The 144179-nt window shown below is 45.9% G+C and overlaps 1 protein-coding gene across 1 annotated transcript; it reads left to right on the top strand.

Annotated features, from left to right (window-relative positions):
* The first annotated feature begins 60773 nt into the window (after positions 1–60773).
* On the top strand, positions 60774–130354 carry CENPW (centromere protein W). The gene is made up of 3 exons (XM_078648926.1): positions 60774–60927; positions 96961–97074; positions 129843–130354. Exons 1-3 carry the CDS (start codon positions 60838–60840, stop codon positions 129867–129869), a joined length of 231 nt encoding a protein of 76 aa, XP_078505052.1. The 5' UTR covers positions 60774–60837; the 3' UTR covers positions 129870–130354.
* Positions 130355–144179: the final 13825 nt, after the last annotated feature.

Here is a 144179-nt window from a genome sequence, read left to right as displayed (position 1 = left end):
ACCCAGCCATATGCAAATAAGTCTTGACCCTGCTACCGATGAGCATAGTCCAGCCCGTACTGCCAGGCAAGGTCTTACCTGGACTGGGAACAAGCATCCTGGGACCCGTTTCGGGGTTTCACCCCTCATCAGCCAGGCCAGCTTGACTCCAGTGGTATGAAGAGCAGGGGACTCATGTCTGGTCATACCCGTCCCACTCGGGTTGACAAATGCAAAAAGAACAATTGATGGACAGAATGCTGAACAATGTAAAACAGGAACCCCAGTACAGAGATCTGGGCCCAAACCCATCGCCTTTCCAGTCCCCATGCCTTGGCAGTTCAAACCAAGTCATATGCAAATCAGTGGATCCTGCTCACCATGGGAACAGTCTAGCCCAAACTGCCAGGCCAGATATTCCTTGGACCGGAAACAAGTATCCTGGGACCGGTTTCAGGGCTTCACCACTCATCAGCCAGGCCAGCTTGACTCCAGTGGCATGGAGAGCATGGGACCAACTTCTTGGCATACCCGTCCCACACGGGGTGACAAATGCAAAAAGAACAATTAATGGACAGAATGCTGAAACATTTCAAACATTCACCCCAGTAAAGAAATCTGGGCCCAAATCCATCGCCTTTCAGCACAGCATGCTATTCCAGTTCAAACCCAGCCATATACAAATCGGTATTGACCCAGCTCCCCTTGGGAACGGTCTAACCCGAACTGCCAGGCCAGGTCCTCGGTGGACCAGAAACAAGCATCCTGAGACTGGTTTCAGGGTTTTACCCCTCACCAGCGAGGCCAGCTTTACACCAATGGCATGGAGAGCACTGGACCCACGTCTGGGCATACCTGTCCCACTCGGAGTGACAAATGATTATGGGCCTAGGTGAGCCCATGAGGCGTAAGTGGGATGTCCTGTTGCCATGCCTGTTTTTTGCTTACCGCGAGGTGCCACCGAAGTCCTTAGGGTTCAGCCCCTTTGAGCTGCTCTATGGTCACCCGGTACGAGGGCATCTGAGTCTGGTCAAGGAAGACTAGGAACAATCTCCCAGGGAACCTCCACAGGATGTGTTTAGTTACATGCTGGCCTTCAGAAACCAGACTCTGCGTTTCAGGAAACTTGCTGAGGCAAACCTGGATGCCAGCCAGGAAGAGATGAAATGCTGACACAATCAGAATGCCACTCTGATCGAGTTTCAGCCTGAACAAAAGGTTTGGGTCATGGCCTCAGTGGAGCTCTGTGCGCTCCAGGGTAGGTGGACTTGCCCTTTGAGGTGGTGGAGCGCAAGAGTCCTGTTACCTACATGGTAGATTTGCATTCGCCCAGGAACCCTATGCGGGTCCTGCATGTTAACCGCCTGAAGCCCCACTTTGAGAGGTCTGAAGTGGGCACGATTCTGGCTACAGATGCTGGGATGGAGGAGGAGAGCGAGCCCTTTCCTGACCTCCTGTGTTGAGGGAGCGAGGTAGATCAGTAGAGGGTGTGGTCCTCTCCACCACACTGACTCGTGAGCAGCAGGGTGATTGTCGCCAACTGTTGGGACAATTCAGTGATCTGTTCTCCCTGGTACCTAGAGTCACTGATTGGCGTGTCCATGACGTGGACACCGGAGACAGTCATCCCATTAAGCACAAGGCTTACCGAGTGACTGACAGAGTAAGGGCCTAAATTAAGGATGAGGTTACCAAAATGTTTTCCCTTGGGGTGATTGAGTCCTCTAGCAGCCCGTGGTCCAGCCCAGTGGTCCTGGTCCCAAAAGCTGCCGAGCCTGGTGCCACCCCAGAACCTCGGTTCTGCGTGGACTATCGGGGCCTCAATTCCGTCACGAAGACTGGAGCGCACCCCATCCCTAGAGCTGATGAGCCTCATAGATAAGTTGGGGGCTGCCAAATACCTCAGCACATTTGATTTGACATCTGGGTACTGGCAGATCGCCTTGACCGAGGGAGCAAAGGAGAGGTCAGCATTCTCCACACCTGATGGGCACTACCAGTTCTGGGTGATGCCCTTTGGATTGAAGAATGCCCCTGCCACCTTTCAGAGGTTGGTCAACAGGGTGTTGGTTGGGCTGGAAGACTAAGTGCCGCATACCTGGATGACATTGCGGTGTTTAGCTCCTTTTGGGAGGACCACCTGTGCCACCTCTGGGAGGTATTGATGCCACTGCGGAAGGCAGGCCTCGCAATCAAAGGCAGTAAGTGGTAGATTGGGCAGGGTTCTGTAGTATATTTGGGGCACCAGGTGGGGAGAGGCCAGGTGGCACCTCTTCAGCCCAAAATTTAAACTATCCTGGTGGGGGTACCCCCCAAGACTCAGACGCAGGTGAGGGCCTTCTTAGGACTCACGGGGTACTACAGTAGGTTTGTCAAGGGATATGGTAACATTGTTGCACCGTTGACTGAGCTGACTTCTAAAAAGCAGCCAAAGAAGGTTAACTGGACTGACACCCGTCAGAAAGCTTTTGATGCCCGGAAGACTGCCATGTGCACTGCACCTGTGCTTCAGGCGCCCGACTTTTCAAAGGAATTTGTTCTCCAGACAGACGCCTCAGAGCATGGTATAGGGGCTGTTCTGTCACAGATCAATGAGGAGGGACTAGACCAACCGGTACCATTTCTAAGCAGGAGCCTACTTCCCTGGGAACAGAAGTGGAGTGCAATTGAGCGTGAGGCATTTGCTGTGGTCTGGGCGCTGAAGAAGCTGAGACCATACCTGTTTGGGATTCACTTTCGGGTTCAGACAGACCACAGGCCCCTTATATGGTTGATGCACATGAGGGGTGAGAATCCCAAGTTGTTGAGGTGATCCATTACCCTACAGGGTATGGATTTCACAGTGGAACACCGCCCTGGTACAGAACATGCAAATGTTGACGGTCTGTCCAGATTTTTCCGCCTTAGTGATGAGAACTCCCCAGGGGATGGTTAGTTCTCCCCACATTTCAGCTGGAGGGGACGCGTGTTATCCCTGGCATCATTGCCATGGGTCTCCCTTCCTCTCTCCTCATCCTGTGCTTTATGTTGCCTTGATTTAGATGCTCCGGGTGCCGTGCCACTGCTAATCAGTGCCACAGCGCGTAGGCTCCCTGTGTAAAGATGACTGTAAGAATTAGGATAACCATAATGACTAGATCTGTGTAGCATGCTCTAATAGCGAGTTACCCTCCATTCCACGGTTACTACTGTGAACCGATCCATTCTCATAGGCCAGAATGGGCGGGTTGAGGATTACCTTCTATAATCCTGTCTGACCCCAGGAACCTGATAGGAACTTCGAGTTTGATATGTTGTGGCTCAGGAACCCGAGATACATACTTTTTAGTAAGGACCACTTATAGATCCCATGTTTGGAAACGCCTCTACTGAAAACGTGGTAGTTTTTTGCCTACGTGGTAGTTTCTTGCCTAAGCGGTAGTTTCTTGCCTAAGCTTTACTGTAAGCTTTGTTAGTATGTGTATTGGCTGTCTGGTTTTGGAGCGGCAGGGCCAGCCCTGGCTGGAGAGAGGGGTTGGTATTCAGAGCATGGGGAGGGGTGACTCTTTGATCTGAGCGAGGTTGTGCCTGGCAAGGTAAATGATGGCTCCACCACCCAAAGGGCGTCTGATAGCAGACCCCCTCTTTCTGAAAGGGCAGGATGTCGCCTCGTGAACCAAGTGCTACACGACCCCACTGAACTGGTTCTGACTGGACTGAGTGATTTGTGACTTTAGAGAACAAAGACTTTTTAGGTATAAAAAGCTGCGCTGGAACTTTGTTCAGTGTTTTCCTTCTGGATGTCAAGACGAAACTCTGTCCTAGTGAACAAAGGAAAGGACTTTGAAACTTTCACGAAGCTTGCCAAAGAAACTACCAGAGGGCCTGCATCCAGAGCGCAACCTGCTGAAGTCTCAGGGACATTAGACTTCACCCCGTCAGCTGTCAGAATTCGTGTGCGAGGAATTCTGCTTGCAGGTGAGGCCTCCATCAAGTAATCCGGAGCCTCTGGTTCTACTGTGAGTAACGCTGAATTTGAACCTTTGCAACTTCGTTGAATCTGGGTGGGCCGCTGCAGCTAAGAGAGAGCTGCCGCCGCGAAGAGCCCGCCTGAATTTGAACCTTTGCAACTGCGCTGAATCTGTGTGGGCCGCTGCAGCTAAGAGAGATCTGCCGCCGCTGAGAGCTCGTCTGAATTTGGACCTTTGAAACTTCGAAAGTGACCGTACCTTTGCCTTTGAAACTTCGAAAGAGCCCTTCACTTTGAGCAACATGCCGCAATAAAGGAGATTTCTTTTGACTTGATTTATTCTTATGGACAACGGGAGATTGACACCCCTTTCGTCCTAACATAATAATCCAGGAGCCCCGTGTGAGCCCTACTATGACCTGAACGCACACCGTCTTCTCTTTTTCCAAGTGCTCCTTTGTCCTGATGAAGACCCCGCTGTGAGGCCACCACTCACCCTCCTCGTCACTGTGGACGAAACGTAGACCGTCCCACTGTTTTCCACATGCTCATAGTACTAAATGTTATAAATTGTATGGTACCCATGAGTAATGTATATACATGAACTACTTGACCGTTATTAGGCTGTGAAGGTCTATTTGTACATAGTGTGTATTGTATATTGTGTCACAAACACCTTTACCCTGCCCTCCACTTGCCAATTCACTTTCACTACTCCATTACCCCGTCCTTTCTCTTACACTCATAAGCACTACCAAAAATTTCTTTATTACTAATGCTTTGAATAGTAATTGCATATAGTGTTTTGAATTACCAAGAAGTTAAATTCTCATTCGGATAATTTTTGGTGATCATTTTTCCGTTTTTTTTTTTAAATTGTATAAATGTGTTGAGAAATGTTTAGCTACTCCGACCAACTAGTATAACCCCTTCCATGCTCATGACGGAACGGTTCCGTCATGAGCGTCGGTTGAGCTGTGCTCATGACGGAACCGTTCCGTCATGGTTCCATAAGCCCAATGGAACGTTCAGGACAGCGCAGGAATCTGTGCCGCGCTGAAGGGGATAACGTACTGCTCTATTGACCTAGGCTGGGTAGTTTTTACTTGGGCAAACCCCGCAAAAACTCAAAACTTTGCATCACCCTTCCTCCTGTGGGCCGCCGCAGCTAAGAGAGAGCTACCGCTGCTGAGTGCCCGCACTGTTGCCAACTTTGCCTCATCGTGATTTGTCCTGTGGGCCATCGCAGCTAAGAGAGAGCTGCTGCCGCTGAGTGCCCGCAGCTTGTTCCCCATTGTCGAGGATTGCCGCTATCATCTCGTGGGCCACAGCTGCTAAGAGAGAGCTGCTGCCGCTGTGAGCCCATCACAGAACTGCAAGAGGAGAGTCATCGCCACCACTAGCCTGGGCCGCTGCAACCATGTGCTGCTGCCGCTGAGAGCCAGCCTGCCCCGAGTGCCTGAACCATTGTGGGTGCAAGTTGCGGGCCCCTGCAGCCGAGACTTGTGGTCGCTGGGAGTCCACCTGTCGCCGTCTCCGCTTCTTTGAGAAGCTGTGTGCTGTGTCCCCTTTCCCGGGCAGGTCCCTGGTGCACAACGGGTCACGTAGGCCCCGGCCTTGAGCTCAGTCATTGTCACGTTCTGGTGAAAACGTTATTGCCTTTTTGAGTTCCCTACTGGTTTACGTGCATTGTAGTTTGTTGAAACGCTTTGAGAGTCTTGAGTTAAACGTTAGATAAAGATATTATTTTTCTATACCTACTTGAGTAGTCTCCTTTTGTGGTGTCATTACTGCCTTATTATGCATGGTCATAAATGCTTCACACACTGCCTCTGAGATCGGCCTAACTGCTTGTGCTACGTTACCACAGGATTGAGCAGGGGTTGTCAAAGGGGGTAGGCCACTTGCCCTGACTTAGAAAGAAGGGTCCCTATTTGGACATTGGCACCAGCCACTGCCAACTAGAGACCCCCCATTTCTAACACCTGCATTAAGCTTAAGATGGTGTTTTATCATCCAACAATTCATGCCTTTCATGAAGCCATGTATGCGAGCACCAGTGTTGTTGGCATCCTGGGAGACTGATGATACGATTTGTGTATCGTTCTCATATGAGGTGAGGGAAAACCTGAAGGATTCGACCAGGGGGGCTTGGTCTGTGAAGTGTAAATTGAAAAGAGTCTGGCTATGCGAGGATCCCTGTGGTAACCCACAGGGCAGGCAAAATTACCTTGAAGAGAAGGCATCTAAATTAATTGTGTTTTCCCTGTTTGACAGGAAGGATGAAAGTAATTTCAGGGCAAGATTTGTTATGCTTTTTGCTTCCAGACGGTGTATCAGAGTGGAATGATCCACCGTGTCAAACCCTGCGGATAAGTCCAGCAGGATATGGGCTGCTGATCCCCTATTGTCGAAGAAAAATTTGAGCTCATCAGTGGCCTTGATCAGAGCAGTCTCTGTACTATGTTCGGATCTGAATCCAAACTGAGTGGGGTCCTAGCAGTTGGAATCCTTGATGAACTGATTTAGTTGTATGTTCATTACCTTCTCTACAATCTTCGCTGGGAAAGGAAGCCTGGAAATGGGTCGGTAATTGGCCGGGTCCTCAGGATCCAAGTTGATTTTTTTCAGTAGAGGCAGGTTGGAGGCTTGTTTCCATTGGGAAGGAAACAAACCAGTTCTAAACATAATATTAAATATGTCTGAGAGATGGGTAGCAATCATGTCAGGGACTAGCTTTATAATTAAAGGTGGACATGGGTCGTCTGGAGAGTCTGATTTGGTAGTTAAGATAAGGTCTTTTATTAATAAAGAGGAGACAGGTGAAAAACACTCAAAGCTTTTGATAGACAAATCCATGACGAAAGCTGAGTCCACATTGTCTTGACCAGTGACTGGCAAATAATTACCATGGGGAGCAAATGATTGAAAAATTGACTCGATTTTACCCCTGAAGCAATGTCATTGCCGAAGGACTGATTAACCTAATCTCTTTTTTGTTCAGGTTGTTTAGTTCATTTATTATTAACTTGAGAGAGTTCTCTGGCTGAGGTTTTGGAGGATTTAATTTGCGAGGAGAAATTTCTCTCTCGTATATATCATATTTGGCTCTCCATTTCCTCTCTTGACGTCTGCAACCTTTTTTTTCTATTCTGAGAGCCTCAGTGAACCAAGGGGCGGATGGAAGAGTTCTGCTAGGGCCACCTCTAATTATAGGGGCAAATTGAGAGAAGGCAGAGTTGAGCTAGGTTGAGAAAGTCTTGGTTGCCAGTTCGGGATTGTCCTCCATAGAGGGACTTGAACTAACCAGAAGTTGCTCAAGTTGAGGTTGGTCAACTTTAGCCCAAGATCTGTGCTGGGAAGATTTAAGTTTCTTGTTAGGGGCTATATGGGAAGCGGGACAGTTGATCTTAAAGAAGACGGTGAATGATCAGACCAAATGAGAGGAAGTACTTCAAGACTGGAGATATCTTTATTGTTTGAAAACAGCGCATCCACTGTATGACCCCCACGATGAATGGGATCAGAGCTAAGAGGTTTGAGATCACAAGCACCCATAGCTTCAATCAATGAGGCTGTGTATTTATCTCCTATTTGCTCTAAGTGAAATTTGAAATCCCAGAGGACAGTAAGGCTGGACTTACAGATGTCTGCCTCTAGAAGAGAGCTAACAGAGTCTAGGAAACTGGCTTTAGAGCCTGGGGGACAAAACATTAAAAAGCCTCGAAAGGTGTCGTTATTTGTGAGCCTGAGTTTAAAGGACAGAACTTCACAGTCATTAGAGTGTTTGGTTGTGAAATTTGCTCTGAATTTATCACGTTAGATGACCGCTAAGCCCCCTCCTCTTTTAAAAGGATGATCTTGCCTATGAAGCAAGTAACCAGAGGGTGTGGCTACAATGAGTTCAGGTGGTGAGGTATTAGTGGCCCATGTTTCCATGATAAATAAAATGTCAGGATTATGTTAATCGATCAAACCTGCCACTTCATAGGCATGTTTGATTAAAGAGTGAGCATTTATTAAAATGCAGATTATTCCCTGACTGTCCTATATGTCTGATGATGTCTGGCTAAAATCCGGTCTGGTCGGGACTGTTGCTGCAGTGACCGTTAGTCCTTTGTATGTTTAATTCAAGAAGTTCCTTCCTGGTGTAAGAAATGTTAGGATTCAAATTTGGGTCGAAACTGACAGGGGGAGTGGCCCTGGGCACGGTCCAGGTGCAGACGAGCTTGCCTTTGGCGTGCTGGCGGCGCACCCCCTGCACGCGTCTGCTCCCACATGCCACCTAAATACTGTTGCTATGTCAGCTGATCGCCCTTTGCCGGAAGTGCAGGGAGCAAGGGGGGAGGATTCGAGTCCCTACGCACAATCAGCAGGAAATGCCGTGGCGCACCGGGGCCTAACGACCAAATGAATGCCCAGAACAAAGGTGCAAGATGCAGTAAGAGTTTAGCAGCAATTAAAAATTGTATTTAAAACGGTCACCAAGTTTTGCGCAGATATGTAAAAACAATGTAAAAATTTTCAATAAATGGTCCCAACACGCTACTTATGGCTTGTGGCTTGTACGATGTAACATCTTCCCCCTGCTGAAGCTCCTCAGCCAAATCTTAAAGGTCATGGAGGAGGGCCTGGACTAAATAAGTAGTGTTACCCCCTGCTCTGATTGGAAAGAGGCTGAGTATACCCTCCTCACTGCACTGTCAACCTTTTTCTCCGTCTGATCTGACAGAGAGGCGTCTCTGAAATAATTATGAGCTCGAGGCGAGGCTAGCCATAAGACAGTCAACTTTACCATTGGGCAGGAATTCTTCATGGAACCCCTGAAGAGGATACCTCCTCACAAGGAGTCTTGGAAAACTTGATCTTTCCACTTCCGCCCATTCTCTGGATAATAATACCAAACTGCTCCGTGAACGGGCAGGGTATCCGGCTCCTCTCTTCTATATTGAGAGAATAAATCTTCCTCCTCAGGGTGGATAGGCACAGCCAGAAACTGCTAATTATCCTTCAAATGAGCTAGAATCACCTCAAGGTCGGAGCCCCTGATGTAGCCTCTTCTCTCCTCATCATCAGAAAAATCCTTGCCTGGGTCAGTAGGAGGGTAAGAAACTAGGTATCTTCGCTGAAGGCTGACACTATAGGTCTACAAAAGTTGCCTCTACAGCCTTGATTATCATGGACTGCAAAAGATCAATGTCCACAGAAGAATCCCCATGAACACGAGCTGAGGCTTCTGTGGTAGTGACACTCGTAGACAAAGTCGTGAACATAGGTATGTTTATTCCCCCAAGACAGCACAGAGCATGAACAGCACCTCTGCCAGCCACACAGCAACTGCCGTTCGTGGAATCTTGGCGCGGGGGCAATACAATCGGATGGAACACTAGTGGGAAGGGGAACAAGCACTGCTACAGGCAAGTGCACATTACAACACACACCCCTCCTTCTTACTCAGTAGTAAACAAAACAATGCATGAAACAACAGAAAGCAATGGAAAAAAAGTCTTAGAAAATGCTAAAAATTGGAAAATTCAAGTCAAGGAAAACGCAAATGAGAAAAAGAAACATCAGTTATAAAGCACCAGAAAACCCCTTCAAGTTTGAACATAATTCTCCAAATAGCGAGGAGGTCTGCGCGACCTGGGTGACCGGGCAACTCTGGCGCACACATCAGAAGAAAGAACAGGTGGAAGGGAATTGGAGGCATCCCCAGAGCCAACATACCCCTGACCGCAGACTCATTGAAGGACAACTTTGCATCACTCATCAACATGAGCAATTCAGGTCATCATCAGATCGAATATGACTGGGCACGGTCACAATGGAGCTTCCCACCCCTTTGCGATACAACGCAACCTTACGTTTATTCCATTTGTTGCCATTGTCAAGTAGCACATAACTGTTGAAAACCTGCCTCACCATGAAAGGACCCCAGAACTTAGACAAACCTTTGCAGGGTCTGCCATATCTAACTTTGACACAGTCACCGGCCCACACACCTCTGCCATCAGACTTGAAGCCGTCCACCTAGTTGGAGAAGCCAGCCACGCAGGTACAAGTTTGGTGCAAGGCTTCCTACCACGCATCTTTTCAAATGGGGTTAACCCAGTCACACTGTTTTCTTTTTTTTTTTGTGTTTTATATAGTGCAAAATTTACCCAAATCGGGTATCAGAGCGCTTTACATAGCACCAGTTACGTTACATGAGGACACACTGTTGACTGTCGTGCCATGTGCCTAAACCATCTCACTCACCATCACCCTGAAATCCTTCCCACTCTGTAAAGCCATGCAAATGGTACCCTTCACCAGGCGATTAGTGCGCTCCACCATGGCATTGGCTTGTGGCTTGTAAAGAGCTGTGCGGTAGTGGATGATTTCGTATTTACTTAGAAAGTCCCTCATATCATGCGAAACAAGTTGTGTACCATTGTCCGTGATAAGGAAGCGGGGCAGACCCTCCTCGTGAAAAATGTCCTTCAACTGCTCATTGTTCCTCTTAGTTGTAACATTAGACATGAATCTGACAACCAACCACTGTGAATGTGCATCAATAAGCGCCAATGCATTCCGCAACCTCTCCTCCACACCCTGCATAGGCCCAATAAAATCCACATGAACAGTGCTCCAGGGTACACCAGGATCTTCGATGTGACCCAAAAAGGCATGACTACCCGTCTTGAGTCTCTTTTCACTCTCCCTGCACACATCACACCCCACAACCCAGGACGTGAGCTGCTCATCCATGCAGGACCACCAGAAATTCTCATGCACAAGATTTTTTGTCAAGGTTTGGCCAAGGTGCCCTTTATGTGCGAGTTTGATAATTCTAGGTCTCAAGCCCTCAGGTGGCACAAACTTATCATTCCTCATGAGCACTTTAGAATTACTCATGCTCAGCTCGCCCAACACCTTCACAAACAGTCTGACAGGAGGGGCCAATACGCTTTCCCTCTGCTCCCCAAGAATGAACATACTTACCACACATTTAAGAACAAAATCCTGAACCATAAAATGACAACACTCATCAGAGGAGAAGGCACAACCAACGCTCTCCTCAACGTCACTCAAAGAAGCCACAGCACCCTCTTGCTCCCAAGAAGAACACAGACTAGGCTCACCAGTGCTCTTCAAAGACAAACAAGGCAAGCAATCGGCCTGTGCATTTTTCCAACCAGGAACAGGCACCAAACCAAAAGCACTGGCATAAACATTTAGAAAGTATTAGAACTGGCTCCATTGGCGTGGGTCTCCCTTCCATTTTTTGCTGTTGCCTCTTATGTGTTTACTGTTTTTAGATGCTTCTGGGCACCATGGCACTGCGGTTCAGTGCCACAGTACAAGTGCTCCCTATGGTAAATTGATGTATGGATTAGTGACTGCATGATTGGCTTATGTGGTTTACTAGTACATTGCACTGCGTGTGCCCAGGGCTTGTAAATCATATGCTGCTGGTGGGCTTGCAGCACTGATTGTGCAACCCAGCAGAGCAGCTTGTAAAGTGTGTCTCAGGTCTGCCATTGCAGAGTCTGTGTGCAGTCTGGTACTGCCATGTTGACTGGGCAAGTGCACCCACTTGCCAGTCCTTAAACCTTCCCTTTTAGACATATTAGTCACCCCTAAGGTAGGGACAAGGGCAGGATGCATTGTAGGTAAAAGGTAGGACATGCCCTGATGTCTGTGGCATGTCCTGAAAGTGAAATACAACCATTTACTTTTTTTACTATTGCAAAGCTACCTGTTCTGCACAGGCCAGAATGGTCAGTTTGATTATAACATCTCATCATCCTAACTGACTCAGGGAACTAGGTAAAAATTTGAGTTCAGTATGCTTGAACTCAGAATGATAAAAACATTTTTTAGTGAAGTTGGTTTTAACATTCTGCGTTTGAAAATACCACTTTTAGAAAGTAGGTATTTTCTTGCCTGACTGTCCAAGCCTGCCTCTGCTAGGTTGTGTATTCCTTGTCTGGAGTTTGAGTGACAGGGGTTGGGGGATTCCAGGAGACAGGGTGAGTCAGCACAGGACTGAATAGACCCATCTGCATGTAGAGTGGTGGGAGGGGAGCACCTGGGACCCGAATAGGGCTGTGCCTGCCTTCCGCAATGCTGGCTCCACCTCCTGTGGTGCATCTGATGTCCCTGGCCCACACTGTCAAAGGAAAGGAGTCTTGTCAACAAAGTGCTCCAGGACTGACCAGAACTGGTTTGGGCTAGGTACAGACACTCTCTGCCTTCAGAGACAAAGGATTTTGGTGTATAAAAGAGGGGACCCATACCCCAGAACTTTAGATCACTTCTGGGAAACAAGACAAACCTTTGCTGAGGAGAAGAACCAGGAAACTGAAGGAGGGGAGTACCCCTGTGCTGTGTGTTAGGGGGTTGTCCTGCAGTGGTTGCTTCATTGCCAAAGAAAGGAGAAGAGGACTGAGTATGCTTTTCATCAACTTGAAGATGAATCTCCAAGGGCTTACGCTAGAGCTTGCCTCCTGCCTGAAGTCTCAGGGATACAAGACTTCACCAACCAGCTCCCCCCTGAATTCCATTGCTGGGAATTGAAGTGCCTGCTGTGTGCTGGGCCTTCTGAGAGACTGCGTGTCGCTGGGAGCTGGAAGCACGACGCAACGACGAGAAACATGTTGCCACCGCAGCAGCTGTAGTCGCATCGCCGTAGAAGTGAGCCGCCGCTCTTAACATTTCATCACCGAAGCGGAGAGCATCACCGGAGAAGCGTGCGGCCGCCGCAGAGGTCCCTGTCGCATCCCCGGAAAAGCGCATCACAGGGTCTGTTGTGGCTCCAAAGATCATCGAGTCGCCGCACGGCGTCGGGCGTGTACGCATCGCATCAACGCTGTCGCATTGCAACCAAGAGGCCATTTTGTCCCATTGCGCCGGAGAAGAGTATCGCATCAAGGTGCCATCTTGTCGCATCGTAACGGAGAGCAGTAGGAAACTGACGCATCACCTCCCCACACAGTAAGGAAGTGAGCATCAACTTCCCCGCGCAGTAGTAAGGAACTGACGTATCCACTCCCCTGAGTATAAGGAACCGACGCATCAGCTTCGCTGTGACCCTTTTGCTTTCTTTGCGTTACGCATCCAAGGTACATTGAGAGTAAAGTGTCGCATTTACAACCTGAGAGAACTGAGCTATTTTCTACCATTTTAAAGTCTCTTTTTGAGTACAGTATTGTGGACTTTTGTTGTTTGGTCTTGTGTTAAGTCTATATAAAAATACTTCTTTTTATAATACAACCTGTGTGGTGTCCATATGTAGTGTTGTCACTGTATTACTGTATGTGTTCACAAATGCTTTACACACTACCTCTGAGATAAGCCTGCCTGCTCCTGCAAAGCTACAAAGGGGTGAGCAGGGGTTATTTTAGGAGTGTAGCTTCTTACCCTGACTAGGCGCAATGGTCCCTATTTGGTCAAAGGTACCTACCTCTGCTAACTAGAGACCCCCAAATCTAACATTGGTGGTCAGCGGTGAGGATTGGGACTTGCATTTGTGATTCATATACAGTGATTGATGTACACTACTAGTGAGTGCAGACCATAACGCAAACACATACATTTTAGTAGAGTTTTTCCTTGGAACTTCTTTTCTATTTTTTGATTCCTGAGAACTGCCAGTCTTTTTCACCATGAGCAAGTCAGCACCCATAGCATCTGTAGACATCGTATTGGAAGAGGAGAGAATTGATACTTACACTGTGCCTCATCTCAAAGCTTTGTGCAAGAAATATAAAATCTCTCTGAAAGGCCTCAGCAGGAAAGAGGAATACCAAAAGGCGCTGAGGGTCTGGGTAGAATCTAGGAATGCCAGTGAGCATCCCGAGTAGCCAGTGATGGAGGCCCTGGCACCTTCCAGGGCGAGCAGCAGTGTTTCTTCCAAGGGTTTGTCCCCAGGGGAGCTGGAGGACAGACCAAAGGAGAGGATGAATACATTGGAGCTAGCTAGGCTCAAAATGGATGGTCAGAAAGACATAGAGAGCAAGAAAATAGAGCTTGGGATGGTTTTAGAGATGAAGAAGTTAGCCTTAGAGGAAAAGAGAAGGCATTTTGAGAATGAGAGAGGATTGAGGGAATTGGAACTCAAGGCCAAAAGTTTAAATGTTCCTCCCTCTGGTGGCAGTGCACCGCCAGTGCCTGTAGAAGCAAGAGCCTACATCCCCAAAGAAGTAGTTAAAGATTTCCACAAAAATGAGGATATTGGTCAATGGTTTAGGGTTTATGAAGCTGCAATGTTGGCCCACTGGGTCCCTGAGAAGGATTTGGGAGCGGGGTAGTGGGGCCGCTTTGTTAGTGATGGGTGGGATACTTTGTTAGATTTACCTACAGAGGAGCAGATGTCCTACACTCACATGAAGGGAGCCCTAATGTCCAGATTTGGTTTGACCCCAGAGTTATACAGACAAAGGTTTAGGAATTGCAGAAAACTGGAGTCTACCACTTGGGTGGAATATGTGGCTTGGAGCATTGGATGGTTGGGTGAGGGGTAGCAAAGTGGATAATTTTGAGGCACTCTATTTGTTTGCATGGAAGCACTTGTCAAATAATTGTTTTCCAGAGCTATGCCAGCATATTATTGATAGCAAGTTGACTAACGCTAGGAAGCTTGATGAGGAGGCAGACCGCTGGGTGAGTACCTGGGTCCAGAAGGTTCATGTGGGAGACTTTGCCAAAGGTGGGCAGGGTCACCAGCAGAAGAGTGGGGGGACAAGTGTAAACAGAGGGAGTTCCAGAAAGCGCCCCAAAGTAATCCCCAAGGGAACCAAGGGAAAGGTTCCCAGTCTCACCCTGAGAAGAAGGCAGTGGCTCCGACAGATAAGCCTGTCACAAGGGGCCCAATACCTGTTTTAAGCGTGGTCTAGTAGGCCACTGTTCTTATAATGCTAGATGTTCCTTGTATGGGAAGACAGCAACCACTGGTGCACAACCCCAGCAGTTGGCTAGTGTAGCCCTGGGGGGGGTGATGGGTGCCCAAGGTGGGTGGGGTCCCACAGAGATGTTATAAACAAATTAATACTTAGTTCCCCAAACTAGAAAAAGATGAGAAGAAACGGGGTGTATGGAACTAAGGGAGCGTGTCAGTCAGTCAGGGAACGAGGTGTTCCCTTGTTGGAACTAGGAGACCTCACACACCCAGACGGGAGCCTAGGTATCATGCTTCATCATCGGTCTCCTGCTCCTCGTCAGACTGGCGCTGCAATGTCTGACGGGCGCCGTAGGCGCTCTTTGATGGAGATCTTTTGTTCCAACCAGTTTTTGCGTGAGTGTGAGGGGTCTGGTGTGAGTGTAGTCGTGAGTGAAAAGGTGAGGTTAAAAGAAGGTAAGTCAGTCCACAATGAACTTTATTTGGGGTGGCTGACTCCCTAGTTTAAAAGGGTGGGAGGGGAGAAAGGGACTGTAAAGGCTACAGTGAACTTGCTCAACCCTCTAAGAAGGTCGACATGTTTCATGCCAATGTGGCAATTCTTCAGGACCTCAAGTGTTGGGTACTACACAGTGAAAAACTGAAAATAAATAAAGTTTCTAAATACAACCTCAATGGGTCAATCAGGGAGCAAGCCAGCAGGTCTTGCTCTGGAGGGGAACCTAGAAAAGACAAGTGGAAGGGTTGTAATCTCAGCGAGTAGTATGATTACTCCTTCATTAACCAGGTTCCAAACACATTCTCCATACACCATCTAGCATTGGTATACACTGTGGCACATCAATCACACAAGAAATGGGGCACATCGGTCAATGGTGCGACCATACAATGATTAATCAAAAAGTGTGATCGCATGCTGACACTGCCAAGACCATGCATTCAGTCAGAAGTAGGAAGGTTAAAAAGGTTAAAAAAAGACGGAGGCTAAACTTGTACCACATCACATTTATATTGATGACTAGAAAGGTGCTTACCCTAGGAACAACCCTAAAGGGCCCCGCAGTCTGTTCACGTGGGGCAGTTCAAGTGGTAAAGTACCTGTAAGAGAAAAGCACATACAGGGACCCCACCGGGTATGATCAAAAACCGCATGGTAGCGAGTTTAAGGTCACGGTGGTAGAAGGACCGCCTGGCCAAACCAGGGGCGGAGAAATGCGGATGTAACACCCACAAAGACCTGATTCAGTCCCCCTCTGGGGCCCTTGAGTCAGCCCTTGACGCTTGCGTGCTCTGCACCGGTAGCGCTAGCAAGGCTGGATGGAGCACCGGCCCCACATGGGAGTATGAGGAGGATTAATGACCGTACATATGGTAATCACAAAGTTCCAGGAGCTCGGGTAATCCCCCAGACCATTGCACGGCAAACCCGAACAGAGGCACCCAGCGTGTCAGAGACCGCGTGTCAGAGCCGCGCCGGGGGAGTTGGCCAGTATCTCCCTTTAGTAAATAAACCCGCAAATCACCGAATCCACTAGTCGGGTGGGCATAATAACGTTCCCAAGCTTACCTGAAACAAAGAGCTGCCAGGGCGGAAACCTACCCACACCACGAAGCGCTCCTGCCGGTAGCGCGGAACAGCTGGTGTCATCTCGGAGGAGACGCCGTGGTTTTAAAGCTGTGATCCGCGGCTCCGCAGAGAAACGCCTCGCTGGTGGGCGTGTCCCACGTGAACCCCGTCACCTCAGTGCGTCAGAGCGCAGGAGCGTGGCGCCTGAGGGTGGTGGAGAAATGCCTCTAATGGGGCGGCCATCTTAGAATGGTGTGGGACTAAAGGACAGTTACTAGAAAGTTTGTACTGTCTATCATAAAGTGGCATAGAAGGCCACAGGGGACTACTGATAAAAATGTAGGTGCTATATTGAATCTAAAAGTGGAACGGTTAGATTCAATAAAGATGATAGCGGTAACTAGTGGTTCAGGAATAAAAATGAATACCTAGTTACTGACGTGGATGCGGGGATCAGAAGGCCGCATCGGTTAGTAGTCTCATAGACATTGCGGAGGTGGTGTAGTCCTGTCCTCAAAAATGTAGGGGTATATATCACAACGGGTGATATTGCAGGGCAGTGATTCAGTGATGGTGGTATGGCTAGTGTGATCATAATCTCTCAGGGCAGACATGCAAGTGGAGAGACTAGACCCAAACAGGTGGCGGATAGCTGTGGCGGTGTAAGTGGTGACATAAACATGGGTGTAGTCTCTGTATGTATCTATTACGAAGGACTTAACAGGGCACTGTATGAAAGTGAATACAGAGCGTGGTCACATCCATGAATAGAGGCAGTTAGGAGTCTATCCAGGACTCTAAGTAGTTAAATACTTGACACGCCTGAAGGGGCCTCTTGGAGATGAGCTGATTAAAATTAGGGTGGTAGGAGCAGGCAAACGCCCTGAAAGGGTTTTTTTTTTATCTCGCTAGTAGTGTCCAGGCCACAGAATCGTTGAGGCCCCGGGTGTCCAACTGAAGGCGATGTATCCACCGTTGTTCAATCCTGAACAATGCTTGGTGGGTAATCGATGTATGGGATTCCAGGACCACCCATTTAATGTTGTCAGCTTTGTGGCCATGTAGTGCATAGTGTTCGTAAAGCCTGGTGTGCGTTTTGGAGCAACGAATGTTGCTTTTATGTTCCATGATCCTCAGTTTGACTGATCTCATCGTCATGCCTATGTAGTGTTTGTTGCAGGGGCAGGTCAACAGATAAATACATCTTGAGCTGTTGCAGTTGGTATGTCTGTTGAGGTGCCAGGTGAAGTTGTCTGAGAGTTTTATCTCTTTACATTGTGTCGTTTGTTGACATACAACGCACCCACCACAAGGGTAGTGACCCACCACTGGTGGCAAGTTCCACAGAGTGCTTTGGTTGGCAGTCACTGGTTTTTTAGGGCGTGTGTGGATCAAGGAGTCTTTTAAGTTGGCGGTACGCTTAAAGGCAAAGCGGGGGCGTGGAATTTCTAAATCCCCTGTGTTTAGTAAGCCCCAGTGTTTGTTGATTGTTCTTTTCACCCCAGTTGAATTCTGTGTGTAACAGGAGACACAGGTGATAACATCATCAGGCTCTTTCGGGTGTGACTCCAAAAGAGCCTCTCTAGGATTGTTGAGCGCTCTTTTGCGTGACTTATGAATAAGCCTGGCGGGGTAGCCTCTGTCTTGTAATTTGTGTTGTAACTGCATGGACTCTTTCTTGTAGTCAGAGGTAGCTGAGCAGTTTCTCCGGATTCTCAAGAACTGCCCGAATGGGAGATTCTCTCGCAGCGATCTGGGATGGTGGCTCCCAAAAAGCAATAAACTGTTCCTATCAGTTTCTTTCCTGTACAAAGAGGTACTAAGACCCTCTTGATTGAGGCTGATTGTGAGATCCAGGATGGGTATCTTGATGTCTGAGATAGTGGCTGTGAATTTGAGAAACTGGTTTTGCTGGTTGATCCAGGAGCAGAAGGCTTCACAGTTTGCCCGGTTACCATGCCATAAAATCAGAATATCATCGATATATCTTCGCCACATTGTGATGTTCTGGCTATAGGGATTATTGTTTGAGTAGATGTGGCGGTTTTCAAAGGTGGCCATGTAGATGCATGCCAGACTGGGAGCAAAAGTCGAACCCATAGAGGTCCCCTGTATTTGATTGTAAAGTTGGGACCCATATTGAAAAAAAAATTCAGTTAGTGCTAGACTTGCACAAGCCATTATGAAAGAGATGGGCGTGGGTGAACACCAGTTCTCTGACCTGAGGGTGAGCTCAACAGCGTCCAGGGTGGCTTGTTGTGGGATATTCGTATATAGAGCCTCCACATCTAGAGTAAGGAGGAGGTCTACATTCTCTCTGCCATCGATGGATTCAATGAGGCGGAGTACATCCCTCGTATCTTGTATAAAGGATGGTATTTTTCTCACGAGTGGTTGTAAGAACACATCACAAAATTTGGATAGGGGCTCGAGTAGTGAGCCAATCCCCGACACTATTGGTCTCCCAGGGACCGGTGTGGTACCCTTGTGTATCTTGGGGAGGGTGTAGAAGTAGGGGACAACTGGGTCCTTTGTGATCAGGAAATCAGCCTCATTTTATGAGATCCACTCATTGGTCTCACCTTCCATGACTAGACTTGTGATGGCAATGGTAAGTCTTGGAGTTGGATCAGATGTCAATGGCCTGTAGTGTCTTGCGTTAGCAAGTTGGCGTTTACATTCTGAATCGTAGTCTGTGATGTTTTGAATCACGGTAGCTCCCCCTTTGTCAGCTTGTTTGATGACAATTGAGCTATCGTTTCCCAGATTCTGGATAGCAAGTCTCTCCATTTTCGACAGGTTGTTGAAGACTGGTTTGTTAGGTTTATTCTCAAGGGATTTCAGTACTGCCTTTTCAAAAACTAGTACCTCAGGGGGAACCATGCCATCAGTTGGTGTGAAAGTGGATGGCTTGCGCAGCCCTGTGTCAGAAGAATCATTAGTGGGGCTATTTCCAAAATAGGCGCGAAGCCGTATTTTTCTGAACAGCTGTTTGATCTCGCATAGTTCATTAAAGTTATCCGGAGTAGGGGTGGGGACGAAGCCTAAACCCTTCTCAAGGACCGCTGTTTCCATGGGGGTAAGTGGTCTAGTGGAGAGGTTGACTATTAGACTCTCCTCCCTCGGGTTGTGCTCCTCGTCTCCACTGATGTTGAGGCCGTTTGTTGGTCTTGGAATTGTACCCCTTTCTGATTTCCTCGCCTCCGCCCTCTTCCTCTGCCCCAACCTCTGTCGTGAAAAGGAGGGTTCACGGGGAAGAATTGTGGCGGTGGGCCTTGTGGATAAAACGGATATTGCCATGGTGGTATCATTTGCGGTGGTCCCTGGAACATCTGGTTTTGTTGTAACCTTGGTTCCATCTTTGTTGGTGCTGATTCCTTTTATTAGTCGGTGGGTTGGGGGATAGGAACAGTTTATTGCTCTTTGGGAGCCACCATCCCAGATCGCTGCGAGAGAATCTCCCATTCGGGCAGTTCTTGAGAATCCGGAGAAACTGCTCAGCTACCTCTGACTACAAGAAAGAGTCCATGCAGTTACAACACAAATTACAAGACAGAGGCTACCCCGCCAGGCTTATTCATAAGTCACGCAAAAGAGCGCTCAACAATCCTAGAGAGGCTCTTTTGGAGTCACACCCGAAAGAGCCTGATGATGTTATCACCTGTGTCTCCTGTTACACACAGAATTCAATTGGGATGAAAAGAACAATCAACAAACACTGGGGCTTACTAAACACAGGGGATTTAGAAATTCTACGCCCCCGCTTTGCCTTTAAGCGTACCGCCAACTTAAAAGACTCCTTGATCCACACACGCCCTAAAAAACCAGTGACTGCCAACCAAAGCACTCTGTGGAACTTGCCACCAGTGGTGGGTCACTACCCTTGTGGTGGGTGCGTTGTATGTCAACAAACGACACAATGTAAAGAGATAAAACTCTCAGACAACTTCACCTGGCACCTCAACAGACATACCAACTGCAACAGCTCAAGATGTATTTATCTGTTGACCTGCCCCTGCAACAAACACTACATAGGCATGACGATGAGATCAGTCAAACTGAGGATCATGGAACATAAAAGCAACATTCGTTGCTCCAAAACGCACACCAGGCTTTACGAACACTATGCACTACATGGCCACAAAGCTGACAACATTAAATGGGTGGTCCTGGAATCTCATACGTCGATTACCCACCAAGCATTGTTCAGGATTGAACAACGGTGGATACATCGCCTTCAGTTGGACACCTGGGGCCTCAACGATTCTGTGGCCTGGACACTACTAGCGAGATAAAAAAAAACCCTTTCGGGGCGTTTGCCTGCTCCTACCACCCTAATTTTGATCAGCTCATCTCCAAGAGGCCCCTTCAGGCGTGTCAAGTATTTAACTACTTAGAGTCCTGGATAGACTCCTAACTGCCTCTATTCATGGATGTGACCACGCTCTGTATTCACTTTCATACAGTGCCCTGTTAAGTCCTTCGTAATAGATACATACAGAGACTACACCCATGTTTATGTCACCACTTACACCGCCACAGCTATCCGCCACCTGTTTGGGTCTAGTCTCTCCACTTGCATGTCTGCCCTGAGAGATTATGATCACACTAGCCATACCACCATCACTGAATCACTGCCCTGCAATATCACCCGTCGTGATATATACCCCTACATTTTTGAGGACAGGACTACACCACCTCCGCAATGTCTATGAGACTACTAACCGATGCGGCCTTCTGATCCCCGCATCCACGTCAGTAACTAGGTATTCATTTTTATTCCTGAACCACTAGTTACCGCTATCATCTTTATTGAATCTAACCGTTCCACTTTTAGATTCAATATAGCACCTACATTTTTATCAGTAGTCCCCTGTGGCCTTCTATGCCACTTTATGATAGACAGTACAAACTTTCTAGTAACTGTCCTTTAGTCCCACACCATTCTAAGATGGCCGCCCCATTAGAGGCATTTCTCCACCACCCTCAGGCGCCACGCTCCTGCGCTCTGACGCACTGAGGTGACGGGGTTCACGTGGGACACGCCCACCAGCGAGGCGTTTCTCTGCGGAGCCGCGGATCACAGCTTTAAAACCACGGCGTCTCCTCCGAGATGACACCAGCTGTTCCGCGCTACCGGCAGGAGCGCTTCGTGGTGTGGGTAGGTTTCCGCCCTGGCAGCTCTTTGTTTCAGGTAAGCTTGGGAACGTTATTATGCCCACCCGACTAGTGGATTCGGTGATTTGCGGGTTTATTTACTAAAGGGAGATACTGGCCAACTCCCCCGGCGCGGCTCTGACACGCGGTCTCTGACACGCGGTGCCTCTGTTCGGGTTTGCCGTGCAATGGTCTGGGGGATTACCCGAGCTCCTGGAACTTTGTGATTACCATATGTACGGCCATTAATCCTCCTCATACTCCCATGTGGGGCCGGTGCTCCATCCAGCCTTGCTAGCGCTACCGGTGCAGAGCACGCAAGCGTCAAGGGCTGACTCAAGGGCCCCAGAGGGGGACTGAATCAGGTCTTTGTGGGTGTTACATCCGCATTTCTCCGCCCCTGGTTTGGCCAGGCGGTCCTTCTACCACCGTGACCTTAAACTCGCTACCATGCGGTTTTTGAACATACCCGGTGGGGTCCCTGTATGTGCTTTTCTCTTACAGGTACTTTACCACTTGAACTGCCCCACGTGAACAGACTGCGGGGCCCTTTAGGGTTGTTCCTAGGGTAAGCACCTTTCTAGTCATCAATATAAATGTGATGTGGTACAAGTTTAGCCTCCGTCTTTTTTAACCTTTTTAACCTTCCTACTTCTGACTGAATGCATGGTCTTGGCAGTGTCAGCATGCGATCACACTTTTTGATTAATCATTGTATGGTCGCACCATTGACCGATGTGCCCCATTTCTTGTGTGATTGATGTGCCACAGTGTATACCAATGCTAGATGGTGTATGGAGAATGTGTTTGGAACCTGGTTAATGAAGGAGTAATCATACTACTCGCTGAGATTACAACCCTTCCACTTGTCTTTTCTAGGTTCCCCTCCAGAGCAAGACCTGCTGGCTTGCTCCCTGATTGACCCATTGAGGTTGTATTTAGAAACTTTATTTATTTTCATTTTTTCACTGTGTAGTACCCAACACTTGAGGTCCTGAAGAATTGCCACATTGGCATGAAACATGTCGACCTTCTTAGAGGGTTGAGCAAGTTCACTGTAGCCTTTACAGTCCCTTTCTCCCCTCCCACCCTTTTAAACTAGGGAGTCAGCCACCCCAAATAAAGTTCATTGTGGACTGACTTACCTTCTTTTAACCTCACCTTTTCACTCACGACTACACTCACACCAGACCCCTCACACTCACGCAAAAACTGGCTGGAACAAAAGATCTCCATCAAAGAGCGCCTACGGCGCCCGTCAGACATTGCAGCGCCAGTCTGACGAGGAGCAGGAGACCGATGATGAAGCATGATACCTAGGCTCCCGTCTGGGTGTGTGAGGTCTCCTAGTTCCAACAAGGGAACACCTCGTTCCCTGACTGACTGACACGCTCCCTTAGTTCCATACACCCCGTTTCTTCTCATCTTTTTCTAGTTTGGGGAACTAAGTATTAATTTGTTTATAAGTTGATCGGACGCATACTTTGGACCCCGTTAAATATTGTCCACCCCTGGTTCCTTTTTTGTAATTTATTCCCACAGAGATGTCCCTTGTCTCTTTAGGAGACTCTTGAGGTGGTCCCCAGAACCCAGCTGCCTGATAACACTAAAAAGTACAGGCAGTGGGTGACCATCAATGGCCAGATGGCGGAAGCTCTTAAAGACACAGGAACCAGTGTGACAGCTGTCAGTTGTCAGCTGGTGTCTGAAGAGCAGGTAGTCCCCAATGCATTTTACCCAGTTGTTTCTGCTGACAACACTGAGAGCCACTGCAAGGTGACACAGGTTCTCATTGAGTGGGGGGGGGTCTCAGGAACTCTTCAAGTAGCTGTGAGGCCAGCCATGCCTGTTGATTGTCTGTTGGGTAAGGATTTGGAGAGCTGCCCTTGGGCTAAGGTGGAGCAAAGAGCCCATTTGGAGATGCTGGGTTTGCCTGAGTGGGCCTGCATTACCACTCGGTCTATGGCAGCCAGTAAGAGTGTTCAAGAGGACCTGGAGCCTGAGAAAATGGCCCATGTGCCTGCCTTAAAGAGAAGAGGTAGGGGGCATGGGAAAATGGCCCCTGAGATTCCTATGGCCGAGGAGGAGGCAGACCCTGAGGAGGACGCCATGGAACCTACAGGGGAAGAGATTGCTGAACTGGGAGACCTGCCTAAGCTGACCCATTGGCAGCAAGAAGGAGGTCCCTCCAGGGAAGAGTTCTGTGGGGAGCAGAACAAGTGCCCTTCTCTTGTGGGTTTGCTGCAACAGGCGGCAAACCAGGCAGCAGGCCATCAGTCTGGATCACATTGGATCTACTGGGAGAATGGTCTCCTGTTGAGTGAGCCTAAGGTTGCTGAGCCTGGGTCAGCCCATGTGCCTATGGTACCCCAGCACTTCAGAGCTTTCCTACTGGGGCTGGCTCTTGATGTGCCTTTAGCAGGACATTTGGGGCAGGCCAAGACATTTGAAAGGCTTGTCACACACTTTTATTGGCCCCAAATGCACAAGCGTTCACACGCTCATTGCAGGACCTTTCAGATTTGCCAGGCAAGTGGAAAGAGTGGGAGGAAGCACAAGGCTCCTCTCCAGCCATTCCCTGTGAAAAGCACCCCCTTCGAAAGGGTGGGTATTGGCATTGTGGGGCCACTGGACACCAAGACAGCCATGGGCAACAAGGATCATCCAGGTCTTGGTGGACCATGCCACCCGGTACCCTGTAGCCATCCCTCTAAGAACAGTGACGGACCCCGTGGTGGGACGTGCACTGATGGGGATTTTCTCCTGCACAGGGTTTCCCAGAGAGGTGGTGTCAGACAAACTTACAAATTTCATTTCTAATTATATGTAGTCCCTGTGGCAGGAGTGCGGTGTAACATACAAGTTCACCACTCCTTAACACCCCCAAGGTAATGGGCTGGTTGAGAGATTCAACCGGGCCCTCAAAGGCATGATTATGGGTCTTGAGGAACCCATGAGGCATAAGTGAAATGTCCTCTTACCATGCCTTCTCTTTGCTTACCGTGAGGTGCCACGGAAGTCCCTAGAATTCAGCCCCTTTGAACTTCTCTATGGGCACCCAGTTAGAGGACCTTTGAGTTTGGTCAAGGAAGGCTGGGAGAAATCTCCCATGAAACCTCCCCAGGATGTATATAGCTACATGCTGGCCTTCAGAAACCAGATAAGGCAATTCAGACAACTCGCTGAGGCGAATCTGGAAGCCAGCCAGGAGGAAATGAAGTGGTGGTATGACCAGAATGCCACTCTGGTTGAGCTTCAGCCTGGTCAGAAGGTGTGGGTCATGTCCCCAGTGGAGCCTTGTGCGCTCCAGGATAACTGTACTGGACTATTTGAGGTGCTGGAGCGCAGAAGTCCGGTTACCTACTTGGTGAACTTGTGATCTCCCAGGAACCCCTTGCGGTACCTGCATGTCAACCGCCTGAAGTCCCACTTAGAGAGGCTCTACATGTTATGTTATGTTGACTGTGCTTGTATAGCGCATGGCTGCCCCAGCAAATGGGCGTCGCGGCGCTTTCAACCACAGAGACTAATCCTCAAAGCCACAGCAAAGGGACTCCAATAAGGAACCGATGGTGGAAACTATTCTGATGGAAAGAGATACGTTTTAATAGCTCTCCTGAAGTCCGACAGGCCCTCTAGGCCACGAATCTGAAGTGGCAGAGAGTTCCATAGTTTGGCCGCCAAACAACTGAAAGAGCGCCCTCCTGCTCGACAGCGCTTCACATGGGAAACCATGACCAGGTGCTGCCCGAAGGAGCTCAGCACTTGTGATGGAACATACGGAGTCAGAAGATTGCAAAGCAGGCTGGGCGAAGCAAGTTTCAGTATCTCAAATGAAAGACACAGATACGCTCCGCCATAGGAAACCAATGGAGTTTCTGAATAGTGTCGGAAACGGGACAGAACCGAGGGAGCCCTAACAAGGTTCTAGCCGCCGTGTTTTGAATACGTTGAAATCGAGCAATCTCAAGTTGATTAGCCCCCAAAAGAAGGGAGCTAGCGTAGTCCAGTCAAGATAAAATAGTTGACTGGACAATCAGCTGACGCGTTGTGGGTTCAAAAAACATTAGAAGAGGTTTAAGACCTCTTAATAAACCAAAACATGTACTGGCAACTTTTTTAGTATGGATCCGAAAACTGAGGGAGGAGTCCATCCACACCCCCAGGTTCTTAACCTCCTCCTTAGGTTCAGGAGTCTTGCCTAATGCCGTTGGCCACCAATGTTCACCCCACAGGCTAGCAGTCTTACCAACTAACAGAACCTCACGTTTGCTTGCATTTAACTGTAGGTAGATGGAAGTCATCCATTCCGCCACGGCTGTCAGGCCATCTCTAAACCCAGAGGCGTTCAGGGTAGAACCTTCAGTTAGTGCCACCACCAGCTGCGTGTCATCCGCATATGAGACGATGGAAAGATCCCACTGCCTGCGACCGCAGCTAATGGCTGGACATACAGGTTGAATAAGGTGGGACTCAGGGCAGAGCCCTGAGGCACCCCTTGTTCGATGGAATGCACCTGAGATAGAAAAGGGGGAGCAGTGACTCGAAAAGATCTTCCGGACAGAAAGGATCTGAACCAATCCAGAGCAAGACCCGTGATACCTGCCTCCTCTAGTCGTTGTATCAATATGCCATGTGAGACCGTGTCAAAGGGGGCACTAAGATCCAACAGGATCAGTGCCGCCATCTGATCTGCATCAAGAATGGTCCGCAGATGCTCAGTCATGGGCAGGAGAGCAGTCTCGGTACTATGGCCGGAACAGAAGCCATTTTGCGACATATCCAGAATGTCATTGGAATGCAAAAAGTTAGTTAGGACGGTGTTAACATGTGACTCCGCCACTTTCGCCACCCAAGGAAGGAGAGATATGGGCCAAAAGATTTCGGGCTTGGCCGGATCTAATGCTGATTTCTGAAGGATGGGGGACACCCATTCCTGTTTCCACCGTGTTGGCACCATGGCAGAGGAAAAGGAAGAATTAATTATCTGGCAGAGGGGGGCTAAGAACAACGAAAGAGACTCTTTTAAAAGAGCAGGCTTTAAAGGGTCAGCTGGGGAGCCTGATTTAATTTTCGTACTTAGCCTAATCAGCTCCTCTTGAAAAATCTCAGCAATAACCATAAGACTAGAGCTCAGGCCTAAACCTGAGGGAAGAGGTCTAACGGAAGAGGTCGTAGAAGGAAAAGACCTATACATAGCATGCACCTTTTCCACGAAGAAGGAGGCCACTTCTTCACACAGCAATTCCGAAGTAATTGCAGGCACCGAATTTTTCCTAACTCTGAGATCTTTTAAAATCTTGAAGATCCATTTAGCAGGGTTAGAGCTGAGCTTAATCTCGTTGGTGTAATAGGCCGCCGAGCTTTACAGACAGCTCTATGATACGATTTAAGTTCGGCCAGGTACTGTGCTTTTATTCTGGGGTCAAGCTCTTTCCTCCATGCACGTTCTGTTTTTTTGCAAGCCTTCCTCAACATGGACAAGGCGTCGTTATACCATGGACCAGACTCATGGGTGCGACCCTTACACCAGCGCGCCGGAATAAGAGAATCCAACGCCCGGGTGGTCCAGTCACAAAACACCTCATAGCCTAACTCAGCATTATTAAAAGGACCGAGAGGGACAGCAATAAGGAGTGCATGAAAATCCTCCAGTCTCAATTTCCGCCACGGGTGTTTAAAAGGAGGTCGAGGAGCAGCCTTGCCAAATTGCTCTGATATAGGGAAGGACATTTCTACCAACAAATGGTCTGACCAGCCCACGGGAAATGGGGTCGCCACCGTATCAGACTCAATGTTAGAAAAGATAGGGTCTAACAGATGTCCACCCACATGCATGGGACTAGGGACCAGTTGGATTAGTTGAAATGTGATAAGGTCTGCCAATAGGTTTCCGATGGTGTTGTCTTGCGTAAGCTCAAAGTGCAAAGTCAAATCACCAAAAATACTAAAATTAGCGGTCCCCACCGCAAGCGAACCCACCCCTTCAAGAAAAGAATTAATAAAACCAATAGCCGACCCTGGTGGACTGTACACCAGAATCCCTGAGAGAGTCAAGTGAGAGCTCACACTAATACTAAAGTGCCTCCACTACTTCCTTAATAAAGAGGCAGGAGTAGCAAGATTTAAAAATCATCACAATACAGCCCCCCCTCGTTTCCCTATTTAGCATGCAGATGGAATATTCCGCTGGTGGAGCTAAGTTAGGTTCACTCATTGTTTCCCCATTAAGCCACGTCTCCATAAGAAAGAATATGTCCGGAGTTCCGTCAGTGATGAGGTCAAAAATGTCAGCATGATGTTTAACTAATGACCTTACATTGAGCTGCAAAATTTTCAGCTGTCGCTGAGAGGTAATCGTGGTATAAGGTGGCGAAAGGGGTAGGGGAGTAGGAAGCACGAAATTACAGCAAGGGCAGCTAATAGGCCCTGTCAGGGGGTGGACAGGGAAGGCTGTACACCGATTAGCTATGGGATTTAGAGTCAGTAGATCATCCCAGGAAAAAATACGAACTTTAGAGGCGCCACGGGCAACATTTCTGGTGAGAGGCGACGTACTGGCGCGGATGGGCGCAGACGGGCTTGCCTTCGGCACGCCGCTGATGCGCCTGCTGCGCGTGTCCGCTGCGCTCGCACACCATATCTAACTTAAATAGGTGACAGGGAGTGCAGAACCACTAGACCGCCAAACAAGATGGCGGCGATAAGTGTGCAGCCAGAAGTGGGTTTCCGGCCGTGTGTTTCAATTCGCCCTCCACAACAAACAGCCTTGTGGCTGCGGTGGACCGGGGCGCTTTAAACCAGGCATTAGAAGTTCCATAAGTAGCCCAGTTCGTTGCGACCAAATTAAAACATTACCCCCAGTAAAACCAAGTTTTCCCAACAACAGTCACAGCCAAGGTGCTAAAATGACAGTCTCCTCGCGTGGCAGCAGTACGTGGTCCTGTTGAATTAAAAGAGAGCTGGCGTTTCCCGTCCTGTTAAATACCGGGCTGCAGGAGCGCAGAACCACTAGACCGCCAACCAAGATGGCGACGATAAGTGTGCAGCCGGAAGTGGGTTTCCTGCCATGTGTTTCAATTCACCCTCCACAACAAACATCCTTGTGGCTGCGGTGGACCGGGGTGCTTGAAACCAGGTAAGAGAAGTCGCGTAAGTAGCCCAGTTCGTTGCGACCAAATTAAAACATTACCCCCAGTAAAACCAAATTTTCCCAACAACAGTCACAGCCAAGTAGCTAAATTACAGTCACCCCGCGTGAGATGAGTCAGTGGATTGTCTGAAGCTCTCTCCCACCCTGACCCCTGAGCAACACAATGACTGTAACCAGTTGCTGGGACAGTTTTCTGACCTGTTCTCCCTGATTCCCAGTGTCACTGATTGGTGCATCCATGATGTGGACACTGGAGACAGTCCCCCTGTTAAGCACAAAACTTAGAAGGTGACTGGCAGGGTAAGATCTTGCATCAAGGAGGAGGTCTCCAAGATGCTTGCATTGAGGATGATCGAGTCCTCTAACAGTCCTTGGGCCAGCCCAGTGGTCTTGGTCCCAAAGGCTGCTGTAACGGGTGTCACGCCAGAACTGCCGTTCTGTGTGGACTACTGAGGGCTCAGTTCAGTAACCAGGACTGACGCGCTCCCCATCCCCACAGCTGATGAGCTCATTCATCGGTTAGGGGCTGCCCGATACCTCAGCACGTTTGACTTAACGTCTGGGTACTGGCAGATTGACTTAACTGTTGGGGCAAGAGAGAGGTCAGCATTCTCTTCATCGGAAGAGCACTACCAATTCTGGGTTATGCCCTTTGGCCCTTTGCCCCTGCCACCTTCAGAGGTTGGTCAACCAGGTGTTGGCTGGACTGGAAGAGTTCAGTGCCGCCTACCTGGATGATATTGCAGTGTTCAGTGCCAGTTGGGAAGAACATCTGCGCCACCTCTGGGAAGTGTAGATGGCGCTGCGGAGAGCAGGCCTCACGATCAAGGCGAGTAAGTGCCAGATCGGGCAGGCTCGGTGGTGTACTTGGGACACCAGGTTGGAAGCGGCTAGGTGGCGCCCCTACAGACCAAGATTGAGACCATCCTGGCTTAGGAACCCCCCAAGACCCAGACAGAGGTGAGAGCCTTTTTAGGACTCACCGGTATTACAGAAGGTTTGTCAAGGGGTATGGCAGCATTGTTGCACACTTGACAGAGCTGATTTCCAGGAAGCAGCCCACGAAAGTGATTTGGACTGACACCTGTGAGAAAGCTTTTGATGCCCTGAAAATTGCCATGTGCACGGCGCCCGTGCTCCTGGCAAACACCTTCTCAAAAGAGTTTATCATTCAAACAGATGCTTCAGAGCATGGTGTGGGGGCTGTTTTGTCACAGCTAAATGAGGAGGGCCTAGATCAACCCGTAGCTTTCATCAGTAGGAGGTTACTTCCACAGGAACAGAGGTGGAGTACAATTGAGCATGAGGCATTTGCTGTGGGCTGGGCACAGAAGACATTGAGACCATACTTGTTTGAGACTCACTTCCGGCTTCAGACAGACCACAGGCCCCTCAGATGGTTGATACAGACGAGGGGTGAGAATCCAAAGCTGTTGAGGTGGTCCATTTCCCTACAGGGGATGGGTTTTACGGTAGAACACCGCCCTGGTTCAGAACACGCCAATGCTGATGGTCTGTCCAGATTTTTCTGCATTAGTGATGAGAACTCCCAAGAGGTAGGGTAGTTCTCCCCACATTTCAGCTGGAGGGGACACTTGTTAGAACTGGCACCATTGGCATGGGTCTCCCTTCCATTTTTTGCTGTTACCTCTTAGGTTTTTACTGGTTTTAGAAGCTTTTGGGCACTGTGCCACATCAGTTCAGTGCCACAGTGCAAGTGCTCCCGATGGTAAATTGATGTATGGATTAGTGACTCCATGATTGGGTTATGTGATTTACTTGTCAGACTCTCGTACAGTGCACAGCGTGTGCCCAGGGCTTGTAAATCATATGCTGCTGGTGGGCTTGCAGCACTGATTGTGCCACCCACTGGAGCAGCTTGTAAAGTGTGTCTCAGGTCTGCCATTGCAGAGTCTGTGTCCAGCCATGTTGACTGGGCAGGTGCACCCACTTGCCAGTCCTTAAACCTTCCCTTTTATACATATTAGTCACCCCTAAGGTAGGCCCAAGAGCAGGGTGCATTGTAAGTAAAAGGTGGGACATCATGCCCAGATGTGTGTGACATGACCTGATAGTAAATTACAGCCATTTTAGTTTTTTACTACTGCAAGGCTAGCTGTTCCCCATGGGCCGGAATGGGCAGTTTGGTTATAACATCTTATAATCCTAACTGACTCAGGGGACTAGGTAGACATTTGAGTTTAGTATGCCTGAACTCAGAATGATAAAATACATTGTTTAGTGAAGTTGGTTTTAACATTCTGCGTTTGAAAATGCCACTTTACAAAGTAGGTATTTTCTTGCCTAACTGTCCAAGCTTGCCTCTGCTAGGTTGTTTATTCCTTGTCAGGAGTTTGAGTGACAGGGGCTGAGGGATTCCAGGAGACAGTGTGAGTCATCACAGGGCTGAATAGACCCATCTGCATGTAGAGTGGCGGGAGGGGAGCACCTGGGACCTGAATAGGGCTGTGCCTGCCTTCCACAATGCTGGCTCCGCCTCCTGTGGTGTGGCTGATATCCCTGGCCCACAATGTCAAAGGAAAGAAGGAGTCTTGTCAACAAAGTGTATCAGGACTGACCAGATCTGGTGTGGACTAGGTACAGACACTCTCTGCCTTCGGAGACAAAGGATTTTGGTGTATAAAAGAGGGGACCCAGACCCGAGAACTTTACATCACTTCTGGGAATCAAGACAAACCTTTGCTGAGGAGAAGAACCAGGAAACTGAAGGAGGAGACTACCCCTGTGCTGTGTGTTTGGGGGTTGGCCTGCAGTGGTTGCTTCATTGCCTAAGAAAGGAGAAGAGGACTGAGTGTGCTTTTCATCAACTTGAAGAAGAATCTCCAAGGGCTTGAACTAGAGCTTGCCTCCTGCCTGAAGTCTCAGGAATACAAGACTTCACCAACCAGCTCCCCCCTGAATTTCCTTGCTGGGAATTGAAGAGCCTGCTGTGTGCGGGCCTTCGGAGAGACTGCGTGTCGCTGGGACCTGGAAGCGCGATGCAACGACGAGAAGCGTGTCGCCGCCGCAGCACCTGTCATTGGATCGCCATGAAGCGAGCAGCAGCTGCCCTTGTCATCATCGAAGCGCAGTGCATCACCGGAGAAGCGTGCCGCAGAGGTCGCCGTCATATCCCTGGAGAAGTGCGTTGCTGGGCCTGTTGCGGCTCCAAAGATCATCGAGTCGGTGCACGGTGGTCCGGCGTGCACGCATCGCATCAACGTTGTCGCATCGCAACCAAGACGTCATTTTAGCGCATCGCACCGGAGAAGAGTATTGCATCGAGGTGCCATCTTGTCGCATCGTACCGGAGAGCAGTAAGAAACTGATGCATCCCCTCCCCACACAGTAAGGAAGCGAGCATCAATTCCCGTGCGCAGCAGTAAGGAACCGACGCATCCACTCCCCTGAGTGTAAGGAACCAATGCATCAACTTCCCTGCGACCCTTTTGTTTTCCTTGCATTACGCATCCAAGGTACATTGAGAGTAAAGTGTTGCATTTACAACCTGACAGAACCGAGCTATTTTTTACCATTTTAAAGTCTATTTTTGAGTCTTGTGTTAAGTCTATATAAAAATACTAATTTTTATAGTACAACCTGCGTGGTGTCCATCTGTATTGTTGTCACTGTATTTCTGCATGTGTTCACAAAAGCTTTACACACTGCCTCTGAGATAAACCTAGCTGCTCGTACCGAGCTACCAAGAGGGTGAGCAGGGGTTATTTTAGGAGTGTAGTCCCTTACCCTGACTAGACGTAAGGATCCCTATTTGGTCAAAGGTACCTACCTCTGCCAACTAGAGACCCCCAAATTTAACAGAAAGCTTTTAAAACGAGTGTCAAAGGGCACCAGAATGCCTGCCTAGCAAATGTCCTTCCTAATCAAATGGAAAGCATGATGTTGGACATCGTCCCATACAAAAGGACACCCTTTCCTCAACAGAAACCTGAGAGCCCTGGTCTTACTGGCAAAGCCCTTTACAAATTTGGCATAATACTCGACTAAGCCCATGAGCGACCGTCACTGGTCCTTATCATGAGGAATGGGGGCATCCCTGAGTGCCTCTAAAATATCGACCTGAGGACAGACTCACTGCCCATAGATAGTATGTCCCAGAAATTCAATTTCCTCCACCAGAAACTTGCACTTATCCTTACTCAGGGTTAGACCAGCCTGCCTCAATCTGCCAAGGGCCTCCCTCAAAGTTTTATTGAGTTTGTGAACAGACACCCAGAAAACAAGGATGTCGTCTTGGAAATATTTTACGTGGTCCAAACCCCTGAAGACTTCAGACATGATCTGGTGAAAAACGCTGGCAGCAAAGGACAACCCGAAGGGCAACCTCGTGAAGCAAAAGATGCCATCCGTGGTAATAAAGGCCATGAGATTTTTAGAGTCCTCATGAAGCTTGATCTGGTGGTAAGCACTTTTCAAATCAAGCTTGGAAAAGTACTTACCACCCTTACGCAAAAGCAACACTTCATTGATGTTGGGGAGGGGAAAGGTATCAGCAACCACGTGTTGGTTAATACTTAAAATATCCACACAGAAAAGATTTTCATTTCCCGATTGAGTTTCCTGCGAGCCCTTTCCCTCGCAGTGTGGTTGCGAGCTCCCCTCCAATGGTGCCTGTAAATAAATTCAGTCCAAACCAGAGTTGTACCTACCCAGTTATTCTTGATCACCGCCAGGTCCAATTTCATTTTTTTCAAAAGGGATAAACCAGACAATGATACAAGATCATTTTCCTCAAATGAATAATTAATAAATCTGAGAAACCTCTAGCAGAAGATAGCTCAGAGAGCATGGGAAATAACGCATCCCACCTCATACCCCCTCTCCCTTGCCACAAAACTTCATGTCCCTTGCTAGGCAAACCAAGAGCTCGGCCATGGATCTGCTGTTGGGCGAAGCTGGCAGACCATTTTACAAAAGAATGGCCCACTATCCATATCTGCATCTTTGATAATATTGAACTTTTACCACCTAGACGGGAAAAAACAAAATTAGACTACATATTTAATATAACATCTCATTTTCTCCCATAACGTGTGCAACAATCAGATTTCCACCTCCCAATCTTTTTAATGTCATCCCAGCCCCATCCCAATCTAGACGCTTCGGTCGCTGCCCCTATCCGAAAAGAGTGAATCCTAAAACGTGAGGGGTTTTGTCCCAGCAATATCAAAGCTTTATGTAAAACTGCCAATAAGTGTGCACTAGTAATTTTGCTCCCATTACTATGAGTGAATATGTCTCCATGTTGCAAACCTGATGAAAAAGAAAATGACTCCCATTCCCGTAACGGACAACAATCCTGAACTGCACTACCATTCAAATAGATCCAAGTGCCTTTACCCAGCTGGTGGTTTTTTGACTTCCTCAAAAGAATCCTAAGCTTCCCTCCTTGCACCTGAATATCCTCTACTTGCAAACCCTTCTGATTCCGCAAATCCAACAACTCGGAAACTCTAAAAGCGCCGAAAAACAACCAAATCATACAAATTCTAAAATGTGAAACCTCCCATAAATCATAGCAGCAAACTGTTAACTGCCTTAAAATGTGTTGCAAAAGGGGGAAAGTGATTGGCTTGCGTAACTGCGAAGAAACAGAACGCTCCCTCCCAAGACCCTTCAACATACTCCTTAATAAAACATCCCCCGTCAACTCTTGTCCCCACCACAACTGATTTTCCTGAAATTGTTGTACGAGATAAACCCAATTTAACCAAATTCAAAACAAACCTTAAAATAACCTTTTTGATACCCTCTGTGGAAAAAAAAATCTGTGTAACAACATAACCTAAAAATTCCGTCCAGGCCTGACGATAACTTCTTCTAGTAGAAGGGGCTATAGATTTTTCGACCAGATCAACGATTCTCATTCCCCCAACCCCCAGCGCCCAGATGTCTTTCGAGATCAAAGTTTTGCAGCTGTCCGCCCCCGGTGCCAGACTGCGGAATTTCAGCCAACTGAATCGAGACAGAGCATCCGCAATTGAATTATTAACACCTGAAATGTGTCTCGTTCTAAACACAATGTTTAATCTAAGACTCAGCAGCATAAAAAAACGCAAAAGGTGTAATACACGCACACCCTTTGCCTTTTGCTTGTTAATTAGCTCCACAGCGGCTACATTGTCAGTATGAGAAAAGAACACTCCTGTCCTTAAACTCCTCCCCCAAACTAACAAATTAACAATGAGAGGAAACAACTCAAGAAAAGCTATGCTTCGACCTTGCTGTAGCCAATTTTTCCGCACACAAACGACTCTCCAAAAAGGTCAAAACTGTGTGCCCGAGATGCGTCTGAAAATATTTGACCATGAAAGATGGTATCATCCTCCACAAAATATAGAGACTCCATTAAAATCCTTCAAAAATTGCAGCCAAATTAATAAATCCTCCTTCATATGCTTGGTGACCTTATCCTGTGATGAGGAAGGAATGCCCTACACATCGCCATCCCCAAACGCCTACAAAAGGTCCTGCCAGCTCGTACTACGCGACAAGCGAAATTCAAGTAGCCCAATAAACGCTGAACCTGCCTGAGCTGAATTTTTTTTCTGTCGATGATCTCCAATAAAAAGGAACTAATCTCACTCACCTTAGACGCTGGCAACCTAAACATCATGAGTTCTGTGTCAATTTCAATACCTAAGAATGTAAGTCTGGTACATGGACCCTCAGTTTTCCCTGGAGCCAGCGGAACGCCAAACTCCTCAGCCAAATCCTGAAAAATGTTTAGGCATCAGTGGCACTGATCTAACTGGGCTTCACCAATAAACAAGAAATCATCTAAATAGTGACATACTTGTTTGTGACCACTTTTTTTCCAAAAAACACCACTGAAGAAAAGTACTGAACATTTCAAACAGTGCACATGACACTGAACAACCCATTGGGAGGACTCTGCTGATGTAAAAAGAATCATTGAAATACATGTCCAGCAGTTCAAAATCCGACGGGTGAATAGGCAGTAAATTAAATGCATATCATGAAAAAGACTGACTCTAGCCCTGAACTCCTCGTCATAGCTGAGCCATGCGAACCCACCGAAATTTTATTGTGCTTTCCATATAATATCCATGTACTTAAACATGGCCATAGCCCTGTCCTGATGTTTTTCACAATAGACGCTTGCATAGAATAAAATTGCAGCCGTCCAATTTTTGATATTTTTAGGAGCCCTGGGACGTCTCGAAAGTTCCCACTCCTCCTCTTTGGACCCTTCCTTCGCTTGAATGTCCCTATGAAGGAGCTTGAAAACGTCAACAAACTCGTGGTCCCAGAATCTTTTCTTTGTTTTCTCAGCCAAATGTGTCCCAAGGGGCATGGACAAACCGCCTCTTGCTCTGATGAGCGTTTTGACCCATCCAAAACCCGTTTATCAGTACTTGCAACCTTATTTGATTCCAAAGCACCTGTACCCGCTCTCACTTGTTTTGCAGATTTTTCCGTTTCCCTCGCCCCCAAACCCGAAACTTCATTCACTGATTCATCGCCCACCCCCACTGAACGTACATTGTGTTTGCCCGTCAAAGGTTTCAGCCACAAAGACCACCACTGAGGACTACCTGATGTAAATTGAGTAGCCCGCTTCAGGAACTCCTTTGGATCATCTCACCGGTGCTGACCATGAAGCCGTTCCTGCTCCGCTGTCTTTTTTTTTTTTTATTAGCATTTTCAAGACATAAGATGTCAACAATCAATAAAACTTACAGACCATTGCAAAACAACATCCTTCATCCAAGTAGGTAATCTTACATTATACTGCACAGTTTATTACAGTTCAGTACGGTCAAAACATACAATTAGTCAACCTGGTGCGAATTCAAATATTCGGTCGTGAGGCTGCAGGTAGTTCCTCCTCATAAGTCAGCAGTGTGTCTTTACAGTATGCTAAATCACGAAGCCACTGTTTGATCTATGGTGTCTTCTTCCCACCCCAACACAGTGAGATACGTTGTTTAGCCAGTAAAAGTGCAATTGCACAGACTTTTTTCTTTATGGCGCGCACATTAGGCACCAGGCCTAGCAAACATACACGCACATTGCATTCTATGTTCATTCCTAACATAGTACTCAGCACCTGAGACACTTTTACCCAATATGCTGCTATTACAGGGCAACTCCAGGCCAAGTGTATAAAATCTGCTATTTCCACCTTGCAATGTTGGCAGCTTGAGTCTTGTCTTAGGCCATGCCTGTGAAGCCTAGCTGGCGTTTAATAGGTCTGTTGGAGATATTTATAATGTATCATACGTAAGTTTCCATTAGGTGTCAATAAACGTGTTAATGAACATGTGTTCATCCATTCTACCACTGTCAGTAGTTCAGCTAAGCACTCGTTCCATTTCTTTAGAGCATTTTGAGTGTTACCCGCTATATCTTCTTGTAATGCAACATATAGCCTAGATACCAAGTGCCTGGCTACAGGATTGGTAATCAGTAGTTGCAAGGAGGATAGCTGCTGTTGTTCTGTAGGGTAAGACGCAGATAATTTCTTAATCGCACCCTGTAGTCTGTGATACGTGAATTTAAATAGCAGTGTTTGGTTAGTTTTGTAAGAAAGGTCTTCAGGCGACTTGAATTGGCCATTATGGTACAGATGGCCCATGGTATCTATACCCACTGTCTGAAGTAAATTCATTCCCACTTTTTCTTGGGTGACTGAAATTTCTGGGTGGTGATGTAATGGCTACGAAGGAGCATATAATGGAAATTTGTTTGCTTTTCGCCCCATCATTCTCCAAGCTTTGTTCGTTGTGTCTATAGGGTTTATGTCTCGTTCGTGTAAAGGGGGTCGCTTGTGCATATTGATCGCTGTCAGTGGTATTGGTAGCGCATCTCCCTCCTCAATTGCAACATGTGTAAGGAATGGGACCTCGTGATACCAATAATGTGCGTATTGCGCTTGTGCACTTAAATAATATAACAAAAGATCTAGCACTTTTAGACCGCCTTGTGAATAAGGCAATGTGAGTGTGCGCATTTCAATACGGGCCTGCTTACCCGCCCATACTAATTGCAGAACCATGGTATTAATCACCTCCATTTGGGGCTGGATTGGAATATTATTAAAAAGGTACAGCAATTTAGGTAGGATAATCATTTTCACAATGGCCAAGCAATCAGCTAACGACAATAGTAGACAAATCCATCTCTTAATTTTTTCTTCCAGTGCATCTATTGTTCTACCATAATTGGTGCGTATAACTGTTTTCGGGTCGCGGTGATACCAGACTCCTAAATATTTCACTGGTTCCGATTGCTATTCCAATGGATAATCTATCGGATGTGGAAGTGTAGAATCTGTTAGTGGTATGATGAGGGATTTGGACCAATTTATTTTAAGTCCTGATTGCTGACCGAATTTAATATACTCCCTCAGTAGAGGGTTTAAGTTTTGCGCGGGGTCTCTGGCGTACAACATCATGTCGTCTGCATATAATGATATGTGTAGTGGCCGTTGTGGGAATTGAAGTGCTGAATAGTGGTGTCTTTGTCTTATTTTACAAGCTAATGGTTCTAGTATTATGGCAAATATTAGAGGAGACAGTGGACAACCTTGTCATGTCCCTCTCTCAATGCGCAGTGGTTCAAATACATATTTATTAATTTTCACCCGTACTATTGGGGCAGTGTATAGCATTTGTATCCACTGCGTAAACATCGAGGGGAATCCCATGCGACTCAGCACCGTGTGGAGATATGACCATTCTATGAAATCAAATGCTTTAGCCGCATCTAACAATATCGCAGCTGCTTTAGTATTAGGGAGTAAGTAATGTGACAATTCAAAGAGAGTTATAGTATTGTGCGCTGTAGATCTTGATGGAATGAACCCAGACTGGTCCGGTAGTATAAGTATGGACATCAGCGACTGTAATCGTATAGCCAACAATTTAGGTAGTATTTTTGTATCTACATTAATTAAGGATAAGAGTCTATAGGAATCACAATATTCCGGATCTTTGTGTGGCTTTAAAAGGGCAATTATCATGGCTTCCCTCAGCATTGGTGGTAGCAGTTGTTTATCATGGGCGTCTCCGTACATCTCCACTAAATATGGAGCTAACTGATCTATAAATGTCTTATAAAACTCGCATGTGAAGCCGTCTGGGCCCGGTGCTTTACCGTTCAGCAATGATTTAACGACCTCAGTAACTTCCTCAACAGTGATAGGTAATGAAAGGTATTCCCTCTGCACATCTGATAACCACGCAATCAAGACATCAGCTAAATATTCCATTATTTCCTCTGGGGTGGCAGACGGTTACGCAGTATAAAAGTCACCATACGTGCTCCTAAATTCTCGTAATATACCCTGTATGTCATGTTGCAGGACACCGTTGGCATCTTTGATCGGCCGGATTGATTGTGGTGCAGTCCATTCGCATATTTTACCTGCCAGATTGCGGCCAGGTCTGCCTGATTCCCCATAAGATCGTGCCACCTGCCGTTTCGCCAAATATTTTAGTTCATCATCCGCATATGTTTGGTATTCCGTTGGGACAGTTCTAATTTCCCCCCAATATTTTTGTGTCCAGCGTGCATTCATAGTCCTGCTCCATCACTCGCATCCTATCTTCCCGTATTGTGAGTTGCCTTCGCATATCTTTAAGAATGCCGGCAGTAGTACTTATACAGACTTCCCTAATAGTGGCTTTGAAGGCCTCCCAGAGCAGGCCTGGATCCATAGTGGTGGGAGCAGTTAATTTAAAATATTCAGTGATAGCTTTGCTAATTGCGTCAGTGTACATGCTGTCCAATAGTGCCTTTGCATTAAACCTCCAGCTATAAGGTGGGGGCACATATGATGGTATAGTGAGTGTAAGCAACACCCGATTATGATCGGATAGTGTACAAGGGAGGTGTTTAACAGACTTTGTCCATAATGCTACATCATCAGTGCCTAGCCATTAATCTATACATGACCAACTATTGTGTGCTGCTGACGTGTGTGTGGCTTCCATGCTCTCTGATTGACGGGTTCTCCAAACGTGAATGAGTTTCATATCTACCATAATGTCTTTTAATTTACCTAGGGCCCGTTTATGTGGTTCGATTGATGAAACCGATCTGTCAAGATCGTCGTTCAATGCAATGTTAAAATACCCTCCCCAAATTAGTGGGATGTCCTGTGAATCTTTAGGTTTGCGCCATATTTTGTGATAAAAATCAGGATCATCTATATTCGGGCCATATGTGTTCAGTAACACAATTTTCTGCCCCCTAAGGACCTCTGTTAACAGTATATAACGCCCCTCCTCATCCGTGATGACGTTGCTAATATTGAAATGCAACCCTTTTCTTACCAAAATCAGCACCCCCCTGGAGTACGAAGAGTATGCAGAGCTAAACAATGATTCTGCCCATCTACGCCCAATAGTCTGTGTTGTCTGTGTTGTGTGTTTCCTGTAGGAATGCAACGCACTACCCTCATCCTATTAAAAAAAACAAAGATCTGCCTGATTTTTCTTGGATCCTTTAGACCCCTAACATTCCAGGTTAAGAAGTTAATGCATTTGGATTGTAACTTGTCAGTAATTGTCATTGGTACACATTACCTATAAGACCTCTATGATATAATTTCAAACTGCACGATGTGTGTAAATTCCTGAAATATAACGCAAGAGCAGTACATATATCAATATTACTTTGGATTTCAGCGATGTTTCTCAAGTGCAATGAGCCATAACATAACACCCAACAGCCCCCTCTCCACCCTTCTCCCACTTTAGCATCCCAATTATGCCAAAGACAGATCCCTACAAACTCCAACAGTAGACCCAACTTTTGGACGGGGTGCGCCCTCGTGGGGGGTCCGCCCGGTACACACATTCTCATCCAACATAGTGGATGTGGCCAGGTATACATTAAGTACGCAGACTAATCTTTATCCAACTATCATGTCTGACATAGAGGTGGTAAAATGATATATCACATATGTATAATACATACTATTATAGTTGTTCCATTTCTCCCCTGTAGCGGATTCTACAATTGGTTACTTTGCAATTGTAAGTTTAGACCAAACGATTATAGTCTACTGCCCTCACCTTATACATATAATATATACATCACGATTTCCCTTAGGATACAGACACGCCTACGCTTTTAGTTATAACTATCTCAGCTTGCAATGAGAGAACAGTACATGCCTTATAGCATTTTGTTTGCACTACACAGCCTGTCTGACATTGTATTACAGTGCATTTTAAGAAATCTGATGTACGGTGTCACTTATCATCTGCAGTAGACAGTAACATTTGCAACAGTTATTGATGGGCGCCAGGACTGAGTCTTATCATTCGATATAGCTCCATGCAATCCATACTAGCCATCAGGAAGCTACAGAACTGGCCCCATGAAGTGAAATACCTCCTGTTAGAATGTATTCAGATATCGAACACATTTTGAAATGAAAGGATACAACAGCCTATGTGAATGTTCCAGCAGTGCGACCAGTTCACCATCTAACCCAAGCACATTCCCTGGACCATCTTCCAGCACAATAAAAGACATGGGCAGGGGCTCTAATCATACATAATATCACCAAAGAGGGAGTATCTTTAAACATGACTAAGTCCTGTAAGCCAGCATTATTGATAGAACTGATGACAGTTCAAAACAGCTACAGCCGTGTATAGTTGCGTCCCAACAGACTCAAGGTGCAAGAAGCAGTCGTTCTTACCATACCGATTGCCTCTCAGTCCGAGTCTTGTTGCTGCTCTTCACGAGATTTCTCTTTGCGCCTACGGTTAAGCTTCTGCAGGAATTCTTGCGCGGCCTGCAGTGTTGAAAGAATGGTGGAGCAGCCATCTTGTGTCACCTTAAGTCTTGCTGGGTATAGTATGGCATATTCTATCCCCAACTCCCGCAATTTTTTCTTCGCAGGGTTATACTCCTTACGAGCAAGTTGAACCGCTACTGTGAAATCCGGGTAGAACTCCAACGCGTTTCCTCGGTAGTTAATGTCACGTTTCTCACGAGCGAGTCGCAATATGGTGTCACGGTCTTTGTAGTTAAGAATGCGAGCAACAATAGGGCGTGGAGGAGCGCCTGGTTTCGGCCTAGGGGCGAGGGACCTGTGCACACGTTCCACGAGTAGCACAGACGAGAAGGATTCTGCACCAAACACTCCTTGGATCATCTCCTCTACATATGTTTCCAACCTACCAGTGTTGGTGGACTCCCGTACACCAGTAATACAGACATTATTCCGGCGAGATCTATCTTCCAAATCCTCCATCTTATTCCAGATGGCTTCCAATACCTTTTCCATGTCTGAGCATTTTTTGGTTGTTCCATGGGACTCATCCTCCACTGCCGAGATTCTAGTTTCGGCCTCGACCAGGCGCTCTCCGTGTTTATCCAGCTTAGCCACCATATTATCGACCCGCTGCGTGATGGTGTCCAGTTTTCCGTTGATGTCCTGGAGGCTCTGCTGGATGGCCTGTAAGACATGTTCCATACCACTGGATGTCACTGTGTCTCTGTCAAGCTCAGTGTCCGAGTTGGCCGTTGCGCCTTTAGTTTGTTTTTTAGCCTCGAACGTCAGGTTGGTTTGCTGCTTCTCAAGTTTACCCATCGTCACTGTCAGCAATGCCACCAGCTTAGCGAACAGACAATATCGCGCTACAGCAATGGAAATGACTTCCGGCGTCAGGCACGTGTACTCTCCCACGATCTTGTATAATGATCACCAAGTTATAGATGTGTGCCAGCAAAAGTTCACAGTTCCCCCTCCATTAGACCTGTAAAACAGACCCAGCGAGATCTCATATTTGTCAAGGGCCACACCATCTGATATGTCTGCTGGAGACTCACACCAACCGCTTCCCAGCAGTGGCAGAGGTCCATTTCAGCAAGCCGCCTAGCCACGATCCTTGTAGATATGTGAATTGCAGTGAGGAGGACCGTGCGCTATACTTTGCAGGAATCCAGTCTCAGATTGTAAACCGCAGCAATCAGCAATAACGCGATCAGTGCATTCAGTCTGGTCTCCACTTGGTCATCACGCGACGTCACACCAGTCTACAATGCATTCCTTTCACCAGTCACCTATGAGGTTGCAGGGCGCCATGTCCGCTCATTTCCTCAGGCACTCGCGCATATGCAGCAAGTAGACAGCGTGCATCCGATCCTCCGTCCCCCGTTGGTGCGCAATAGGAGGCTGGAAGCAACCGCCACAATTAGTTCTCGCAGGACATTGCACCCTAGTAATGATGACACGTTACTGCCACCGAACGCGCTCAAGTCAATAAGTGGCAGACCCGACAGCGTAAGGCGCCATCTTGTCCCGATTCTCGTGGTTCATACTGTTATCGTGGGCTATGTGTTATAGCACTGCACCAATTTTCTAAGATAGTTCACGCAGTCCCGTTCTGCACACAATGCTTGCCCACACACGGTCTGCAGTTATTCCGATGTTGTAAGCTTCGAAGGCGTTACCGTTATGGTGCCGATTGATTCTCCGCACAGGGCGCCACCATCTTGCGCAGCACACTGGCCGCACCAGAGCGTCTTCTCCGATTTCGCAGCCACAGCAACGCTGTTCTGGCCTCACGTTGGTTGCACCTTACAGCTAAGGCATTCCAACACAGCAGTTTCGGACCTCCAAAACTTGATGGGCGTCCGCTAATCGCACTTGGTCATCGCAAATTGAACCGGGCTGGCGGAGCTGTCCTAACAGGCAGCCATTCCGCTGTGCGCCCTCTAGCGCCCCCCTGCTGTCTTGTCCGCTCGTGACCTCTGTAAAATACTACCAACAAAAGTTGACCCGACCCCTTTTTTGACACCACTTGTTCTTGACCCATAGCTCTTGAATCCATATTCATATTATCAAACAGAAAACCTTAATTTATATTTTCAGCCACCAAACCATGACAAGCATATTCATAATGTATAACCAAATCCATATTACTACCACTCTGCATTTCCCCGTCTCCCACCCCACCATCATAACAATCCCATTGGTCACAGCAAAATCCGCATTTGGTCCGCTCTGTGTATCAACCCCCTTACCAAAAGCCGCACCCTGCTTCACCTTTGTGAACTTGGAAACGTCCATTTGTGGGACATTGTATGATGAAGACTTCCAGCCGCTCGTGCCAGCCGCCGCTACCGACTTACCACCATTCCTAACCTGCGTTGAACTGCCCGCTGCAGAAGATGAAGGAGTGGCATGATCCACCCAAACCCATTTCCCTCGATGGGGCCCTAATGCAGAGTCAAAAGAAATCTGTGAGAAACAAGGAGGAGAACAAGGTTCCGGGAAAATAGTATCAAAGCATGAAGAATAACCCGCCAGTTCTAAACGTGAAGAAGGGTATATGTTGTGAGACAGTAAATCAACGTCATCCAAATCCTGAACCTCCTCACCCACTGCTGACTCTGTTAAATCAAAAGATGAGGTGGTCATATTGTCTTCTAAATATAAGTTGGCATTTTTCCCAGCGGGTCCCTAGGAACTGGAGACAAAAACACATCAGAAACAGCTCCCTCCCCTACAGGACCCAGCACCTGAGCACCGTTATCGTTCTGGATATTGTGAATTCCATATGACAAAAGTTGTACGCATCACTGTCTTCACCACTGTCACTGGAATAATCTACCAAAACAGCAGAGCGTCCCTCGATAGACACAGGAGGCGCAATATTAATTGAAGACATTCCGTAAAAATTAGTATTGTGTTTTAGCACCTTGCCACTGATGTGTGCTCTCTTAGCTGCCGAAGGTGAGACCGGCAAAACAAAACTGTCATTCACCTCATTTGCATAACAACCCCACCTTCCCCGGCTCCTAGACGCGGTACCACCCCTGCCCTGTCCTCTCCTCCGAGAGCGTCCCACACAGTGAGAAGTTGCCGCCCCCAACTGACCTGAATTCCTGTCAGGGAGCAAGTGACATCTGGGAGCCTGTAACCTGCTGCCTCTATTCGACTCGCCGCATGACATCTGTGTTGCAGCCGCAGGGGGACCACCTCAGAGCGACCTTCAGGCACTTGCGACCGGCTCTTCGCAGGCAAACAGGCTGCCACCGCCTCTGAAACTCCTTGGGCTGCCACTTGCTTCAGGCGTCTCCCGGCCGCCGCTAAAACTGTTGACACGCTAGGTAACAATAGATCATCTCGGTCCGCATCATAAATAATGCGGAGCGCCTCCTTAACTGCCTATGTCTCCGCCATCCTGAATAAAGCTACTAAACTTGACAGAAATTAAGTGGGAAATTGGAAAGGCTAGGGTCACAAAAACGACCGCCTTGCACTCTCCACACATAATTACCCCAATAAAGCTACTAAACTTGACAGAAATTAAGTGGGAAATTGGAAAGGCTAGGGTCACAAAAACGACCGCCTTGTACTCTCCACAAATAATTACCCCAATAAAGCTACTAAACTTGACAGAAATTAAGTGGGAATTTGGAAAGGCTAGGGTCACAAAAATGACCACCTTCCACTCTCCTCAAATAAATACCCGTTTACCTTAACAGCCGCCCGCTAACCCCGACGCTACTAAGCCCCACCCACCGCCTGACTGAAACCCTCGCGCGCGCTGTGTGGAATGTTCCACCGCACAAAAATTCCCAGGGGGACAGCTGCACTTGCCTCGATCCCCCTGGGTCCCCATTGCCTCTAAAGGAAACTAACCTTCATACAGAACGTCTCTCAATTCTTAACACAGTTTAAATGTTGCTTAAGCCAATCTGTTTTACTGATGTGTGTCAGAACGCCCACCCACCCATCTGCCTGTTACTCTGTTTTAAAACTCCACTCGCTACTTACCAGCGAGGTACCTTCATAGGAACAGGCGCTCATCAAAGCATTTGTGGCATCATCGTGCACAATATATATGTTGAAGTGTCCCCATGAGATGGAATTAGTGGAAAGAGGGGAGGAGCAAGATGGAGTCAGCGTGAGTGTTTGCGCTGCTCGCCTGCTCACGCCAGACGCGTGAATGATCGGCTAGCTGCCCTGAGTGTCACAGTGCGATGCCGGTCTGCAGAGCGCCGAGGTTACAGAGGACGCTGAGAACGGTGCGGTTATCCCCCAGAGGTCTGGAGCTTTTACAGTCACACCGTGGATACGGGAACGTTGGAGAAGCAACCCGCAAGGCCATTCTTTTCATTTCTGCACTTTCAACTGACCCTCTCGTTTGGCCCGTCTTGTGCGCTATCAGGGCTCTGTTCTGTCTTCGCAGCTTGTAGTACCATCGGCTCCTTCATTCTCCCACGGACTTACTGGGAGACGGACATGCCGGCTGCCCCTTGTGTCCTGTCAAACACACAGCTACGACATGAGTGCCATGACACCCCCCCCTAGCAAAAATGTTCATGGGAGCCAGGACCCAATCCTCCAGTGTCACTCCTAAGACTCTTGTGCTTCCCACTGAGGATTCCCTCACGGCCCCATTAGTCATACTGACCTAATGTGCATCCGTACTGGACCCTCAGCAGAAGGCTTGCGTAGTAGTTAACCAAGAGTCTGACCCAGAAGAAATTGGACCAAGGGAAATGGCTCATGCCAACACTGACAATGGTACTAACAGCGCCTCTGCTGGGCCAGTCTCGAACTTAGATACCTCTCTCTGCGCACCTGCTATTAACTACCCAAACGGGGCTGTCATACAATCAGCCACACAACAAGCCCTTCCATCCCTACAATCTGTTGTGTATAAACAGGGTAATGGCTCCAGTGGGGGCTGTCCTGGTGTCCCGCTCATAGCGCCAGAGACGGAGATGGTAGGCATAACCAAATTTATTCAGAGTCTAGAGGTTCCCTCCGGTGCACAAGCCCCTTGGACCCCTGAAACTGGACTTGAACATTTCTATTCAGTCTCTGGCAGTACTCCTACCTCATCAGGTGAGGGAGGGTCCGACGCAAGTGAAGGAGACAGCGAGGTCTCTACCAAAGACACTGGCACGGTCCTACGACCAAAACAAAACAGAACTAAAAGTAAGCGGCGCAGCCAGTTGAAATGGGAATATTCAGACTCCCAAATGTCTTATCCGTTGGAAGAAGACGATCCCAACGCAACACAGTGGGGGAGTGCAAAAAGTCTGCATGCAGACACAGTCGAGCCCCCCCTAGCTTCTATCTTAGCTTCCATTAAAGAATTTCAAGAGGAGGTGCAGGCAGACACTCATGCTGCCAAAAGTGCTGCCAAAAACCTTCAGGGTGGTCTAAGATGGCTAAATAAAACCTGTATCGACATAAGCGATCGTGTCGTCATGGTGGAAGAACGGACCGAACACTTGGAATCCGAATCTGTGGCAACTAAGTAACAGAGTGAGTCTAACACAGCCTGCTTGGTAGATCTAATGTCCAAGATGGAGGATCAGGAAAACCCGATAGCGCAGGAACAACCTCCGCCTGGTAGGCATTCCGGAGGGGAAGGAAGGGGACGATCCTAGACGCTTTATCGTCAAACTTTTGCAGGATTCCTTTCCCGATCAACAGGGCTGGGACTGGGACCGTGAGGTGCAGAGGGCACACTGCTTTCCCTTTCATCAAAGACGGCAGCACAACAGCGGCAATACTTCTGGGGGACAGCCAAGGGTATTCCTGGTTTACTTTGGAAACTTTGTTCTAAGGCTATTGATCTGCGATCAGGCTCGCCCTATTTCCAAAAAAGGGGCCAACGGCATAAAGTTTTTCGCTAAGCCTGACTTCTGCCATCAGACAGTAGAACGGAGATGGCGCTTGAGACAACTGATACCCCCATTCCAGCAGCTAGGGGCAGAAGTATATTTAATGAACCCTGCCAGACTCAAAGTAATTTTCAATGGGGGCGCCAAGATTTTCCTGTCCGAAATAAAAGCCGGCAAATATTTGGATGAGTTGAAATCCAATAAGAGTATTAGATGAAGAGATTACTCTTTGCCCCCTGTTGCCACTGTTTTCTTCTTTTTTTCTCTATTACTTTGTTTTCCTTGTTCATGCTCGTACCCCTGTTCTTTTAATTTTTTATAAAGTTTCAAGCATTCAGGGTCGGGACAATGGTAACACTTCAGCACTTCTATGTGAATGTTACAACTGATGTAATGGGTAATCACATGCTCTCTCCGATGGCTTTATCTTTTTTTTATTTTCACCTTCTCTTATTATAGGGGGGGGAGAAAAGGAAAAAAAAAAGGGAAAAAAGAAAAATGGGGGAGGGCTACTGGCCGAATGAAAGTTTAATTTGGTTTCTCTAGGCATGGCTGACAGCTGGGGCTCATGTCAGACCACCATCACTCAAGTTATTCCTGATTGCACTGAAGAAGGGACGGGCACTAAAAAAAATGGCACAGAAGTAACAAGGGCACTTTTTTGGGCACATTTACATTTTTATACTCACTTTTCTAGTTTACGGTCGAGACGTAAGGTTTTTTTTTTTTTTTTTTTTTGGTAATCCTCATATATCACATATGGAACTCTTGATGGGACACTGGCACCTCCATGCACTACTGGCCGTTCTGCACCGACCCTCGTTAGTTTTGGCCTAATGCAAGTTGGATTGCCCGTACCCTCAAGCAGCCACTACCTTCCCCTCCAAACTCCTTTTTTTCGCCGATCTTTGTGCGCCCTTTGCTACTTAGGAGTACGGGGAACCAGCAGGGCTCCAGACAAATCATTGGAAAACCAATCATCGAGATTGCCATGCCACCAAGGCTGCCCAAACATTCGTCTCACTTCTGGGATCACATGCCACATCTGATTTGCAGGTTAACATAATCTGCCTCAGGCAATTAGCAACGGTAGGGGGAGTTGGATCTTTCCATGCCCTACAAATCTCACGCCTTGCTAAGAGGATGATAAAGAATACGAATTTAGTGGTGAGGTCATTCACCTGATAGTTCGTTACAAGCCCAAACATAACTGTAAACCTTGGAAGTGCTATAGGCATTAAGAGTACTTCTTCCAAAAATTCCTTTATCTTCCCCCAATAGTCTGCCAATTCAGGACAGTCCATAAACATATGAACATCGTCTGCCCTCAATAGGCCACACCTTGGGCAGTTATAGTCAATATTTGAGAATTTTGCCAGTTTCTTCGGAGTTATATAAACCCTATACATGGTGTATATGTGATTCCTTTTCAGCGCAGCCGGCTTGATTACAGCATTTAACACCCTGAAGGAGTCGTGCCAGAAATCAAAAAAAGACCCGTCAGCCGGGGTAAGAGCGTTGCACCACAATTTACAGATTTCAGTCTCTGTGACATCCTCCCCCTCCAACATTGCCGAATACCAAAAAGATATTTGGGATTTCCACTTACCCCTTCTAGCTACCGCTTCAAATTTGGGGTTTGGGGGGTTATTATCATTGGGTATGACAGATCTCGTTGTCCACCAGCCTGACAATTGATAGTATTTAAACCGCGTCAGGGCTCCCCTAGTTAGATTAAACAAAGTGTCCCAACTTAAGAGTTGGCCATCTCCCTGCAGGTCTCCCCACCTCTCCAACCCTGCCTGCTTCAAAGGTAGTGATAGTTGATCATTAAGGCAGGCAGGGAGGCCTGGTGAGTCCCATATAGGTGCCTGCGGCGCATAATACAAGATGTTTAGTTTAGTCCTTACAAATACCCAATTTTTCAGAGCTGACCTTAAAATCTTCAACCTTACTTTCTTGAAGAATTTTGGGTCCCCAAAGTTGTAAAGAAAGAAACTAGATCCCTGAGGGACGTCCTTTAATAAGACAGAGAATAGCAACCCCATTGATGATTGATCCATATGGCCCGCCATAATTCTGAAATGCTTAAAATGAAAAGCATGGCAATACAACATTAAGTCTGGAAATGCTAGCCCTCCTGTCTTGAGACCCCTTCTTAATTTCTTCCATGCTATACGAGGGCCTTTGGCATTCCAAATGAATGAGCCCAATTTTCCTTGTAATTTTTTAATTAAGGGTGCTGGAAAAGATAATGGGATTGCATTAAATAAAAAAGTGACCTTAGGAAGCACTATCATTTTCAGGAGATTCACTCTCCCATAGATATTTAAAGGCAGAGAGGACCAACGTTGCAATAAAACAATTGTGTCTTTAATGACCCTTTCTAAATTAATTTTGGGGATTTCATCTATCTCATTGACCAGATGGATTCCCAGATACCTCATTTTATTCTTCTTCCCCATCGAACTAGACTGCTGATTCCATTCCATTATTTCCATCTTTTCAGCATTGATTGAGTACCCCGAAATATTACCAAACCCCTTTGCAACATCTAATAGTCTGGGGATCGCTACATCCGGATTTATAGTGTACATTAACAGGTCATCAGCATACAATGCCAACTTAAGCTCCATATCCGCTATCTTGAAGGGTTTAATTATTGGATCAGCTCTTAATAAACAAACGAAAGGCTCTATATATAAGTCAAACAAAAGGGGGGATAGGGGACATCCCTGTCGAGTACCTCTGGAGATATGGAACTGCTCAGTCAATGAACCATTTACTAGGACCTTTGCTGTGGGGCTAAATATAAGAGCTTGATGGCTGTTATGTAGTTCATCGGAAAGCCAAATTTTTCCATCGCCAACCACATGTAGTTCCAGTCAACCTGGTCAAATGCCTTTGCGGCATCCACTGCTACTATGGTCAGAGGCAGCTTCTTTTCTTGAGCCAAATCAATCGCTGCTACCACTTGAAAAGTCAACTCATTGAGCTGCCTATCCGGAATGAAGCCCCTTTGGTCACTATGTACTACCGATTTTACTACCTTTGCTAGTCTCGTGGCCAGTACCCCCGCAAATATTTTATAGTCCACATTTAGTAATGAAATGGACCTATAGGACTCTATCCTAGTTGGGTCCTTGTTTGGCTTCAACAATAATGTGACCGTTGCCTCCGCCCATGACCTAGGGACTTGTCCTCCCCTGAGTAGAACTTCGTTGAATAGTAGGGTCAGAACCCCTATGATCTGCTCTAAAACGATCTTAAACATCTCCACTGGAAGCCCATCTGGGCCTGCGGCTTTGCCCTTAGCCATTTTCACCAACTGAGCCCTGACTTCCCCTTCTTTGATTTCTGAACTAAGGTAAGAGCTGTCTGACTCAGATAACTTGGGGAGCTGAACATTTGCAAACCAGGATTCTGCTTGGTGCTTACCCATAGACGAGCTAGGTCCATACAGGGCCTGCATGTATCTCTTTGCTTCTTCTCTTATACAGTCATCTTCGTTAGTTTTTTCCCCTGTACTTGATAAAACCAAACTATCTATCTGATTTCTTGTTCTGTCTGCTCGAGCCTTCCAGGCCAGGAGACGCCCACACTTCTCACCGTAAGCAAACTGCTGTAAATTACTAATGTCCCACTTTTCCTTCAATTCCTTGTCCAACCCTGCTTGAAATTCTGCTCGCAAACAGTCGAACTCTCTCTGAAGGATTAGCCTGTTATCCGACTCCTCTGCCGATGCCCTCTGTAGCTCCAGCTCCTTAAGCTTAATTCTTGAAATCCATGCTTCCCTTTTCTCTTTCCTCAGTCTATTCCTCCTGATCATCAGGGTTGTTAACAAACCTCGGGAAAAAGCTTTATACGATTCCCAGACGATTTGTTTATTTGCTGACCCTGTATTGACTGTAAAGAATTCTTCAGACTGGGCCACTAAATCCTGTCTGACCCCTTCATCCAGCAGCAGCGTCCGATCCAGTGTCCATCTCCTGAAATGTTTTTTCTGATTCATTTTAACTACCATTTCCACCACTGAGTGATCTGAAAGAATTGCAGGGACATATGATATAGAGTTGACTGCCGATGTGAGGTTCTTATCTACCAGGAAGAAATCTATCCTAGAGTGATGCCCATATCTTCTGCTATAGAAAGAAAAATCTCTTCCCCCTGGATTTTTGAATCTCCAAATGTCCATCAAGTTAAAATCCCTCATAATATTCTTAAGTTCTAAACTGGTTTTTTTTTGGTGGAGAAAATCTCACTCTTGATGTTCTATCTAGATCTCTATCAAAAATAAGATTAAAGTCTCCCCCAATAATTATTGGGCCTGTTGTCTCTATTAAGTTGGTTTTAAGTTTCATCAGAGCCCCCGGGACGTCTAGATTCGGGCCATAGTAGACTGCGCAGACAAGAGGGCCGCTTCCTACCATCAAAGAAGCTATCAACCATCTGCCAGAAATGTCTGTTTCGTGTTTTATCAGTCTAATCCCCGAGCCTGCTCTAATAATCACGGCCACCCCCCTTGTACTACCGCTTTGTCCCGAGGATATAATATCCTGGATCCATCTGCATCTCCCAAATATTTGACTGCATTCTTCCCTCTCGACATGTGTCTCCTCTAATAGACAAATATGCGCCCCTGATCTAAACAAAAAATCTATGATCCTTCTTGCTTTGGTCCTGTCTCTTAACCCATTGACATTCCAGCTTATAAATGTTATGCTATATGTTGTATCGGCCATAATTCTCTAACATCACCTTAAGCATTTTGAGCCAGCTCCCTCCCTGAGCAAGAATTATTTTCAAGCTAATATGAGGATTTGTTTTACTTTTTCCCCCTACTCCCCTCCCTCCTCCCCCCCTCCCCTGAGGAACCCCCCCCTTTACTCCTATGGCGATCATGTCGCCCGTCGGGAGCTCTCCAGACCCCCGGGTGGCAACCCTCGTGGTTTATTATGCTATATATGTACGACAAAAGCTAGATAGATTAATCTATTCTTCCCCTTTCCCTACTTTTCCAAATTAGACACCCTTTATATAGTAAAAAAATTATTTTTTTATATATTATATATATATATTTTTTTTTTTCCCCCCCCCTTTTTTTTTCCCTTCTTTTTCCACCTCCTAATTTTCTTTACCATTTCTTTCTCTACTCTAGAAAACTACTGGCACCCCGAGACCCCACACACACCATTAATTACCTTAATACACGTGTTACTTAGATTCTAAGCTAATTATCTAACTAATTTTGCTCTCAACCCCCCCCCCCGGGGCTTTTCAGAGTCCTATTTATCTTACTCAGACGTTTTCTCACGCATCAAAATAAGAAAGGAGTCGACATCCTGTACTGAATTAAAGTTATGAGTTTTGTTCTTCCAGACCACTCTCAAGAAGGCAGGGAACTTCATCTGGACCTGAGCCCCTAAGCTCCTCAGCTCAGGCATTCGACTCCCCAACTCCCACTGTCTTTGTGCTGTTATTTTCCCTACATCAGAACGGATCATATAGTTTGCTGCACCTAATTGTAGGGATTTTTCCTTCAGAGCTTTACTCAAGATTAATTCTTTGACTGAAAAGGATAGAAAATTCACCAGGATCTTTCGTGGCTCAGACCTTCCGGAGCGCTGCCTGAAAGGATCTCTGTGGGCTCTTTGTATCTCCCTCTCAAGATCTATTTCTGGACTGTCTTTTAGGACGCCCTCTCTGAGGATTTTGCAGATAAAGGCTTTAACATCCCCATTTTCCAACCCTTCAGGTATTTTCAAGAACTTCAGATTGTTCCTTCTTGAGTGAATTTCTAATCTTTCCACGTCCATCTGAAGGTCCCTGTTTCGCGCTCTTAACGTCTCAATATCTCTTTCATGTCTTTGTGAGGCTCCCTTTAGGAGACTAACATCTTCCTCGAGCTCCTCCGTGCGCTTACTGACATCCACCAATTTTTGCTCCAAACTGGCGCACTGATCATGAATGATTTTTTGGTTAGCCTCGGATATGTCAAACTTCTGATCAAGTTTCGTCAACAAGTCCTCTCTAAGACTTAAGAGAAGGGCTCCCACCTGTGACAAACCTGCGTCCGGGACTGTCACCAACGATCTTGCAGGGGGTGGGGGGCTAGCCAGGATGGTCTGTGCCGGCCTCTGACCTAAAGGTCCTCCCTCTATTCTGGTTCCGGTTTCATCATCTTGCACTAGCTCTTCCTCTGCTCTCTCCTGACTCTCTTGATTTATTGCATCCTCCAACTGTCCCAATACCGTATAGCTATTTTTTAGAGTCACAGCGAAGGAAATGCCTGGTATATCAGGAGAAGTATGATCTGATAAATTTCTGATACTTTGTGGGTCCTTTGACGTAGGATGGCTAGATGGACCCGGGGATCCTGAAGAGATAGGGCAGGGGATACTTCCTCCTCCTGTCGGGGTGTCAACTACCTTCTCCATTATTTTAAAGTAGGCCTTTAGGGAAGGGGTGGGCTTCGGGACTGTCCCGCAGGTCTTCAGCAACTTCTGCTTTAGCTTTTGCTTTTGCGTAAGGTTTTCTTTAAAATATTTAGATGGCTAAGATAGATCTACTTAGGATTGTCTCTGTTAATATTTGCGGGCTGAACGACTCTTCTAAAAGGCAAAACGTGGCCCAAGGCTTACGGTCTCTAGGGGGCAATATCATCTGCCTCCAAGAGACCCACATAGAGGGCTCACAGAAACACTTACTAGACACACTAGGGTTTAAAGTATTGGGGGCTACTACACAGGGGACCAAAACAAAAGGGGTAGGAATCATGGTAGATAGAAGACTTTCCCTTATCAAAAGCCGTGTTAAATCGGATCCACTGGGCAGATGGGTAATAACCGAGTGACACCTTCCCTCTAACCCCCCTTTTACCCTCTGCTCACTATATGGCAGCAATGTTGATGATCCAGGGATCATTAACCTGGTTTCAGGGGAATTAGCTCACTGGCCCACCCCTATCATCCTGTGTGGCGATCTCAATATAAATCTCCCCAGTAACAGGAAAATCGACAAACAATCGAGGTACAAAGGCAGAAAGCCTCTAGTATTTAAGGCATTAGTTAACCTAACACAGGTTCATGGACTAAGTGACATTTGGGCCAGTCTAAATCCCACGCAGCCCGGCTATACCTTCTTTTCGGCCCGCATCACACTTTAGTTAGATTAGATTACTTTTTTGTTTCATCTTCACTTCTTCACAACTGCACCATTGACACGGTACCTCACTTTATGTCAGATCACAATCCTCTCATCTTTAATATCAAGGGATTTGGAAGTAGGTACCTAGATGGAGTTTTGAGAAAGCCCTTTTAGAGGACGCAGGTTATCAGGCTCATATGCAAGGCTGGATCCTGGAATTCCTGGAAATAAACATTGGTACTGCCTCAATTATGACTGTTTGGGACACACTAAAGGCGGGGGTCAGGGGTGAAACCCTGAGATTCTCAGCTAGGAAAAATAAGAAGGAGAAACTGCTAATTAATGACCTGCTGAAAAAAATAAGAAGGGCAGAAACAAAACTGGTCCAATTGATCCAAACGGGGCAAGATATTAAAACTGTTTAAAAAGAGAGAGTTCTTGCTAAAGCAGAAATAGGGGCAATTTTTGCTGAAAAAACAGCAGCTAAGTGGGCAACGGTACGGGAAAAAACTACGAGTGCAGCGATTCTATCGGGCCCCACCTGGCTGTCAAGACTAGGCAGCAGTACACTAGCAGTAGCATACATGCAATCAAGCTAGCCAAGGGAAATGAGACTAATGATCCTAATGCTATACAGAAAGGATTTCAGGATTTTTATAGTGAGTTATACACGGAGGAGAGCCACAGAATGACTAGTACACTCGACAGTGAGATAGCTAGCTACCTAAGTGAGATTGATCTCAGACAGCTTAGCTCTGATAACAGTGAGCCACTAGAACTTACTCCAACGTGGAATGAAATTTTGGAATCCCTATTAAGTTTGTCAGACGGGAAAGCCGCAGGAATGGACGGCATCCCCGTGGAATTTTATGAGATCTTTGCCCCTCAAATTAAATCAGTCTTCACGGACGTGGTAATCTCCATCTTCAATGGGGCTGCCCCTCCTGCCTCCTGAGCTAACGCCAGAATATCTTTATTTCCCAAAAAGGGTAAGTCCCCATTGGAGATGAGCTCATACAGGCCCATTACTCTCATCAACTGCGACTCCAAGGTCTTCTCCAAAATACTGGCATCGAGAATATCTTCTGTGGTTGAATCCTTAGTATCAGAATGGCAGCACGGCTTCATTCCAAAAAAAGGCACCACGGAACATGTCAGGCGGGCCATCACCTTGTTTGACACAGCACAGACGGCATGAGACCCGATGTCACTAACACTGCTAGATGCTGAAAAGGAATTTGATCGGGTCTCCTGGCGATTCTTGTGGGTGGTCATGGGCAGGATGGGCTTCGGGCCAAGACTCACAATGGCGGTACAGGCTTTATATCTTAAACCGACGGCCTGTGTATCTATTAATGGGCAATTTACTGAACAATTTAACATTTCGCGGGGCACCAGGCAGGGCTGCCCTTGCTCCCCTCTGCTTTTTGCCCTCTACTTAGACCCACTTATTAAGCAGATTGAAAGGAATCCCGCTATCTTAGCAGTTACCTTCCAGGGCATTAATACTAAAATTATGGCTTATGCGGATGATCTGGCCTTTACCTCCCCTGACCCCGTGCATACCATACTGGCATTGGAGATGGAGGCTCAAAAATTTGGGAAAATATCAGGCTATGCCTTAAATAAAAACAAAACACAAATAATCATAAATAAAGAAATCACCTGGACTGATGTTAGGGTAGTGCCTAAGGCTAAATATTTTGGGGGTTTCATATCGGCTAAGATTACGAAATTGAAACAGAAAACTTAGTCCCTCTCGCTGCAGACACCAAGAAGGCCCTCAAACAAATTGATAACCTACATCTGACCCTTGTTGGAAGATGTAACGTTATTAAAATGACATATTTTCCTAAACTCCTGTACTTTTTTCGCACTATACCCCTGGAATTTAGCAAAACCAATCTGTTGAGGTTTCAGCAAATATTCACGCAATTCATCTGGGCCTATTCTCAACCAAGGCGGGCGCTAAGGCAATTATCGCTTCCCAGAGAGCGAGGCGGGTGGTCCTAACCCAACATAATGCTATATTACTGGGCCTCAGTCATGCAGTATAGCTCTGAGCTGGTGAGGGAATTCCCCCTCTCCTCTGTGACTGGGCTTGCTTCGCCTTTTCAACTCCTGTTAGGTGAACCGCACTGGGGCGGCCTTCTCAGAGAGACCTCTTTCGGATTCTACAAATGTGTGAGGTTTAAGACGTTAATGAACTCAAACAAGGTCTTCCGCAATAATCTCAGAATTTTTGGGCTGGGAAGATTCAACTATTATTCTCCTATTACTACCAATGGCAATCTTCCCGCTATCTTTGGTAAATCCTATCTTTCAGACTGGCATAAGGCAGGCATCACAAAACTAGGGGATCTTATTACTAGCAAGGGAGTCAAATCATTTGCAAGCTTTACAATCCAAATACAGTTTGAAAAGCCAAGACACCTTTAAGTATATTTCCATACATGACTTTCTCTCTAGAAAGGTTGGGGGCACCGCAGGGTTTACAGAAGTGGAACTCCATAATACACTGCGTAACACCACGGCCCCTCGAATAGGCCTCTTATATAACATACTAAATAGACAAACCCCGGACGACCTGCAGACAATAGCGGACAAATGGCAATCAAACTGGAATCCCCACATAGTATTTTTTTAATTCCTTAGCATTTTCTCAAAGTATCTTGCTGTCATCTAAGCTTCAGGCACAACACTTTAAAACCATCTTCTTCCTGTATATTACTCCTAGTAAAATTGCCAAGTGGGGAACTGGCAAAGGTACACTCTGCCCCCGGTGTTCGGAATATGGCTCCGATTCAATCTATATTTGCAACCTGCCCTAAACTTGCCTCAATCCTCCTTAAGGTACAGGAATTTCTAGGGCAAGTCACCACTCAGTCTATTGTACTAAACCCCACAATCATTATGTTGGGAACCCAGGCAGAAACCCTTAGGATTAACAAGCATTGGAAATGCAATAGGTCTCGCAGCATTAGAGTTAGTGCTTTTAGAATTGTTTATGGGTTTTTTTTGTAAATCTTTAGCATTTTTGTTTCCTGTAGCCAATGCTAAAGAATTTCAAAAAAAAAAGCCATAAACATTTCTAAAAGCTCTGAAATGCAGTCTGAAATGCTGGATATATATTCAGTACAGATACACTATATTGTTAATGAAGACATAGGATATAATATGTTGTACTGTATACACACAATTAGATGGGAACGTGCTGTGTGTGTCAGCGATTGAAAGAGACTGCACTCAGAGTTGCTGTGCGCATCAGCGAAAAGATTGCAGAGTAGACACGCAATACTTGTACTAAAGTGTTGTGCGATTGTACTGTAGGCACGCAATTTAAAATCCAGCTAAACGCGTCAGCAGAGTTGCTGTGCGCATCAGCGAGTGAACTGTAAACTAGACACGCAGTTTTAAAATCAAGATGTGCGTATCAGCGAAAAGATTGCAGGGTAGACGACCAAATACTTGTACAAAAGTGCTCTGCGTGTCAGCGAAAGAACGTAAAAGTCTGCACTGGGCACTGCTGTGCGAGTCTGCAAGAAAGCATGGAGCTGCTGTGCGCATCAGTGAGTAAACTGTAAAGTAGGCACGCAATTTAAAATCCAACTGTGCGCGTCAGCGCCGCGGAGTTGCTGTGTGCATCAGCGAGTGAACTGTAACTTATACACACAATTTTAAAATCAAGCTGTGCGTATCAGCGAAAGGATTGCAGGGTAGACATGCAAATACTTGCACAAATGTGCTGTGCGTGCCAGCGAATGAGCATTAAAGTGCACACAGCGTCGCTGTGCGCGTGAGCGATAGAGCATGGAGCTGCTGTGTACATAAAATGGACACAAAGCTGGTGTGCACGTTAGTATTGGCACAAAGCTGTTGTACACGCTGTTGTCCGTCTGTAAAGGCTGCTGGGTGTGTCAGCCAAGGAGAATGAAGCTGGTTTGCGCGTCAAGGTTTCTAGGTGCGCAATCAAAGAGCAACGTCGGGTCAATGCGTTGCACGTTGCGTTCCAATGACGAATTTCTGGAATGCCACAGTTATATGGAGAAGTCCTAAAGTTCACAGAGGAAAGCACAGTGCCAGCACGAGGACGGGCAGTCACGAGCAGGTAGTTAAAGAAATAACATGGAACCACCCGGACAGCGGTAAAGTTAACAAGTGAAAGCGGGATGTAAGTAGGGGGGAGGAGAAGTCTGGGCAGGCAGGATGACTCAGGGGAGGGGGCGGAGCGGGGCAGAGCGGCATGTGGGTGTGCAGAAGCCGGGCCTTTGAAGTGAAGCTAAGCTTCACTTCAAAGGTGTCGGAGGAATGCGGGCGGCTGTGCACGCGCTTTTAAGCTCAATGCACATGCGCATTGAGCTTAAAAGTCACGGGCACTGCAAGGAATCGCCACGATTCCTTGCAAGTTGGATAAAGAGTGGATAAGCCCCCATAGTCTCGCAAGCTCGATGCGCATGCGCATCGACAGGCGAGACCTAAAAATGGGGGTTTAATATTCATTGCAATGGCAGTATGGAGGATCTGTGTTGCTTCCGCCTTGTTGGACACCGATCCCCCATCTTTCTCTCAGTGGATGGCGAGGCTAGTCGCAACTTATCATTTAGAGAAAGCCGTCTATGCCAAGAAAGGCCGTAAAAGCAGGAAGAAGGGCCTCAAGGTGTGGGAAATGGTCACACCCTGGTTAGATCAGACGGGATAACTTGGTATGCGTTCATTTCTCTGCATGTTTTCCCTCTGCTTTCCATGTTATATTTTGCCCTCTTTTAGTATGCTTACTACTCGCTACTTAAAATGTTGATTTCGATACTATAGTACTACTCATTGTGGGGGGTGGGGCCAGTGGGCAGGTCGAACTTGCCAGATGTTTGTATTTTTCTTATGCAAAAAAAAATAAAAAATGAAGTGTCCCCAAGAACATCTCACCCCTTTTCTACCAAACAATTAAAAAATATTAATTTGTGCTACCACTTAGTTTTCCCCTGCAATAAGCCTAAAATAAGCCTAAAATCATAATGTTGTGTCTGGTCACTGTGATAGAAGTGGCACGGTTCTCAAAACAGTGGTGCCACACTATCAGCTCTCACTGTGACTTCAATCTAAAGCAGATACAACACAGTACTGTATAGTCTGCAGAGGGGAGCATCATCTGTGACTTTGCCAGGCTGCCCTCTCTAAAACAGCAACTAATTCCGGTCTCCACATCACAGCAACACTGTCTTAGAAGCTGTCTGCAGGCAAGTGACGGTGACTCCTATATTTTCGCGGCACTGTGAGACTTGGTAAGTCAATAAGAAGGCAGGTGATTATTGGAGAGGTTGGAGTTTTCTATACTGGCAGTTTTCACTCTCACCATAAAGTAGCGCAGAGGGTAAATATGCCTACTGCAAAGAAAGTCTACCAACATATTACAGAACAGTATTTTATGTTGCTAGCTCAGTGGGTTGCTGCTTTTGTCACATAGTTCCCTTAGTTACATGTAGTCCAGTCGCAAGTGGCACTGAGTTTAGGGTGGAGGGTGCTGATTATTTAGAAATACTAGGTTGAAAATCACCTGCTGCACATTTCGAATTTCTAGTTGCTCAACTGGGCGTAATTTCTGATATCCATCTGTTTCCATGGATTTCCCTGCATGATTTTGGTCGCGAGAAGGCGTCACTCGAAGTGTCACACATTTAGTCCTTGAATGTGTTTTATCTTTATGAACAGTTATTACATGTGTGCATTCTATGTGTAGAAGGTTCTGTTTGGAGCTTGTTTATGCTTAACCGTAGTCCCATGATGACGTGCGCTGCTGTGGCTGATCGAAGCATTCTGATGGAACAGCTGAAGCAGGGGACACGCTGGTTGTGAGCTCTTTTTCATGCTGTAATCTTAATGCTAATAAACAACTCTTTCAATCATTTCCTGGAGTGGTTTCAACAACATAATGCCACTCTTTAAGTACACGTAAACTATGAAAATATCACACATAAGCAATCTGAAAACTTGGTTAACATGGAAAACATGATTAAGCAAAAATGGAGAGCCGCTGAATTCCAAAGACCCTGCTTAGGCTACCGTTCTTTAACCATTCACGATCCCCCAAAGAACACGGGTCAAAAAACCTAACAATGGCATCTGCAATAGAAGGGAACGTGCCTTATTCGGAGTTCTATCAGCAGCAACAGCGTCCGATTGCTGCGTCTCCGCATTAGAGCATGCGCACTGAAGAGAGAAGCTCGCCGTCAAATGTGACGTAGGACGCAAGGTCCTCTCTGCTCATTGGTTATGAGAATGTTTGGGTCATTGATGTGCTCGAACTTCCTGATTTCAATTTAGAAGGCACAGCTCGGAGGGAGCTCACGATGAGTCGTAGAGTGTGTCGAGGTACTCTCAGCAAGGTTATCAAGAAAAACAGATCGGCGTTGCGACTGACACGTAATCTTGACTTATTGGTGAGTGTGTCGACCGGAAGCTCCATACACTGTCTAGCAATGAGAGATGACATTTTACCTTATGGTGGCGGAGATTGTTAACAGTAAGATACAGGCTGTTTTTAATTGCTCAGTTCACCTCTAAATTGTATCGCAAAAGAATTAAGATCCCTCCAACCCCTTGAGACAAACCCCTTCATTTAAAGGGAGATTGTCTATCTACAGGGCATCGCAGGACTGTGATAGTTTGGGCAGAATCACTAATTATAACTATAAGGTTCTGAATCTAATATCCCCGTTGACCGTCCTCGTGTTGTTATCGAATGCATGACGGTTAGTATGTTTTTGATAGGACTGTTGAGTTACCGCAACAGAGTATGAATTTCATGGCTTTCAGGAGCAGCTCTGTTATTCTGATAAGTGGAACTCGCTGACTGCTGTAGACCAGATAAATCAAGGCTAGTCCAAAGATTTTTGGGGCCCCAGGCGAAAGGTAGATATGAGGCGCATGTGACATCACAAGAAGTGACACCACAGGAATATTAATCTTCTTTGGTATCGCTGAAGTGACCTATTGTGGATATCAGTAACGTGGATAAAAAGATAAATACACAAAATAAGTAAATCCATCCATTTTAAATCTGTATAAAGTGGATAAGATTAGTCGCATATAACGGAAAAGGCAGGCACAGGTCTCATAAAGATGGATTTCCTTGCTCAACGGGACTCAATTGTTTCAAGATTAGTGTAGGATAAAAGTTCCAGAGCATTGCAGAAAGTTAATGGAAATGCTTCAATATGGTTAAAAAAATATGCAACAGGGTATAGCGAAATAAAGTAGCGTTGTACCTTTTCACTTTTCACCTGAAAGTCTTACAAGTCACAGGCCAGCAGAATTCTGTAGAAACAAAGCAAAACATGTATTATAGACCAGCGCCTCTCCTCTATGTGAGACTGCACAAAAGAAGGGTTCAATTCACCCCTGTGCTGAAAAGGCTTTTTAAAATGTGAGTTTTTAGAATTCTCAAACTAATACATCGTTTGATTTATTCCTTTCATTTGGATCTTGAACTAATCCATTTATGATGGAAAAATGATAAGGCAAGTTCTAGAACGCAAGGAAATAACAGCAGGATGAACTACTTACGTGTGCTATAACGAAGCAACTTAAGACCTCATTTAGTGGAAGTCTGTGCTAGTGGAAGTTACAGTTTTTATATAAATTCTATTTAATGTGAAAATGTAAACAAAGTTTGATGATTCTCTTATTTTGGAACCGTTAGTGAAGCCAGTTGTGAGGACAAGGCAGAGGACAGCTGTGCTGTGTGTTTGCACAAATATGTGTGTTTGTTGCATCAGTATACCAGTGCCGTTTATTGCTGCCGCTGCTATTAGATAAGAGCAGTGGTCGAAGTGGGTAAAAAAAAGTAGGGGAACTGTGGGCGAAGACTCCGAGGGCAGGGATAACCCAAGGATTGGATCAGTGGGCGGAGTCAGAGGTGTGGCCAGAATGTGCAAAACATCCCAATTTTTAGTATTTGTTTGGCATTTCACTGACTAGTTACAGCTTTTGTGTTATTTAATTCAACCAATGGATACACTTAATTATTTAACCCCTTCGCTGCGGCGGCTATTCTGCCGCAGCGCTAAGGGGGCGGGGCTTCGGCGCGGCGGTCCCGTGCTTGTGACAGAACCGCTCCGGCACGCGGGTGAGCTGTGCTTATGACGGAACGGTTCCGTCACGGCCCCGCCCGCTCAATAGAACGCGCAGGCGCGGCGGCGGGGCCGTGACGGAACCGTTCTGTCACCAGCACAGCCCACCCGAGGCTCGTGACGGAACGGTTCCGTCACGAGCATGAGAGGGGTTAAAGTTTGATATGAGTTACTGGCATATAAATACACTCACAAAGTGGGATATATTTCCAATCACTCAATGTCCCAAATACGCTTAAAAGTGGAATCACAAGCCATTTGCCTCCGAGCCATACAGTTTCTGTCATCAGCACTTCCCCATCCTTCTTCCACAACAGCAGTTCAAACATGAATGGCCAAATATCCTAGTTTGCAAATGTTTTCTATATAATTATGGCTCTGCCATGTTAACCACATAATTTATCATCCACTCCATAATCTTACAGTTTTAACTAGTCATTTTTGTAGCTCAAAAGGATAAAAAGGTACAACATTTTTTTACTTTTGTTGCTGCAAAGTGGACGGCCTTTTGCAACGGTTGACTGATCACCTTTCTCATTGCTGCATTTGTATGTCACACTGGTACTAATGAGGCAAAATCTTTACATATATAGTTATTTAAGACATAGGCAAAGTAGTAACCAGTAAATTAAAATACACCCCCCACCCTACACACACACACTAAACCAAAGCTCTTCTTGCGCCAGGCAAGCTAAGCGAGTCATCACAACCATCCCCAGAAGAGTTCTCTTGTCTCATCCATCCACCATTTCATCCATCCTTCCACCCAATGATATCCAACATTTCACCTCTATATTCTGTTGTCCATTCTTTCATCCATCATTCTATATTCTGTCGTGCATTATTTCATCCATCATTCATCCATCGATCTCCAAATGCATTCCATCAATCCCTCCATCAACCCTTTCATTGATCCACCATTTCACTCATCCATCCATCCTATCACCCATCCATCCATCCACCCACCCACACTTTCATTTCATCCTTTTCCCACATTCATCCATTTACGTTTTCACCAATACCCCATCCATCTACTCATCAGTCCATCCATTCACCCTTTCGCTTATCCATCCATCTTTTCTTCTACTCTCCACCCTCCCTTTCATTCATCTATCAATTCTTTGACTCGTCCACAATTACATCCATCCTTTCTCTCATATGCCCCACCCTTTCACTCTGTCCATCCATCCTTTCACTAATCCATCCACCCTTCCACCTATTTACCCTTTACCCGCCCAACCTTTCACTCACTCATCCATTCTTTCACTCATTGTTAGAACTGGGGGTCTCTAGTTGGCAGAGGTAAGTACCTTAGACCAAGTAGGGACCCTTGCTTCTAGTCAGGGTGAAGGAATAACCCTCTGAGATAACCCCTGCTCACCCTCTAGGTAGCATGGCACGAGCAGTCTAGGCTAAACAGAGGCAATGTGGATAACATTTGCACTTAACACAACAGTAATCCCCAATCCACCACAAACTGAAACCACACAGATAAGTATATTTTATAAAAATATATAACTTTATCTAGTTTCAGCAAGTAAATCAAGCATTTGCACGATAATCACTTTTTCAATAACAGGTTGCACTTAATCTTAATGTTGGTACTTGTAAATAGGAAGTTCTTAGAAACAAAAGTCTCTTAACTCAGCTTGCAAAAATATGGTTGCTGATTTATGCCTAATGGGCTCTCAAAACGAGCATCCTAAGCAATGCCAGTAGTCAGATAATTGCTAAAACAGCCCTGGGAGCAACTGCACCCCAAGCGCGCCTCACCGCGTGCTCCTTGGACTCTTTTCCTTCCACCGGCACAGCCTCCCACGCCCGCTGGCTTCAGGCGCCCCGCGCCTGCAGAGCACACTCGCTCCTTGCCCCGGCCGGTCCTGGTTGCTCTCCCGCCCGCTCTCGGCAATCCCACGAGCGGCGGGGGAGGTAGGCAGGCGCTCAGCTGCTGGGACGGCAGGCCAGGTGTCTCCAAAGCCCTCGCGGTTCCCTCGGGCGAGGACGGGTCCCTTCTTCCCGGGTCCGGCGGTGATCCGGCGGCACTCGAAGAGGTCCCGATGACTGGGACCAATCCTGTCGCGGCAAAGGGGGCGAGCCTCCAGCAGCACCCGGGAGTCAGCCAAGGGCAGTGCGGCTCCCGAGACAGGCAAACAATGACGCTCCGCTCCTTCAGCCAATCACGCACGATAACGCTGATGACGCTGCGCCGCACGGGCCAATCCTGTCGCAGCGTTAGTGAGGGGGCTCGGCTCCCTCAGTCAATGGGAGCGCGGCGGCTTCGATCTCCGTCGCCGCGGTCCCGGCTAAGGACGGCAAACTTCTGGGTGTATTGCTGGCCCCGGGCAGCGGCGATGACAAGGCGGTGAACACTTTAGGGCAACAGGTCGCTTCTAGACCTCCCACAGAGGCCACCCGATCGCTGGAGATGATTTTCGCCGCAGGGTGGTACCACGATCCTCCGGTCACCCTTAAACATGTGCCGATGAGCACATCGATCGTCTCCCCCGGCCAGCAGTTAAACACACACGCGCTGAGAGTCAAACACAGCGCGATCTTCACGGCAATTTGGCAAAGCTTTTAGGAACCTTTAACCCTGGGTTCCCAACAGGAGGCCAGCTCTTCTCAGGCCCTTGGAGATACAAATTGCAGACACAGGACACAGCAAAGTCTTAGCAGGTTCAAGCAGGCAGGGTCACAGCACACAGCCAAGTCCCTTTCTCCTCCTCAGCTTCCAGTTAGACAGCAGACCAGGTCAGCCCTTGGAGCACACAGCAAGGCAATCTTCCTTCAGTCTTGCAGCAGTCCTTCTTCCAGCAGAGGTTCCTTCTTGATTGTAGAATTTTAGAATCTAAACTTCTGTAGTCAGGGGTCCTTTCCTTATACCCCTCAAAGTCTTTGAAGTCCTTTGAAGTCTTTGTGCAAGCGGCCCTGACTCCAGTCTAAACCAGTTCTGGGGGCTGCTGAAGCACTGAGGTGTTTCTGGTTTTCTTCTTCCTGTCAGCTCCAGGGTCAGAGGTGTCAGTTGGCCGGCAGGAGAGGGAGCCAGCAGGGTGGGCAGGCAGGCACAGCCCAGCACTATCAGGCGTTTCTTCCTCCCACCTCCCTAGCAGCAGATGCGGCCTTTCACCCACGGGCTAACTCCTACCCCCTCCTCCGGGGCCTCTGCAGCCCTCTGTCACACCCAGGCCAGACAGGCATTCCACAAACCCAGGCACACAGAAAGGTTTAGACAAAAGAACAGCCACTTTCTAAAAGTGCTATTCTCCAACACAGGATTTAAAAACACCCTTCACTAAAAGATGTGTCATTAAATTCTGAGTTCAGGGATATCTTTCACTCATGTCCCATCTTGTTCCTATGGGGAGATAGGCTGGTATCACATGGGCCAGCCTCCTCCATGTTACTCTATGGAGCAAGAGAGCCTTACAGCAGTGAGCACATAAAATGGCTGCTGCCCACTACCAGAGCATGTGACCTGCACTAGTACATGCTCTACCTTATCCATACACTGCACCCTGCCCAGGGGGGGTACCTTGAGCCTTCCATAGGGGTGAGTGAGGTGCACAGACAGGGAAGGGTTAGGCCCAGCCAGTGGAGACACTGGCCAGGGGGACAGGCAGTCACTGACTGCACACAGGCCCTGCGCTGGCAGGCCTGAGTCCTTTTTAGGGCTACTCATGTGGGTGGCGCAATCTGCGCTGCAGGCCCACTAGTAGCATCTGTCATCACCAGCCCTGGCACACACAGTGCACTTTACTAGGGACTTCATGGTGATACAAATATGCCAATCCGGTATATTCAATCAATATGGCAATTTACAGAGGGAGCACTTACACTCTGACACTGATCAGCAGTGGCAGAGTGTCCAAAGCATCTAAACCAGCAAAAACGAAATCCAGCACAGCATCAAAAACACATGAGTCAGAGGCAAAAAGATGGGGGAAGAACCACGCCAAAGGTGTCAGGTCTAACACGTGTTCCCTCCAGCTGAAAGTGGGGAGAACTACCCAACCTCTTGGGAGTCCTCATCACTAAGGCGGAAGAATCTGGACAGACCGCCAGCATTGGCGTGTTCTGTACCAGGGCGGTGCTCCACCGTAAAGTCCAGCCCCTGTAGGGAAATGGACCACCTCAACAATTTTGGATTCTCACCCCTCATCTGCATTAACCATCTGAGGGGCCTGTGGTCGGTCTGAACACGGAAGTGAGTCCCAAACAGGTAGGGCCTCAGCTTCTTCAGAGCCCAGACCACAGCGAAAGCTTCTCTTTCAATGGCACTCCATTTCTGTTCCCTGGGGATTAGCCTCCGGCTAATGAAAGCCACTGGTTGGTCTCCGCCCTCATCATTAATCTGTGAGAGTACTGCTCCCACGCCTTGCTCTGAAGCGTCAGTTTGCACAATTAACTCACTGGAAAAGTCAGGTGCCTTAAGCACCGGTGCTGTGCACATGGCAGTTTTGAGGGTGTCAAAAGCAGTTTGACAGGCCTCAGTCCAATTCACTTTCCTGGGCTGATTTCTAGATGTCAGCTCTGTCAAAGGGGCTACAATGGTGCCATAACCTTTGACAAACCGTCTGTAATACCCGGTGAGACCTAAAAAGGCTCTCACCTCAGTCTGAGTCTTGGGGGGTTCCCAAGCCAGAATGGTATCAATCTTTGCCTGTAGGGGCGCCACCTGGCCGCTCCCCACCTGGTGTCCCAAGTACACCACAGATCCCTGCCCTATCTGGCATTTACTGGCATTGATAGTGAGGCCTGCCTTCTGCAGAGCCTTCAACACTTCAGTGAGATGTTGCAGGTGTTCCTCCCAAGTGGAGCTGAACACAGCAATGTCATCCAGGTAGGCTGCGCTGAATTGCTCCAGCCCCGCCAGTACCTGGTTGACCAATCTCTGAAATGTGGCAGGGGCATTTTTCAACCCAAAGGGCATGACACGGAACTGGAAGTGCCCCTCTGGCGTTGAAAATGCTGACCTCTCCTTAGCCCCCTCGGTTAAGGCAATCTGCCAGTACCCTGAAGTCAAATCAAAAGTGCTCAGGTACTGGGCAGCTCCCAACCGATCCACCAGCTCATCAGCTCTGGGGATGGGGTGCGCGTCAGTCTTGGTGACCGCATTGAGCCCACGGTAGTCCATGCAGAACCGAAGTTCTGGGGTGCCACCGGGGGTAGCAGCTTTCTTAGGCACTAAGACCACTGGGCTAGCCCAGGGGCTGCTGGAGGGCTCAATAACCCCTAGCGTCAACATCTTGGAAACTTCTTCCTTGATGCTGGCTCTGACCTTGTCAGCCACTCTGTAAAACTTCTGTTTCACAGGCAGACTGTCTCCAGTGTCCACATCGTGGACGCACCACTTGGTGACACCTGGGGTCAGGGAGAACAGGGGGGCAAACTGACCCAAGACTTGGCGACAGTCCTCCTGCTGCTCTGGGGTCAGGGTGGGGGAGAGGACCACACCATCCACTGACCCATCTCGCTCCTTGACTGCCAGGAGGTCCGGGAGAGGCTCACTATCCTCCTCCCCTCCAGCATCTGTAGCCATGAGCATAGTCACTTCAGTCCTCTCAAAGTGGGGTTTGAGGCGGTTCACATGTGGCACTCTCAGGGGCTGCCTGGGAGTCTTCAGGTTAACCAAATAGGTAACCTCGCTCTTGCGCTCCACCACCTCATATGGCCCAGACCACTTGTCACGGAGCGCACAAGGCTCCACTGGCGCCATCACCCACACTTTCTGACCAGGGTGGAACTCAACCAGTGAAGTGTTCTGGTCATACCACCTCTTCATTTCCTCCTGGCTAGCCTCTAGGTTCTCTTGAGCGAGCTTCCTGAAGCGCTTGGTCTGGTTGCGAATGGCCAGCACATAGCTGAACACATCCTGAGGGGTTTTCCCACGGGATTTCTCCCACCCCTCCTTCACCAGAGTCAGCGGCCCTCTGACAGGGTGGCCATACAGCAACTCAAAGGGACTGAACCCTAAGGATTTCTGGGGCACCTCCCTGTAGGCAAACAACAGGCATGGCAACAAGACATCCCATTTCCGCCTCATGGGCTCTTCCAGGCCCATAATCATGCCCTTCAATGTGCGGTGAATTTGTATGTCACCCCACACTCCGCCCACAGGGACTTCATATACCTAGAAATGAAGTTAGTCCCTCTGTCTGAGACCACCTCCCTGGGAAATCCCACCCGGGAAAAGATTCCCATCAAGGCACGGCCCACCACTGGGGCGGTGACTGTCCTGAGCGGGATGGCTTCCGGGTACTGAGTGGCATGGTCCACCAAGACCAGGATAAACCTGTTGCCTAGGGCTGTCTTGGGGTCCAGGGGCCCCACGATGTCAATGCCCACCCGCTCAAAAGGGGTGCTCACCACGGGAAAGGGTTGGAGGGGGGCCACGCGCTTCCCTCCGCTCTTGCCACTGGCCTGACAAGTCTGGCAAGATTTACAAAAGGAAGAGACGTGCGTCTTCATCTGGGGCCAGTAGAAATGGGTGACAAGCCTGTGATAGGTCTTGTCTTGCCCCAGATGTCCTGCGAGAGGCACGTCATGAGCCAGACCCAGTAGGAAGTTCCTGAAGCTCTCCGGTACTACCAGCACACGGGCTGCACCGGGCTCAGCGAACTTAGGCTCACTATAAAGTAAGTCATCCTCCCAGTAGATCAAATGCTCCTTGGACCCCAGGCCTGCTGCCTGGTCTGCAGCCTGCTGCCGCACACCAATGAGAGAAGGGCACTCCTTCTGAGCCTGGCAGAATTCCTCCCTGGAGGGACCACCCTCTTGCTGCCACTGGGACAGCTCAGGCAATTCCCCTAGTTCGGCCACCTGCTCCCCTGTAGGTTCCAGGGCATCCCCTTCCGGGTCTGCTTCCTCCTGGACCGTGGGAACAGTGGGGGCCGGTTTACCGCGCCCTCTACCCCGTCTTCTCTTGGCAGGTTCCTGGGCCATGGTTCCAGGCTCCAGTTCTGCTAGACCGCCCTCTCTGGCTGTCATTGCACGGGTGGACACACAGATCCACGCAGGGAAACCCAACATCTCCAAGTGAGTCCTGTGCTCCACTTCTTTCCATGGGGAGCTCTCCAGGTCATTACCTAATAGACAATCTACAGACAATGCATCACTTACAACAATTTCCAAAATACCAGAGACTCCTCCCCATTCAAAGGGAACTTTTGCCAACTTGCAGTAGCGCACTGAACTGTCAGCTGCCACCACAGGCCGGAGTACTTTGGGAACAATTTGCTCTTCAGACACCCACCGACACCTGACAGATGTCACGCTGGCCCCGGTGTCTCTGAGAGCCTCTACTTCCTGTCCATTGATGGTCACCTTCTGCCCGTATTTCTTGGTGTTTTGGGGCAGCAAAGTTTCCTGGGCCATCTCTTGGTCTCCTAGAGAGACAAGGGTCATCAATGCTAACCCCTTCTCCCCACTAGAAATCAAATCCCCTCCCAATGCTACACAGGCTAACGCCGGTGCTGGAGCACCCGAGGGTGCTGGAGGTTTCTTTGGACATTTGGGGGCAATGTGCCCCACCTCCCTACATGAATAGCAAGTAAGTGGGGTCTTTTTGTCCTGCGTGCCCTTATGGGGCCAGGACTTCTTAGGCTTGGGGGGTTGAGACACCTTCTCCTGGGAACCATTTTGGGGCCCTTTAGAAGACTCCTTTTGATTACCCATGTCCCCCCCACTCTTCTGCTGGGGACCCTGTCCACCTTTGGCTGGGGTACTTACCACCCCCCTGTGGACCCTGGTGCTAGTCCACCGGTCCGCCTCTTTAGCAAGCTCACTGGGATCAGTTAACTTGCTATCCAAAAGATGCTGGCGCAGCTCTGGGACACATAAACTACTTAAGTGCTCCCTACTAATCAAGTGACACAACCCCACATAATCAGTAACTTTGCTGCCCTTTATCCAACCTTCCAGTGCACGCGTGTACATATTCACACACTCCACCCAAGTACTTGAATCAAGCTTCTTGAAGTTCCTAAACTTCTGGCGGTACTGTTCTGAAGTGAGCCCATACCTGAGGCACAAAGCCTCCTTCATAGCGGGGTAGGATGAAGCATCCTCTGCTTCTAAGGGTTCCAAAACATCCCTCCCAGAGGCCTCAAAATGCTTTCACAATCCGGCCCCCCAATTCTTCTCAGGCACTTCATTCATCCTTAAGGCAAGTTCATACGCTCTGAACCACGCATAAATATCCTCACCCGTCTGATAATTCTGTACCAGATCCTTTGGTATGTATACCTTACCCGCCTGTACTGGTTGTGCGCTGCCACCATTAGAACTGGACACCACCTTTTTAAATCTGATGTCCAACTCCTTCATGCTCAACTCATGAGCCAATTGGAGTTTCTTCTCCTCCAAAGCGAGAGTATGTCTTCTCTCCTGCGCCTCTCTCTCCTGCGCCTCTTTCTCAACTTCCAGGCGCAGTCTCTTCTCATCGGCTTGCGCTCTGAGCTTAAAAAGCTCAATCTCATGGGCCCTAGCTCTCTGATTCTCCTCCAGCTCCTCTGGAGAAATAATCCTACCGGAGTGGTTGCTGCCAGTCCTAGACACTGCCTTCGTCACTGGCAACTCACTGGGCAAAAAAGCATTCTCTTGTGCGCCTTCCTCTCCAGTAGTAGCTTCTGGATCACCATGTTTGGCCTCCCACCAGGCCCTCAGAGCTTTCTGTAGCTCTTCCTTGTTTGCGCTGCCCCTTACTGGGCATTCAAGCCGTTTGCAGAATTTTCTCAGTTGCTCCTTGTTATAGGTGAACAACTCCTGGATTTCAAATTCCACTTCTACTTCTCCATTCACGCTTGGCGTTTCCTGAGACATGATGCTTCCTAACCTTTTCAACTAAAAGGTTTCACCAAAAAGAAAAAATCTTGCGCAACCTGTGCTGCTAAACTAGACTAGTGATGTACAAGAAATCACTGCCGGTCAAGTGCAATTATTAGTTCAAAATCCCACCGCTGTCCAACAATGTTAGAACTGGGGGTCTCTAGTTGGCAGAGGTAAGTACCTTAGACCAAGTAGGGACCCTTGCTTCTAGTCAGGGTGAAGGAATAACCCTCTGAGATAACCCCTGCTCACCCTCTAGGTAGCATGGCACGAGCAGTCTAGGCTAAACAGAGGCAATGTGCATAACATTTGCACTTAACACAACAGTAATCCCCAATCCACCACAAACTGAGACCACACAGGTAAGTATATTTTATAAAAATATATAACTTTATCTAGTTTCAGCAAGTAAATCAAGCATTTGCACGATAATCACTTTTTCAATAACAGGTTGCACTTAATCTTAATGTTGGTACTTGTAAATAGGAAGTTCTTAGAAACAAAAACAGTCTCAAGTCTCTTAACTCAGCTTGCAAAAATATGGTTGCTGATTTATGCCTAATGGGCTCTCAAAACGAGCATCCTAAGCAATGCCAGTAGTCAGATAATTGCCAAAACAGCCCTGGGAGCAACTGCACCCCAAGCGCTGCAAGCGCGCCTCACCGCGTGCTCCTTGGACTCTTTTCCTTCCACCGGCACAGCCTCCCACACCCGCTGGATTCAAGCGCCCCGCGCCTGCAGAGCACACTCGCTCCTTGCCCCGGCAGGTCCTGGTTGCTCTCCCGCCCGCTCTCGGCAATCCCACGAGCGGCGGGGGAGGTAGGCAGGCGCTCAGCTGCTGGGACGGCAGGCCAGGGGTCTCCAAAGCCCTCGCGGTTCCCTCGGCGAGGACGGGTCCCTTCTTCCCGGGTCCGGCGGTGATCCGGCGGCACTCGAAGAGGTCCCGATGACGGGGACCAATCCTGTCGCGACAAAGGGGGCGAGCCTCCAGCAGCACCCGGGAGTCAGCCAAGGGCAGTGCGGCTCCCGGGACAGGCAAACAATGACGCTCCGCTCCTTCAGCCAATCACGCACGATAACGCTGATGACGCTGCGCCGCACGGGCCAATCCCGTCGTGGCGTTAGTGAGGGGGCTCGGCTCCCTCAGCCAATGGGAGCGCCGCGGCTTCGATCTCCGTCGCCGCGGTCCCGGCTAAGGACGGCAAACTTCTGGGTGTATTGCTGGCCCCGGGCAGCGGCGATGACAAGGCGGTGAACACTTTAGGGCAACAGGTCGCTTCTAGACCTCCCACAGAGGCCACCCGATCGCTGGAGATGATTTTCGCCGCAGGGTGGTACCACGATCCTCCGGTCACCCTTAAACATGTGCCGATGAGCACATCGATCGTCTCCCTCGGCCAGCAGTTAAACACACACGCGCTGAGAGTCAAACGCAGCGCGATCTTCACGGCAATTTGGCAAAGCTTTTAGGAACCTTTAACCCTGGGTTCCCAACAGGAGGCCAGCTCTTCTCAGGCCGTTGGAGATTCAAATTGCAGACACAGCACACAGCAAAGTCTTAGCAGGTTCAAGCAGGCAGGGTCACAGCACACAGCCAAGTCCCTTTCTCCTCCTCAGCTTCCAGTTAGACAGCAGACCAGGTCAGCCCTTGGAGCACACAGCAAGGCAATCTTCCTTCAGTCTTGCAGCAGTCCTTCTTCCAGCAGAGGTTCCTTCTTGATTGTAGAATTTTAGAATCTAAACTTCTGTAGTCAGGGGTCCTTTCCTTATACCCCCAAAGTCTTTGAAGTCCTTTGAAGTCTTTGTGCAAGCGGCCCTGACTCCAGTCTAAACAAGTTCTGGGGGCTGCTGAAGCACTGAGGTGTTTCTGGTTTTCTTCTTCCTGTCAGCTCCAGGGTCAGAGGTGTCAGTTGGCCGGCAGGAGAGGGAGCCAGCAGGGTGGGCAGGCAGGCACAGCCCAGCACTATCAGGCGTTTCTTCCTCCCACCTCCCTAGCAGCAGATGCGGCCTTTCACCCACGGGCTAACTCCTACCCCCTCCTCCGGGGCCTCTGCAGCCCTCCGTCACACCCAGGCCAGACAGGCATTCCACAAACCCAGGCACACAGAAAGGTTTAGACAAAAGAACAGCCACTTTCTAAAAGTGCTATTCTCCAACACAGGATTTAAAAACACCCTTCACTAAAAGATGTGTCATTAAATTCTGAGTTCAGGGATATCTTTCACTCATGTCCCATCTTGTTCCTATGGGGAGATAGGCTGGTATCACATGGGCCAGCCTCCTCCATGTTACTCTATGGAGCAAGAGAGCCTTACAGCAGTGAGCACATAAAATGGCTGCTGCCCACTACCAGAGCATGTGACCTGCACTAGTACATGCTCTACCTTATCCGTACACTGCACCCTGCCCAGGGGGGTACCTTGAGCCTTCCATAGGGGTGACTGAGGTGCACAGACAGGGAAGGGTTAGGCCCAGCCAGTGGAGACACTGGCCAGGGGGACAGGCAGTCACTGACTGCACACAGGCCCTGCGCTGGCAGGCCTGAGTCCTTTTTAGGGCTACTCATGTGGGTGGCGCAATCTGCGCTGCAGGCCCACTAGTAGCATCTGTCATCACCAGCCCTGGCACACACAGTGCACTTTACTAGGGACTTCATGGTGATTCAAATATGCCAATCCGGTATATTCAATCAATATGGCAATTTACAGAGGGAGCACTTACACTCTGACACTGATCAGCAGTGGCAGAGTGTCCAAAGCATCTAAACCAGCAAAAACGAAATCCAGCACAGCATCAAAAACACATGAGTCAGAGGCAAAAAGATGGGGGAAGAACCACGCCAAAGGTGTCAGGTCTAACACTCATCAATCCTTACATCCACCCTTTTACTCTTCTGTCCACCGTTTTACTCATCCATCCACTCATTCATCATTTCTCTCATCCATCCATCCACCCTTTCACTCCATCCATCCGTCATGCCTTTCACTTTTTCATCCATCCTTTCACTCTGCCATCCAGTCACCTTTTCACCCATCCAGTCACCTTATCACCCATCCATTCAGCAGGAGTTTCACGAGTCATGCATGATGCACAGTGCCAGCATGTGAGATGACTATGACATGGCATTGTAGTTCCTTTTATTCTCTCCATTTTTACATGGCACAAATTCTGCCCAAGATCTTTGAAGCAATTTACACAAGTACCAATAACATTACAAATGCTCTGATTTTTTTTTTCTTTTTAGGCATAAAGAGATTTTATGATTTGCCCAGAATCACTGGATTTGGAGCAGGCACCAGGACTTCCACCTGGGTCACCACTCCAAATAAACTACTCCCTTGTACTCCAAGGCAAGGGAGTTTCATCCCCTGGGCTTCACAGCAATAGTGTAGTACAGAGACCAATGTGAGAGTGCACCCTGTCCTGGGCCTCATAGCACTGGATAATGGCTGCAAGGCCCACGGAAGGGAGCCCCATATCTGTACCTTGCAGCCTGGGGCAGCACTTTATGGCCCAATCTTAGCTAAACACTGCCCTGCTGTGCCTGCCTTTTCTGGCTACTCCGTCTCCCCCCAACACACATCTCCTCCCCGATAATGGTGAGGAGACCATCGGCTGGTCCTTGGAACAAAGGGGCCCTTCTGTTTTCTGACAACGCAAAACTAAGAGGTTAGGCCTTACTTCAGGGCAGATTTTTAAGAGAGGCGCTGCCCTGCCCGATGTTCTGAGACAATGCAATTGTTGGCTTGCTGTTGCCCACTTTCCCACCCACTGTGTCCGTCCCCCCCACCCCTTCACCACAGGAATACGACCAACGGAATCGACTAAGGAGGTCAAGACTCCACCTTTAACAAGCACATTTGTAATGTGATCTGATTGGGGCTGGGCGTTTGAGGAGTAGGATGGCTGACTGATAGGCGGCCTTTCACACAGAAGTGGCACATTTATTTCGCCCTGGGGAGCTGCCCACACTGCCGATGCCTAGTGCTTAATCAAAACTAAAGTAAATGGCTCATAGCGCCTCCATAAAAGACAGCGCTGTGAAGGTGAATTGAGGTAATAGTGATAAATGGTGAACTTGTGATAGCAACATACAAAATAAAAGAACTGTCCACTGATTGGAATTCAGCTTTTCATACAAGACCATCAATGAATGACTGCATGAATTAATGTTTATTGCATATGATTAATTAAAATATTACAATTGTTACAATATCATATAAAACCAGTTAAAAACACCATATAAAAATACATGGTTACAATCAAAGATTTTGTTTTTTAAATACGCTGACTACAGTTTCACTGGATGTGGGCTTCTGTGTCGATTTCTGTAGTTGTTATTGCATCCTGGCTGTTTGTAACCTTAATTCTGAGCATACTTGACTCCAGAGTATTTTGCATTATCCCTGGTGCTGTTTCATTTGTCACATCCATTAGTACCAATGTTGTATTGATTACCAGGTGGTCAATTGCCATCTCAGAACAGTCGGTTTTAAAAATTCAATATCTTTCAGCTTCAAGTGGAAAACTTCATCCTTTAGGCCAAGTCTTGAGACTGTTCAACATAAATCTAAAGTATTTCCCCAAACGAGCCAAAGCTGTTATGTGTGGTGCATTAAAACAGCATGCTAGTGCCTCCTTTTTGGGTAAATATACCTTTTGGTAGAAACATAGGTTTCAATAGTGTACATGTGGCCGTACTGAATTGCGTGCAACAACAAATTAGATCGATTAAATTATTCTTTTATGTAATTGCAAAACCTGCCTTTTGGATTAATGTTACTCCTGTTTCCCCAATACGTTTTAAAATCATTAATAGGTAGGATCAGAAATCTTGCAAGCATAATATTTCTCCTCCATGCCGTACTTAGTGCTTCTTTCAGATAGTATTGCAAGTGCTGTAGTTTGTGAGAAGTTATCATTGATCTAAACCGTTTGAGTGATTGCATAGTTTCAGTGTCTAATTTTCTCGCTAATGCCATTACTTGCTTTAGGAGTATTTGTTTCAGAGCTTGATTAGTATAACTATTCGAACTTAGTGACCAGGTTCAGATCTGGTTCAGTACTCGCCATGGCCATTACCTGTAGTACTCTATTGAGCCATCCCCTCCTTCATGTTGACTATCTAATAGTAGTATCTGAGAAATGGTCTTCTTTTGCTAGGCTGAATTAAATTCTGATCTGGTTCTGTTTAGTGTGCTCTGGTATCTGGAATACCCTTCTGTATGTAATACCCTGCATCTTGTCTAGGATGGCCTCCATTTGGGCTGTGAAGGCTTCTTGGCCATACTAGGTTGTCGAGATCAGTTTGGGCTTTATTACTTTTATTATGGCATCAGTTGGTGGAATGTGCATCTTTGCATGTAGTCTGCAGACGCACATTTAAATTTGCATCCTTTTTTTCCTGTTGTTAAGTGAACTAGTGGGTTTGTCATAACTAGACACCTAACTAGTTGTATGTTGTTGAGTATTCGATCTTGACTGAACCCAATTTTTTGATTTTTATATAATTTCCCTTTTACTTTCACAAAGACCATTACTTTGGTTTTGCTTGCTTATGCCTCTAATTTCTTGATCTGCTTATATTTATGAAGCTCATTCAACATCTGCTGTAATCCTATATTTGTATGGTTCAGGATGACTAAGTCATCCCCGTATTGAAGTATCAGAATTTTATGCGATCCAATCTGTGGAGGAAATGATTTTGCTTTAGCGATTTCCCTCCCAAGGTCGATGGTGTACACATTGAACAATAGCGGGGCTAGAACACAGCCTTGTTTAATACCCCTGTTCGTCCTCCTCTTTTCAGACACCTTGACTCCATGGCCCAATTTAACTCACACCCACGTATCTGAGAACAGAGTGATTTTTCACTTTCAGAAGTACTCGGGATGTGTTCCTGTCTGCTAGCTTTTTCCATAATATTTGTCTGATGATTCAATCAAAAGTGGCACTCTATGAAGCAAGATTACACTGCTGCATGATTACACTGCTGCATGGTAGAGGCACTTCAAATGATGGGGTAGATGCGAAAGCGCAACCATGCTATTGATGGTTGAGGCTTTTTGCCTTAACCTTGTCTGGTTATAGGGTATTCCGTTTTATTTTTCGGCCCCATTCTTCCAGCTCCTAAAAATAATTTTTGCAAATCCTTTAATTAGCCTCCACAGCTAATAAGCTTATCGGCCTCTAATTCACAGGATCCTTGGTGTTGCCTTTCTTATGAATTAGATGCAGTATCAGTCCATGCCACGAGTCCGGAACTTGTGCTTTCGTGAAGGCGGTTTGGTTCAGTGGCGTTAGTTACCGTGATCATAAGTTGATATATGGTCTAAAAATTGCAAATTTTAAACTATTTGGTGCTGGCTCCCCTGTCTTCCCGTATTGTCTTCAATACATTTTATACTAAAGTCTAGTTGATTTGCACTTTTTATCGCGTTACTCTCATTGTCTTCTTGTAAAGAGTCTTCAAGGGCCATCTGTTCAGTTTTATAATGTATGCAACCCATTTTTCTTGCAGTATGTAATTTCCATTTTTATAGTTTGTGTCCTATGTTGTTTAAGTAGTGCAAACATTTGTCCTGGTTGTTGCGTTCAAGTAGTGCGTGTAAGGTAAGGTAAGGTAAGGAATTTCTTTATTTGTGTAGTTAATAAAACCATTACAAAAGATAAAATGCCGCTATGTTAAAAACAAGGAATAATAAAACTAAACTGGAGGTACATACAGAATTAGAAGTTAAAAAGAACAAGCATTTGCAATGCAATAGGTCTCGCATTCATAAAGTTAGAGCTATTGGCATTGTAAATGGCAATGCCTTTTATTTATGTTTTTGCTTTTCCCCCCTCCAGACTTACACCAGGAGCTGTCTTGTCCCCAGATCTGCCGCAGCCACGGCAATGGCCGGGAAGCGGCTTTGCCCCCGAAGGGGTGGGGAGGAGGAAGCATTCACCGCACAGCTCCAGGAGGTCAAGGAGGGCGACGTTCTCCGCATGTTTTTTTCCGGCAGGATTTTGGAAAATTAAAAAGAATGCTGCCTGATATGATCCATGCGCGATGAAAACCCTTTTAACGGCTGGTAGCACACACAGAGTGCAGGTCCAATGAGGCGCAGCGTGGACAACAGGATACCAGCCCCACATGCTTTCTGCCTGCTGTGGGCGTCGAAACACGAAAAATAATGTTTTAATTGATTTGTAAATAATCCAAAACATTTTATCCAGCCAATTTCACACTGGCTGTCTCCTACGGCATATGGCAGTAGCTCATTTATCACCATGATCCCGCCTATGCACACCGCAGCATTTCAACTCATAAGACTGAATGGCGGTGCGGCAGGTCAGGCTGGCCCTTTTAAGCCAGTGCATGGCCCCTGCACTGTGCTTAGACAAGACTCCAACTCCATTGCACACACACATGTCCGTGAGTGCTAGGGGGTTGGTAGCAAAGGGAGGGCCATATGTTTCTGCTCTTCCTGCTAACTGGTGCAACAAAAACATCCTGCACGGCACCCGTAGTGCCTCCTGCAGAGAAGCACACACAGGCAGCTATGCCGTGGCGCCACCTTGTCTTATCGAGTGCGGGCAACGAGATACATGATTTTTAGTGTTGTCGATGTCTAGCATCTGGGTCTTAGAGTGTTGTCACAGTCTGGCATTTGATTCTTTGGACTATGTCAGCCTTGCATCTAAGAGTTTGAGTGGTGCCTGTTGGCAATCTAAGTTCTTGATTGATGTCAAAGTATGGTCAGAGGTTCTTGGAGTTATGCAAGAGTTTGGTTATTATTATTGCAGTGATTCCACTCTGGAATCCGGTTCTTGAGTGATTTCATATAATGTATATTTTGAATCGGACGGCCCGCCACCAGAGAGAGTCACTCACCTGACCGGCTCAAAAATGCTTTGTCACACAGCGCCTCGTCCTAAATTATTTGTGTCCCCAAATAAATTATCACCGCCGACGGGCCCGGGATTCCCGAGGAAACGCTGTGGACATACGTTGAGGTGTATAGCGCCTGAGTCAGGGTGCCTGTACATGAGCTGAGCTGTACAGCGCCCTAGTAAGGGTGCCTGGATACGAGCTGAGCTGTACAGCGGCTGAGTCACGGTGCCTGGACATGAGCTGAGCTGTACAGTGCCTGAGTCGGGGTGCCTGGACATGAGCTGAGCTGTACAGTGGCTGAGTCGGGGTGCCGGCACATGAGCTGAGCTGTACAGCCCCTGAGTAAGGGTGCAATGACCACTAATGCCAAAAAAGAATATGGCCCCATCCACTGGTTGGATAGCGTATTGCAGCTATGGTTGAGGTGCAGTGGGCCCCTTGGTCTCTGGCCCAGGTGCCACAGTACCTGCTGCACTATTGACAGCTATGCCCTGGAGCTGTGGCCACGAGCGTTCGGTGTCTATTGAAAGAACGTCTATATAACAGGAACCCCTGCCTCCTTTAAAGGATCATGAAGTGTAGCCTTGGGCAACACGCTGTTCAGTAACTCCCCAACTAGACTTGTGCTCTACATTAAGTATGTATGTATACACAACCCCACGGAGGTCAATACCCGTGCAAATACAATAGAGCTTCCTTCATCTGAATGACGCATGACTAAACCTCTGGGACCGCAAAAATGTCAGATTTACGCAAAAACACTTCACACGGTTATAGTATCTTAGTTACAAAAATGTTAAAAATGACAGGCTTTGTGCCTGTTTGTTATATGGCGACCTCCCGCCACTGCTTTCCAATGATTTCTGGACCATTCCAAGAAACATTTTTACGAGCCTTCGAGAGAGGGCGTCCTACCCCGTAATTATCCCTTGAACCCTGAAACGACTGGCCGTGCCCTCTCTCCCGTTAGGCCTGCTCGCTGCTCCGCGCCTGGAAGCCTGCCTCGGAGGGCACAGGCGCGCAGACAGGATGGATTCATCCGCGGTCTTGCCTTGATTGTGCCAGTTTAACCCCCCGAGGACCGCCCCGTGGCGCGCGGTGCGGGCGGACAGCTGTTGTGTCGAACAAGGAATGCTTTTGTTTTGTTGAGCGACTAATGCTTCCAGTATTGATTTACACTTGGGTTTTGCTGGACGGGCTCTGACTGGGCGAACAGAGCCAGTTGGAAGCAAGTGATGCGTACATTAACGGTTCCCACCAAAGGCCGCTCCGGAGAGGCCGCTTATTTTCTTACCATCAAGCAGAAAATAGCTCGTTCCGGATCGGGCGGGAGGATTGTTTTCAAAGGCGCAAGTAACCCCCGTCTACCTCGTAGGGCTGCCATTTTATTGTTTGCATTGTGGAGACAGTGTGCCCACCGTTTCTGCATCAAAACACACATTGCGTCCGGCCGGCCGTCTCAGCCCATCCCCTTAGGCCCACATGAGAGGTTCCACAAATTACCATTTGCATTGTGGCTCACACGTAAATGTTTCAGCTTCCCATGCTGCGCAAGTGGTTGGGAGGCTTTTTGAGAGAAATACGAGCATGCTTTACCAGCCACAGACACTAGCCTCACGTGTGGTCAGGTCTCACATACTCTGACAAAGCAGCACGTCATTCAGATGTCTCCTGTAACGCTATGCCCGCCTCCCTGCTCGGGGCCGCGCTGCCATTGGCGGACCCCTGAGGCAGGAAGCCAGGCAACGGGAGAGAAGACGTGGGCCGGGCCAGAAGAAAGAAGGAAGTCCCGCCTGCTGCTGGGCTATGATTGGCTGCCCGCCGGGATGGAGCAAAGAAGCCGAGTCCTCCCGCGTCCCGGGGCTCCCGTGAGCTAGGGAGAGCCCCGGGGCCGCCCCAGAGAAGAGAAATCCTGCGTAGCCGGTGAGTGGGGTCCGGTGCTGGTGTGTGTGTGTGTGTATGTGTGCGATGGCGGCGGCGGGGGGAGGGGGGTCTTTGTATGTGTGCGTGCGTGTAGGTGCGCTGGTGTGTGTGTGTGGGGGGTCTCTGTGTGTGCGTGTAGGTGCGCTAGTGGGTGTAGGTGCGGCGGCGACAGAGGGGGGTGTGCCTGTGTATGCGTGTGGCTGTGTATGCGTGTGGCTGTGATGTGCACATGCGTGAGTGTGGGTACGCGTGCACGCAGTGAAATCCAGGACAAGAGAAGCGCGTGGCACCCTCTTGTCCTTCCTTCCCCCGAGACAGGCAACTATACGTCTCCAGCTGGACACGCATCCTTCGGATGCAGTTTACCAGCGAGACCTAAAAAAGGATGGCGTTTGAAATTCAGGAGACAGTTACAGAGAGAGTAGTTACGCAAGTATTATAAGTTCAGGGTATGGATTGGATCTTTGCCAGAGTTCCTCTCTTTTCCTCAAAGATGGTGATGAATTTAACTGCTCTGTAGTGCGTGTAGTTTTCCCCAATGTTTTTCGTAATACTTTTCTTCTGCCTACCAGATAGGTTTCTGATAAAGCCTCCTTGACTCCATCAATCTGCTTTTCTCTTTTTCATCTATTTTCTCTTTCTTATTCAATTTGCTTGCTTTCCATAAGGCTGCATTGCACTTTTGTAGAGTGCGATTATATCAGGGGTTAGGATTCATATGTCCAGCTCTTACTTTCTTATGTGTTACTATGTCTTGTTTTTATCCGAGTAAATTATGTATGAAGTTAATTGTACCTTGCCATTTTGTTGCAATTTTTTGGCATTTTCTCTTTTTAACCCCTCCCATGCTGGTGACGAACCCCAGCCGTCACGCTCAGCGGTGCTCGTGTGCTGATGACGGCTGGGGTTCGTCACGGCCCCGCCCTGTTCGTTTGTTTACCGCACAGCGGCAAAAACGGGCCAGCATCGAAGGGGTTAAGAAGGTTTTTTTCTATAATAAACTGCATTTGCCACTGTTAAAACAATCTTTTACTATCTTGCACTGTCTGTCTCTTAATTGAGCTGCAAGTCTCGGTACTGTCTGTTGTATCCGCTGTCTGTAGATTGATTTCTTCTTCGCATTTGATTTGAAAGCTGCCTATCAAGGGAAAGTGGTCACTTTCTCGGCACTGGGAGATGAGTAGTTGTCTGTGTTATGGGTAAAGTAAATTATGAACACCCAGTAGAAATCTTAAAACATAAGAACATAGCACAACTTCAAACACAAGCAGAAAAGGCACAGCTTTAGGTGGTTAAAAACCAGTGTAGGCCTAAATCTTGTGCTGATGAGAGGAAGGTTAAGAGTTCACTTGATGGCACAATGGAATAGGTAACTTGAAAGGACTGCAGCTAAAGGCCAAGTCATGTGTAGCAAGCTTGAAAACCTTAATCGTTTTAACAAAGGGGTTTACCGGCAAGCACTCTGTGTCTCCAAATAGATTGTAACCTGTTTAGACAATTGGTACCGGAAATGTAATTAGCTTAGGGCACACTAAGGTTTTAGGTACACAAGGATAAAAAAACCCACACATTTTACCAAAATTGTATTTACCACGAAAACAACTGCACTCACGTAGCTCAAAATATATAGTCAATTGTTGATCCACTTCTGTGTGTACTTTAACAAGTAGCTCCTTTGTTGTTCCCAGGATCTGGCCCTCAAAAAGATACTGTAAAAGATTCTATGCTTGTAGGATATACTGCAGTTTGTACCCATTTTTTTTACCAGCACCATCCAGATTCTGTTCTATTTAAACCACATTTTTCACATTAAAGTCACTATAGGATACTGTTTGGAAAACTTCTCAGTTCTTTCAACGACTCACTGTTGTTCATCATTAGGTCATCTTGTGCCTTTTTAAGCAAGTTCAGGAACTCGTTGTTTATAATTATTGATTTGTTTGATGTACCTGTATTGTATCTGTTGAAAACTATTATTTTGAATGTTGAGTTTTGTTTCCACTGTGTTGGTACTTGCAGGTATTGCTGTTGAAATGTATATTGCTAAACCACCCAATGGCTTCCAGTATAAATTATATTTTTCGGATGGATGGTACGTTTCTTTGTACCCCTTCTAAAGGTAGTGGTCCCATGCTCCAGGTTTCCTGCAGACATATAATGTCCCCCATTTTAGGGATTTCTAGAGAGTTCCTTTGCTGTGTGATTTGTTTAGGGCCCGCCACATTCACCCTGATTTTGTTCAAGCTAATATTGGGTATGCTTTTGGTTCTTTATAGAGTGTGTTGGCACCACCCAGCTCCAATCAACACTCCTTTTCGTCCTGCATGTAAGCTAGGATGCAGTTTATTTTGCTATTGGGGTTGAGATCAATTTGTACTTGAATGTTACCTATTTCTACTTCCATGGGCTGAGACATTGCACCTTCAAGGATACTCTTCATACGTGTATTCATGTCTCCTGAGTTCCTTGGATTGAGCAGTACTATTGGGCATCTCTCTAACTCCAGAGACTTAATGTTAATGCCACATTGAGCACACCTTTCTAGATTTGCGTGTTGTTTTCTGGCTGTCAAGCCTATTTCGTTTTTTTGCTATGATATTTTTTTGCCATTCCTGTCTGCATGCATTGTTTTTATTGTTCACTGGTGATGCTGCTTTCTCCTGCTCCTTTTTCTTTGTCGAATATTGGGTAGTATAGCTTCCTTTCCTCATCTGTATTTTCTTCTGTTTCCCTGTCTTTCCGAGCGTTTGGTACCTGGCCTGAGTTTTCTTTTTTTGCTTTAGTCTTTTTAAAAAAAAAAATTTATTTGGTATCCTCTGGTTAGGAATCTGATGCCTTGCGTTTTGTGTATCAATTTGTAATGCTTGATTTGTATGTGAGGTCTCTGCGTCTTCTGCAGCTACATGGATGGCTTCCTCATCCACTGGCTGATGCTGGTTGTTAAAATGGACTTGTAAATTACCAGTCTCTACTGACCCCATTGCTATATTGTTAACTGGGGGATTTTTTCTAATAATTATGCCATGGAAATTTCCTGATTGATCATGATCTTGTCTGTGAGTATTTTTTAGGTGCTTTAGGTTCTCCACCAACAGCATTTCTGGAAGTGTACAAAGTTTGTCCGTTTTTGTAACTGATGCGCACTTGGTGTCATTAGACTGTCAGGTTTGGATTATAGCTTGCTGATTTTTCCATTCATTTTACATATGCTATCAGCCTGGGATTGAATTAAACCTACTCCTGTAATTCACGTTTGTGTGACGGCCAGGTATGGGCATTTATTGCGGTGAGCAGGACCTTTTAAATGAGTGAACATGTAATTATCCACAATTAATCCCAGTCAACAGTCTAATGCGTCGCCATTTCGATACACTACAGATACTTTAACACTGCCTTCATCAGTACAAGGGAACTTTAGCAGTCTATAATCAACAGAATCCTCGTCCGCCACTATAAGCTCAACAAAGGTGCAAGTATTCAAGCATTGTGAAAAAAACTCTGACCCTGGAATTGAATCCACTGCTACTTGGAGGGGATTCCGCACCCCCAGGATTTTAAGTCTTTCTAAATATAAGGAACCAAAAAATGACATGAGATTACAGCACATAAAAAGCTATTCCATGAATGAGTTAAAAAAACAAAAAACTCATCCATTCGCCTGGTTACCAGTGGGAACTGTAGCAATCTTCACGGTGGCCCCACCTAGCATATAGGGGGGGGGTGTCTCTGACTTGATACCATACATGATCAGCACTGCAGTAATCTTCATGGCAGCTCTACCTGCCGAACTGGGTCGCTGACTTGGGACTGCACACCGGTGATGACTCGTTTGCTGCATTAGTGGTCATGGTTCTCTTCACAGTAGCCCCTCTCTGGCATACAGGGGCCACTGACGTTTCCGTACACATGAGCAGCGATGCAATCGGTGCAGCAGCTGTCTCTTCACACCTCTCTACGACGATTCACTCGCCAGGATCCCTCCACTGGACATATAATAACCACATGCTTAGAATACACCAAGGTAATATTACCAATTGAATTGTATAATAGTATCTGAAGTTACATTTCAGAGATATTCACACCTTCCAACCTTACTGGTATATAACATCTATGTTCTGCCAGATACACAACGAAAACAAATATTAGAAACTGTATTTTTTGAACATCTAGAGAAACAGTTATTGTTGTCAGTTAATGCTGAGCTCTTAAAAATAAGACACTTAAAGGCTGTGCTAGATTCCAAGCTCTTATTCCAGATCCAATAAGAGAACTGAGAATTCTCTGGGAGTACCTGATATGTAATCTGAACTTAAATCCTTAAGTTAAGTAAGTCTATATTTTTGATTGAGATTTTTTAGTATCTAATTAATTTTCATGAATGGGCAATGCCCACCCGACATTCCTGCAAGGCCATCACATTATGTGGATTTGGAAGGCAATTTACTGGATCATAGATACCAGAGAAAAGGGTTTTGAGTTTTCGGGATCTAAAGGCGCTCAAGCAAAATAAACGTAATAAGTACTTGTCAGCAATAATGGTGCAAGCAGGGAGGGGAGACCCTTGAGAACCCCTCAATTAAGGCGTGACAAATTCACCCTTACACACATGAACACAAAATCCTGCGCACTCAGACAGAGTCTCAACAGCAATGTGACATTAAATAAGATTGCATAAAAGAGAAATTTTTGCCCAGCGTCGTTTTCATGGAGGTTCATGTATCTCTCCTTTTTATTAGGTCATCAAATAGGCAATAATATACAGCCAGCCGACACGTGTTTCATTGTAGGACTGTACATACACAGAGACTACAACTCTTCAGGGCTCAATGGCTGAAACATCAGTACTTGGGCCCAGTTCCGGTGCTAATTCCAACCCGGAAGGGTACCCCTTGTGGTGTAAACACGAGAAATAGTCGTCACCGCTATGTATGAAAAAAACTCAATCCAATGCGTCAGTATTAATCCATATAGTTCCAAAGTTCAGATTAGGTCTGGTCATATCCTATTAGTAAAATTCCAAAATAAGACCGTAACCCACGGGTACGTGTGGTACGAAATCCTGTGGCACAATCGCCCTCGCTATACTGGCGTCCAGAACCCGGGTTTCTGGACGCCAGTAGAGCGAGGGCGATTGTGCCACATGATTTCGTACCACACGTACCCGTGGGTTACGGTCTTATTTTGGAATTTTACTAATAGGATACGACCAGACCTAATCTGAACTTTGGAACTATATGGATTAATACTGACGCATTGGATTGAGTTTTTTTCATACATAGCAGTGACAACTATTTCTCGTGTTTACACCACAAGGGGTACCCTTCCGGGTTGGAATTAGCACCGGAACTGGGCCCAAGTACTGATGTTTCAGCCATTGAGCCCTGAAGAGTTGTAGTCTCTGTGTATGTACAGTCCTACAATGAAACACGTGTCGGCTGGCTGTATATTATTGCCTATTTGATGACCTAATAAAAAGGAGAGATACATGAACCTCCATGAAAACGACGCTGGACAAAAATTTCTCTTTTATGCAATCTTATTTACTGTCACATTGCTGTTGAGACTCTGTCTGAGTGCGCAGGATTTTGTGTTCAATTTACTGGATCATTCCTTAATAACTCCATTGTTATTACAACAAATAGACTGTTTTCAAATAGTGAGCAGAAAAGCGAGCATCCACTGCCCCCAGGTAACTAAAACCGTTGAGGATATTAGAGGCACAAGATACCTGAAAGCTATAACTCGAAAGGAGGTGGACTTCAGCCAGTGAAAAAGCAAATAGAAATAAAATTTGTTGAGGGTAGTTGATTGCTGGATAAACTGGTAGGGAGATACCTTAATTACGGATTTGATCAATCTCAAGACTGATTCTGATTATCAGCCGATGGGATGGAGAACAAAAACCACTAGTTTGATTGTCTTGACCCACACAGGAAGGTTCGGATTGATTCAAAAGAACACATTCTCTTGGTAGACTTGGGTGGAGGATTACTGTTCTGTTTATATAAATTTGATATGTGAAAAGTGTCATCTGACAACAAGCTCACTTCTGTTCACCACCACAAGTATGCCAAAGTGGGTCAGGAAAAGAACAAGCTTGATGTTATCTGAGTGTCTGGGTAGGGCAGGTTGTTGTGTGCCACCCCTTAACATCTAAAACCCATAACCTTCTCCACTTGGTGTTTAAGGTTTTGACTGTCTGGAAACTGTTGAACATTGCATATGAACATTGCCCCTACCATTCTTAGGTCTTGCCTACCAGCCTACCTGCATTTGCCCCGCCCATGGCCTATTGGTGTCTGTTACCCGCACGGCCGACATCTATTTTGCATTATCGTGCCCGATAATGCAAAACAGATGACTCGCTGTGGCTCGCGTGCACGCACCACTTCCGTGCTTAATTATATTGCAATTACCACTTTTTTCCCTTTACAGAAATGCCCAATACTAGCTATGTGTTATACTGCTAGGCTGCTTAACGTCATGGTTGCACAATGTACGTGACATCTAGTGAAGAACACTACTACTTATTCAGCCACGAAAATCATGATATTACGTTGCTTAATACCACATGTATCACAACAGTCCAGGTAAGTAGCTCACATGATATTTCTAAGTTTGAATGGGCTTTTTAGTCTCATATCCCGGGGAGATTCAAACCATTGGTGACAGTTTAAGCAGCTACGCATGCGGATCAAGCTTCAAGAGACTACACGGCAACCCCCTGCTCCTACCTCGCTCACAGATGCCTTCTTGATGCTGAAGATGTCAATGATATTTCCCTCTTTCAAGAAAGTATCTCCTTGGCCGCTTGTGAGATAGAACCAACCGGGATAGTTCCGGCACTTCAGTGAGGAAGCGCAGAGAGAGACCGCATCAGCTTCTCGCTGATCAGGAGGCACTTGGGAGACAGCATTGGCGAGCAATTGACATAAAGAAGGGACTTGTAACGAGAGCTTCTGATCGCCATCTTGGAAAGGGGCGCGTACAATAAGGTACCTGGCTCAAAATAATCTAGACACAGACACTGAATAGTCGGACCTACAAAAAAGACTCTGTGACTTCCGGGATATACAGTTAAAATTGAAATAACATTCCTGCAGATCCTGAGAAACCATCACGGTTTCTATTCTTGATATTAATGTTTAAGATGACATGGCGATATGTTGACTAAGTGTTATCCATCGTAAAAGAAATTCTGAGACCAGATTTGTTTCTTCGACTTCGAAAGTTTAATTCGGTAAAAGTTGGCTCAATATTTGTTTCCTGGCAACATTTGCATCTTTGGGTGGCGCCGATTCGGCTGCACTACGACCTAGGAACAGCATTGCGCTGCAAATTTCGTGCAGGTGACGATGTCGTTTATTGACCTAGTGTGGGTGCGGCATGCAGTATTGTTGCCGGGTGCTGCGCCTAGGAGCATAGAGAAAGGAAAAGCGCAGTTGTTTATACAACATTTTTTGGTTCACGTGTTGTCTTCAAGCGTTTTCTTTAGAAAAATGTAGGTGCTGATGAAATACTGTCAGCCCTCGAAAAACCATTATTTTTTTTGTCAAACTTGCAGGTCAAGTGACTTTAATAATGTACCTCTGATCTCGGCTGGTGTGGTTAAGGGAAGGATGCAGCTTTTGTTAAAGGGAGGCACATTACCATGATACATTAATTAATGTATCCTCACTGGCCCAATTCCCCACTCACCTACCAAAAGCATATACAATGGCTAGAAACTTTTTTTTTAGTATGATAGTGTTGCAACTTGTTCTGCTCACTGAGTTACTCACAGTGACCACAACAGTTATTGTTTACAACAAGGGGTGGTGATGGACAGAGTCTCTGAATTAAGCAGAATACTCTCACCCAGTCAAGAGATCAGGGCTAGATCCAACACCGTTTTTTAGCTCATTGCACCATCCCAGTTTCAGAACCTGACTGTATGCAAATTAGTCTGTCCCTGGCCCAGTGCATCATGGGAACAGGGCAGACCAGACTACAAAAGCCAATTCTTACACTGGGAAGGAAACAAGCTTCCGGGGACCGGTTTCTGGCATTTCAGCCGTCTTCGGCCCGGCTTGCTTGAATCCTGATGGTGCAATGAGCAAGGGACTCACATCTGAGTATACCCTTCCACGCTTAGGGTGGAAGGGTATACTCAGACATGAGTCCCTTGCTCATTGCACCATCAGGATTCAAGCAAGCCGGGCCGAAGACGGCTGCAATGCCAGAAACCGGTCCCCGGAAGCTTGTTTCCTTCCCAGTGTAAGAATTGGCTTTTGTAGTTTGGTTTGCCCTGTTCCCATCATGCACTGGGACAGGAACAGACTAATTTGCATACAGCCAGGTTCTGAAACTGGGATGGTGCAATGAGCTAAAAAACGGTGTTGGATCTAGCCCTGATCTCTTGACTGGGTGAGAGTATTCTGCTTAATTCAGAGACTCTGTCCCTCACCACCCCTTGTTGTACACAACAGTTATTGAGCACTATTTAGTTAATTAATGTGTTGTTTGTAGTTGCTGAAGCAGACACAAAGCAGAGTCCTCGTTTTCCTGGCTCACCCTTAATGCAATTATTTTTTTTTAATTGCTCCTGAGCATACGTTTCCTTTACTTTTTATTAAAAGTAAAATGCAAAATAAACAATAATGGCGGATTTTTACCACTCAAGCTAACAAAATCTCACTTCCAATTAAAAAAAAATGGAAATGTATGCTCAGCTGTAATCGTTCTCTGTATAATTTCATTAAAGGTGCATTACCGTATGCGGCTTATAGAGGGCCATTTACAACTCCAGATGGAAACCTAGTAACAGCCTGTGGGTACTGCACCCTTTTCTGGCTTTCTGGATTTTCTTCTATTACTTATGCTACTGCTGGGATCATTTTTTGACCAAAAATAAATAAAAATTATCATTTGCAATGCCAATAGCTGAAACTTTCTTTAATGCGAGACCTATTGCATTGCAAATGCTTGTTGTCTCAGTCGGGGCCTTTGCTCTTCCTTCTTGACACTAACCTCTGATTACTTTTCTTCTCGACGTCCGCCTCATTCCTGCAGTACTTGGTCTGTCTAGATATTTCTGCTCTTATACTGCGAGTCCTGGTAGGAATTGCTATCAGGATATTGCTCCCAATCCTTTTTAGGTCGAGCATACTCGGCGCGCAAGCGCTGCTTAGGAGTAACCTCTTGGAATCGGTCTGTACTTTTTAGAAAACTCGTGCATGTACTGCACTGTTTCCAAGGAGCGCTCGTGCGTGTACGGCGTTCATCTTGCAGGAGCGAGCAGCTGCGCCATCTGTTTCCAATTATCTCACCCGCGCGTTACTTGGAAACAGATGACGGTCGCGTTCACTTCTGTGGCTGCTTGTTTACATTTGCCTTGCCATCCTAAATGCTTCCAAGATTTTACAGGCTCCCATGAGCAGCAGCGCACAGGGGCCATGTGTTGGTAATTGTCGTGCATCAGACCAGCCCCGGGCGAGAGGCAGCCTTCGGCGAGCGAAAACAATGGCCCCTCTTAAACACTGGAGCATACACTTACCCGCAGGTTTCCCTGAGCCGGGTCCTCCGATGAATGAGATTTTTCCACAGAGCCTACTAATAGCGAGTTCCCTTCACTTTTGTGAGGAGCCGCGAATGCAAATCAGAAGTTCCCTGACGTTAGCCACCTATCTCCTCGTCAGTCTCCTTGTGTTTTTGTGCAGAGGGTTACAGTATGGCGTTTTCTCCATCCGAATCTATTGTTTTTTTTATTCTCAAGGAGCGCTTAAGTCAGTGTCTCTGCCCCAGCCCTACCCTGTACTGGCTTCTGTCACATATTGATCACTCCAGGGAGCCCTGAAGTCAGTGTCTCTGCCCCAGCCCTACTCTCTACTGGCTTCGGTCACATATTGTTCACGCCAGGGAGTGCTGAAGTCAGTGTTGCTGTAGAGGGGTGCTGTAGAGCTCTTCAATATAGCTTAAAAACATTGCCAAGAACGTACAAGATCCCAAAGGCGAGACCTATTGGTTATGCCAATGCTTGTTTAAAATCTTATCACGATCACTCAAATTGGAACCCCCCCCCCCCACACCCTTGAGTTGATGGAGATCCACTAATTTGTCTGTCTCACCTTCTGCTTCCTTTTAGTTCCTAGAACGGTTTTTCCCCTGCCAGATCCCTCAATCTCTTCTGTGGTTTTGAGATGTGGTTTGACTGCTCTTGATCCCGAGATATCACAGCCCACAGATGTATATGTTTCCGAAATTATCTTTGGCAATTCCTTTCAGGATACTGACTAGGAATGGCTGCCATCCTCTGGCATATAGCCAGGACTGCAGCTTGTCTTTGAATGTTACTCAAAATAATTGAGGAAGCTGTTATAAAATGTTGCATTGATTCCATTCCTAAATCGAGAGCTGGTGCAGCACTGTGGTCATTCGGTACTTGTTTTAATACGTCTGGTATTACCTCCAATGTAGTTCTGACATTGTTAGAAGTGTAAATACAGTGGAATATACTTCTCCAGCTTGCACTCCTGTACTGGTGGCAGCGTCCCAAGGGGAAGGCTCATGGTCAAACTCCTATGCTTGTTTTGCAGTGTTTTGTGAGGATATACTCCTCCTAACTGATTGATCTTGCGAGAAATCCAGAATGCAATTTCATTGCGATTTATGGGAATTTTGCCCATAGCTTTTATAGTCTGAGGACTGATGGCCTGAATGACAACCTCTGCCTATGGTTAAGGTCCTCTGAAGCTGCCCTGCCAACTGTTGTCACCAGTATGTGTTGCCTATGCAAACTACTGTTTGATTTAATAATATTACTATATCCACAGGCGGAAAATTTGCTGGAGTAGAATATGGGGTAAACTTGGCCAGTACAGGCCAGGTGGTGGTTCCATCATTACTTAGGGGACCCAGTTTGTCACTCTAGTGTGTATGTGGTAACTGGCACCGAGCCAGTTTTGGTGATCTAGTTAGGTAAAAGGGCCCTCCAGGTCATAGTATACTTAGTACTGTTGAGGTACAGCTGCAGGTGTATATGATAATACCCACTAGTGCAATTTACAGCATCAAACTATACAGTAAAAAATGTCAAAAGGCATATATTCAGCATGTGTATTTACAGCAAATGTTACTGCACCCTGGGTTGTGGGGACACCTCTGTTAAGGAGATGTTGTGTAACTTCTACCCTGTAATTTTCTCCTATTGTAACACGAGCCACTGTTTTCTGTGAACAGATTCAATCAGCATGATATCCAAAATAAAGAAACCACAGAATAGGAAAATGCCTATTAAGAGTCGAGCTTGATAAACCTACAGAAAGTAGTGGTTTCCCATTTACCTTGCTGGAGGTAACCAACATTGCAATGGATGTGTCATTATATTTGTAACAATTGTTTTAAGTCCTCAAGAACTACTAAAAAAATTCAGATTTTCGGGCCACACTAAGGTGTCAAATTATATAAACCCCTTCTCCTGAGTCCCAGTGATCGATTTCTAGCCCTCTGGCTCAAGAACGTAATCAATGCACCAAAACGAATTAGAAATCAGTTTGGTCTGCAATCCACACATAACCCACCGAGCAATACTGCGCAGTAAGGGTTTTCGGGTAAATATCAATGCCTACAAGATAAGTTCAGGGACACAGTGGGACTCCAACCCTCTTTCATTAATGATCAGCACACTCAAAATAGCATTAAGAAACTAGACGTATGAATGGTAATCACAGAGATTGAAAAAGAAATACAACTAAGCATTTAATGGCAAGTCCCTTTCTAACTATGAGCCTTTATCTGGATTTTTTTATTATCTAAACAGCAATTTTATCTTGTATTATGAAAGCAGATGCAGAATTTGCAGACACTTAAAGGGTCAAAAAGACAAAACAGTAATGCCATTCAAGAATCATCTTGATTAACATATTGATTAAAGGCACCTATACCTAAACACAATGAAAGTATGCCAGTTTAGACAGTAAGGGGACATGATAATCTGGCACATGCATCAACCGTGCCATTTGCGATTCCTTATTAGCGAAAAATGAGGATTCGCTAATAAGTAATAGCAAAAGGCTATGGATGTAGAAACCGCTTAAAAAATAGCGATTTCTAAACATTCCTCAATTGCGACTCGCAATTAAGGAATACCTCCCTATTCAATCCTATGGGCCTAGAGGCCCATCGGAATGAATGGGAAGACATTCTCAATTTGCGATTTGTCAATTAGAGAATCGCAAATTGAGAATGTAATTTCAAGGGTACCAGGGTGTCAAAAGGACACCCTGTTGCACCCCTGAAATCTGCATATGAGTACATCTTGCACACACACATGCCCCAAGGGCATGTGTTTTGTGTAAAATGAAACTTTGAAAAATGCATTTTAGTGCATTTTTCAAAGTTTTTGCAAATTACCATGAAGTTCATCTTCATGGTAATTTGCTCCCCCTATTAGCGAATCCGCTATTTTGTTTTACTTTAATGCATTGCATTTAAGGAATCTCAATTTGAGATTCCTTAAATGCAATCGCAATTTAAGTAATCACAATTTAGAGATTACTTAAATTGCGATTTTTGCATTTGGGATGATGCACTTCAAATGCAAAAATACTGGTCGCAAAGGGGCAGATTATGAGAATCTGCCCGTTTGCGACCGGTTTTTGCTTTGATGCATGTGGGCGAATGTCTGATAAGGCAGTAAGGGAACCTGATAGTATGTCAGCTTAGGCAGTAAGAAGACATAGTAACATTTCTGTGAATGTCTTGAAAACGTCACTGATCCTATGAAACAAATAAGAAAGTCTGATGATAGGCACAGAATGAAAACCGAACAGGGTGATGGGGCTGAAAAATGGAAGTAGAAGAACTTAAAATGTTGCTGCCTCAGTGCTCACAACAATGTGAGGTTGAAGGATTTGATGACACTCCGCAGAAAGTTTAGGTGGATGTTGAATGGAAGAGGGCCTTAAATACAAGTTTGCTTGTCTTTGCAGTAGGATGGGGTTGTACACAGTGTAGAAAACGGAAGAATGTTTCAGTAGAAAAAAAAGAGCAGCAGGTCAATTTTTGTCGGCAGTACTTTGGAGTTCTCCCATGAGACAGTGTTGATTCCATACCCTGCCCTAGACAGACTTTTTCTTTGTCCGTGTAAAAGTTAATGGTTTTCATCAAATAAGGCAGAGCAAAAATCTGTGGAATGGCAGATCTTACTAAGGAGGAGGATGTTGGATATTGATCTGAAGCAGGATGGGTCTGCAGGGTTCAATGATGTGTAATGTCGTCAGGACCCTGGGTAATTTGCCAGACAACAGAAAGCTGTGGAATATGACTCTGACAGGGAGTCTGCGGAGGTGGGGGAAGTATTTTCCTGAAGATTTGTGGAGGACAATAAGCTGCCTCGGAACCTTGAACGTCATTGGCATTGGTGCATTATTTTAAATGCTTGGGGTGAGTAAATATGAGGAAAGGAATCTTGTGTGCAGGCTGGAATGACGAGTCTTTATTGGTGCACCCTGAGGTAGTCCTTTTTGAGGGGCATATCCTGGTGGTAGCTGTCCAATAGTTTACAGATTAAGTGAGCTACCTTAGTGTTGTTGTTTCCTTGTGAGTGGATGATGCTTGTAGAGTGCAATCTTTATTACAAAATTTGGCAATACATTTTTACAGATTCTGTTGATTGATGTTTTGCTTTGCTGATGGAAGGTGTGCTGTTGTGCGATTATTGGTAAAGTGCCTGAACCGCTGAGCAAATTGTTCTCAGTGTTTAGGAAGAACAACAATGGAGGAAAAAAAACAGTAGTTTGATTGTCTTGACGCACACGGGAAGGTTCGGATTGATTCGAAAGAACGCATTCTCTTGGTAGACTTGGGTGGAGGATTCCTGTTCTGTTTATATAAATTTGATATGTGAAAAGTGACATCTGACAACAAGCTCACTTCTGTTCACCACCGCAGAGGAAGAAGCTAGGTGAAAGGTGGGAATATGCAAGAAGGAGAGCAAGATATGAATTCATACGGAATGGGTAGAAGAGAGGTAAGCAACAAAGGGGAGCCAGAGAAGATCGGACTTGATCTTTAACCCAAACCTTCTCCACTTGGTGATTAAGGTTTTGACTGTCTGGAAACTGTTGAACATTGCATATGAACGTCGCCCCTACCATTATTAGGTCTTGCCTACCAGACAGTGCAAGCAGTCTTACTGAAAAAGACCTGTTGTGACCTTACCAAGAACTTACAGTGGGCTTACTGCCTACCCACTTTTAACCACAGGTTCGCTTTATTGTCACACTCATTTTCTTGTTTCATATTCAATGGCTTGCCTTGTTCATCCTTTGCTTGTCCCTCCCTGGAGCATAGCTTTTTTACCACCCTTTGTCTTTGCTAAGTTGTATCCTTCTGGTGCTCACTTTATGGGAATCACTTTTCATTTTTGCTATCCAGCTCTACCCCATGTGCTTCTCCCCTGTTAAATATCTGCCCTGCGCACTTTTCTAGTCTCCCTCCTTTTGTAAGATTTTTTTTCTGTGCTTCTCCCTGCAGCCAAATTCCCCACCCTTGCTCAGTGTTGCTTTCTCATTCATGTCCCTCCACTGATGTGTTTCTCTCCCTCGTGTGCTGTCTTCCCCCGACCATTCCTCAAAGCTTCCCCTTCTACCTATAGGGGAGGGCTATTGGCTTTTCCACAGTTTTTTTTCGCCCATGGACACAAAGACTCCCAAATAGTTTGCAGCTACACCTGTGAAGTTATGGGTGTCTGTGTACAAGCATCTCTCCCATACAGGTGATATGTCTCTTTGGAGAGAAGTGGAGGCTGCATTTGTTTTTTGGAATAGATCTAAAGACATACCATAACTCACCTGGCGGACTGCTGGAGGATCTGCATCAAAGAAAAGGAGTACAGAATAATTGTTACAGAATGTCACCTGTACAGTGTCTTGGTTACTCACTCTGTAGGGAGTGACCTCCTACACTTCACTTTTTATTTCAAACGCACTCTGAACTGTTTATTGACGTTAATTCATATCACATCACATATGCTTTTTAACAAATAGATATTGTCCCTCTGTTTCTGGCTCAACATTTCTAGTAAGGTAGGAACAGGAGTTCAGTATCCAGTTGGTGTTGCTTTACAAATATGAAGACGATAACTGAAGGCGCTGATTGTAGTGCTTAGTGATAATGTTATGAGAGCAGTCCAGACACACGATTCGCATAACCAAGGAGCTACATAGTAGCACTTGTCTCATTAGCATTCTATGTCCGATGCCGTAAGAGGCCAGTTGAATGTGAACTTGTGTTTAAACTTACAATAAATATGGGTAGGATCAACCCTTTACCTACTTTGTATATGGTTCTGTTCTAAGATGGTAGTGTTTCAATTGACTGAATTCATATGCAAAAATGTTGCACAAATCTTTTGTTATTGTTATTGATCGTCCTGTTGAATATGCAATTGTCCTATGAAGAGCACCTCATTAGCAGATACCATCTAAAGACAGTTTTACAGCTGAAATAAAGGACAGTTCAGCAGTGTTACATAGTGTACAAAGAGTGCCCTGCTATCTGTGTTGCTGACATCCATAGAGCTCGACTACTGATGGTTTTAAAAATTACAATGGAATTGAACATGAAACCATTTTGGTGTATATTTTCTCACTTCTTGTGTCACCTCAGAAAAACCTTGAGTTGTGCTGTAGGTATTCTTTTTTCATTAACTGCCTTTACACTTTTTTTTAAAGGTCCATATGAATCTTCTTATGTTTCTCCATCGGTTAGCAGAGGAATCTAGAGTAAAAGCATTTGAGAAAAAGTCCCTCACCATCAAACCTGAGCATATTTTTGCAGTAGTAAAGGTAAAAATATATTAAACTTTATACGTTTCTCAAAATGTTATTATTATATGTGCGCAGGTCACTCAAGGTTGCACTTTGAACAACCAACATTCATTAACTATACAGTTTATTGTCCTCATCTCCGCCTGAAGTAAATTCATTGTGGTAGGAACTCTGTGAAGTTTAAGATTAGGTAATTGCAATGTCTGAGGCAGTATATGGGAACATTTACTGGCCTTCGGAGGGCTTTGACAGTGCTGCTACCCACCCACAGACATCTGACTAACCGAATGGAGTTGGCTTGCCCAACAGTACACTGCCTCCATCATGAATTCTGTCCCCTCACAGGCAACCGAGCCATGTCCTTACCACATCTTCAACCTAGGTGAAGCCAGAATCAGCCACACACTCACCACCTATTTCTACATCTCAGTTATCAGAGCCACCCTCCCTGAGGAGTGGAAAGACGCAGAAGTCCATGCCCTACTAATCAAACCATTGGCAGAACCCATTAAACTCAACAACTACTAACCTATCTCCCTGCTCTTGTTCCCGGCCAAAGTATTAGAAAAAGCCATAAATCAACAATAACTCCTCATATCAGCATCGCCAAAACCCATGGACTCAACATCATATCCTGTGCCGAGAACACATAACTCATCCTCTCCGAAGACACCACCAACACCAACTTTCACAGCTGCATAACAGACGTCACCTTCTGGATGAAGGACAACTGCTTGAAGCTCAACACGTACAGAACAGAAGTACTGATTTTCAGGAAAAAAAGCTTCCCATTGGATGCATCCTTTTGGCCCTTAGTACTCAGACCTACTCCTACTCCCACAGACCACGCTGGGAACCTAGGGCCAGATGTATTAAGAAACCGTTGTACGATTCCCTAATTGCAAATCCTTGCGATTTGCAATTAGGAAATTGCAAAATGGCATGTATGAAAGTGTGTTGAACACTTTCTGCGATTCCCAGTGGGTCGGAAATGATCTTCCTCATGAACATTAATGAGGTAGGTTGCAAATTAAGACCCATTATGATTTTGAAAATTCACAAGGATGATGGCCTGCTGAGGTTAGCAGACCACAATGTCTGTGATTGCTTTTAAATAAAGCAGTCTTTTTTGGGGGGAAAGCAGCCTGTTTTCCTTAAAGGAAAATGGGCTGCCTTACAAAAAGAAAAATGAAAAGATTTCCTTTAATTTTTAAAGAGCAGGGAGTTGTCTATGGTCGCTTGATAAATGTGGCCCTTAGTCATCTTTCTGGAAAACAAGCTAACCATCCTCCTCCGCTGTATGCTTTTTAAGATATTCAAATGGCTACCTAAAAGCTCAAGACGTACCATCATCCAGACCCTCATCTACAGCTGACTGGACTCTGGCAGCACACTACGCAGGTATCACAGCTAACCTCTGACGACTACAGACCATAAGAAATGCTGCAACCGGACTTGACCTGGATTGCTCTAGACAAACCTGTATTAACCCCTACCTCTGGGAACTCCACTGACTCAGACCCACCTACCTGAATCTCTGCTTGAACTTCCATCAGCCCACCAGACACCTCTGGGAGTGGTACAGTGCATTAAGTCCTGTGGGTCCAGAATGGGAATCCCATTGCTGGCTGGAGGAACATGTAGAGTTAGAAGATATCCTGAACTGATTTGTGGATTGCCGCTTCTCTGAGAGCTGGTGGGACACATACTGGAGGAAGGAAGAGCCGGCGTTGTCAGTATACTTCAAAAGGGACTCTTTGATTCTGAAAGAAGTCTCTGTTTATAGGGGGACTGTGCACATCTCGGGAAGGAGATGGGGCTGATAAGGGATTCTCAAAAAATAGGTTTGGAGTCAGTTGGTACCCTTTTCATGTGCATATTACTGAGGCTGATATACAAGTGTGAACCTTTGGTGCCTCCCTTCTTTTGTATCTGGGATTATCCTGATTGAAGAATGTCCTGCTGTAATAGACAGCTCTCTGGAGGAAAAACAGAACTGAGAAGTGTGCACCTCAACATTGTCGACTCCCAGAATCTGCACTTAAAAGACACACACTCCAAGTCACATTGGTGTCTGGAAATGGATGATAAAAAGGGGAGCTTGAGAATCCCAATTTGTCCAACTGAAGCTGTACATGAACATGGAGAAGCACAGTACGGGTTCTGCCTGTTGTGACCAAGACTGGTGAATATTGGTCTGCCAGTCTCCCAATAATACAACACTAAAGCAATTCCCCCACTAAATTTTTCAAATTCCGAGAATCATCCTAAATAATTTATCCCACAGACAGATAATTTAGATTTTGTTTATTATAAAAAAATTATATATCATAAAATACATTTTTCTTTTTCTTTTTTATATAAATATCACATATGTATATTCAAAACATTGAAAATAAATACATAAATGTCATACATTAAATGAGAAAGAGCCCTATGAACATGATGAAGAACCACACATGAGCTGTACATGTCCCCATGGTAGCAAACATATAAATCCAAAAAGAAACAATATAGTCATACTGAAGTACTGGGTTTTTAAGAACCCAGCGGTGCCAGGGAACACACCCTAAGACTTCGAGTCCTTCCTGTCCCAGACTACAGAAACACAGAGTCTTCTTGGTGAAGTCAAAGATCGAATTTATTGGCTGCAGCCAGTAACCGGTATCCTAGAAGTACAACACGGTGTATGTTCTCTGGAGACTGCTCAACTTACAAATCCAGCCATCCCTTTTTATACAAAATATTATGCTTTAGGCAAACATTCCTTGTTTTAAAGTTGACCATTCACATATTTTCACAACAAAGAAAAAGCAGAATCATGATGACAAGCCCATTTTTCGGTTTGCCCAGCCCACAAACAATTTCCCGGCAAGGCCCAACACTTTCCATCAGATATTGGACGGACCCCTAATAAAATCGGGCACCTCCTCATCGTAAAGTAGGTCATAAAGCAAGAAACAGAGACAGGTGTGTGTAAGATTAGGCATAGTTGTGTGCGATGAAGGGTTTATGGCATGCGGCACCTTGATCCTAATCTCGGTGGGCCACTGGGAAAGGAACCGGCCGAACAGGTTTGGCTTCAGGCAGTGGAGTCAGCTTGCCCATGTAACACAAAAGTCAGCTAAAGGTGTACGTGTCCCAAAAGACTTATTTCGGCCTTAGTCATCGGCCTATGTGAGGGCAACCACAAAATGGCTGCCATGCACAAAATGGAACCTGAGGGTTCAGGACTGAATCCCTGATTTCGGGGTGACCTCGCCACTCAAATACGCCGAAAATGCTTGTATATAGTGTACTCGTCATTCTCGGTCTGCTGATACCAAAATCGTCATGATACGACGATGTTTATGATACGGGTCCAGAATTTTCAGTACTACAGACCCTCCTTTTGCCCGTACATAGGCAATCAACCTACACTCACGCTAATCTGAGTCCAGGTCTATATTCATAAACTCATTGAGATGTTGCTGTAGCATCATCCTATTACTTAGTTCGTCCCTCGATACAGGTTTCCTTACACATGATGTAGCACAGAGGCCACACATTGCAGGAGCACACTGTACGCTCAGACAGAACAGGAAAAGAATGACTAAGGTCATCCCAATGACCATCAGAATCTTCCATCCCCAGGCGGATAACAGTTCCCAGACACACCCCATCAATGACCAATCTCCTTTATCCACATGAATAGATTCAGAGATCTTATGTAGTTTGGAAATGGCCTGGTACACTGTCGGAGCGTTATCTGGAATGAAAATACAGCAACTTGATTGGATCACTTTACATACCCCACCTCGGTCTGCAAGTATGACATCTAACGCAACTCTGTTCTGAAGAGTCATAAGACGATCCGACTGGAGCTCAGCAGTCAAGTTACTAAGGGCACCGGCAGTTTCAACTACGGTGGATTCAACCACCCTCGTTAATTGCCTTATGTTCCTGCTGTTAACCATGGATCCCCAAAACGGCAGAAAACCCTTCAAGAAGTCTCCCAATTCTTGTCCTGCAGTGTCTTCTTTAATGAAGACACCTCTAACTATCCTTGTCTTGTGGTAATCTGCCGCAGCTGTGTAGGTGGGTGGCAACAGGAACGAAACAAAACATGTGCCCGAGAAGTCAGGGGGCAACCATGTGTAGGCTCTATCATGACAGATGAAATGGGTACCCTTAGCTGCTAGGAACGAAGGGGAAGTCTGAGACGCAAAGACATATGTCTCCGTGCAGATACTCTTTCCTAACTGAGCTCTGGGATTCTTGCCATTACCTTGCAGACATAGGTGACCCTGATGGGGTACAATCCAAATCGGGGAGGATCTCTTTGCTCGCTGGTTCTCACTCAGAGTAACTCCATATCCGGTCACGTTCCATCCAATATATGCTAGTGTCTCATCTCTCGGGATAGTCTCATAGGAAGTAGCTTCTCTAATCATATCTACTATACCCTTAACTAGAGCACTATTCTTTGGATTATCTTTTATAGAACGTAGGGGGTGGACTTCATGAGCATAGATGAATATCCTTCTGTATGCCCACACAGAACCATTATGGCTGAAAGGCAGGACCAGATAAGGGATACCTTTATCAGTAGTATGAGGCATAAGACCACACACCCAACAGTTAGTCATGTTCACTACTAATTGGTGTTGGTGCAAAAGCTGAACGAAGGAGTTATTGATAAACTCTAATCTCCTAACGGACTCATGTTCAGGTAAAGGGTGAAAAGAATGTGAGGAAACAGTAGAAGGAGGCATGGGCTGTATAGTGGGTGCAAATGTCACTCGAAAATAAAATAAAACATATCCTAATAAAAACATCATTACACTAAGCGACATAAAAATGTATAACATTAAAAAGCGTTTCTTGGTCATCATTATACACATTTTGGCTTTAAAGTTCATCTCTTTGGCAGGTCTCTCCATCTCGAAAAACTCCATCCTCTAACCTTGCTGCTCGCGGAGGTAGGGTGTTCCGTGCTAAGGAATGCGCCTGTCAGTCCAAGGGAAACGCCCAAGAACCAACCAGAACCGTCGACCTTGTGTCTTCGGCTTGCACTCCAAAGACTTGTCGCCCGCAACCCTACAGCTGAACCCGGATGGTGGTTCGAAAAACAAAAGTAAAAAAGTTTCTCAGATGAGAGAGCTGCACTTTCAAAAATAGCAAAGAAAAGGAATTTATTTGTCCATAGTTCTCGGCCTCAGATTATAACGGCTTTTCCCAGGTACTGTCAGGTCTTGAAACAAGAGGTCAGGCTTGGTAGTGTCCAATCGAATTGACGGTGGCACAGCTTCTTGCAGAAGATTGTCACTTTCACGTTCAGAAATTGTTCCTTTTACACGTGCAACGCTGAAAGGCAGAAAACGAGGCACAGTCTCAGTCTCAGGGTCAGCAATACCCTCCTGGACCCACCGGTCGTACGGCAGAGGCAAAGGGACCCTCTTACAGTGTACGCCGTGGATCCAGTTCCTTTTGCCTTCCACTCGCACGGCAGAACTCGTTGACAAAAGGACTAGGTGGGGGCCGGTCCAGCGGGGCTGATCATTCTTTGTCCGCTGGAAATTTTTAACCAAGACCCACGAACCAGGATCGATGGGGTGTCCTGGAGCTTCAGAGACCTGAGGCAGAGTATCGTGAACCTGTTGGTGTAAAACACGCAATTTAGCTGTCAAATCATACAAATAATCAAGCAATACAGGGTGTTCAATCTCACTGAATTTTGTCGGCCTAGGTACTCCCCATATGTTGGCCGGGCGGCCGAACACAATTTCGTAAGGACTAAGTCCCACTCGTGAATGCACAGTCATTCTTGTCGATAGAAATGCTAATGGTAAAGCATCGGGCCATTTAAGGCCAGAGCTTGCTTGTATCTTGGCGAGTTTAAGTTTTAGAGTGCCATTGTAGCACTCTACTAGTCCAGCTGATTGGGGGTGATTTGCAGCGTGAAATTTTTGCTGGATTCCTAGCCCTTCACATACTTTCTTCATCACTCAACCCACAAATTCACTCCCATTATCACTCCAGACCATTCTCGGCAAGCCAAATCCAGGGAAAAATTCTTTGACAAGGGCTGTAGCTGTGGATAGGGCAGTATTGTCTTTCAGGGGATATGCTTCTACCCATCTTGAAAAGGCACAAACAACAACGAGTACGTATTTCAAATTGTTGCACCTTTCCATGTGGATGACATCCAGCTGCAAAGCCTCGAACGGATACATTGGAGGCGCAAAATGACCAGCTGGAGTTGGAGTTCCCCTACCGGGATTGTATTTCAAGCACACCATGCAATTCTTGACCACATTCTCTGCACACTTAGGAATTCTAGCATTTTGCCATACTGGAGCCAACAACTTACAAATCCCTTTCACACTGATGTGAGCCATTCCATGGGCCATTGTAACCACTGAAAGCACATATGCATCGGGTAACAACCATCGCTGATGTTCTGACAATTCAACCCAACAACCGTTTGCATCCAATTTACCCGTACTCTCTCTCCACACACTCAACTCTTTCTCTGTAGCTTCAGCTTGAATAGACTTCACACTCTCTATCGTATCTTCACACATTCCAATGTCACCAACCCATCTTGCAGGGCCTGCAACATACATTCGACTCATCACATCCCTCGCTGTTTCTTTTGCGATTTCATCAGCAAACGCATTACCACGACCAACATCATCAGTAACCTTCTTATGTGCACTGCATTTCACAATCGCGACTTGCAACGGCAAGGTAAGTGACTGACTCAAGGAGCTCATTCACCAACTGATCATGCTGTATCTTGGCTCCATGCGAAGTCAAAAACCCACGTTCTTTCCACAATCGTCCAAAACTATGGGCCACACCAAATGCATACTGGCTGTCAGTATATATGGTCACTTTCATTCCTTTTGATAACACACACGCTCTTGTAAGTGCAGTCAACTCTGCTGCTTGAGCTGAATTATGTGCGATACGTGCAGCTTTAACAATCGTATGCAAAGTCGTAACAGCATATGCCGCAGTCGTATCACCATTCGGAAGCTTGAAGCATGAACTATCCACCCATAAGGTACCATCACCCTTCGCAAGAGGAGTGTCTTTGAGATCTACTCTCCCTTTAGTTTCTTCCTCTGTCTTAAGAAAGCAATCATGCTGTTCAGAAACCTCTGTTTCTGCTACGATCGGCAACAACGTAGCTGGATTCAACGTGTTGCATCCTTTTATGTGCACATGACCCGCTAAAAGTGTCAACTCGTAACCTGACAAGCGAGCACTAGTTAAGTGCTGCGTCTTGGTCCTGTTTAACAAAATGTCCACTGCAGGTGGAACCATTACAATCAACATATTATTCATCACTAAACCAGCAGACTGCCGAACAGAAACAGCTGCTGCCGCTGTGGCTCTCAAGCAACTCGGCAACGCTCTAGCTACCGGATCCAAAGTCGATAAAAAATACGCACATGGACGTTGCTTGTCCCCAAAAGACTGTGTCAACACTGACAATGCACAACCTTCTTTCTCATGGACATACAGTGTAAAAGGCTTACTGTAGTCGGGGGTACCCAACACAGGAGCCGAACACAATGCATCACGCAATTTGGAAAAACTTTTCTGACAATCTTCAGACCATGGAAGGGGATTCGGTGTATCTTTACAAGTCAATGCCACCAAAGGTTTGGCCAGCAAAGAAAAATTCGGTATCCATTGTCTGCAATATGACGTAATACCCAAGAAAGCGCGCACTTCTCTCTGTGTCATTGGCACACTCAATTTTGCAATTGCCTGAATTCTTTCTAGGGTCATTTTCCTTATCTCCTTCGATAAGAGATAACCTAAGTAGGTCACTTCTTGTCGACAATATTGCAATTTCGAAAGGCACACCTTGTGATGCAAATCGGACAAATGACGCAACAATGACAATGTTGCTTCTTTACAAATCTCCTCAGTATCTGCAGAAACTAGCAAATCATCAACGTACTGAATAAGGGTAGCGCCATCAGGTAAAACAATCGTATCAAGCTGTGTTTTTAAAGCCTGACTATATATCGATGGACTTTCACAGTAGCCCTGAGGAGCGCGTTTGAACCGGAAGCTTCGACCTCCTAAACTGAAGCCGAAAATATCCCTACTCTCCTCGGCAATCGGGATGCTGGAGAAAGCATTCTTCAAGTCAGTCACCGAGAACCAAGTTGTGGAAGCTGGAATCATAGTCAATAGGGCAGTGATATCAGGAACGACTGGAAATTGTGGCACAATGATTTTGTTCACCTTTCTAAGATCAATCACAAACCTGTAAACAGGTGGCTGAGAAGGGTCAGTACGCTTCAAAACAGGCAAAACCGGACTATTGCAAACGTTGCCTCTTGTCTCCTCAATTACATCTTTTTTAATCAAATCATAAAGGATCGCTAGCAATGCTTTTTCATCTTCACAAGAGATCATATATTGGGGAATGCGTGGCATTTTAACATTGGCTTTCAATGTCACAACATATGGGGGTATTTCCAGAAGACCCACATCATTAGGACCAGTAGCCCAAAGAATATCAGGAAGAAACGACAATTCTGTCGGGAGTTTGTCCTTCGACAAATACATTGGGGAGACCACTTTCTTACCTAGTATAAGTTGTACTCCTGAAGGAGAACAATACAATGTTGCATACAACCTTTTCAACAGATCCAATCCTAACAAGTGCTCACCACAACCTGTTGTCAGAATAAGGGGTGCTTCGAATTCACAAGGTCCAACAGAAAGTGACATAGTACTAGAAATCGGGTTCCTAACCGGGGTGCCAGAAAAACCTACTGAAACATTAGTTTCGCCAGACAAAGGTGCGCCAGGGAGTTTAGAGTGCATAATGGAACTCTTCGTAGCACCAGTATCCAACAGAAAAGGCTCTGACACACCTGAGGTAATCACCTCAACATAAGGTCCACTCTTATCTACTGGAACTGAAACAACTCCCTCTCTTTGTCCATGGCTGTCCTAGCAATCATTACCTTCCATATTCCCATCTTCTGCATAGTAGTCATCAGCATAGTACTGAGCCGTCCTACCAGACGTGTTATTCTGCTGATCAAAACTATTCATTGAATTCTGTGGCGGAAAAGAACACGCGTTCTGGGGGAAATTTCCACGTCCTCTACCTCTAGGAGCTGGTTGAACACCTCGGCCTCTTGCACCAGAGGCACCATTCATACGCTGTAACAAAATAGGGCAACTGTACTTGAAATGACCCTCTTCTTTACAATGTGAACACTGATTGGGGCCTACAGGGAAACGTTGTTGAGGATATTCGGTCCTGTGCGAGTTTCTCTGAAACTGCTGAGGCTGCTGATAATCACGCTGGTTACTACGAGGCGGATACGCCTGCTGTAAAAGAACCTTCGTTTTCAGCTCTTTAGTTTTCTTGTCTGCTCTATCTTTTTCATCCTTATCTCTATTTTCATAATACTGCGCCGTAGCCAATATCTGTGCTGAAGAGGAAACGGCCCAAGAACTCTCTGAATCTTTCAATTTCTTACACAACTCAGGAAGCAAATTATGTACGAACTTGTCAACGAACAGCCGTTGACCACCTTCTGTACTCATATCTTGACCACTGTGGTCAATAAACGTGTCTTCAAACCTAGTGAAGAAATCAGACACGGTTTCCTCTTTCTTCTGCTTACATGCAGACAATTTGTCCCAATTCACTCGCATAGCAGGCATTAAGGTCTTCATGTAAGTAACGATCTTGCCAGGAAGTTCTGCAACTAAGGGCTCAGGTTTAGCACCACCAACTTGTCGGCCAGCTGCAGCAGCAATATTAACCCAGGTATCACCTAACTCCTGCGCATGATCCGTGTGACGAATCAAACCCCATAAAGGCTGTGGAACAACATTTCCCAACAACATGTCTATGTCAGCTAGATTCATAATACATGAGTCTGTGACAACTCCTTATAATACCCTGCTGGATTCTTACGGGGGTCAGGCAAAGTCTGCTTAAGGGCCAAAACTTCAGCTCGCTTCCATGGGACATGTACCCAAACACGCTGAAAATGAGCCGGTATGGCATCAATGTTATTAGCGACATCGGCCTGAACTGTTTCCTTCCAAACCGGAGGAACTTCTCTCATGGGATATTGTCTCGCTTTCCTTTTAACGGAGGAATCCTGCTCAAACAATGACCGAGAAACACCCTCACTCCTAAACGACAACAATGTCGCAACTGCTTTTTCAACATCGGAACCCACAATTGTGCCTTTTGCAAACTCGAACCGTACACGACATAAATCAGGCGGATTGCATTCTAAATCATTTTCCTCCAATTCCTCACAAAGAAAAGCACACATTTTTTCAAAAACATATCTCTGCTTTGATGCTTCCCACTGATGGAAGACATCCATAACAGAATCCAGCTCATATCTTGCGGGGTCTGTAACCCATTTATGTGCCAAATAATTCAATGTTTCCCGCTCTCTAGAGTCGGGCAGTTGACTACGCAGCTGTTTGTGTGTTGAAACAGGGGTCATACTTGTTGCCCCAAAAAGAGGATATAAAAGACTAGCAACTGTATCAGTCATTCTCTGTCGAACAGAAGGAGAAGTCGCCAAAAGAACAGGAGGAAAAGCAGAGTGAGGCAAGGCAGATGCAGATGCAGACGCAGAGGAAGTAATAGGAGGAACATCAGAAGAGGTAGTCGATGCAGTAGGCAAAGTCGTAAGAAGTACAGGGGGAGCAGGTAGCAAAGTCGGCGGCCCTTGAGGAGGCTGAGCCGTAGCAGTAGGAGCCAACTGAAGAGGAGCTGGCGGTTGTGGAAGAACCTGAGGCAAAACAACCGGAGGTTGTACAACTAAAGGTTGCAGAGGTGCAGTAGCACTCTGCGCATAGGGGGGTGGCGAACTTAATAAGTGAGACATTAAAGGATCTTTCTCAAGTTCCTTTGCTGCATCTTGCTGGAGAGGCGACAAAACTGGATAGCATTTATCGATCGCCATTTTACGTTGCCTGTGCAACTGCTCACTCGCTTGCTCTTCTTCGTTATCTTTATACTGCATAGCAGCTTGCATTATCGAGATACCCTTTTCTCTTTTATTTTTTTTTCTTAATTTAATTTCTTTCTGTTTGGCTTCCTTTCGCCATAGGCGGAAAGAGTCAAACATCCCCGGCCGGGCTTTCTTCTTAAAAAGTCTAACCTCTAGATTATCTAATATCTCTGTGTCAAAACTACTGTATTGGGGCCACTTTAGAACACCATCCTTCCTTGTGTATCGGATCCATACTTCATTATATGTGATGGGGCCTATGCCATGCTTCACATAAAGCTCATAGGTTGGAGTTCCAATCGGAGGAACCGGACACGAGTCCTCCAATCGGGAATCCCTATTACAACCAAGACAAAATTTTTTTTCCAAGTCTGCTAAGACCAGGCATCTTCGCTCTCTAGTCTAGCTTCAAACTTCAAAGGATTATCGAATACGATAGTCTCGTGAATACACGAGTCCCTCGGCTTTGGTACTTGCAAGTTCCCAATCAAAGATCCCAAGGGGATACCCAAACTAAGAACCAAACTAAGGACTGGGAGACGCTCCACTCATACTTAACTGAGGTATCGATGACGTCACCAGAAGACTCGTCTGTCGTTTCGCTCTACAAATCATCAAAGGGTCCAAGACAGGGCGATAGTCAGGGCAGCAGTCCTTCGTAGCCGTCGGGAAGCGGGGAACCTCGCAGCAAAGACTTTCGGACCACGAACGACATACAGGGGTCGATGAAGTGGTTGGCCTTCCTCCAGAATTTCACACGATGCTCCTCACGAACCTCTGGCTTTGACCGGTACCGCTGAAATCGCCCCACGTTGGGCGTCAACTGAAGTACTGGGGTTTAAGAACCCAGCGGTGCCAGGGAACACACCCTAAGACTTCGAGTCCTTCCTGTCCCAGACTACAGAAACACAGAGTCTTCTTGGTGAAGTCAAAGATCGAATTTATTGGCTGCAGCCAGTAACAGGTATCCTAGAAGTACAACACGGAGTATGTTCTCCGGAGACTGCTCAACTTACAAATCCAGCCATCCCTTTTTATACAAAATATTATGCTTTAGGCAAACATTCCTTATTTTACAGTTGACCATTCACATATTTTCACAACAAAGAAAAAGCAGAATCATGATGACAAGCCCATTTTTCAGTTTGCCCAGCCCACAAACAATTTCCCGGCAAGGCCCAACACTTTCCATCAGATATCGGACGGACCCCTAATAAAATCGGGCACCTCCTCATCGTAAAGTAGGTCATAAAGCAAGAAACAGAGACAGAAGATTAGGCATAGTTGTGTGCGATGAAGGGTTTATGGCATGTGGCACCTTGATCCTAATCTCGGTCGGCCACTGGGAAAGGAACCGGCCGAACAGGTTTGGCTTCGGGCAGTGGAGTCAGCTTGCCCAGGTCACACAAAAGTCAGCTAAAGGTGTACGTGTCCCAAAAGTCTTATTTCGGCCTTAGTCATCGGCCTATGTGAGGGCAACCACAAAATGGCTACCATGCACAAAATGGAACCCGAGGGTTCAGGACGGAATCCCTGATTTCAGGGTGACCTCGCCACTCTAATACGCCGAAAATGCTTGTATGTAGTGTACTCGCCATTCTCGGTCTGCTGATACCAAAATCGTCATGATACGACGATGTTTATGACACGGGTCCAGAATTTTCAGTACTACAATACGCTAAACTACAACGAAGAAACATGCATATAAAATAACATACAATGTACAGAATTGAAAAATATATATATACGTCACAATGTACAAACACAGAACAAATGCGCGTTTCGGAAGTACCATGTACTTAAACATCCTTCATCAGGGCGCTGAATTCATATTTTAATCCGTGGTCAACCATCTTTAAATAATGCACTCCACCTAATTGGGTATAGTGCATCGGGCTCTGTACAATGTATACAAGAAAAGTCTGTGGGGCAAACAAATATAGTATAAATATTGATATCATTATCTACATTAATAGTTATTAAGAAAAACAGAGCTAAATCAAGTGGACCTATAGAGATAAAGAGAAGTGTGTAGAAGAATACAGAGGAATAAAGAACAAAACATGAAGGTCTACATACGTTCCAAAGTTTGTGATTCAAGAAAGATGTGCGTCCCAACGAAATGTAGATACTCCCCGAGCACAGGGACTGGACTGTCCTGTCACTAAAAATACGAAAAGTCCCATACGGCCTGTACTCATCTGTGGCCGAAGTAATCGTCAATTCTACAAAAATACAGAGTTACACTAATAAGCAGAATTTCCCCGTACTGTCAACCTCCAAATCTAAAGAATATATGGAATATATTCTCATGCTATACTTAAAGGATTTTGTCTAGTCCGTACTCGCTATCAAAAGGTAGTACTCGAATATGGAATCCAGGATGACTCGTTCAATACTAAACAAACAGAGATGGAAGGTATGCACGTAAGCATATGTTCTCAGAAAAAGCGGGATAATGGATAAAGGCAAATAGAAGGTTTCATAGACTAACTTACAAATGGTTATTGTGGGATCGAATATGCGTAGAGCTGTCCTGGAATACTTAGTAGAGGGGAGAGAGGTCCAGTGGGGATCCTACGGACTGGACCCTTCCCCCTCCATTCCAAGGGGGGACTGTGGGAAAGAATAAGAGTCATCACCCTTGGTGGTAACCTGTGACGAGAGAAGGGCGGTCTTTCCAGAAGATGGAGGTCCGTCACCCTGGTGCATTGCTGTGTCAAGAGGAGAGCTGTCTCGCTCTGCAGTGATGTGACCTGAATCTGTCACCCTGTGTACTGTATTTTGTGACCCCAGAGGAACTGTGGTGAAGTGAAAGGACTGTCACCCCGAGGAAGCATGCAACCATGAAGACCTGCTGCTGGATTTAGGGAAGCTGCAGGAGAGCCGTTGAAGCCTGCCACTGCAAACACAGATCCAGATGTCTGCTCCTTGCTGGGCCGCAGACACCCGCTCGGACACACCACTGAGAGCGTGTAAGACTGAATCCCAGGCCTTGGGGGAACTTCCTCTTACTTACACGCTATGGCGTGGGTACGCTATGTCTTTCGCCAGGCCATTGTGGAACTTCTAAGACTTGAACTCAGCTGGGCCGAGCTTGGATGAACAGCCCTTACCCAGAGCGTTGGGTTTTGAGAAGCTGACCAAGGGAAAGCAAGTTGGCCTGCCTTGAGAGAAAAATGTGTATTATTTGTAATGTGCAATATTCTTCTTTGTGTTTGTATATAAATACTGCCTTTTATATAAAAGCAAGGCTCTGATTCTACAATCCTTTATTGGGGTTTGCTGGATGTATTTTGAGTTGTGAGACCGTGTTCACCCTTCACCTACTTTCTTCTTGAGAAGCCTTGGACTGCTTAACTTTCGCTACCACTGAAATTCAGATCTGAAAGGGTACTTGGCTCAGTTGATCAGAGCTTAGAGTAAGTCAAGCCCTGGGACATCAGGAGTAGAAAGCCTCCACCGCAAAGGGTTGGGCCAAGTAACTCCTAATTGCCCATAGTTCTGACATCATTGACTAGGTCCAATATATTTACCAAACAGAAGTAAAAGCATATTCCTACCATGCATGAACAGGATGCTTGCTGAAACGGCACAACACTCAGTGATGATGGGGAGGAACTGGAATTTGTGCAGACGTGGAAGCCAGGGATGAGAATATCAAGAGATTGAGAACTAATGGATGTTCCGGGTGGTTCATGAAACGATTAGACTAGGAAGGTTTGTACTCATAATATAACTGAAATATGTTTGTCCTCTGTTCAATTATGTCCCAGTTAGCTTTACAGATTAATGAGATTTTATGAAATAGTAATGGTTGCAATGTCATATCCTACATACTTATTTTTGTGAATCGTTCTCGAGTAAAACAAAGCAGTAAACTACTTTAACTTGCGTCATCTGTGGCCATTGCAAGCAATTTTTTGATATTCTATGGCAGGACCAGGAGGTGTGGATTAGGCTTCATCATTCTTCACTTCATTTGCCAGCAGCCTTTCCAAAGGAATGATTTTATGAACACAAACTACATTTCCGATGAGATACCACGTGTGTTGACTGCATTACTTAATGAGCGCTTGTTAGATCTGGGGCTCTCTAGTTGGCAGAGGTAGGTACCACTGTCCAAATAGGGACCCTTGCTTCTAGTCAGGGCAAGGAGATAACCCTCTGAGATAACCCCTGCTCACCCTCTAGGTAGCTTGGCACGAGCAGTCTAGGCTAACCAGAGGCAATGCGTAAAGTATTTGTACCTACACTCACAGTAACACAGTGAAAACACCACAAACTGACTCCACAACAGTTTAGAAAAATAAAGGTATTTTTAATCTAAACTACACAAGACCAAAACGACAAAAATCCAACATACACAGTTCAAGAATATGGTTTCAAAAGAGTTCTTAAGGTTGCGTTAAAATTCTTTAGGTTTCGATAGAATTCTCTAGGTTGCGATAGAATTCTCTACAGATGCGTGAAAAGTTCACAGTTGCGTCACGTTTACTCACAGTACCTTTTAGTTGCAACAAAGTTCCAAAAAGCAGAAGCTGGTGCGGTGGAAAACAAGCGATGCGTTGCTCCTGAGACCCTGGGGAGGCGTTTGCGACAGCCCCGCTGCAGCAGCGGGCGTGTTGCGACGAATCCGGTCTGTATGGGGAGGAAGGCCACTTGTATGGATTCCGGTGCGTAGGTTCCGTAGGAAGTCTGTTCTCGCAAAGGCACGATGCGACGAACTCGTAGGGGCTGCGACGATCTCCGGGGCGACGATGCGCGGTCCAGCGGGGATCCTCTCCCTCGCAGCTCCTCGATGCGTTAATTCTGCGACGATGCTCGCAGCGACGTGATGCGGTCCGCAAGCAAGCGGGCGGCGTTCTCACCCAGCGACGACAGGCTCTGCGACGATCTCGACCTCCGTAGCGGCGGGAAACTTCTCGCACTGTCGGGGATGCGCTCCGCAAGCGAGCGATGCGACACTTTTCAGTTTCAAAAGTCACTCAAGCTTAGTTTCAAGCTTCCCAGCTCAGGTACAACTTCCAGAGGCCCCACAACTGGATCAAGCACTCTAGGAAGGACAGAACTCTCTCAGCAGAGTTCAGGGAAGCTGGGGGTGAAGTCCTTTTGTTCCTGGGACTTCAAAACAGGGAGCCAGCTCTTCTCAGGCCCTTGGAGATTCCTTCAAGCAAGGGGACACAGCTCAACAGCAAAGTCCTTCCCCTCTCCTTGGCAGCAAAGCAACAGGTCAGTCCAGCAGAGCAACAGCAGGACAATCTTCCTTCTTCAGTTTCAGCTTTCTCCTTGGCAGAGGTTCCTTCTTGATTTCCAGGATGATCTAATTTTCTGTTGTCAGGGGTCCTGTACTTATACCCCTAAAGTCTTTGTTCTCTTGGTGCATGTGGGCCCTGAGCCCGGTCTGAACCAGTTCTGGGTGGATCCTAAGCACTTTGTTTTGCTGGCTGCATCTTTCCTTTCAGAGTGAGGGGCAGGGTCCTCAGCCGCCCAGCAGGGGGGTGGAGCCAGCATTGTGGAAGGCAGGCACAGCCCTATTCAGCCCAGGTGCTAACTCCTCCCACCACTCCAGTTGCAATTGCAGTCATTCAGCCTAGTGCTGACTCATCCAGCCTCCTGGGGAATCCCCCAGCCCCTGTCACTCTCAAACCAGACAGTCAATACACAAACAGGCCTAGGCACATAGAAGGGTCAGACAAGAGAACAGCAACTTTCTAAAAGTGCTGTTCTCAAACACAGGATTTAAAAACAACCTTTCCTAAAAGATGTGTTATTAAATTCTGAGTTCAGGGATACTAGATACTTATGTCCTATCTTGTTCCTATGGGAAGAAATGCTGTTAACCACTGTAGCCAGCATCCCCCATGTTAACCTATGGAGCAAGATAGCCTTACAGTAGTGAAAAACGAAAATGGCTGCCATTCACTACCAGAGCATGTCACCTGCACTAGTACATGCTCTACCTTTTACATACACTGCACCCTGCCCAGGGGGGTACCTTGGGCCTTCCATAGGGGTGGCTGATGTGCACAAAAAGGGAAGGGTTAGGCCTGGTCAGTGGGGACACTGACCAGGAGGACATGGCAGTTCTAAACTGCCCATAGGCACTGCAGTGGCAGGCCTGAGACACCATTTTAGAGCTACTCCTGTGGGTGGCACAATCAGTGCTGCAGGCCCACCAGTAGCATTTGTCATCACCAGCCCTGGCACACCCAGTGCACTTTACTAGGGACTTCATGGTGATACAAATATGCCAAACATGTATATCCAATCAGAATAACAATTTACACAGAGAGCATATGCACTTTAGCACTGATCAGCAATGGTAAAGTGTGCAGAGTCCTATTGCCAACAGCCACGGGTCAGGAAAAATAAGGAAGGAAGAAGCAAAAAGTTTGGGGATGACCCTGCAAGAAGGGCTAGTTCCAACAGCGCTTAATTGTATGCAGCGGCATAGTTATGCCCGCCATTTTGTTTCTTTTATCATGTTTTTTTCTCCCTGACAATGGCAACTGTGAAACTTTCTCTTGCCTACACTGTCGCAACTAATTCTGCTAGCTCATGTGCGCAGTGCAGTATTCTGACGGCCAGGGGGCTCGCGCACTCTTTCTCGTGCTGTGCGTCTTGACAAGCTCTGCCCCTCCTCAACCCCCCGCAGCCGGAGCACGTCTGTTTCACTGGCAGCTTGCAGTGAAGTGTGCCGGCTGCAGAGCCTAACACGGGGAAGTGTTTTTTTGCTTCCCAATAACCGCTCGTGTCACAGTTGTTGTTTTCTCTGGGCTGATTGCTTTAAAAAAATCTACTTATTATTCATATGTTAGCGAGCCACCGCCTGGAGAACGAACACTCATGAGGATAAGGCTAGCCTCCTCTCAGGCATTTATTGGGACATTTTCCCAGGTGATGAATCCACCATAAAACAAAGGGGTGTACATCCCAAAGGGAATTCTCGGTTCTCATTACTCCAGAACTTGTATATCATTAAGGGTCCTAGACCTACCATATTGCCCCATTACTCAGCAAGTCCATTGTGGAATTTGAGTCCTCTGAGTACTGTGTGGAGGAGGAAGAGGTAACTTTCCTCACAATTGACAAACATTTTTACGAAGTGATGGACCCTCCCATCTTCAAACCTGTCTCGCAGGTGATAGCCCCCTGGAGAAGATGATAATGGCTCATCAGGCGCTATGCCAAAAAACCCTCAACCAGAGGGAATACACTTCTGGGCCCTCATCCCCCTACCTCCAGAGTAGCCAGCTACCCGTACTCCTATCCCTGATAATAGGACAGACAACCCAGGAGTCGATTTGCTTGCTTTTGTGCGCCTCAAGAAGGCGTTTATGGACTCACAGCCCTTACAGGACCCTCAGACTCCTGGTCCTTCAGGGGACGCCCCTGTTACTCCCCTCTACGAACCTGGTGATGGAGATGACTCCCCCCAACACCTCTGACAGGATGGGGACTATTCTAGACCTTGGCGCCTGACTACTATTCCCCTAGCCATCGCAAGACCATCCGCGAGCATAATATTACCCCCAGAGGCAGACTTACCGGACCCCGACAACCTGCTACATCCATGTTCGGCGGCGTGGTTCTCTGCACCGAAGGTAGCCGACCAGATGGTGGGCAGGTTGAAGAAACCTCTATAAGGGGGGGTGAGGAGTTGCTCAAGGCAGAATGTCCTAGGCCATCTTTAGAGGGGAGTTGGCCCTCACGCCAGAGATATACACCAAGATGACCACCTTTCTTGCTAAATTTGTCTGTGATCCCAAGAAGTCATGGCGCTCGTGCCAGGATAATCTCCTGGATGTAGCAGGGCCCCTGGTGAAGATTATGGACATGACGGAGGATGCAAAGGCCAACGGAGGAAAACAACCTTAACAATGCGGTTGTTACAATGACCGTGTTACAACGCGATGCCATTACTACACAAGTCATTACATCGACTTGCAGTAGATGGCGCTCTAACATAAGGAGTATGTTACATCCTGCTTTTCCTCCTTCTCTGTCCTTCTTTAGTGTTTGTTCTAAGCTGCTCAGCCTGTATCTATGATGTCACTTAGAGTTCCTTTGTGTATGTTTGATTACACTTTGAGTTATATCTGAGGCTGAGCAGCAGAGCAGCTGCCCCCGGTGGGGCTTTAACTGGGGCCTTTACTGTTTTACATTCTTGCTTGTATCCTGTACATTAATTCTTGATTAATAAGAATAAACAACATCTAGACGCAGAAACACAAGGATTCATCTTTTATTTGTTGGATTTTACACAATAGTATAATTTACGATTCCAACACCTTCCCTGCTGTTGCGAAGGCTGAAGTTGGAATAGTAAATTATACATTCCTAATGTTGCGGCGTCATCTACTGCAAGTCGATGTAATGACTTGCGTAGTAATGTCGTCGCGTTGTTAAATACCGCGTAGTAAAAGCACGCGTTGTAACATGCTATATTCCCTACGGGTCCCTAATATCTCCAGATGCTTTGTCTGGCTGGGCCCAACAAACCATAATTTTCATGGGGAACGCTAACTGCACAATTTCCCAGGAGCGGCGTAGATCGCTGCTGTTCAAGATTGACCCCAAGTTAGGGGAGCTTTCCACGTCGGAGGCAGGTACAATAGCCTAGGGCAACCTTTTTGGGAGTCCCTGTATTCAAGAATTGGGCAAATTCGTCACCACTTTTAATTCATTTGGATAAAGCCCAAACCTCTATTAAGAGGTTAATCAAACCCCAGTGTTTTTGCTGCAGCCAGTCAAGGTAGAGGGTGCTCTACTGGCCGTTCCTTCCATCAAGGCTCCAGAGGTGGCGATTCACGTCCTGGTCAATGGCAGGACTTCAGCAAGTTTGGAAACTTCTACCCGACCATGCCATACCCCAGCCATCACTTGGGCAGAGGCTGACCCAGAGGCAGCAGCAACTTCAGCATTGTACAATGTGAGAATTCCAGACCCGTTCTGGATCCGAAATGGGGGTCGCCTGGCCTCTTTCATAGCAAACTGGCAAAATATTTCCTCAGACACGTGGGTCCTTCAGACGGTAGGAGGCTTCCATGTAGAATTTTATGGGTTCCCGTCTTGGCCTCAACACCCCAAACCTCTGATATTCTCACACGAACAGGAGGCCGTGGTGGATCAGGAGATAGCCAGCCTGTTAGAAAAAGGCGCAGTGGTCTGAACGATGGTTCATCCCAACGGCTTCCTCAACAACCTTTTCCTTGTGGAAAAAAGGGGCGGCGGTCAACATCCAGCTATTAATTAAAAGGAGTTCAATGGATGGCTCTTTTACCGTCACTTCAAGATGGAAGGTATCCACTTCTGAGGGATCTCCTCCAGATGTCTGATTGGATGGCCCACCTAGACCTGAAGGATTCCTACTTGGCAGTCCCTATCTTCCCGCTCACAAGCACTGCTTACAGTTCCGGTGGGGCTCCAGTGTGTTAGAATTTGCACCACTTCCTTTCGGTCTGTCATCGGCCCCTTAGTGCTTTACGAAGCTGATGAGACCGGTTGTCGAACACTTGCGGGCACGCCGAGTGAAGCTGATCGTCTACTGCAATGATAGTTTGATCATGGATCCGTGCCCACGGCGCCTCTCATCATACGTACGGATGGGCGACGACCTTCTGGAGTAAAATAAAGAGTTAATATCCTGAGCAAAGCAAGTCCATAAAATCAGAAAAGTTCACACAAATTTACTCCACAGAATTCTTCTTCTGTTCTTTATTTTCATGCACAAGTCACCAACACTATTTGACTCCTAGCCAACACGTGTTTCGTCCACGTGGAATGATCGACAGACTTATTCAGGGCTAGAAATTAAACATCAGAGCCCATATTATAACCCTAAGTAATGCTAAGAAAATTACTTTACACATATTAAGGATAGAGAGGGCAAGTTGTTAGACCTCGAACCAGGGCTACAGGAAAAACACTACAAAGACCATAATGCCTTGGGTGGGGGTTGCATCGTGTGCTGTCCCATACTGCCTTGTGATAGGGTCACATGATACCAGGGGAGGTTCTTAAGCCATCAGAGACGTAATGGTGGCGCTTGGCTTTCCTGCTCAGTCTGGATGTATCCTGCCTAGAATTCCCTGTGTTCCTGCTTCGCCTCCACGGAGACGAGCTCCGTTTTTGACCATCGGATTCCCCCTGGCTTTGGCTTATTCATTTTTGTAAGCTGCGAGTTGGTCGTAGCTTTTGTTGCATCTGCCGAGTCGTGCCTCCAGGCACCCCTCCCTTGAACTCTGAGTCGCGGCGATTCTACTGCTGCTTACCTGGAGACCCGTTTTGCTTTCCCAGTGTGCGCGCTCCCTTCTCTCCCCTCTCTTAGTGGACGTGCCTGATTATCCTCAAGAACTCCGATACTGGGCGTCTCCGTGGAGTAACGGGTTGACGCTTACTTTTTTTTTGTTTGTTGTTGATAACTTTACTCGAACAAACTTGTGTTCAGCTCCTTGTTGGTGGTAACGCCTGGATAACACGCTCGTTTCTCAGCGTGTGACTCACCCTGATATTTTTATTGCTACTTGTGAATTCGCCTGGATAACACGCTCGTTTCTCAGCGTGTGACTCACCCTGATATTTTTATTGCTACTTGTGAATTCGCCTGGATAACACGCTCGTTTCTCAGCGTGTGACTCACCCTGATATTTTTATTGCTACTTGTGAATTCGCCTGGATAACACGCTCGTTTCTTCGTGTGTGACTCACCTGGATAGACTCAAATGCTCCTCTGACTTCTGCATTGTTGCGCAACGAATTCATTACAAGACATTTGGAACATTGTGTCAAATTCCACAAGGACTCTTGGAGCTTTTTGTTCTCTCATAATTGGGAACCTATGTTTCTTTTTGGTGCATAGATTGCACAATTCTTTTTTTTACAAGAGACCAAGACCTTAGGTATCAAACCTTATATCCTATGTTCGCTGGTGAGTATGAGATAGCACACAGTGGGGAGGCAACAGTGACTACGCTTAGTATATTCTGTTTGGATACTTATCTGAGTAATTCTTGTTTTGTGTTCTTCTCCTCTGCAGTGATTCCAACATATTCCTGTGAGAGCCTTTCCACAACCCCCAGCTTATGGCTCTTAGCTGCGGACATATTGTCCTTGGTCTCTTCATTTTCTGAAGTGGTTCTTTCCTCACTGTTGTGTTTTCTGTAACACAGAGAGGGAAACACCTTTGGGAAACGTGGAGGCATAACTTCGTGTTGGTATTCCTGCCTGGACACTCCTTGCGCCCGACACAAGGAGACCAGATTACGAGGCAGAATCCCATCACTTGTGTTGAACCCAAAGTGTAGAAAAAGAAAATAAGTAATAAGCGGGAGTACAAGGCTGCAAAAATGTCCAGTCCGCTTGTGACCCTATGAAAGAAAAGACACCAATATGCCAAGTGTCCAGAAAGAAAAGTGATCAACAACATTCAAAAGGTAATCCTTATTGGTGAGTATATAGAGCGAAAACAACCCATACGTTCCCCAAACGTACATGAAAAGATCCAATCCACTTACCAAACATGTATGCACCAGATGTATATCACAGAAAATTGTATATAAAATGGGCCAGACACCCCAAATCCGTTCTAGTATCATGTGCAACAGTCCAATTTATAATCCTATGGTAAAATGCAGAAGAAGACGCAATCGCTGTAATGGTACCAACACAGCTATAATGAAAGCTAGAGACAATACAGTAGGAGAGCCACTTGAACCAAAATTATAACAGGGGTCCCACAATTATATGATTTGGAGAGCTAATAAGACAAAAGCAAAATACGCTCCTAAAGAGAGTGTATATCACAATTTTAAAACAAATTCGTACATGTATCAGAAACAATCGTGTATTTTCTCTGACCAAAAAATAAATCAAATCAAGATTACAACAATAAAGCACCCTGTAAGGAAACACACAATCTATCTGCGCACAGAAGGAGAGTAAAAACGAAGATATGAGCTCCTGCAGATGACGAAAAGTAATCGTGTGTCCAAACCATTCTCATTGGAAGCTATCTTGGAACGGAACCAGCTGACAGCAAAAAGTGTCTAAGCTTAAAGAATACAATATATACCTGCAGTCATAAAGAGTAATATATCCAATTAATTGGGGTATAGATCTACATGACCCCATAAACATTCATAAGCCACATAAAAAGGAGGCCAGCAGTGTATACAACACATTATTTATTTAAGTGAAAGGTCCCCTGGTAAGGAGTATACGTGGAAACGAGAATAGCTAAGAGGTAAAGAGTGAAAAGTAAAATAACAGCCAAGACATGAAACCAATGGTTTGGTTTCTAAAGAATCGTCAACCGGTGCATAAGGAAAAATCCATCAATTTGGTACACTACACTACACAACCAAACACATTTTATACAATGCTAACATAGTGTAGTATGGGAACGGGCAGATAAATCAGAACAATCATGTATTACTGGGTAATTGCAAGCAAGCATCCGGTACCTAAGAATACTGTAATTTGTAATTCGTTATAGATATTAAGCCCTTTTTTTACAGCCCGTAAGTACATAATCCATCGTGCTTCCCTTTGTCTAAGTTTGAGTTCACGGTTACGGTTACCATACCTAGGATCTGATTTCACAACCTCAATACCGTGAAACTTAAATGTCAACTGTTTGCTTTGTGCCCCACATTCAAGAGCATGAACAGCAATGGGATATCTAGTATCCAAATTCTTCAAAGCCCTTTAATGTTCTGAGATAAGATCTTTTAGAATCCTATTAGTGCTACCTATATATATCTTATCACACTTGCAAATAATGACCTAAATCACAAATTAAGTTGTACAATCAATATGTGTATCTATATGAAATTTCCTTGAACCATTGTATTAAAAGTCATGGATATCATGAAATGCTAATCTGCACATGCTACAGTTACTGCATCTGTATGAACCTATACTCCGTTGTTGTAACCATGGGATAACTAGGGCTAAGGGTATTACATATTGATTTCCCTTTGTGGTAGGTGACATTGGGATAACTCAAAATATGGTCAAAGTGTGGAATCAGATGTAAGAAGATACCAATAACGTTTTAATATTCCATATGTCTTGTATGACCATGGATGGTAACCTGTGATTAGTCAAATGGGAGGCGTATTACCCACTTCAGTCTTAGTTTTCAATGTCCCACTCCTCGCAAGGTTGGCAGCTCTCCTTTTTTTCTCTCTGAATAATGTCTTTGTTATATCCCCTTGCCGGAACATGTGTCCTATATCCGCTATACAGTGAGCAAATTCAACATCATCACTACAATTGCGAGTGCCCTGAATAGTTCACTCTATGGGATCGAGTTCACTTGATATCTCGAGTGTGCACTGCCAGCATGTAATACATCATTACACTACATGCTCTTCCTGAACATTTTACTACAGATCTTTCCGTTATGTATGTACAACTCAACATCTAGGAATACAATCTTATCCCTGCTATATGTCATTGTGAATGCCATGTTGCAAGCATTCTGATTCACATGTGCAAAAAATGACTGAAGTTCCTCTTCACCACCCGTCCAGATAAGGAGACAGTAATCAATCTATCTGCCATAGTAACAAATACAGACCTGCCATCGGGTTCCTTCTGGGCCCCAGATATGCGCTGCCTCGAACCACCCCATCAAGAGGCGGGCAAAGGATGGCGCAAACCTGGAACCCATCGCAGTCCCACACATTTCTTGATAGCACTGACCATTAAACATGAAGACATTATGTTCGAAAATAAGTTTTGCCAAGGTAATTACCATCGCTGAGTGCTTTAACAGTTCTATAGATCTGTTAAATAGAAAGTGGCGTAGTGCAGATCATCCATGTTGGTGACTGATGTTAGTATAAAGAGACACTACATCCATTGTAACAAATATACTAGTATCCCATGAAAAGTCATTAAGAATGTTTAAAATATGCTTGGTTTCTTTAATATTGGATGGCAGGTTAATCACATATGACTGTAGAAATACATCAACAACTTCAGCAATTCTTTCAGTAGTCCCACCAAACCTGAACCAACGGTCTACCAGGCAGTGAAGTAGCATTTTTCTGGATCTTAGGAAGTGCATATAGACCGGGAAATCTTGGTCTGCCAATTTGTAGGTATCTATACCCATCGTCATTAAGACGGATACGTGTATGCCAGTTTTTTAACTCTCTATTAATGACCATAGCAACATCTAGAATGGGATTGTATATGAGTTTCTTGTACCAACTAGTATTCTCAAGCTGTCTGTACCAAGACCTCTGCATCATAAAAGATGAGAGATTGGTAGCAGTATATAATGACATCCAGGAGAGGGAAGAGGCCAGTATCCAAAGTTTATTCACCTTGAGCATTACTTTCACTCTACCTGAAATTGAGCTAGCTATAGCAGAAAGCGCGTCAGGAAAAGCGGCTGGTCTAGATGGGGTGCCCGTCGATATTTATAAACACAATATAAACCTATGGGCACCTCTCTTGACAAATGTTCTTAATAGTAGTAATGAAATAGCCTTTATTGATACCTGGCAGGAGGCGGTTGTGGTCCCAATCTTTAAAAAGGGGGACCGCAACGACCCTAAGTGCTATAGGCCAATCTCTCTTCTGGATGCTCTTATGAAAGTGGCAGGACGAGCATTACTGAATAGGTTGCAATTATGGGCGGATGAGGCAGGAATCCTTTCCAAATTCCAGTACGGCTTTAAGGCAGGCTTAGGAACTGTGGAGCAAGGATTAAATCTGGCTATTTGTGTAGGAAAATATGTGGTGGCAAAAAAGGGCAACCTCTTTTTGTCCTTTGTTGACTTGAGTTCGGCATTCGATTGCCTAAGTCATGAAATTCTATAGCAAACACCGTCACAACTCGGCATAGCAACCACTCTTCTGAACTTTATTAAAGAACTATATCGAGGGGCGGGAGCAAAAGTATACTTTGGGAATAGGGGGGAATGTACATCCGTCTTTCCTATAAGGAAAGGAATTCGGCAGGGCTGCATTCTTGCGCCCTTTTTATTTAATCTTTATATTGATAGCGTGGCTAATCATTTAACAACGCTTAAAACGGATTTCCCCCAAATTAAAGGTACCCCAGCTCCCATTCTATTATATGCCGATGATGCGGTTATCCTGTCAAGAACTCAGGTGGGTCTCCAGAATGCACTTTCTACCTTTGCACAATATATGGGAGCTAGAGGATTAAAAATCAACATTGGCAAAACTTTTAATATGTGTTGTACTTCAAAGAAAAATGTCTCATGCAACACCTTTTTAAAAAAGTCTAAGATAGCGTCAATTGATACATTTTCCTATTTAGGAATAGTTTTTAATAAAAAGGGAACATGGGCATCGGCAGCCGACGCGAGGAAATTAGCCTTCTCTCGCGCTATCGGAGCCGTTAAAAAATGTGCTAATAAATTGGGCGGCCGCCCGGTGCATATTCTTATTGACATTTATAAATCGAAATGTGTCTCCACCGTAACGTACGGTGCGGGCATATGGGGAATTGCTGACACTAGAGACATCCAAATCTGTGAAAACGCTTTCCTGAGATTTTTGTTAGCACTCCCAAATTCGACATCAAGCTATGCATGTCATAAAGAAATAGGTTTGACTTATGTGACTGACCTAATTAAAGTAAACCCGGTTTTACTTTGGCACAAAGTCTGGAATTCAGAAGAAACTGGCCTTAATAGAGAGATCATACGGGATTGCTTAGACCTCCAGGGGGGGGCAAAAAATTCAATGGTTTGTCTATGTAAAGTCCTTTTTAGAAGATATTGGACATCCTGAATACTTTGCTTCCCCTAGCACTTTAAGTTCCATTTCCAGAATAAAGCTGAAAGAACTGTGTTTGGAACTTTTAGAATCAAAACGCTGGCAGATAGATGGAAAAAAAGAGGTCTGTAATGCAGAATCATTTAATGGTGCAGGGGTGTGGTTTACAAAAGTATTTAATCCTGGTGCAGAGCAGCTTCTCTAGGATGCTCTTAGCGCGTTTTAGAGGGGAGAGTTTTTATAGACTGGTAACCTTCCCAGAAATAAATTCATGGTCAAAAGAGCTACCGCCGTGCCAATGTGATATTTCACAACAATCCACAATTCATTGTATGTTCTGTAAATTTTACTCTTTCGCCCGGAATAAATATTTGATGTTTTTATTGAAAAAATGGGGTCTGAGACAGTGCAGACCGGCTTTTCTGAAACTTCAGATGTTGGAAGACAAAATGTCTATGTATCTAATGTCCAATTTTCTGAAAAATGTGATTAGATGTTGGCAAACCATGAATTGATCATCTGCTCATTTAACTACAAACTGCCGTGTTTTGTACCTTTTTTTGGCAAACTGATGTGAAATCAATTGTAATGTGTTTATTATTGTCTTTTGTAACTGCATTTATGATTTTTAAAGTGTAAAATCGAATAAAGTATCTTTGACTTGACTTGAAGACGGACAAGTGTATGCCAGTTTTTTAACTCTCTATTAATGACCATAGCAACATCTAGATTGGGATTGTATATGAGTTTCTTGTACCAACTAGTATTCTCAAGCTGTCTGTCCCTGCATCATGGGTGTTTTTGTCCATTACAACGATGTTCCCACCCTTGTCATCTTCTTTAATAAATATGGTGTCATCTGCACTAATATGCACATTTCCTGAATGTCAGATTATTCACATGATGTGGAAGTTTAGTATGCCTCATACTTTCTTCCAATTTATCCAGTTCGCCATTAATTATTGTGTGAAAAGCGTCCACATTATTCCCACTAGTCAGTTGGGGGGGTCCATTGAGACTTAGCCTTCAACCCACTATCAACACTGAGATTAGTGCAGCATTCTAAGTCTTGCAATACTTGGTGAATCATAACTGGATCATTTTCATTCTCAGCAATAGATAGCAACATGGTAGTGTCATGTATATCCTGAATTGATAAGTCTTCCAAAATGTTGCTGCAACCATATTTATTTATTAGGAAGAGGATTAATAGCAAAGAATTTCTTAAGCTTCAACTGCCCAACAAATTTATAGACGTCAATTTTAACATCAGTCACATCACAATACATTGTTGTACAAAAATTCATCCCTTTCTGTAAGACTGAAATCATATCATTAGTAAGGGTCTTGCTTGATAGATTAATGACTCGTATATCCATTTCAGTTTTTAACTTTTTGATTGTTCTTGCTCCACGAGCTTGTATGCATGCCTTCCCTTACTCTTAGAATTTCGTCCCCCCCTCTTCCATCTCTTGGTCTGCCTCGTGTATCCTCCCTTTGTCTGGAATTGAGATTCTTGTTCCCCCTGCGTATTCTTTGAACTTCCCTTAAAAAAGAATGATTGCTCAACAAATCAGAAGTGCCCTCAATCGCTCTCTCATCTCCACTGCTGGAGATATTACTAGACGATCTGGCACTTTGGTTTATTCCCTCCTGGTACCATGTCTTGTATGACCTAATTGTCAAACCGGTCGGCAAACGTGAACACTCTGCCTTTGGCATAGTTCAGTTCGTCACATTTGATTTCGCGCGCCTTTCTTTGTTTAATATCATCCTCAAACTTTTCAAGTATACCCTTTGGAATTGCATAGTTTTTCTTTGTTCCTTCCACCAAATTGAGATCTGCAATCTCCTTCTCCAAAATGTCTACCTCCTGTATGGTCTTTGTTACCTTCCTCTCTGAGTTTTTAATGAATAGGTTCATTAATTTCATTGAATTGCTCACTAATTCCTTTTCCCAAAGCAGTAGTAAGCCTTCTTCGAGGTCATCGTATGTTGGAAATATTTGTGAGCGGAGACAACGAGGAATTCTGTGTAAGCGTTGATATTCCTTGAGTCGCTCCATCCCACCATTTTGAGATTTCCGCTTTTTTAAGTCTCTCTAATCTAATAAACTTAGCTTTAAAGCCCTTATTGACCTCACATTCCCATGTGTCACTCCTTTATTGACAGACACACTTGCATGTACATTCTTGAATTACTGCAATTACTGTGATTCTGGGTAGACTCTGTCAAAGCGACCCTCTGTCTCCCAGCTCAAAAGTTGGCCAAAATCTGTAGGACAATATCCAAATTGCAGATCTACCATTGGCAGTTGGCGCGGATTGTGGGACTCCTTTCGTCCTCCATCCAGGCTATTTTCTTTGATCCTCACCACTACCAGGCGTGCAACGCTTGAAAATCTCGCACCTTCAGAAGGGTCTGTCATAAGCCCAGTTGGTACCACTCTCAGACGAGGTGAAGGAGGAGATGCGATGATGGATCGCCCATATGGAAGCGTGGAATAGTTGAGCGATGTTGGGCTCCTAGCCCGACCAGGTGATCAAATCTGAAGCCAGCGGCTCCGGATGGGCCGCGCATTGTGGAGAGTTCTCCACAGGAGGAAAATGGTCCTCCACAGAAAAATCTCTGCATATTAACTGCCTGGATTTGATGGCGGGCTCTTTCGCCCTCAGATGTTGAACCAAGGAGAAAGTGCAGTATTCAGTCCTTCTGAAGATGGACAATGTGGTGGTGGTCCGCTATTTCAATCATTTGAAAGGGACGTGGTTAAGGGCCTTGTCGGACCTCTCTCGAACACTATGGGAATACTGCCTCGCCAATCAGATCTCCCAGTCAGCAGAGCACTTTCCGGGTCAATCCAATCAAGTGGTGGATTGGCGCTCTCGCCATTGGAGGGATGTCAGCCTTTGTACGAGTTTGGCATTCAGACCACCATAGGACTGCTGCTACTGCCAGGGATCCATGATCCCTCCGTGGTCTTGCACCTGTCTGAGGCCGAATATGCTGGCGGTGCCACAGCCGCACCGCCAACCATATTACGAGTTTCCTCACCACCACAGTTTTCATTGCGGTGAGCCTGCCATGAAAAGTGTGGCAGTGAGGAAACTGAGGGGGCCCTACAGGGCCTCTTGTTGACTCTGGGCCATGGGATGCATGCAGGGGGGCACATGGTGTGCCCCCCTGTTTGTGCCCCCCTGTCTGTATGCACCCCTGTTCCTACACGGCATGGACTTCATAGTCCATGTCATGCAGGAACGCGCTTTGGCGCTCCCATTGCGGTACCTTTCTAAGGCTCAGGTATGAGTTTTTGAAAGGCACTGCTGTGGGACTGCCAAAGCACCACCCGCCTGGCCGCAAATAAACTGGCGAGCGGTGTGCAGATGAGTTTGGAGGTGTGGCAGCGGGGCACCGAATCAGTCCCTCCATTTATAATACTGGCTTGTCTAGCTGCAGTTCGAGAATCTGGTGCACTTCCCTGGCCCCTTCCAAGATCCCTGTCGTACTGAGGTGGTACTGGATACTGAACACGGCACAAGGAGCAATTACAAGTTTGGTAATGGAAGAGTTTGGTGCTCACTCTATGCACTTGTGACTGACGTGTGAGACAGCAGATCCTTCAATTTAGTAGGGGGTTCTTGCCCCCCAAAGAAAATGTAAAGGTGACCTCTGCTCTGTGTTTCTGACATATATTGACTGCTGCTCATGCACTAATTCATGGCGTGTTAGTATACGTGCTGCAGACATTTAACCGGCATTGCATTTCAATGCTTGGCCCATTTCTGTGCCCGTATACATCTCCAGATGGGGAGTCATGATATAGCCAGTGTTTTGACTCAGATTCTTTATCATCTGTGCTTTTACAGTGGAATGAGCCTTATAAAAATCTTTAGGGCCTTTTCACAAACTGCATTTTGTAGTACTTTTAGTAGTACTAATAACGTACTCCAAAATACTATTCACAAACCTGCGTGCTGAGGTACTGCCTCTCCTTTTCCTAACATTTCCTGTGCAGACATCTCTTTCTCGACTGTGGAGTCTCTGCACGCGTAATTATACGTTTTAAGTTTGAAAATGTAGTAGGGACAGGAAAGAGTGCCTGGAAAATGGTGAATAATTACTAATAAAGGGAGGAGTAGTGAGGGGTTAAACAAGGGTTAGGGAGGGATGTGCACCCGCCCAAAAAAGAGTAAGCCCATTCTTTTTCATATACTGCTCTTCTAAAGTTACTACAGCTAAAAAGGATCCAAAACAGTTGTAAATGTATTCCAGCTCAGAGCTGGAGCAAATGCAGGACCCCACAAGACCAACCACTGGTACTGCAAAATGCTCCCATAGAAAATGCAACATCCTCCCATAAAAAATAATGGCGGTAGGGATTTAAAATAATAACCCATAGGAAATAATGTTGAATTATATTTTAATTGCATTTCTATAGAGCTTACTAACCCTGACTAAATTATTTAAATTAGATAAAACTATACACAAATATAAAAATCAAAAATGTTAACTTTTTTATTTTAACATATTTTAATTACCTTTGTTTAAATTGAAAAAAGAATGAATAATTTTATGAAATATAACTAAATTACTTTTAATTCTACACTATCACTTTTAAAACATGATCAAAAATAAGTATTTTATTTGACCTTATGGTCTTTGCTATTTCATCTTAAAAGATAGTTATTATAATTAAATATATTTAAATGAATTACATATTCAAATCAAAATTTGATAGTTCTGTAGAATTTATTTTGCTCCACATATAAAAGAAATATATAACATTCATTTACAATAACATTTAACATAAATATATTTATTACATATTAGTTACTTTTTTATTTTTAAATTAAAGGTTCTACATATATTTGTCATGAAATATTTATTTTCTAAATTGTATTTAAATTTTTGTAAAATATATTTACATCTTTTTTCACATTGTCGTAATAGCTCTACTCTACCACCCTGCCAGTGATGGCCCATCCAGGCACACCCAACCCATTGCTTGTGGCAGTCTAGGTGGAATGCACAAACCCCAATTGTCAGATATACCCAGTCATTTGACACAGAAACAAGCTGCAGACACTAAATGGTAACTTTCTAAAAGTGGCATTTTCAAAATTGTAACAAAAATCGGTCCTCACCATTCTAGAGGATTGTTTACTACAATTCCAAAAACACTACACATAAACTGGTTACCTGTTCCCATTTGAAATTATAGTTTAATAAATGTAATAAGGCAACTCCAGTGTTAACCAATAGGAGGGGTAGGTAGTAGTGAAAAACTAATTTATGAGTTTTTCACTACCAGGACATGTAAAACTGCAAAGTACATGTCCAACTGTTTTTAATACACTGCACCCTTCCCTCTTGGCTGACTTGGGCCTAGCTTAGGGGTGGCTTATGTGTACTATCAAGAACGGTTTTGGCCTGGCAAAAGGTTTATTTTGCTAGGACGAAATGGCATTTTAAAACATCACACACAGGCTACAATGGCGGACTGAAGACATGTTTAAAGGACTCATTTAATGAGTGGCACAATCAGTGCTGCAGGCCCACTTTTTTTTACAGGCCCTGGGTACACGTATCACTTTACCAGGGACTTACAAGTAAACTAAATATGCCAACTGGGGATACGCCAATGTTACCATGTTTTAAGGAGTAAGCACATGCACTGTAGTATTTCTTACCAGTGGTAAAGTGCACAGAGTCCTAAGGCAGGTACAAATGGGGGAGGAATGCCAGAAATATGGGGTAACAACACCCTAAGGCTTACAGGTCCAACTTGGAAAGGGGACCAATGTCTAAGAGTTATTATGGTGAGTAACGCTAATGTTTTATACATCATTTCATAAGTAGATTGTCAAAACAGGCTGATCAGGTAGATAAACTTCTAGAAACTGCTAAATGTATCTAAAGGTGCATATTGCTTTTTTAATTAAATATGGCTTTTTTTACCCAAGTCGTTAATGATTTACAGCAAATTTATTTCATTTTCATCCACAGAAAGTTTTAAAGAAGAGCAAAGGCTAGAAGTCGAGATGAACTGCCCATCTGAAATACTCGGTCTTTTGCACTTTTGTGAGAGCATACGCAGGAATTTTTAAAGAGGAACAAAAAGTAGAACTTTAAAACGAATTGCCCATATGAATTACTCTGTCTACTCCTGTGCAGTATATTTCTGTTTGTGCATCCACAGGATTTATTTTTAAAGAAGAACAAAGACTAGAACGTGGAAGATAAATTGCCCATCTGTTTTACTCTGCGTACTCCGTGCAGTACACTTTGTGTGTGTGTGGGGGGAGGGGGCTGTGTGTATAAAATTATTACATAGAGGCATGTGCATATATTATGCTACTTTTTAATTGTACAAATCAGTTTTTGCATATAAAATGTTGATTTGACATTTGTGTACCTATCTGTTTTTATGGCATTTAATATTTTTCTACTCCATGACTATGCACACTGATTTATATACCAAATTAAACAATGACGTAATAAAAAACATGCTACATTTAGATCAGCTTTTTTTTATAGCTTGTTAACAATTATTCAAAACGTAAAATAAATGTCAATCCCTTAATATCATAGCCCCACTGTAGTTGTTGCCCACAAAAGAACAGTATTTCTCTTCATTGCATGTGAGTTACGGTACAATTTAGCACTTTTATATCACCTTACAAAGTTCCATAATGCAAATTTCTTTGTGATACACTCTTCTACACCTGCATTCTTATGACAAATCTGTAATATTACCAATATTTCTTTCAACCTCTATGAATACGTGGAATTGGGTGAGGCAGAGGGTGGGTTTGCCCCTCATCAACCCCAATTTTTCTTTCATCAACCTATTCTGAGAATCTTGAGGGGTGGGGTGACCTGAACCGCCTCTCCTTCTATTTTGACTTCTTTCACATATGCTTGATTTTTACATACCCGTTTCCCAAAGTGCCACTAGTAACCAGCACAACCATTGACTATGTATCTGCTGCACTGTCTGTTCATTTAATTAGCACATTAATTTATTCGCTGATTTTGTGTTATAAATGTCCACCATTCCATGTTTCTTTAGCAATACAAAATATCTTTTATCCACATTATACATTATCTCTGTTAGGGGTGGCAGTTCGAACAGAAGTAACTACTATGCAACGTGTTTTAAAAAAAACAATTTCTCTTATAATCCCAACTTCACCCCCCTTCCCCTTTTTCATATCACTTTTCTGTGAGGGTACAGTTTACCTTTGCTAACGCAACCTGGTCAGCAAAAGTATCTCACTTCAAGCTTCCATGTCATTGCATCACAAGATGTTGCTTGTTTATAGGATTGTCTATCTTGGACAGATTAAGGCCCATCACAGTTGCCCAGCAATTACCAAGCACTGCTGTCCTCCTATAGGAAAAGAGGACCTCACTCTTCGGCTGAGAATATGAAGAATAGCAATCTTAATTTAGGTTGCGAGTTAGTTGGTAGCATTCAAAATTACACAGCCTTATTAGCCCTACAACTTTTGGTTCGGCTATGCCCTGTGCATCAGCACATGTGAAAGGATTGAACCAGGGAAAAAATATATAGCTCTCCCCTCTGTGAGAGATGGGATTTCACTCTAGGAGTGAGTAAGTAAAGTCTTTCTCCAACATTGGATCTTTTATATGTTCACATGCTTGAATCATTCATTGCGTAAGGCTGGGAATCTACAGTACCTTAAAATAGCAATATACGATACAGTCACACTGGGTTTCTTAAGTGCTGCTAATCACCCGCAACGGTATCCAGGCACTGAGAACAAGCTGCTTGGTTGGAATCAGTTGAACAACCAAGTCTTGAGTGCCTTTCTGAATTTCTAAAGAGAGGGTTAGATCTGGAGGTGGAAGGGTAGGCGTCCTCCACTGTTACTTCAGTGGGTGCGGGGTTGTGAGTGAGGAAGAGGGAGGATTAGCACAGGTGTCCGGTGGGTTGGTTGAAGCTCAGACGGTGGTTGATGTATGCCAGACCTTGATTGTGCAGGGCCTTGTAGGTGTGGGTCAGCATCTTGAATTGACCTTTTTTGTGGCCTGGGAGCCAGTGGAGCTTCCTGAGGTGGCGGGTGATATGGGTCTGTCTGGGAAGGTCGAAGATGATTCTGTCCACTGAGTTCTGTATGGTCTGCAGTCTCTTGAGGAGGTGAGTTGTGATTCCTGCGTCAAGCGCGTTGGCGCAATCCAAGTGGCTGGTGACAATGGCTTGCGTGACAGTACGTCTAGTGCTGTTGGGGAGCCATTTGAAGATCTTTCAGAGCTGCAAAGTGTTTAGAAGCAAGCGGAGGTGACTGCGATCTGGTTGTTCACGATGAGTTTGTTGTCCAGGATGATGCTGAGGTTTCAGACGTGGCCTGTAGGAGTGGGTGAGGGTCCTAACTCAGCGGGCCACCGGGAGTCATTCCACAGGCAGGTATTATACCTAAAAATCAGTACTTCTCTTTTGTCTATGTTGAGTTTGAGGCAGTTGTTTAGCATCTAGTTGGCGACACTGGTCTTGCACAGTCGGAAGTTGGCTCTCGTGGTGGATGGGTCTTCTGATAGAGAGAGGATGAGCTGTCTGTTGCCTGCATAGAATATGAGGTTTAGTCCATGGGCTCTAACAATGTTGGCTGGGGAGGGTCATGTAGGCGTTGAACAGCGTGGGGCTGAGGATTGAGCCTTGAGGGCCACCACAGATGATGATCTTGTGTTCTGAGGAGAAGGGAGGTAGGTGGATCCTCTGGGTTCTTCCTATGAGGAAGGATGCAATCCATGTGAGGGTGTCTTCTTGGAATCTGATATGATGGAGCCCCTTAATCAAGTTTTGGTGTGACACAGTGTAGGAGACCACTGATATAAAAAAAAATTATATATATATATAGCATGCCGTATGCAGTGTAAATTGGCCAAAGGCATGAAACAACATAGTATATTTAGTAGCACCTACTCCTCATTTGAAAAAACCCAAACTTCAGCTAATGAGGTGGAAGCTTAAGCTCTCCTACTCCCCTAGAGACTACCATAGCTCAGATTTCTACCACACATCATGTGGGGGAGTCCCCTGCCACTGTTCTAACCTTTCAGTGAACCTTAGTTTGTTACTTACTTGATCTTACTTGACCAGCCCTGTTTTCAGCCTTGGAGTATTGCAAGCAGCTTTTATGAAATTTCTAACAAATCTTGGGCCAGGGGGATCTTTTTTACTTGATGGCCAACGGTCACCAATCATCAACATTACTGACCGAGATAAGAAATCTCTTTTCAAGGCTTGTTCATTCTGTGGTCTTAAAAAGATTTACTTTGATGATCCTCATGTTCTGTGTATTATTGCCTTGTGATATTTGTTTCTCATGCAAGACTCCTAAGGACAGAGAAAGGAGTTTGGCGTTGTATCTGATGACTAGAGAGAATTTTCTTACTTCTAAAGGAGATGCCCCCCTCTTCAGGGAAAGATTCAGTGGTAATTACTCCTTCAACCACAAAGGCTGCGCTAAAAAAAGGAAGCTAATTCAGTTTCCTAAATTGGGACAGCGCTTGTCGCTACCATTTTTCTCTAAACATGGACATTCTACCAAAGGATCCAGGCAAACCCGAAAAAAAGAACATGGCTAATCAACCTAATAACGAAGAAAAAAAATCTTCAAAATTACAATTTCCTACTACAACGTCAACGACCAGCTCATTGACAACATTGGCATTGTTTATGAGACTGTCGATAAAGACACCACCAACATCGCTGGCAAAACCTTTGTCGACTGTGACCCTGTCAACAGTGGGATCTGTTTTGTCAATGGCAACCCTGCCGTCGACAGTGAACCTGTTAACAGTATTCTATTTGCCAATCACAGTGAATGCTAGGCCGATGACTACATTGGCACCATCAGCGGTAATGGCTATGCCATCTACGATTCTGCTAAAGGCACCCATTTCAAATTTAGTTTTAATGAAGCCTGTACTTTCCCCTTTAAAAATGTCAACCTTGCATCCAGTTCCGATATTGCAGTCTGCTCAAGAAGAAGAGGCAAAAGTAACTGTCGCAAACTTTATATAGTCCAACTGTCCAACACAACTGAAAATCATGTCCCTGATTTAGAGGGAGGACATGGAGAAAAAAGACTGATTCGGATTATGATTATCAGCAGGATTATATTCCTCAAACGTCCATGCCTGAACACCACAGGCAACCTGAAGTGATTCAGGTGCCTATGACTTTATTTTTTTTTCTATATTTCAACAAATGTTGTAAACTTTCTAAAAGTTATTGCCACTACAACCAATGAAAAAACCACAGCAGCCTAATCTTTTAACAGTTAATCCATCTCCATAACAGCTTCCATCTTTCTTTCCATTCTTAACATTGTCTGTACTTAATGAAGAGGTGCTTTTGGTTGAAAGAGCACTTTATAAAATACAAATGCTACGTCAATAAGAAACAAGAAACATCAGACCTCAAGACAAAGATATAGCGTGGCTTGATGCAGATGTAGGGAGAAGCGGACCTCGGAGACCCATTTCTTTCTTACTCTGCATGATGCTTGGGACTGGCTTGAGACCAGACGCAGCACTGGACCGCGCACTCCACCACCGGGCTCACCCCGGTGGGAGTCGACCACTCCACCTCCTCGGAGGGCTCCTTCACCTGCCGGCAACAAGAACGTGATAGAGGTACGGGCAGTGGCAGAGATTAGCTGTGGTGGCGCTAGCCCGACCAGTAATACCACAGAACTCGAGCTGGATGGATCTGATGGCTCAAGGTCGAGCAGTGTCCATGAAACAACAGATACCGAAATACCGGACCTTACTCCTCAAACTGCAGATGGCATAGTTTGATGACCACACGACAGGTCATATGAAAAGGGATTGTCTATTGTTGGGTAATGTCCTCTCCTACCGGCTGCAATGTTTGGGGACTATGAGGGGCCACACTCGAATCTATGGGGGCCACTGTTTGCCCTACGGATGTAAGGGGGGATCTGAGTCCACTAGGGTTGGCTTACGCTACGCCACTTTCATGATTCATTGTTTGAGTGCCTTAGTTTGGATGCGGACTTGTTTGTGTATACCTGTCCTGGGGAAGGGGAGTTTTTCATGTTGAGGGGATCTGGGATGGGTCCAGGCATGTCGCTGAGGGGGAGATAAACTGAGAAAGTCTGTGGCTCATGCTATGGGTCCCACCGTAGGTATAAAATGTTTATCTTGGAATGTCAGGGGGATGCACACCATGCTCAGACGTCATAAAATACATACTTATCTGGTCAGATGAAGGGTGCAAATCGCGTTATTACAGGAAACCCACTTAACGCAAAAGGAAGGGACGGCGCTACAGCGTCGATGGAGAGGGCAGGTGTTTCACACTACGTATTCAGTCTTTGCCTGAGGGACCCTGATCTGGGTGCACGCAGGAGTCCCCTTTCAATGTGTCAGACAAATTGTAGACCCTGGGGGCAGATTTGTGGTGGTATTGGGAAGGTTGGATAGACGAGCTATAGCAGTAGGAAGTATATTTGCCCCTAATGCTCATCAGACTGCATTCTTGACCCAGTACACTAGTGCAAGTGCTGACGGGATTGGTACTACTGGGGGGGGACTTCAACAGTGTTGCTGATGTCAGTAACATAAAACTACGAACAGCGGCTGATCAGCGATCAGCACGTCAAATCCCAAATTTATATTCGATAGTGAGGATCTTGTGCAACTACTTCCAGAGCTTGCCGCAGTTCAGCTCTACTCGAAACCAGATACAGGACTTTGTACAGTTTGGAAGGTGCACCAAGGAAAAGTCGATTTTCTCCAAAAATATTTAGAAAGTGTCTTTATTGTTGTTAATAGAATTTGGACATCAGTCTCAGCCAACACTTTTCGTTCCTCAGAGGAGCTTCATCAGGGCTGAAAACATATATACAAAATACACTTTTAAAAGCATATGTACAAAACGCATATATAAACATAATACATATAAATGAATGTTGCTGATGTCAGTTTGGACCGTTCCCACCCGACGCTCCCATACACATGGTTGTAGAGGCTAGACGTGACTCGCAGTGTCATTGGGGGTTGATGAACATAGGAAGAGCCCACCATCCGGGGAGAGGGACTATTACTTTTCGGCTATGCATGAGCTGCATGTCTGCTTAGACTCGATACTATGTGCTCCAGATGTACATGGGGGAATTACTCTAAGTGAGTACTTAACTAGGACGATATCTGATCACAATCCCCTGCTGGTGACCTTTGACTGGGTACGGACTAGACCTATGATTCCTAGCTGGCGACTGCGACCGGAGGTATTGGAGAATCAGGTGTTTCTGACCACGGTAGGCACTTCTATAGAGGATTATTTCCTGACTAACGCTAACACAACCACTAGTCCCCTCATTGAATGGGATGCTTTTAAAGATATTAGGGGTCAATGTATTGGAGAGGCGTGGGGGTACAGAAGGTCCTCCGGGGTGACGTACAGAAGGCGGAACAACGACTTCGGGAAACAGAAAGGGATAGGCCGGAGAGGGTGGACAGACAGGCTGCTCTTCTGGATGCCAGTGAAAATATGGTGGAGCAAGTGGAAAGGTTGCGATGCTTCGATTACAGGGCTTACACAGCACGGGCTCATGCTGAGACATAAGTCTGGAGCTTTGCTGGCTTGGCTGGCAAATCCAGCACACAGAGGGATGACGAGAGCTATTATGGGCAACAGGATATCAACTTCCAGTTTCTGCAATACTATACTGCCCTATATCAAAGTCAGCTTGACCCCATGCTGTTAGAAGGAAAGGGATATTTAGACGACGTAAACCTTCCTCGAATTGACGCAGATGTGGCGGAGACCCTGGGAAGGGACGTTGAACACATGGCCAGAAACAAAACTCCAGGGATGGATGGGCTCACACGGGAGGACTGATCTCAGAGGCCTGTGAAGTGGGCAGGTGAACGAGACAGGGATGCCCGTTGCCTCCTCTCTTGTTCGTGCTGGCGGTGGAACCGTTGGCCGTACATGCACGATCGGGTCATTATTACCAGGGGTTAGACATGTTGGGACAACCCCAATTTATTGCACTATATGCAGATGATCTCCTGATGTTCCTTGCTAACTCTGAGGACGCCCTGAGGGGAGCCAAAGATCTCTTGAATAGGCTGGGAGGAGTTGCAGGGCTTAAGGTTAATTGGAACAAAACATGCCTTTTCCCTGCTTTGGCTGGGAGGGCTGCCCCACCGGACACAACAGAGGTGGTATGGGAAAACAGATGCCTGATTTATCTGGGTGTTAGAATATACCATGACACCGCTGATTTGCTAGAAGGTAATATCGGCCAAGCAATACGAGCCACCAAAAGTAACTCAGTATTTATGGAACCCTCCTGCTGGCGGTATGGGGTCGGGTGGCTCTACTAAAGATGGTCACATGCCTCGACTGCTTTATTGTGTTGGCTAGTTACCACTCTGGATCCCGTGCAAAATCTTTGCCCAGCTTAAAATCATGATCACAGGATTTTTATGGGGCTCTGGGATACGCAGGGTGGCGCTCGCCACCATGCTGAGGCCCAGGAAGGAGGGGGGCTTTGCATTGCCGGATTTGGAGGCCTATTATCATGCGGCCCAAATGCAGTGGTTCACAAAGTGTATTGCAGGGTTGCTTCGAACTGTGGAGGACCTTGGGAACACGGATCCAGATTTGCAACTCCTTTCCCGCTTGCTGTTACAGCTCCCTTTGAGAGATGGGGAAGCCTCAGGGGACTTGTGGGCGATGCATTGCTGCTGAAACCAGGCTTGTAGACGAGCGCGGCCGGGACCCCCGTATGCACCTGAGATCCCGCTGATAACCTGCGAGTCACTGCCCCATGGCGGGGATTGGCAAGGATTGCGAGCTTGGGAGGAGGTGGGGATATCCACTATTGGAGATCTCTACGAGAACAATACGTTACTCCCTTTTAACGATTTATTAGAGAGAGCTTCCCACGGGTGATTTCCTTTTACATGAGGTGGCTGAGGGAGTTTATAAAATGGGTGGATTGAGAAGGAATCTTTAGACTGCAAATGGCCCAAAGGATGGCAGTGAAAAGACACTGGAAGAAGCGAGAGCGTGGGTGGCATTAGTGGAGGAGCTAAAACAGCTGAGTGGTGATAACGAAACGCCCCCTGGGCGAGCAGACCCAGATGTGGCGACCGGAACGCTGGCCTAACCAGGTGACTGATGGCTGTCCAAGAGAAGGTAGGGCCCCGGGGAGGGACTGAATGGTAGCAGATCATTTTAGGAAACTACCTTACCAGAAATACTGTGTCTGATGCCTTGTTCGACCAGATATCATTAGCAAACGGGGACTTGGATGACTGACCGACATGCCTGGAGGGTGGGAGTGGGTAGCTATTGGGCGGGTCAGAGGGGGGGTGAAGTACTAAAAAAATATACCATAGAGCTATACTTACCAATTTCCCATATACCTTATTTACCAAGAATAAGTCAGTCGGCAATGGAGAAGGTTCAATCGTTTATTTTGCAAAAGTGCCCTATATAGGGGAGCCTCCCTCTTGATACAGCCCTCGAAGGTGCGCAGAAGAGACTCCCGGCTTACATTCAAAACAGTGCATATATATTTTCAGCATACCTCATGGAAACCCCGTACATGGATAAGTACCACTTCTTGTGAAACCAGCAGGAAAACCCATATAAGGCACAACCGATTGATTCGAAACTTAGCTCAAGTTATTCCGGGGGTAGGTAAGTGAAGGTGCCTCCCTTTCGTTCTGGGGCACGGGAGAACAGGCATGGCGCCTACCAGAATGTGCTCATCCTACAAGAAAGACAGATGCGACCTTGAGTTTCCTAAGTTAAAATCAATGGTCCTTTCATAGCCCAGACCGACCTTTCAGACCCTCTAAACAGTAACAGGTCATGTGCTTTCCTAACTAACGAAAGAGAACCCGGGAAATGAAACCAAAATGGCGTTTGTTCAGTCTGGGCCCAATTCTTAAGATATACATGGGTTGAGTGTATTTACCAGGGGCCTTCCTGAGGTAGCATTAATATATACATTGGATACATCAAGCCAACATAATATAATATCGATTTTATATTCCTTCAGACCGCCCTTTTGGCGTGATGTAGCCAATATATGATACAACTGGCCTAATCCAAGAACACACCTTCATCTATTTGCATGAGGTCAGCAACCTCCTTCTGCACTAACTGCTTCTCCATTTTTGCCTGTCATCGTCAATGAGGAAGTGAGCCGGGCCACAATGAAGGCACAGGCAACAAACAAATGCCACCCCAAGTGCTCCAGCCAGGATCATGAAAGTTTTCCAGCCTCCGGTGGATAGGAGGTTCCAGAACCACCCGGTTAAGGACCAAGTACCAGTGTCTGCATGAACTTCAGCAGCTAAGCGATGTAGTTTCTGTATGGCCAAGTGTATAGTTGGAGCAGAATCAGGAATATATACACAGCAGGTGCTGCCGATCACGTGGCATGCTCCTCCTCGATCCGCTAGGATGACGTCAAGCACCATCTGATTTTGAAGCGAAACGAGTCTCGTAGCCTGAAGCTCTACCGTTAAATTAGTTAAAATACCAGTTGTGGTTTGAACCACATTTTCCACTACTCTGGAAAGACGTCTGACTTCTCTACTGGTAAAAATAGGACCCCATATGGGAAAAAGGCCCTTTTCTATATCTACAAACTGCTGTGAAGCAGTATCGGTCTGGTCAGTGCCATCCATATCAATACTTCTACTAACTCGGTAAGGATCTGAATTTCGTTTAGTCGGCTGGTGTGTCTTGTGATAATTAGAAGGGGCTATATACATCCGAGGGTAAAGGAAGGACAGGTAACACTGCCCTGCCCATCCTCGGGGAAGCCAAGTGTACGCGTTCTCACCGCATACAAAATACACATTAGGTGGAGTTATCAAGGGCGGAGTGCTGTTGGTATGCAAAGTGTAGGTGTAGTTACATCTACTGTCTCCTACCTTAACATGACCTTTCCCTTGTATACAAAAGGAAGCAGTACTGTTCAGAATAGGAACTGGCATTGCCTTGTCATCAGTAACATTACGGTCTTGGAAATGCTGCAAATATTGCGTGGAGTTAAAATGTTCAAAGCCTAACATTTCTTCTTTCAACCAAGTAGCATTTTCTTAAGTGGTATACAGATTCATACAGGCATCTGGATCTAAAGATCACTCTCCTTGGTTTCCCTGAGCATCAAATCCCTGATGTTGTTCTATATACTTTAAACAGCTTCATAATCCCTTTCAGTATATCTTTTGGGGTGAGCCACATAATGCAGATACATAAGAGATAGCAACTGAAACCAGGCTTCACAGCTCTCTAAGTGTGATAATGACAAGGAAATGAATAAGTCATGGCGATGCATTACAGATGGCAAAAGGACACATACCCAACAGTTGGTCTTATTTGTAGTGCTATGAGCTTCATGCAACATTTTTATGAACACATTTTTAGCATATGTTTCTCCATGTCTCTCTTTGTGGTGCCACCCAAAATTGATGCATCAGTTGGGGTATTTTCAAAGAATTTCACCACCTGATTAATAAAAAGAGGGTGGGTGCCAAAACGCACCCTTGGCGAACACCCCTCGTAACTGGAAAACTGCCCGTTACCTGCCCCTGTCTCCCCCACCTCACCTTGGCAAAGTTATCCTCGTGTAGTCTGATCAGGATCTCTATGAGTTCAGGAGGTAGGCCAATCTTGTCCAAGACAGCCCACATTTTTTGTCTGGGCACAAGATCGAATGCGTACTTTAGGTCCACAAATGCTGCAAAAATGGTCCCTCCACCCAATAGCACCACCTTCCAAAAGATCAGAACGAATCGGAAGACTTGGTCAAGGGTGCTGATACCTGCTCTAAATCCCGCCTGTAATGGAGAGAGAATATTCTCCATCTCCATCCACCCTTGAACCCTAGCAAGAATCATCCTAGCAAAGATTTTCTGCAGAGAATCTATTAAACTTATAGGACTATAATTGCTAGGGATTGAACGATCTCCTTTTTTGAAAACGGGCAGAATTTCCACCCCTCTCCAAGAATCGGGGATCCTTGCCCCCTTTGCAATAGCATTAGCAACTTGGATAATGTATGGAACCCAGAGTTGGATATTAGATTTAAAAAGATCAGCCGGGATGCAATCCATCCCTGGCGCTTTCCCGGCTTGAACTAATTGGAGAGCGGACTCTGCCTCATTATTGGTGAACACCAAGGGCTGACAGTGCTGAGGATGGGAGAAGGGTCCATGTCTCTGGGGAATCACTATTTTCGTCTTCAGGAGTTTTAAACTGAGACGAGAAAAAGTCCACCCATGCTTTCGCCGAGACATGGTTGGCTGGGATCTGTGATTCTGGGTTTCTACCCCATTTGACAACTTCCCAAAACTTAGTAAGGTTGGAAGAAAGACTAGCCTCATATAAGTTGGACCAGTAGGACTCATCCCACTCTCGCTTCGCCGCCCACTGGGCCCTCTTATATTTTTGCCTTGCCAGTTTAATATCTGTGGTTTTTCTTGATTTGATAGCTTTTTTAAGGCCACCAAATGCCTCCCTGCAATCTCTGTTGTACCCTTTCTTACTTATGCTAGGTATTTTTTCTTTACCAAGCTTCTGATGAAGGGTAATAAGAGTCTTTAGATTAATTAAACATTGCTCATGTATATCAGTAATCTGGTGAACCGCTTCCAAGTTAGAGGATAGATTGTTTATGTCATTTAATGCAGAGGAAGCCTCCTGTATAATACCATCTATCATGGAAGGGTCCGCTAGGACCCTAGACCATTTAACCCTCCACCTATCGTTTGTTAGGATGGTTTCTGCAGTGACACACGTTGTTGCCGGCGATCTGCCTACAGCACCTGGAAGTTTCAAACTTAAAAACAACGGGTTATGGTCACTCTCTGGACGGTCCATAACTACCATATCTATTACCTGGGGCCAGTACTCCATTTTTACCAGAATGTAGTCAATTCTACTTTTACTGACCCCATTGTCAAAGGTACGATGGCCAGTTTTATCAGACTCCGTGCGACCATTAGTCGCTCTCATACCCCACTCCAAGCATAGTCCCAACCAATGCAAAGCGGCCTCAGTGCTCCTATTGGTATCATTCAATGACAAGCTTGGGATGTTCCATGTGGCGTCTTCCTCCCCCCCCAGACCCTCATCCTCAATCTTCAGCGGTTCAAAGGTACAGTTTAGGTCCCCTGCTATAAGTATAACATTTTCTCTCCCGATCGACTCTAAGTAAGAGTCTAAAACGTCTAAAATGGCCGGGCATTTCCCGCTAGGGAGGCCACATGAATAGATATTAATTAAAATAATGTTCTGCTGGTTTTCCAAACACAACTTAATCCCCAAAATATCAGGTTTGTTTACGGTGATTTCCATTGATCTACAATTCATTGATTGCCTTACCCAAATTACTAAGCCTCCTGAGGCTCTACCCTTATTTCCCTTTGTTGCTGGTTTGTAGTAATTCAGATAACCTACCCGAAAAAGTGGTTCAGTGGCCCAGCTCTCTTGAAACACTAAAACATCAAATGAATCAACAAAGGCTCCCCACTCATTTGAAGACAGTTTCCCTTTGAGCCCTGCAATGTTCCATGAAGCTAATTTCAACACTGGGTCCTCATAAAAGGGGACCACTTGATCTAGAACCATCAACCTGTTCGATGAAACCCCCTTTACACTTGGTACAGGATCATCATGTGCGTACCCTTTTGGGGCTCTCCCATTCACTGCTTCCATGTTTAGAGACCTCCCCTCTTGGCTAACTAGGCTTATGATGCTACATTGGTCCACTACCCCTTTACCAGAATCAATGGGGTGGCTCTTTCCACTAAGTACAGGAGGGAGTCAATCATTACTTTCCAGGCCATAAAGAGCTTCAAAACGATTATACAGGAGAGGGATGAATGGGGAATAGATATTCCTTTCCACAGGAGGTCTCCCGAATGGTCTGTTACTCATTGGGGGGGATTAAAAACGGGGGCAATATGTCTTTTGGGGTAAAAATAACTAAGACCCAATGACTGTACATCTCCCACCCTCCCATATCTGGCTTCCCTATGTATAAAATTCACCACTCGTGGGTCACTGAAGTTAATGATTATACAATTGTCTTCCAGATCTTTCGGACAGGGTCCAACCCAATCTACACGCCTAACGCTCAATATCTCTGGGGCAAAGGATGGAAGAAGGGGTCTATTTTTGTTTAACCTGAAAACTACTTTGTTTCTGAGGTCCCCATACGATTCCATTTTATCGTCTTTAATGGGTGCAACACCTGTTAAAACAATCGTAAAAGGTGAAGCCTCAGTTGGTAGATTGATGTATGGCAACTCCCGTCTGAGATTTTTCCTGGGTTGGACTTGTGTATTTCTACCTTGCCTCCCCACAGCTCTAGGGTTTGATTTGCTCAAAGAGGTCAGATGAGGAGAGCCCCTAGCAATGATAGAGGGTTGGGCAACAATAGGAGTTTTAACATTATGACTTGCATCCACTTTCTTCGTGCTCCCACCCCTAGATGTTTTTTCAACCGGGTTGGGTAATCTTAATTGGGTGTTAGATTGCTTGGTGGGGGCCTGTGCGGTCCGCTTGGTTATACCAGCGGCATCCGATGGGTTGGGTATGTTAACTACAATAGATGCAGATGGATGGTCGTAAACTATCTTTTTCAGAAGCCCTGAGTTCTCTAAAACCAGGTTTTCTAAAATATCGAGCTTCGCGTTCATGAGTCTAGTACGTTCAAGAAGTGGAAGCATAAGAGTTTTGACCAACAATTCCATTTTTCTTAAGAGACCCTCATCATCATTACTAGATCTCTCAGAATTAGTAGTCTGATTTGTCAGTGGTAATTGGGAAGGAGATAAGGGGCTAGTTGCTATCGTGGGAACTAGTGTATTAGAGTTGTGAATTGCATGAGCTGCATGTCTGCTTAGACTCGATACTATGTGCTCCAGATGTACATGGGGGAATTACTCTGAGTGAGTACTTAACTAGGACGATATCTGATCACAATCCCCTGCTGGTGACCTTTGACTGGGTACGGACTAGACCTATAATTCCTAGCTGGCGACTGCGACCGGAGGTTTTGGAGGATCAGGTGTTTCTGACCACGGTAGGCACTTCTATAGAGGATTATTTCCTGACTAACGCTAACACAACCACTAGTCCCCTCATTGAATGGGATGCTTTTAAAGATATTAGGGGTCAATGTATTGGAGAGGCGTGGGGGTACAGAAGGTCCTCTGGGGTGACGTACAGAAGGCGGAACAACGACTTCGGGAAACAGAAAGGGATAGGCCGGAGAGGGTGGACAGACAGGCTGCTCTTCTGGATGC

Source organism: Lissotriton helveticus, chromosome 6, assembly GCF_964261635.1.
Source record: "Lissotriton helveticus chromosome 6, aLisHel1.1, whole genome shotgun sequence".
NCBI classification, from domain to species: Eukaryota; Metazoa; Chordata; class Amphibia; order Caudata; family Salamandridae; genus Lissotriton; species Lissotriton helveticus.
The sequence above is the reverse complement of the archived record's forward strand: the minus strand, read 5'-3'. Positions and strand labels throughout refer to the sequence as shown.

Excerpts from the sequence above, each read along its gene's own strand:
- CENPW (XM_078648926.1), top strand. The coding sequence starts at position 60,838 with ATGAGTCGTAGAGTGTGTCGAGGTACTCTCAGCAAGGTTATCAAGAAA. Across the intron at positions 60,928-96,960 it reads CACGTAATCTTGACTTATTG|GTCCATATGAATCTTCTTAT; the intron begins GTGAGTGTGTCG and ends TTTTTTTTAAAG. Across the intron at positions 97,075-129,842 it reads ATATTTTTGCAGTAGTAAAG|AAAGTTTTAAAGAAGAGCAA; the intron begins GTAAAAATATAT and ends TTTCATCCACAG.